Source organism: Pempheris klunzingeri, chromosome 22 (genome assembly GCF_042242105.1).
Source record: "Pempheris klunzingeri isolate RE-2024b chromosome 22, fPemKlu1.hap1, whole genome shotgun sequence".
NCBI classification, from domain to species: Eukaryota; Metazoa; Chordata; class Actinopteri; order Acropomatiformes; family Pempheridae; genus Pempheris; species Pempheris klunzingeri.
The window spans coordinates 2,225,150-2,367,921 of NC_092033.1; the positions used below are offsets into that span (position 1 = coordinate 2,225,150).

The 142,772-nt window shown below is 42.5% G+C and overlaps 5 protein-coding genes and 7 non-coding genes across 12 annotated transcripts in view; 10 read left to right on the top strand and 2 right to left on the bottom strand.

Moving 5' to 3' along the window:
- Nucleotides 1–10,367: 10,367 nt before the first annotated feature.
- On the top strand, nt 10,368–28,066 carry LOC139221654 (basic helix-loop-helix ARNT-like protein 2). The gene is made up of 17 exons (XM_070853573.1): nt 10,368–10,422; nt 18,145–18,256; nt 18,392–18,430; nt 18,516–18,557; nt 18,681–18,838; nt 18,924–19,006; nt 19,086–19,178; nt 20,582–20,699; nt 20,812–20,961; nt 23,726–23,960; nt 24,419–24,525; nt 24,633–24,783; nt 25,730–25,785; nt 25,884–25,995; nt 26,201–26,291; nt 26,813–26,909; nt 27,909–28,066. Exons 1-17 carry the CDS (start codon nt 10,380–10,382, stop codon nt 28,064–28,066), a joined length of 1,845 nt encoding a protein of 614 aa, XP_070709674.1. The 5' UTR covers nt 10,368–10,379.
- Nucleotides 28,067–37,586: 9,520 nt separating this feature from the next.
- On the bottom strand, nt 37,587–53,255 carry LOC139222218 (sushi domain-containing protein 3). The gene is made up of 5 exons (XM_070854194.1): nt 52,988–53,255; nt 40,362–40,553; nt 39,258–39,411; nt 38,993–39,178; nt 37,587–37,911 (listed from the first exon to the last, which is right to left on the bottom strand). Exons 1-5 carry the CDS (start codon nt 53,253–53,255, stop codon nt 37,587–37,589), a joined length of 1,125 nt encoding a protein of 374 aa, XP_070710295.1.
- Nucleotides 53,256–55,670: 2,415 nt separating this feature from the next.
- trnaw-cca (transfer RNA tryptophan (anticodon CCA)) lies at nt 55,671–55,742 on the top strand. Its single transcript has one exon. It is a non-coding gene; the product is annotated as a tRNA-Trp (tRNA).
- A 577-nt stretch (nt 55,743–56,319) lies between these two features.
- trnaw-cca (transfer RNA tryptophan (anticodon CCA)) lies at nt 56,320–56,391 on the top strand. Its single transcript has one exon. It is a non-coding gene; the product is annotated as a tRNA-Trp (tRNA).
- Nucleotides 56,392–57,060: 669 nt separating this feature from the next.
- Nucleotides 57,061–57,132, top strand: trnaw-cca (transfer RNA tryptophan (anticodon CCA)). Its single transcript has one exon. It is a non-coding gene; the product is annotated as a tRNA-Trp (tRNA).
- Nucleotides 57,133–57,726: 594 nt separating this feature from the next.
- trnaw-cca (transfer RNA tryptophan (anticodon CCA)) lies at nt 57,727–57,798 on the top strand. The gene has a single exon. It is a non-coding gene; the product is annotated as a tRNA-Trp (tRNA).
- A 682-nt stretch (nt 57,799–58,480) lies between these two features.
- On the top strand, nt 58,481–58,552 carry trnaw-cca (transfer RNA tryptophan (anticodon CCA)). Its single transcript has one exon. It is a non-coding gene; the product is annotated as a tRNA-Trp (tRNA).
- A 679-nt stretch (nt 58,553–59,231) lies between these two features.
- Nucleotides 59,232–59,303, top strand: trnaw-cca (transfer RNA tryptophan (anticodon CCA)). Its single transcript has one exon. It is a non-coding gene; the product is annotated as a tRNA-Trp (tRNA).
- Nucleotides 59,304–59,538: 235 nt separating this feature from the next.
- On the top strand, nt 59,539–59,610 carry trnaw-cca (transfer RNA tryptophan (anticodon CCA)). Its single transcript has one exon. It is a non-coding gene; the product is annotated as a tRNA-Trp (tRNA).
- Nucleotides 59,611–72,366: 12,756 nt separating this feature from the next.
- Nucleotides 72,367–93,522, top strand: slc13a4 (solute carrier family 13 member 4). Its single transcript, XM_070854213.1, has 16 exons — nt 72,367–72,489; nt 82,326–82,454; nt 85,789–85,925; nt 86,592–86,767; nt 86,874–86,937; nt 87,463–87,502; nt 87,593–87,652; nt 88,038–88,222; nt 90,118–90,237; nt 90,359–90,460; nt 90,604–90,705; nt 90,896–91,017; nt 91,786–91,898; nt 92,194–92,355; nt 93,001–93,138; nt 93,385–93,522. Exons 1-16 carry the CDS (start codon nt 72,367–72,369, stop codon nt 93,520–93,522), a joined length of 1,911 nt encoding a protein of 636 aa, XP_070710314.1.
- Nucleotides 93,523–95,573: 2,051 nt separating this feature from the next.
- Nucleotides 95,574–97,195, bottom strand: coa6 (cytochrome c oxidase assembly factor 6). Its single transcript, XM_070854044.1, has 3 exons — nt 97,060–97,195; nt 96,566–96,721; nt 95,574–96,428 (listed from the first exon to the last, which is right to left on the bottom strand). The coding sequence occupies exons 2-3, from the start codon at nt 96,707–96,709 to the stop codon at nt 96,330–96,332; spliced, it is 243 nt and encodes an 80-aa protein (XP_070710145.1). The 5' UTR covers nt 96,710–96,721; nt 97,060–97,195; the 3' UTR covers nt 95,574–96,329.
- Nucleotides 97,196–137,838: 40,643 nt separating this feature from the next.
- Nucleotides 137,839–142,772, top strand: part of ptprz1b (protein tyrosine phosphatase receptor type Z1b) — a gene marked incomplete at its 5' end in the record, with an annotated part of 22,368 nt that continues 17,434 nt past the window's right edge. Inside the window, 5 exons of the mRNA XM_070854214.1 lie at nt 137,839–138,034; nt 140,864–141,015; nt 141,109–141,204; nt 141,315–141,381; nt 141,887–142,044. Coding sequence (XP_070710315.1) covers nt 137,839–138,034; nt 140,864–141,015; nt 141,109–141,204; nt 141,315–141,381; nt 141,887–142,044 — 669 coding nt within the window. The remainder of the gene's footprint in view (nt 138,035–140,863; nt 141,016–141,108; nt 141,205–141,314; nt 141,382–141,886; nt 142,045–142,772) is intronic.

Here is a 142,772-nt window from a genome sequence, read left to right on the forward strand (position 1 = left end):
CCTAACAGTAGCGTCATTATTTTACCTCATGTTCACGGTGATGGAGGAGATTTAAATGTAGTTGTTTTCAGTAACAATTAGCATTAAAGGGACAGAAAGCATAAAACAAAGTCAAATCATGGTGGAATCCTCCTTTAGTGGTCATGCTGGTGATCCACAGTGCCACTTTGTGGGGCAGCTCTTCCTGTGGCGTTGCCTCAGCGCCCCGTTACCAGGAAACGTCTGAATGCAGTTAACCCTGCGCTCAACATCCGTTACTGTGGAGTGTTTCCCATTCAGCCACGCCGAGTGTGTCGGCCCCCTTCAGAGCCGCTCGTTCACTGTAATCGACATTTCCCCTGATTTTAATTCTAATGAGCCTGAGGGCCAATCACTTCCTTCTTAGGTGGACACAACGTGCAAAGTGCCTTTTTAAAATAGCCGATAAATATTTAACCACATATTTTAGCAACAGTATTGGAGGTCAATCAGGTGTTGATTACTTTTAGAAATGATAAAGCTGTTTGAAGGAGAAAAGTAGCAACAGGTAAAAGTGAAAAGGAAAAAAAAACTAATTAGAAGCTTTATAAGTGAACTTGTGAGAAAGCAGAAGGAAAGCGCTGATGTTTCATATTTTACTATGTCTGCATAGTGGTAAAAAGATAAGCAACGAAGCTGATAAAACAGTGAAACCAAGGCAGGACAGAAAAACAGCAGGTTTTTATAGGTTAGATAATAAAACAAGGTGCTCATAAAAACGCGTCAAGGCAAACATAATGAACACAAGTATCTTTGTCAAATAAAGATAAAGCTAAAAAAATAGATGCGAGAAACTAAGAATAGATTAGACACACGTCTGTGAGGTTCCTAAATGTCCCTAAATGTATTTGTTCATTTTGAATTAAGTATCCAGAAGAGGTATTTAATCCTATTTCTTTGTCCGAAAACCCTCCTCACCATGAAAAGCTAACGCCAGGCCCCGTTTTTCTCAACAGAAGAACAAATTTAACCAACACATCTGCTCAGAGTTGTGACTGCACACAGCGCTAAAAATAGTTACCAAAGAACTCTGATCATTAAAAGTCGACTCTCAACCTAAAACTACCTTTTTAAAAAATAAATAAATGAAAACACACACACCTTTCCAAGAGAGCTTGAACGCGGATATGGAATAATTTGCCATTTCTACTTCTACACTTGTCAAAAAAAAAAAAAAGAGTGCAGATGCAGATGATGTTTTTCATGTGGCACATCTGTTGAGTGTCAAAACACAAGAAAAGCTATAAATGTACATACAGGGAAGGGAAATATACTGAGGGCATTTCCATATTGGACTAAGTCCAGCTGTAGCCATCACAGAAATCCCATATTTAACCGTTTGTGGTGCTATTTCTGAGGAACCGATGGAGAAAGTAGGTTGTTTTGCAGTTTGCTAAATCAGAGCGGTGTATTCTAACACGCCTGTATCAGTCTCTCCTTTTACGTTTAATGTGTTTAACTGTAACTCATCCAGGGAATCCTGTTAAAATTGGCCGTGAACGCAGCTTAGAGACAAAAGAGGTGTTTGCAATGTAAAAATAAGGGTTGACTGATGTGTATATTTCTGCATTATTTATTATTTTTCATGTTCGTGTTGAGGAGGTGTTATAAATGAGATTCTGTGCTAATATTCAGTGTGTTTAAATTGGATGAATTTCATGTCAGTTGGTCTCCTTTGAGTTTAAAGGGGCACTGCAGTGATTTTAGCGTAAAGCTCGGGGGCTCACGGGAGACAAATTTAAAAAAGAAAAGTGAAAATTGATGCAGCAGAAGTAGAGAGATCTTCATTTTTAGCCCCTAGCATGGCTTAAGCTGCAAAAACTCCCATAACAGAGGGACAAATAATTTTGCCATGAATCACTCGCATGATGTTTTTCAATTTAAAAGATAATTGGTGAAGTATCATTTAGTTTGGCGTGAAACTCTTGTCTCGAACTACACGCATCTCCTGCTAGCTAGCTAGCTAACTAACTTAGCTACGTTCCACGACAGACCCCTCTACCTGCTCATGTGACTTTCTTGACTTGCAAAATTATCCTTTTAAATTGACAAACATCATTTGTGTGATTCATGGCGCAATTCAAAGAAGTTATTTGTCTCTAGCCGTTGACTACCACTCATATTCTTTCCGAAAAGGTCCCGTGGCGGTTCACCAAAAGGGGCGGGTCTTCACCTCTCAACCCAGATGATAGGGTACATGTTGTAGACTTCAGAGATGTCCCCCCAAAGCCACAGAGGACATCATTCAGCTATTTTTGTGCGTAAACTGATCTTAATGTGAAAAATGAGTGGAGTGCCCCTTTAATTACTGACTGGAAACATACAGTCAGACGTCAGACAGACATCCCTGATTAACCAGTGTGTTTTTTATCGACTCGACTGTACGATTCCAACCTGAAATCTGACGCTAGCAAAGCTAACACCAAGCTGTGGCAGGCCTGCTGGACGGCAGTAGCAGGAGAGATGCATGATGGGGGATTTTGTTGATGGCTACCGCTGCAGATTCACAATTGTTGTGTCTCGTCACTGGAATCGCACCAACACAGCGTGGAAAATATTGAATACTTTCCCGCCTTCGAGTGGAACGCGTGGTTACGATATGATTGTCGGCGGCTAGAAGCCACTGAGGCTAACGATTTAGCTAGCTAGCAAGCGGGTAACGTAACATCAATGCAGGAAATGTGAGACCGTTGGGAGAAATGTAAAATTACTACGAAAAAACGACTAAAAATACAACATATTATCTTACCACCAAATGCGTAACGTGAATAATGGTCACAACTCGTTAAACTTTCACCACAAGCCCCGTTTGAATGCACCATTGTTCCAGATTCAAAAGTGCATCTGTAACCGTATTTTGTAAACTTGTACATTTACGTTTCTGTAAAATTAGTTTCGTAAACTTTAACTTTTTTTTGTTCTCTGCCTGCAAATTCGGTTTTGCAATGCTAACACGCATCCTCGTGGACCTGTGGCAGGTTTACTGCGCGGTAACGTGTTGTACTTGAGGTGCCGCAACGTAAAAACGGCACTACGCACAGCACAGTCGGCGAGCTTACAGATGCAGACGTAAACGTACAAGCTCACCTTTCTGAGCGAGATCGTATTTCGCAAAGGGGGAAAAAAAAGCCAAATTGTTGCATTCAGAGCGTCCAGTTCCTCAGACTGTAAGAGATACTCGGTGCTTTTCGTTGTGAGGTGACGTGTGACCCTGTTCGATGTCAAATTCATGTTCTGGGTTGTAATTCAGCAACGATGCCACTTTTTTTTTTTTGGTTTGTTTTCCTCAGATTTAGATGCAGAAGGAGGGTAAATACTGTATTTGGGATCCATACAATTCTAAACATGTACGAGATGACTTGAAATCCATCACTGTGCCACTTTATCTAAAGGGGGCTTGTCACTTTAATCATGATTTAAGCCAGACAATTCATTTCTAATGGACCAAACCAGCTCACTGACTCACCCCGAGTCAGATCAGCGTCACGTAATATTTCATTATTCATGCTTAAAGACGTCCGCTAACTCGGTGAGTATTTATTCTTTTTAAAACAGCAAGTGACACAAACATAAGGGACAAAAGCTGATTAAAAGGCCCGTTCACATGTAGAACCAAGGGATTAGACTTGGATGAAACTGGTCTAATTCTCTCAGACACCTCAAGAGCCTGTGAGCTAATAACCCCCCCCCCTCCGGGTGTTGAAGTGAGTCCAATATCTCAACACCTGGGCTGCATCTTTACATGTTTTGGGTTCAAAATGGTATAAAAACCTTTGGAGCTGGTCCACTAAATCACTAGATAGCAGTAAAGTAAGTCATCCTTTGGGGCAAGTAACGACATTTTTGCCCCTGACAGGTTCAGATTGTTGTTCTAAGTATTTGATGATGTTACAGACAGGATCCCTACAGAGACAGACCTGGAAGATCCTTTTTATTTAAACAAAAACGGCTGTTTTATCGCTCTCTTCAAAGCCGCCAGACTCCATTGACAAAAACGGTAATTTTACCTCACAGAAGAAAACAGTTGCTGGTCCAGTTTTTGTGACTTTGGTGTTTTAGGATGTTAATTCAGATCTGAACTAATTCTTTAAAAACACAAAATGAGTCAAAAACACAAAGAAATGAAGTGACCGAGACAGCGGTCAACCAGCAACTCCAGGTTTCTGTGAGGTAAAATCCCTGTTTTTATGAATGGAGTCTGGTGTGTGTGCAGAGAGCGATATAACGACTGTTTGTGGTTAAACCAAAAGGATCTTCCAGGTCTCTCTCTGTAGGAATCCTTTCCATAATGCTGTCACACACTTAGAATAACACTCTGAGCCTGTCAGTGGATCAAACAAGCACTTTTAGTGGACGTGGTGATCTAAAGGACCAATTCCCAAACTTTTTGTACCTGCCAATAATTTCTTTTAAAACCCAAAACATATTAAAAAGAATAGGCCTAAGTTTAAAAATACCAGTTATTCTTTAAAGCAAGAGTTAATTTGTTTAAAATACAGGCCAGGACTATGTTGTGCGGTATTTCTGTGTAATGCTGTGTACATATAGCTGTAGACACTTGAAGGAAACTGTCTGTGGAGTGAAGGATAAAATGCTCATTAATATATTCAGTCACATCGATGAGTTTTTATGTTGATAAAGTGCTTAAAGTAATAAAATTCATCACTTAAAGGCTTAAGGTTTCTCTTTTTCTGTTGGGGGACGGGACCAGGGGGAGGAGTCTCACTTTTAATTTAACACCATTATTCAGAGTATTTCTAGCATCAGAAATGGTTGTTAGTGAGCAGGTGCTTTTATTTTGAAACGCACTCTTATTTCACCAGTTTCTGTGACTTTGAGTCGACCTTCAGATCACAGCGGACACTAATTTATGATTATTTATTTACCATTTCTATCTCTAGCAGACTTCATTCATCTCTTCAGTTTATGATTAAAGGATTAAAAACTAATATGAGGAAACTCTTTATTCAAAACGAAGGAGCAAAACTCCTCTACTCATATAAACTGTTTGTCACTTTAGGAATGATTAAGTGTCAAAATGAATAAGATAAAAGAAATAAAAGGCTGTACATGCTTTAATTAATTCGACTTTTGTTAACATCAGTGCATTTTATGTATTTACTGGCACTTTTTTTTGCTCCTAATATGTTTTATTTAAATATCTGTTATCAATTAAATATTTTTCTAGTTTTATTTTAATATTTAAAAGTTTTGTTAAGCACCTTCAGCTGCATTTTATGTATGAAATTATGAAGTATTATATTGAATTATTAATGTATTTATTTATCAATTATTATGTCTTCTTCCTCCTGAAAATACTGGATTAGTAAGCACACTCACCTTTTCTTAAAGTCTAGTTTTTTATAATAATAATAAAAATAATAATTCTAGTGTTTTATTGTCATATGCAAAAACAAAAACAACTTTCACCGCAGAGTGAAATTCTTTTCTTTTGCCTTTTTGGCCTTCACAGCTGCTGTGAGGATTAAAAACAGACACATAAGTAATAATATATTCAAGAAGAAAGTCAAGAAGAAAGTTTCAAGTAATAAGAGCAGCTTAAAGATATATTGCATGAGGAAATACCAATAATTATAATAATCTTTACTTGTATAGCACCTTTGTTAACTTCTTAGCTAAAATGTTGTTTCACACCTTCTTTGTAGTTTTAGTTTTAGTTTGTTGTTTTAGTTTTAGTTTGTTGTTTTAGTTTGTAGTTTTAATTTGTAGTTTTAGTTTTTAGTTTTAGTTTTAGTTTTAGTTTTAGTTTGTTGTTTTAGTTTTAGTTTTAGTTTTAGTTTGTTGTTTTAGTTTTTAGTTTTAGTTTGTTGTTTTAGTTTTAGTTTGTTGTTTTAGTTTGTAGTTTTTACTGCAGTGGCTCCGTCCGGCCGCTGGGGGGCGCTGCTGACACACCTGTCTGTCCTCTCAGCTGATTTTATGAACTGCTGACCTGAGGACACCTGGTACCTGCGGGGGGAGGTGAGGTTGATGGGGGGCTGGACGCCGTTCTACGCACAGAAAACATGAAAATCAGCCTCTAAAACAAACATTTAATGACAGATCGAGTTAATAAAAGTCACTTTTGAGCTTTAAAAGCTGCACAAATGATCTGTTTTTAAATGTTTGTATCACATTAGACACGTAAAGAGAAGAAGAGCCTCATGCAGTGACAGCTGTCACATTAAATACTTTATTTTTAAATGAATTTACACTCACTCAATAATTAAATGAACCCTGTAATATTTTAAATACACTTATTTAATAATTAATAGTTAATGATATGAAGCTTTTTTCTGCCTGTGTGTGTGAAGAAGTTCATTAATTTCACTTTTATTCCGATTTTATGTTTATTTATTGGACACGTGAGGACGTTTCCACCTTTCCCTCCCTGCACGTTTCCTAAATCACCTGCACAAACATTTTTCTGTCACATAACGGCCAAGAAATCACGTTTTTCTCTCCCTTTCCTGTAAAAATCTCTCTGTGTTAACCGGGTTTTTTTTAATCCTTTACCCCGATTAAGGAAACCGGGTTACTGGTTTACATTAAGAAATCAGGTTACTGCAGGAAGCCGACAACAACCAGGTTACTTAAGTGGTCTTGAACGCACCACGATGCAGAGGTGACATGTCATGTCGTGACCTCATTATTTACAAAAACAAACAATACTTCCTTATTATATCAGAATATTTTCCATCTCAGAGTTTATAATAGAGAGAAAGATTAGAGATATATTTACTTTTTAGAGCTTAATACTGTTTATTTCTTGCTCTAAATGCAGCATTTCATGTCCAGTATCAGCCTGATAGACTCTTTTAATGTTATTATGTGTTTTTGTTACAGATTTAACAGCCAAATTATATTAAACTAGAAAGTAAGGTCAACCACAAACAGCTGTTAGATCTCTTTCTTCAAACACACCAGACTCCATTAACAAAAATGCTTATTTTACACAGGAGTTGCTGATCTTCTACTACGTCCACTGGTCAGTTTGTTGGTGTCATTGTGTGACTTCAGTGTTTTAAAAGGTTAGTTTGGATGCAACATAATACTTCTGTAACACACAACAACACAAACAAACTCACAGATGGAGGTCAGCAGTAGACCAGCCTCTCCTGTGCTCTGCGAGGTAAAATTACTGTTTTTGTCAATGGAGTCTGGTGGCTTTAAACCAGGCGATATAAGGGCTGTTTCTGATTAAACAAAATGGATCTTACAGGTCTATTTCTGTAGAGATCCTCTCTTAGGATAACAATCTGAGCCCTTTAAGTGGACGTGGTGGTCTACTACCACTACAGAGTCCTGAACTTTGACCCAAATTAAAAGAAAACAGATAAAAAAGGACAACTTTTTGTCCTTTTCTTGGCTTATATAAAGTTGTTTTCATCAGCTGACCCATATTTTGTTAATTCAGCAGCACGGCGGTGATTAAACGAGGATGTGTAGAATATTTGCAGGCCTGCAGCGGGAACAGAGAGTGTGTGATGAGTAAGGAAAGGCCACGGAGAGCTCCTCAGGAGAGCAGGAGCAGCGACTGAAGCTCAAAGGTCACAGACAGGACGACCGGCCAGCACACGAATAATTCACACCTGTAGCAGGACTGGATTTATTCTAAAAATCTGTAAAAGCAAGAAAACAGAGACGCGTCACTGATTTATTTTGATCAAATTAGCCCTTTATTGACATTACAGGTGTTTAAATACATTTTGATTTAAAATAATGAAACAATTTGACATTAAATTACATCAAATCCTCTCAGGAGCCTACAGATGAACTCATAAAAACAGCTCATGTGGAGTTTCTCTGTAAATTAACATTTCTGGTTCTCCTGTTTTTTCCCTGTTTCCTTTCCCACTCGCGCTGTTTCCGGGTTGCTACGGTGCACGAGGACAGCGTACTTTCTCCGCAGACGGGCTTTAAATGGGTTAACGAGCCAACCGGCGCCGCGTGACCGCACAGTTATATAATATATAGGTCAACACGTTTCTGGCTGGCACGTGCAGGCCGCTGTCTTATGTAAAGTCTCGTGCAAAGGTCTCGAATTACACTATGTAGGTGAGGACCGAAGATCGTCAGCGCGGGAGGGAGGCATCACTCCGAGAGGGTTTCTGTTCTCAACTGGGTTGAATGAGGACATCATGGCTACATTAGTGGGGTTTTTGTTGTTGTTGTGTTTTGTTAAATTCCTAAAAATATAAACGTCTAAATCTTTTGAGAGCTTCTCACAGAACCTGGGGCAGGCTGCTGAGGTGTTTGTCCTACGTTTAGGCAGTTTGAGAATATCACACAAGAAACTTCTTTTAGTCCAAAGAGGCAAAAAAACCTCAACTGAAGAGGAAACAACGCTGCATTTGTGACATGACATCCATTTAATGAACTACAAAATATGGACACGTGTGAAAACGTGTAAAAAAAACAGACTGATTCTGACTTAAAAACACAAAACAGTTTTTATCTTTAATCTTTATTGATATTCGTAACAGACACTTTTCATACAGAGCAGGTGGAGACCAAACTCTGTGAGCGAGAGTTCTAGAATCTCTGGCAGGGTTCTAGAACTCAGGGCGAAGGGTTCTAGAACCCTCGACTCCTTCACTGGAACCTGTGCTTCCTAACCCTAACCTCCTCTGGGTCTTTCCACTGAGAGAGAGGCCGATGTTATTTTAAGACACAACTGAGCTTCGCTGTGGAGAATCTACATCAGACCCAAGTTGTTTTCTGTCAGCGGAGTATTTTTGTATGAATTAAAACTCCAGTGTCCTCAAATGGGTCTCGTACATACAGAAAATCACACATGTGGTTGTTCACTGTTTCCTTCCATCCACATTTTGTGAGAGCTCAGAGCTCAGAAACAGCTTATAGTTATTATATATTCTAGTTTTAGTCATTTCAGGTCTGAGGAAAGTGGCCTCACATGAACGTCATGCTGCCGCTCTCCTGCTAGCTAAAGCGTCTAGATGCCGGCAGCAAGGAGCGTTATGATGGCGTCAAACCTGTCATGTGAAGGCAGCAGTGATTGTGTGAAAGCTCACGTGTTGGTGTTGTTTTCAGAAACAGTGGCAGCCACAGACGCTGATTATTCAGTGATCTCAAGTTAATATATAGATTTTTTGTCAATATAAATAGATGTTTAGTAATTTTATCTGCAGAGAAAATGCTGATAATCTCAATGGCCTCACACTTCTTGCACTAATGTTGTGTTGTCTGCCTGCTAGCTAGCAGCTATTACTGTTGGCTTCTTCTCAGTGGCTTCTGGGCGGCAACAAAAGAAGCCTTTCAGCTTTAAGTGATGATCGTAAACTGTATATGTATAAACATATATCTTAAATGCATTGATTCCTTTCATACCATATTACCATACATTCTGTTTTAACATCCATATCTAATCTGTAAACATCTTTTATTTTCATTTAGATTTTCCAAAGGATTTCACACAAGTGTACTCGAACAACCGGACTGACAATAATAATAATCTTGAATCAACTGTGTAATTTCAGATTTTCAGACCTCTTAGAATGAAAATAGTCCCCCACACGCTGCAAATGATTCAAAATGATTAAAACGCCACTGAATCCAACAGAGTGAGACCTCCTGTCTGTCGCAGCTCTGCTGGTGGGAAAGCGAGAGAGTAGCAGTCAGATCCGTGACGCGTTCACGGCGTGTTTTTTTTTTTGTTTTTTTTTGTTCCCCTTCAGGTCACCAAAGGGAGCGAAGCACCTGAGGACTCACCCCCCCCCCCCCCCCCCCCTCACCCCCCCTCCCTCAGCATCCCGTCCAGGCTGCTCTGATCCATATCTCACCCTGCAGAGTGAAACATTTGCATTTGTTGTGTTTTATTTCATCTAATTAAAACTCATGAATGAGACTAAATGTAGCAGTCAGAGGTACGTGCAGGATCTGGAGCAGAGAAATGTGCTGTTTTAATTTATATTCTTTATTATTTTCTGATTCCTCCTCAGGGAGCTGAATGGATGCTGCTCAGACACTTTTATCAAGCGGAGCTGCGGCATGAATGAACCAGAAAAGGGATGAAGGAGGAGGCGAGTGTGAACTCTTCCCTCCTCTCCGTGTTTCCTAAAGGACGTGGGTGTTACGAGTTCACCCGTCCCTCACGTTTCTGCGCCCTCCTCCCCTCCTCCTCCTCCTCCTCCTCCTCCTCACCCCACTCCGCCTCCTTTGTAGAAAAAAAAAAATAAAAATACGGGAGGAGGGTGAGGGAAAAATGAAGTCAATTATACAACTGGCCGGCTCCCTCCTCTCCTCCTCTCCTCCTCTCCTCCTCCTCCTCCGTGTTACTACTACAGCTGGTGGCTCCACATGAGCGCCGGAGCTCCGTAGCTTCACCGGCTCAGTCTGCAGGCATGTCGGCCGGGGGCTCGGACGGGACGGCGGGCAGGCCAGCAGGTAGGTGCCCGGGGGGGTCGGTGGTGGTTTAGTTAAGTTGGTTTAATTTGTCTTCCTACACTTGTTGTCACATTTGTTGTTATATTTGTGCACTTGGTGTGAAAACCAGCCCCAGCAGAGGCGGAGGATCCTTCCACAAAGTCCTGACAAACTTTTCCAGCGCCTCTGATTTTAAACTAGAAGGAGAAACAGTCCGATTTCCTGTTGGGTTTTTACCAAAAAACAAAAAAAAATTAAACTTAATGGCGACATTAAGAGGACGTGACAACACAAGCGGACACTTGAGCAGCTGCAGTGACGGTGTGCCGGTGTCCGGGCGCCGGTGACCGTCCGGGGCGGCCCGGCAGCCCGCTGACCCGGCGGGCGGCGGAAGCTCATTCCGTCCATTCATTACTCCGCACTACGTGCTCGTCTCCGCGCGGAGGGAGACGCTTTGTTCCGCATCGGGAGTGAATACTGCCGGAGGCACGTGACCGTCACCATGACGACGGCTCTTCCCCCCGAACCTTGATGAAAAATGTTTTCATGACGTAAAGATTCTAATTCGAACGTTCGTCATCTTTCTCACACCACATCAAAAAGAATAGATTTTTCATATTATTGGTGACGCTGCCAGCGGCAGCTCAGGTCGTCACGTGGTGCAGTGTGGTCAGAAGTGGGTCAGTGGATCAGTGGAACAGCGCTGCCCGCACCGTGCAGCAGGGGGAGGCAGCCACAAGTAGCAGAAACAGTCCAAAGTACCAGGAAGTCTGAAAAGATGAAAGAAAAGCTAGAAATAGTGCAGCGGAATCTTAAATATGGCTTCTTCATTTTAAATGTCATGACGTCTTGGAGTAGAGAAAATACCAAAATTAACTTTAAAAATGTATTTATTTATTATCTATATAGAAATATTTGTCATCATTTTCTTAAGATCAAAGATCTATCTATCTATCTATCTATCTATCTATCTATCTATCTATCTATCTATCTAAACACATCTGTTAATCGATGCCACAAATTGACTTAAATTTGATTGCTAGAAATTGTGCAGAACCTTAGATATTTCTTCTTCAATTTTACATGTCGTGATTTTTTGGAATCCTCAAACTTTAATTATTTTCAAGTTTTACGTGAAAAAAAATCAAAAAAATATATGTATTATATGAGATAATACACATAAAATATAATGTGTGTGTGTATAACATTTTATTCATAAATGTGTTTATTGTTTCTTAAAGCAGATACCAGTTTTAAGTCACACACACACAGTTTTATGTGTGTGTGTGTGTGTAAAACATGACTGCAAAAAATAAAATGAAGCATATTGTAAAGACAATGACATTAGAATACATTTTTAAAAAAGGCAAACAAACAATCAAACATTAATACTTGTAATTATGAAATACTTGTTTCCTGAAAGTATTTCTAAAAAGGTCCAGCTGTAATACATAACTGTAACTGTAGTACATCAGATTGAATGAATACTAATATATGCACATTTCAGATTGTTAAATTGTTGTCGCATTAGTTGTTGCACTATGTTTGTATTATAACCTGTAAATGGTGTTTAAATTTGAACATTTTATCATTTTGTAAGAATGTTTTCCAAGTGAAATTCTGTAAATTAACCATTAATACACAGCGCCTGCGGTTTGTTTATGTTATTAATGAGAGTTCACTCTGTTTATTTCTATGTTGTCTTACACACACACACATTTTACCAACTTTCTTTAACTGTTGAAATATTAAACAAACAATAAAAGCTTTAAAAAGCTCTCTTGCAACAGATTCCACTTCTACATTATCCATAAGTCATAATCTTAATTATTCTGCTCTTCTAACTATACCTACCAGTGCCATTTAACACTGAAAAATTAAATATATCCTCCAAATGTCTCCTTAAATGAAAACACTGAAGCTGTGTTATTTCAGACATGTTGTTAAACACAAAATTCTGCAATTTAAGTAAAACAAAAGGATTTAAATCGCACCACCATAGGTCCTAAGCTTGTGTTTCTGGGTATAAGAGCTATAGTTTTTTGCTATAATTGCCTTCAACCTTCATTGTCCACATTCACATGCTCCTATGTTTACTTTATATGCAGCTTCCTGCCTGAAAAGGTCAATTAAAATTACATATGCATTGTGTTTTTTTGCGAGGAGTTGCAGGAATTGTGGGTCAGACCACCAGAAATAACCTAGAACATACTGTCCTGTGTGACTGTGGGATTTAAAGACCGCCTGCTTTCTCTGCATCCAAAACCACACAAGTCGAGTTTATGTTCCTGGAAACGAGCGGAGACACCGAGCTCTGCCGCCGCGACATAAACATCTCAGGTGGATCGGACCGCGGTGTAAAAAACTGACCTCAAGCTGAAGATATTTAGAAATATTTAACTTGATTACATCCTACATGTGGGCCAGTTATATAAAAGGCCACCCACAGACTCCAATAACCTGGTCTCCCTGGAGTACTTTCTCTTTTCCTGTCATAAAGAATATAAATATATGCCATAAAACTATTCACACCTTTGTAACCTGCCAATATAAAAACTGCACATTATACAAAGCAAACATGCCGGTGTAATACTGCTGCAGTATCACTACACCTACTGTTACTGCTGCTTTTACAATTACTGCATTCATACTACTAATACTGCAGTACTTTTATTGATTTATTTAATGTTTATTTGTATGTTTATACCGATGCCACACACTATAATATAATTTATAAATACATTAACTCTAATGACAAATACTTAATTATAATACAATACAATAATTATGTACTTGTAGGCAGCAAAACAATGAAAATGAATATTATGTTACTTAAAATTGGATCTCAAAGTTATCATGTACAATGAAAAGAGGAGGGGACCTAAAATGGAGCCTAGAGGAACTCCACAAGTAAGTGGGTTCGCCGTGGAACATTATTCGACAAGATTGAACCAAGATACCCTCAGATGGGACAGGCGTCTCTTCGTAGTAATTTAGTTTGTGTGTCTTTGTGGTTGTTTAATTAACTTTACAAAAGAAAATGTTAACAGTCACCTCTTTTCATCTCATCTTAATGATTTTGGATCCCTTTGTGGTCGGTTTGTGTCCGTTGTAGTAATTTTGTGGCTGATTTTCTTCTTCTTGTAGTAATTTTGTGTCCCTTTGTTGTCGGTTTGCATTTCTTTGTAGTCATTTTGTAACCCTATCTCAGCTGCAAAGGCTCTTTGTAATAATTATGCGTCCCTTTGTGGTTGGTTTGTGTCTCTTGGGTGCTGGACAAGGGCATTGGGCCCATTTCGACTTTAGCTATTGTGTTTAATCCAGCATGGTGGACACTCACAATTGTGCATGTGACAGAACTTTAAGCTCTGTGATTGGATGTTTCTTGCTGAAATGCATTGCAATGAGTCACAGGAGTCATTTTTATTCATACAAGCTTTTTCCTTCTACTTTTCATCAATGAACTTGATATTATATAACAGTTTCTTGGACCAATGATTCAACCGGGAGAATCTCATGCCAAATCTAATCGTAGAAAAGCTAAAACTATGAGTCACTAACTTTGTCTATGAAAGAAATAAACGGGACAGAAATGTTGATAAGTTTGATAATAGACATGATGGGTGTTTCTCCCAGTTCTCTGACACTGAACATAGGAAATGATTTATTGACAGACAGATTAATGATTAATCTACAGCTCCAAAATTACAGTAATAACAATAAACATTTTCAGAAAACATCAAGCCACAGTTTACACCCATATCAACGCTCTGAACATGGAGCACTAACGGACTAATAAAACCTCAAAGGTTAGTGATAGTGGAGCTGTTGGTGGAGTTTAGGATTGAAGCCTTGAAACCTTTTGTGCCTTTTGTGTTGAACATCAACAAAGCGAAGTGCTCTTGTGTGGATTGTGAAGATGTTGCCACTGAATGGTTCGGCTGTGTGAATGCAGACCGTCCGTCCTTTGAAAGCGGCTTGTTGTTTGAGTCACCGGGGATAAATGTTTAATATTTCTACTTTGAAAGGATAAGATCCTGCACCTTTTGATTATATAACTATATGTTTGTCCTAATTACTGTGTCTGGAGAGTTGACATGGTCAAAGTATTGACCTAATGAATTACTTTCTATTGTAGGAACCACGTACAGTACAAGATTTACGCTTTTGCATTTCAGAATCAGGTTTATTGCCAATGCAGGAATTTACTTCACTGTATAATTTAGAAACCTACATGTAAAAATATGAATATATATGTATATATATATATATATAAAGGAATATGTAGAATCCTGCTTTGAATGCTTTGAATGCAGTGTGTTGGTACCAGATATTTTTTGTGTCAGTTTAAATAACTTTAATTCTCAAAGGGACATTTTCTGGTGAAATAAAGGTTAAATAAAAGTAATACATGTTAAGAAATAACAGAATAACAGAACAATATATCCGTTTGTACAATGAAAGAACTGTACAGTTTGTGCAGGAGGAAGAAATAAAAGGTGCTGATACAATCACCAATACTGCACCGAGCAGATAAAACACAGAATAAGTCACATTATGTGTTTTTAACAGTTAAACAGGCGACAGGAGCCATTTAATGGGATCGTGCAGCCCAGAGTTAACACCATTTCAAAGTTTGGCAGAATTGATTAAATGCATCTCTCATACCTCCATGAATATTTAATCGTGTCTTACTTTCAAACCAGAGCCTCTCGTGCACGTTTGCTCCAGTTTATCATCCATTTGCACCTTAAACCCGGCTCATATCCAGATCTTTGCTCGGGCCTGTTTGGCTCAGACTGTCACTGTGATTTACGTCTCTTTGTCATGACTTGGCTCTGTGTCGGAGGAAACATCGCAGCACTCGCTCGGCTTTTGTGGAAGTTTTAAGCAAAACATTTCGAGCTGTTTGCATAAATACCCTTCGTATGTTCCATCTGATGATGCTGCTTAATATCTTTAAAGTTTGTGTGTGATGTTTTAGTTTGTAATACTAGTTTCTGGCTGATTATTATTGCTGAAGAAGCTCTGTGCTGTTTCATGTTGTATCATATTCCTGCACTCACTAGTGTCTTGGCTATATATTGTCTCTATCGTACAAAGCAGGTCATCTATTCTCTATTTTTCTTCACCAAATACCTTGAAGTCATTCATGTGGGACAAAAAGTATCCTTCTTAGAAGAAGTGCACGCAGGGCATTATGTGCTCACGCTGGGGTTGTTGGCTGGTGGTCGTATGCTTCTGTGTTTCAGTAATGTGGTTTGTCATCTGCTGCCCTGCAGGCTCGGCCTCCCGTCAGCACCCTCGTCACGACCAGAAATATTTGGCTGGAGCGTGACACCGACCGGTAGACCCTGTAGCTTTCCTAGTCAGCCTTTCAGGGCCCACACAGGTAAAGATTAATGAGGAAACTGTGTGACATCGGAGGCTGTGAGTTGTGCAGAATCAGCGGTAGAGAGCTGTGGTGGGTGGAAGGGAAAGTCACAAAGCATTTCGCTCCCACATTCCACTTTTACGTCAGCGATGACCCACTAAACTCCTCTGGAGGGACTGAATACATTTCGATATTATTAAAGTTCACCACACCGCACTGATTGAATTTAAAGGTGCGCCTGTTTTTTAAAAGCTCACTTTTGTATCTAATACTTTCCAGCTCATATTTTTTTTGAAATGAGGAAAAACTAGGCGTCAGTGATTGACTCAGTCACGGTCGACAGTCACATGGAAAAGCTTTGTTCACTTTTAGCGACACTTTCTTTCCCCCAAGTAGATGTCACAGTTTGAAATATGGGAGTCCTCAGAGGGAAGTAGGTCAGTGTTACAGCATTATATAAGCGTTGGGTAAGACGATAGCCCAAAACCCCGTTTACTCTCACGTGCCTGTTAAACTGACACACTCCTCGCATAGTCGGAGGTTTGGCGCCGTTCATTGGCAGCTTTCAGCCAGTGCAGAGAGTTCACCTAGAAACAGATGACTGCAGAGCAGGACCGAGCCAAGGCATTTTAAGTCCATGTGTGTGTGTGTGTGTGTGTGTGTGTGTGTGTGTGTGTGTGTGGGTTCTTGTACTTGCTACATAGTGAGGACTAGAAACATGCATAGGACATTTTTGGGGAAATGAGGACCGTTTGTCTGGTCCTAAGGTTAAGGTTAGAGCTCGGTTTAGGTTGAGGTAAGGGGCTGGGGAAGGTATTACGCCAATGAGGGTCCTCACAAGGATAGAAGCACAAGTGCCTGTGTGTGGTTCGGGGGAGGGGGTGCTGGTTTGGCCAGAGATTAAACCAGCAGAGAGGAATTCTGGCAGTCCTGCAGAGATGTTTTTGGCAAGCACGGCTCGGCCTTTAAAGTGGCATATGCCTTTTTTTTCCGCTGTGGGATGAACATTCCTGCGTGAGGCATCAGCCTTTTTTTAAAAATAATTTCCTCCCACCGCTGCAAACGCATTCATGAGTCATCCTCATTATTCGGTCTCAAAACAAAGTCGGGCTTTTGAGGACAAAAATGGTTTCTGTGTATTGGTGGATTCTTTTCAGGTTGTAACAAAGCTGTGCTGATATTACCTTTGTTTCAAAATAAGAGTTCAGCCAAAAACACGAGATGGGCGGCTTTATTGGTGTCAAATCTTAATCTTAATTAGTGAAGCAGAGCTCTTAAAACAAAGTCTATGGAAGAAAAGAAAGACTGTAATAATTCTAATATTGCGACTGAGAACCTAATTTTGAAATTTAAATTCCACTGAGTTTAATGTGTTTTACTCTGAAAAGCATCTGTCTGTATTTACGTGGCTTAACTTCCCCTCTTTGAAATTCCCAGGTCTTCTCAAGTTGTGCAATTAAAAAGAAACTTAATTCTAAGTATATATACATATATATATATATATATATATATATATATATATACATATATATATATATATATATATATATATACACACACACACACACACACACACACACACACATATATATATATATAGGTAAAAAGGTATATATATATATATATATTTATTTTATAATTTAAGTGTTCGGTATTAAAAAAAAGTTACTCAAATTCAACTTGGTTATTTGTAATATAAAAAAATCAAGTCACTGAGAATGTATTGGTGAAATTCAAGGTGAGAAATTCAAACATGAGGCTAAAAAGGATAACAGAATTTCCCGAGGAGAAAATTCAAACCACATAAATTCAAATAAAACACAAAAAGTGTGCCATTAATTCAGAGGTATTTAGTAATTATTATTATTAGAGTTGTTACAGCCTTCATTCTGTTTTAGGGACTCAGTGAAACAACTGAACTGTTATTTAATAGTTTTACTAATAACAATGACCTTTTCTGTGTCTTAAAGTAGCATTGATGATACTACTAATACTAATCCTGATAAAAAATGGAAGAAATCACACTATTTCAAACAATTAGGGTGCAGTGATTCACTTAATTGTGACCACAGGTGATATATTGATCTATTTCCGCTGCAGTAATCTGTAAATGATGATGATGATGATGATGTACCTGAGCAGAGTCTCATCAGCTTCACTCCTCTTACTGAATTGTTTCTGTTTCCTGCTCGACGTGTGCAACAAAGCAACAAGCAGCTCATTCCATCCATCCATCCATCCATCCATTCATTCGTTCATGCTGAATTATTCATAGGGCCGCCTGACACGCCGGCGCTACGGAGATCTCAAGGTTGATGTATTTATTCACGGTCGCTCATTCCACTGTGATGGTCGTTTTCATGTGTCAGATGCCTCTGCAGAGGAAGAAGGCACAAGCCAAGCGGGCTCCTCGCTGCCAGCTGTCGAGCAGCCAAGGAAACGAAAGGGAGATGTGGAGGAGAGGTCAATCGCCAATGTACAGTAAGAGGATATGTTGTTTGTGAAGAATATCAAACCTCTTTGCTTCCACGAGTTAATACATTTACTGCACTTTACCATGCACGTTCTTCTTATTGTAAATTAAATAAGCCAGAAACTGTCCATTCAATCCTCCAGGCACAGCCTCGACTTCCAAATGGAGGACGACCTCAGCAGGTAGAGTGACGGCTTGGCTTTGTTCACACACTATCTCATGAGAGAAAACTGGCAAAGAATTAGCTTCTTGATCCTCTGTTTGCAGATCTGAAGGAGAGGACCAGCAAGTCAAAATGAAATGCTTCAGGTAATTCTATTTTTCACATCACGACTGTGCCATCGGTGCCTTGAGAAGCCTTTGTGCTCCGGGTAATCGTCTCCCGCCAGAACAGACACAGGTGGCGTTGTCCGTTTGATTTTCTGACCACAGGGAGCCTCACAGCCAGATCGAGAAGAGGCGGAGGGATAAAATGAACACCCTCATCGACGAGCTGTCGGCTATGATCCCCGCCTGTCAGCCCATGGCCCGAAAGCTCAACAAGCTCACTGTGCTGCGGAAGGCCGTGCAACACCTGAAAGGCCTGAAAGGTAAATTTGGACCCAGCTGGTGATTCAAAATGCGAGTAACGCCCGTTATCTTCCATCTAAAGTCATGTGACCCTTGTGTTTTCAGCTGGGACAGGCAGCGCCTTCACTGACACCACCTACAAGCCTTCCATCCTGCCTCATGACGACCTCAGGCAGCTTCTGCTCAGGGTAGGCGCTCGTTCAGCCCCAGCGTTCTCTGTTAAATGATCTATCTGTCTATTAACATGTCTGTTTATCTGCCTACCAGGCTGCTGATGGTTTCCTGTTAATTGTAAGTTGTGACCGGGCGAAAATTCTGTTCATCTCCGAGTCCGTCTCCAAGATCCTCAACTTCAGCCGGGTGTGTTGCACTTCTACATCACATAGTCACTTTGCTGTTGTCACCAGCTATTAATAAGAAATAGTAGGATTGCCATCGTGCTGGTTCAGCTGGCTAACATGCACAACATTTAACTGTTCAGTGTACTTAGAAACATATTTGCATTTTCTGGACATTACCAAAGTGAAGCAAAAAAACTGCAAAAAAGAGTATGGGGCCGCACCTACCAGACTCCATTGACAAAAACAGTAATTTTATCTCGCAGAACACAGTGGTTGGTCTACAGCTGCCTTGATTTTGTACATACAAGATTTTGTGATTTTTATGTTACACAGATATTGTGTTGGATCCAAACTAACCCTTTAAAGTGTCAAAATCACACAATAACACAATCAAACCAACTAATTGAGACGGCAGTAGAACAGAAACTCCTGTGTAAAATTACTGTTTTTGTCAATGGAGTCTGGTGGCTGTTTCTGGTTTAACAAAAAAGGGTCTTTGAGGTCTATCTTAAACTTAAACCCTTCATGTCTTATATGTGAAATGTTTTTGACCGCTAGCCATCCAAAGTTTTAACCAGGCATCTTTTAGCATCCGTGTTGCCTGGCAGCGTTGCCTAGCAACGATATTTCTTATGATGCAAACACTTTTGTACACTCATCATGTACACGGCTTCCCATATCGTAACCGCAAGCTCACAGGTTCCATGTGATGCTCCAGCAATTCATGGATTATCATATGATTATGCTATGATGATTAAATCAGGTTTAGTCTCCGTGCTGGCTGGTGTAGTTTAATAGAATAATAAAATAATGGCTTTGCACTGAACTTTGGCAGTTTTAGGCTCCATACAACATCTGCTCTCAGCATTACGACGCAGTCTTCACATAAATTGTAGTTGTGGACCAGTTGCACATTGAGATTTTATGAGAAAACAAAAACCATGAGACCTGATGAGGGCTAATCGAGGTCAAATCATCCTTTCTTCTTTTAGGGCCATCAGTCTGAGCTTTTATACATTTTTTGATAGTCAGTTTATAGTGTTTGGCAGCCAGAATGATAACCACACCTTTTCCACATTCTTGACCACATTTTTCCAGCTTTGAGACAGACGGTAGGCAAGCAGAGAGGAATGGAGATTAGGAGGGATGCCTCCAAAGAAATCTGGAGGCATCCGTGAATAAACCGTGAATACATGCAGCAACAGCTCTCCTTTCAAAGAAGCTCAGATGCATTTAGAGTATGTAGACCTGAGAAACGGTGAGTTATATGTAGACGATGAAGACAAATGAAGATACACGACTGAGCAAACAGCACAATAAGTTAGAAACTGGTGGCAGATTAGTTGTAAATGCACCAAAAATGTGTTTTAAACATGAACAACTGAGTAAAACTAAATCGATGAATGTCATTTGGGTCCACAGGTGGAGCTGACTGGGCAGAGCTTGTTTGACTTCATCCACCCCAAAGACATCAGCAAGGTGAAGGAGCAGCTGTCGTCTTCGGAGATGCTCCCTCGCCAACGCCTCATCGATGCTGCAAGTAAATATGCCGCCATCTGAGGTTTTAGACACAACTGAATGTGGAATGAACACTGGAGCGAGCTGAAATTAGTGTCAAGCAACGGCCACAAATGCTGTCCCTGTGTGTGCAGCGGGGGTTCAGGTCCAGGCGGATTCCCCCGTCCGGGCGACCCACCTGTCCACTGGAGCCCGGAGGTCCTTCTTCTGCCGGATGAAGCACAGTCGGGTGGCGGGGAAGCTCGAGGACAAACACTTGCTGCCCAGTACTTCCAAAAAGAAAGGTGGGTTCAGATGTGTTTACCGACACTTTCTCTGCAGCTGCACCGACAGCAGCAGCAACATCATCACAAGTGTCGTCTTTGAGTATCCCGTCAAAACCCAGACTCTCCCTCGGAGTCACAGGACCATTAGTTGCACTGATCTGGTTTTGTTGCTCCATGCGGTGTCCTATTTTCGAGTAAGTGATTCCAAATGATTCTGTGTTTAAAATACCAGATGGATGGGACGTGCTGCTGCATGCCAGGAACAATTCGACTGGAGTTTGTTTGGTGCTTCTCTTCAACTGATCTTTGTGAAATGGAATTTAATGCAGGTTTTTTTTTATCATTCTGTGTATTTCAGAAGAAAGAACACAATGAAATACCCATTCATTGTATATTTTTAAGTAATTAGCATGAAAATGGTCAAATGTTAACATAATGTTTTAGTTTTCATAAACTCTTATTGGTCACTTAAAGGAAAACTCCGGTATTTTTAAACCTGGGCTCAAGTTTTACATATTTTGGGCCCAAAATGGCTGGTAGCTACAAAAACTTGACAGTGGCAGTAATGTAATCCTTTGGGGCAACTGCACCAGATCAAATTGTGTCCACTAAAAGTGCTTGTTTTTGCCACTGACAGGTTCAGATTCTTACTTCTTCTTCTAAGTGTCTGAAGACATTACAGAAAGGATCCCTACAGAGAGAGAGAGAGAGACCGTAAAATCCTTTTTGTGTAACCAGAGACACCACCACCAAACTCCATTGACAAAACCGGTAATTTTACCTCGCAGAACGTGGGAGTGGCTGGTCGACTGCTGCCTTGGTCTGTTAGTCTGTTTGTGTTACTGTGTGTTGCACAGATATTGTGTTGAATCCAAAGTAACCCTTTCAAACACTTAAGTCACACAATAACACAAACAATCTTTCTGATTGAGACAGCAGTAGACCAGCAATTCCAGTATTAAATTACTGTTTTTGTCAATGAAGTCTGGTGTCTTTGAACCGAGCGATATAATGGCTATTTCTTATTAAACAAAAAGGATCTCACAGGTCTGTCTCTGTGTCAGACACGCTGAACAACAACTAGTGACAAAAACAAGCTCTTTTAGCGGACGTACATTTACCCTGAAGGATTATCCTGCAGCTGTTACAGCCGTTCTCTTGGCTGCAGGCTGAGGAGAAAATTTTTGCTGTCATCTTGAATGTAAACGATGTAAAAACAGGGCTCAAATTAAAAATACTGAAGTCTAGATAGGATATAAATCATCAAAGCCATTTTAACCATACTATTATACTAAATACGAGCTCAAAGAGACAACAGGTGACTCAATCTGGACCCACATAATACAGATAAACAGAGAAACACCCTCTCAAATCCCAATAATCAGTGCTATTTTAGCTCATTTTATTTCTGCTACCTCGCTCTCTGGAGTGCACTTGAGGTGAGTCAGCTGAGAGGATCTGCCCGGCTGAGTTATGTTTTGAAAAGCTCTGTATATACAGTTCTGTTGAGCCGTGGGCCTGCAGGGCTCTCTGGCCCAAACAGACGAGCAGGAGGATGAAGATGGAGGATGTGCAGCGGAAGATTAATAAGATACTGAAATGTGTTCCTAGGCAATGAGGTCAGTTCAGGCAGCTGGAGGAAAACAAACAAATACGGTGGAAAACGTTCACCCTGCGTAGATCTGGATCTGATCTGGATCTGATCTGGATCTCCGTCCACAAATTGGCAAAAGTTTGCTGAGCTTGAGTGCTAAACCTTTTCTTTTCAAAGACGAAGTGTGACCTCAGTTTCCTGGAAATAAGGAACAAAAACTACTTTCATATCTCTGTGGCTGAACTGAATACTGATATTTGTTTTTCCCCCATGCAGGTTTTCTGTTTCTGTTAAATATTGAGCATCTCTGAACCATGAAAATCAAACGTTACATCGATATTCCAACAAAGATGTGATGACAAACACAGAAATAGTCTTTTAGTTGGTGAAAAGACTTTTTCCCCAAACACGTGCCACAAGAATGATAGAAGATCTAGTCCTGCACAGGAAGTAGGTCAGTGTTTCAGCGTTGTATAACCTCAAAGTAAGAGCAACGGTCCAAACCACACTGACTGTAAACCTGCATGTGGTGACACATGCTGGAGGCGTAGCGCCACCCAGTGGCCAACCTCAGCAACTGCTCTGAATCCCATAATAATCAGTTTTAGTGACTTTCTCCCTTCATGCTTTATATGAGAATAACAACATTTTAATGATTTTATTGAAATAAAAAGCATGTTTTTGTTCTTTTGCAAACGTTTCTGTAATTAAAAGAGTTTTTATTTATTAAAGTACTACAGGAAACACAACATTAACTTCTAGATATTTAAGCTGTGATGGCAAACTATCTAACTAACTAACTATATCTGTTTCAAAAATTCATCAAGTGAGAAAGAACTGAAAAGAAAATGTGTTCACCTGACGTCCGTCATGGGGGGAGGACGATTTTGAGAGACAAAGAATATTTGTACATTTAGAAAAAAGAGTTAATAAGTTTAAAAGAGCTCAGCTGATGGATGGGTGTGGGTACACTCTGATCTAGAAGAACCAAATGTGTATTCATCCGCAGCTGAAAGTAGTCCCCAACAAACGGGCTATTACTTCTGTTAAAAAACTACAGTGCCGAGCTTATTTTGTGATAAAGATTTCCATCGTCAGTGAGGATTGAGGCTCTTGGGGCTGTTTGACAGGTTGATTTAGTTGCTTTCTACATATTTTTGTACAAACTATTTGTTTTTGTGTGCGCAGACACGCACAAATACTGCACCCTCCACTGCACTGGATACATGCGCAGCTGGCCCAGCAGCCAGCTGGACTCGGAGGGCGACGCTGAGAAGGAATCCTCGAACCTGACCTGCCTGGTGACGGTGTGCCGCCTCCTCCCCCACGTGGCCCACCAGCCTTCCACAGACATCCAGGTCAAGCCCACCGAGTTTGTCACCCGCTGTGCCATCGACGGCAAGTTCACGTTTGTCGACCAACGGTGAGCTTCCCCATGTGAACCGCGCTCAGGTGCACAAGTTGAATGAATCTGACGACAGCCGGGTTTGTTCTGAACACATGGATCCTCTGAGAAAGAAATGGCGGCGGCCTCCGAGCCTACAGTCGATGTTTGTCAGTGGAGATAATCCTCTCTGTCTTTTGCCGTTGTTTCTCAGAAGGAGCTGTGCGTCTTGATGACATCACATGAAAATCTCTTCTCAGTTTTTGGGAAGTAATGTCACACCACAAGTATAGTGAATCATTTAATCAAACTCCATGTTGTGTGACTGCTGGCTGCTTTATTATGTGTGACTGCTGAATGCCACATGTTCTCTTTCGTCCTCATTTCCGCTCATGACTGTTTTCCAACCGGCACAATCCTACGAGACGATGCAAGAGACAGAATGAGAGGAAGCCAGAGTAACTACAAACTCCCCCTTTATCCTCTCTCTCCACCAGAGCGACCACGGTCATCGGTTATTTGCCGCAGGAAGTTCTCAGCACGTCGTGTTACGAGTATTTCCACCAGGACGACCTGCAGCACCTCGCGGAGAAACACAGGCAAGGTGATGGAGTCCTGTCTGATTACATTTAGATGTGTGCACACCAAAACGAGCTGTGTTGGCTCTACTGTGCTCTGTGATGACACTCTTTGTGTCCGATCTCTCGGCAGTTCTTCGAAGCAAAGAGAAGATCGAGACGCCGTGCTACAAGTTCAAGACAAAATACGGCTCCTACGTTTCACTCCAAAGTCAGTGGTTCAGCTTCACAAACCCATGGACCAAAGAAGTCGAGTTCATCGTGTCTTTAAACAGGGTTATCCCGTAAGTATTCATTTAGAAAGATGTGCTTTCACGTGGGTTCATTCAGGTTTTACAGCTGCAAAACCTTTTTATTTTCAGCTTTATAGAGCAGACAGGTCAAAGGGGAACAGACAGGGTCGTCATGGGGACGCTGAAAAAAGGAGCTCGGTTACAGTATCAGGTTGTGGACTTGGATTCATGCAAAGCCGGCGTATTAACTTAAAGGTAGCAAGAGCAGTTAATGCTGGATTTGCTTAGATTTTTTCATCTGTACCTCTTCAGACTTCAGTCTGACAAATAAACGACTCGGTTAAACGCCACAATCGTGCAAACAGCAGCACAACAGCCGTCACAAACATCACGACAGCTGGAGCTCAGAGCTCAGCTTTGGGATGTTCGCTCACATCAGCTGTCTGTCTCGTCCTGCAGCTTTTAACTCACAGCCGTCTGTCGCTGAGCATCATCATCATTTCAAATCTGACCGCGCTTTCTCTGCCATTGTTGTGCCACTAGCTGGGTCTTTTTATACGGTCTGCATGAGATGACTGGACAAGTTTATTACAGTCCTACGACAGAGATTTAGTCATTTATTGATTTACTGTGTTTGAACTTCAACCAATACAACAAAACGTTCTTTGAAAATAAAATACTCAGCCTTTAAGGAGGGAGGTGTCTCTTCTGTTGGCCTTATAGAAGAAAATTAAACTATGTTCTCAAACCAAGATAAAAAATAAAATCACAGCGATTCAAATGATATTTCCAGGTTTTTGCAGTGTTTGTCACATTTCTAGTGGCGTTTCTCAAAGAAAAAGTCACTTCCTGGACTATTTCTATCTACTTCAGGGATTGTTGGACACTCTTTAGTCAGCCATTTCCTTTTTTTACTTCTCTTTAATAGTATTTGCAATAAATAAAAACAGTGTTGAGTTCTCCAGAGCAGCCCTGACACGCTGCTCCTTTCCACCAGCAGGGGGCCTGGTCACCCAAAAGATGAGGAGGCCGGCAGCTCAAAAGCACTTCAGGGTAAGAAATACCTCCTGTGCATCCATAGGCTTTCACCTCCTGTATGTTTAGTTATTTATTTGAAGTAAAAAGGTTTATTTGAACGTTTTCCTCCACAGAAGATACAAAGCAAATACCCATAATTCCTGGCCTCTCCAGTGGCGTGGGCACAATGATCTACGCAGGCAGCATAGGGACCCAAATCGCAAACGAGCTCATCGACTCTTACAGGTGTGTTCAATATATACATATACATATAAAAAGGTAAAACTAAGTGGAAATAGATGCATTTCCTCACTATTTCTTATTAGATGTGGAAAAGTTGTCATGGACGTGAGTGAACGTACAGATAAGGAGCGTCAAACAGGAGCAGGATATAAATAAGATTTCTAACACATCTAATATTTATCTCCTGCTGTGTTCCTTGTCCATGCAGAATGAACTCGTCTCCTTCGAGCGGAGCTTCCAGCCCCTTTGGTCCGGTTCAGGAGAAATGTCCGCTGGTCTCCCCACAAACCAGCAGGAGTGTGAGTGACCTCTTTGTCATTGCAGCACATTCACATGTATTCATTTATCAAGTCCAGCCATGATCAGCGTGCCTGTCGACCCCCCGTGGACAAATATTTAGTGTTTCACGTCATAGAGGCATTATTTAAGTTCTTCTTTGTGTTTTTTCTGTCTTGTTTTACTGCTAAATGTTTGTGGCAGAAGGTTATTTGAGATGCATGGCATCTGTTTTATGCTTTATATGTAATTTTATACTAATTTGTGGTATTTTTTTTTTACATACATTTTATATTTTCAAGCAAATTAAATGGTGACGTGTGGAGTTCGGTGTGTAATTATAGAGTTTACAACCTCATGTGACAATAATATGAAGTACTGGTTTCAAAATGAATATTTGAGTGGTATTCCCACCACAGCACGCTCACACGTCCTTGTAGCGTCCCTGTAAGCTCATACAGGCGTAGCCAACGGTTATTTACACACTTTACCGATGAACCATGAGGCCCTTTGCCGCGTTTTAACGTGACACCACTTGTTGCAGGCGTCCAGCAGAGAGGAGGCAGCAGGCAGTTCATCACAGTCCCAGTCTGACTCGGGGACAGCGGCGGGTGCAAGCAGTGCAACTTCTGAAAGTACAGGTACGGTCAGCGAGACGGTCGGACGGTTAATTATACTGTGTGATTCCACCGTGTTCACAGTTTCTCTCTGCAAAGAAGAAGAAGAAGAAATACTTTTGTACTGGCAATTAACTCCAGCAGTCTTTACATTGTTGACTCCACCCACCACCTCACAGCTGCAGGCCCTTAATCATCAGGCGATACAAAAGACCAGAGCAGTAAAATCCATTGGACAAATGCACTTCTGGGTTCAACAACATGAGAACAATAACACTTAAATCCTTTATTACATTTGCAAAGCTGCGTTTGACATCAGCCCTCGAGTACAATAGCACTTACTGCACTTACTATGGTCAAAAAGGTGCTGAATGTGATATTAATCATGTTTGATCATCAAGATTTATGGGGGAAATTCTATTATGTGTTTTTAAAGACAGGATGTAGTTTGAAACTTGTTTATATTACGGTTATTTTTCCCCATAGAACTTAATGTAACCAGAGTTTTTCTGCTAGTCATGTTAATATGATGTTTGTCAGACAATAACTAGCCAATAATTTCTGTAGTTTGAAAGAAATACGCAGCTAAAGTAGCTGAATAAATACAGAAGGTAGGTAATGAGAAGGTAATATTACAGTAACTTTGGTGACAAACACAACAGAGATGCTGATGAAGCCTTTTTCCTTCCATAAATTGGTGGCAGACAAGTTCCAATATTAGTTTTGTAGTTTGTTTTTTAAATCAATAGTCTCCTGGTTCTGTATATTTCTGTATTTTTATTTAGATTTTTAAGTACATAATAATGTTTCTGTTCATTTTAATCCCAGTTTTTATTTCTTATTTCAGTTATCTGAAATGTTTTTAGTTTAGTTGTAGTTAACCATTATAACATTTTGTAGTGGCTGAAACAGATGTGAGCGAGGCAGGACGAGGGAAAATCGGCTAATCTAAAACAATTTCTCACCAAATAATACGAGGCATTGATCATCACAGGCTTTATTTCTTTGGCCCGTCTCCCCCAGGCGAGCCGTCCCAGCTGGACTTGGACAGCATGGTGGTGCCGGGCCTGAGCAACTTCAGCAGCGACGAGGCGGCCATGGCGGTGATCATGAGCTTGCTGGAGACGGACGTGAACATGGGTCAAACTGGGGACTTTGATGATTTACACTGGCCTTTCTAGAGAGGGCACGCAGCGCCTCTCACGTTCTCTTGTTCCATTTTCTCGCCGTTTCCCGCGAAACTTTGGGGCGTTCGGTTGTTCCAGCTGTTCTGGCCTTGCACAACTGAACCCACTGAACTCGAACCAAAGGCCGCAACATGCCGCACCTCTGGAAGCCTAACAGATAGGAGACTAAGTTAACAGGAAGTGTTATGACTGATTACCTTGTCGGCCCCCCTGGCTCTTACCTGAAGGAGAGTGAGGTTTAAGTGTCCCCGGAGCCTGTGGTGATTCAGTGTCTTCCTCATTGACACTCCAGCATCCTCAGAGGGAACAATCTTTGTGTTACCAAGGTCCAGAGGAAGAACCAGACTCCTGCCGTGTGCAGTGCTGCTACAGAAACTCCTCAAACCTTTGACATTTTTGAAAACCTTCGGTAGTTTTTCAAAGGATGGTCTGATTGTTCCATTTTTTTTTTTTTACTCTGTTTTTTAATGATCCCATCCAGACACATTTTAAGTCATGTAAAAAATACACTTAAAAGAAAATCTATTCCTTTTCTATTAATTATAACTAACAACTTATTGAATATACAAATCTGGAAAACACATATGACCCTTCGCTACGCCCCTTCTTAAAACAAGCTTTCACTAGTTTGTTTTACTGCTTGTTTTCACAACGAAGGAACAATTATCGTAAAATGCAAGAGAGATATTGGATATGGATCAAACATAGCTAATGCTAACATTACCTGTTTCTTCAACATTCTATTAAACTACTAACATAACATGTTTTCAATTAATTTAAAGGTGTTAAAGTTTAGGATAACACCTTACTTTCTAACCAAATATCTATATCTATATTTTATTTATTTACTTAAGCTCTGTCTTGAGTGCGCTAAGCAAATGGATGGTGATTTAGCCGCGTGTATCTCCGCGCTGCAGGTTTTACATGTGTTATAATTAGTAACACTAATCACCTGCCTTTGTTTGCTAATGTTAGCTAGCTCATCATACAGTTGTTAGCATTGCTAACGCTGCTAACACCTGCGAACAGTTAACATTAGCTTTGCTAACACCCGCGTGTCAAGCTAGCTAATGATAACTAGCTAATGCAAACAAAGACAGGCGAATATTTTACTTTTACAAGTTACTTATAAAAGGCAGTCGTACACCATTTTAGACTCTTGCATTTCAATAACCTGCGTCCTAATTCACAAAACTCCCAACAAATTAATGCAGAATTTTGAATGACGCTCTTGAATGCGTGCTGTAGTCCTCTTGGTTTAATTCTCGCTTTATTTTGAAATGTGTTATTACTACTCATGGATATTGTTGATAACACCAACATGCAACGTGCGGAAAGTTTGACAGGTGTAGCAGAAGTAATAAATGAAATGAATTAAGTTAAATTAAAGTAACAAAGGGCGGTGGGACCTAGCGAAGGGTCATTTCTGTCGACGAGGTTGAAACTGAACAATACGTCTTTAGTTTCAAAAGTGTAACCACTCGATGCAACCTTCACTGTCAAGTCAGTCTTTGTGTTTTTTTTCTTATTGGAGGTTTTGCACTTGTGTAGAAAAATATTTTATATATATATATGAATATTTAGCATTTTACACATTGGATTATAATTGGCTGCCGGTTGTGACGTCACAAATCCTGCTCTCCTGTGGTCGTCTCAAATTCAGAGAAGTCGTCTGTTTCAGCAGAGGAATGCAAACAGCCTGTTCGGCTAAGTCCAAAAAGTATCCTTAGAGAAACACATTTTCGGGTGGAGGGGGTCTTTACGTGGGGGTGTTTCTCCATAAAGCTTGTAAAGTGTCTGTTTTCATATTGAATGTGCACTAAAGGACTGAGCCTTCGTACGCCTATACTGTGTGCTCACATATCACATATTTACTGTATTCCAGACAGTTCCGTGAAGGTAATCTACTGTATACTGAACTCCTAGCGAAATGTGGAGGGTGTGGATGGAAGAATGTTTTCCAGTGTTAACAAGGGACAAGCCAACATGTGTTTAGGACAGTTTAATTTTGTATTTAATACTGTTGTGGCATGTCTTACACACATCTCCTCCTTACCCTTCCTGTTGCCCCAAAATAGTATTTATGCAACCTACCACTGCACAAACATTAGCCATAGTATTTGTGTTGCTAGGAAGACAGTTGATGTTGCAGTTCATCCATTTCTGAATGTCCCTTGACCACAACTGCATTGTGTGAAAGAAAACTCCACTTTGATGCATTTCAGCATTGTTTTAAAACAGCTGTTTTGGGTCGATTTATCTGTTTGGTGGCTTTTTTTTCTTACTTTGCTACCAAAGGAAACGAGCCAAATTCATAATAATCTCACCAAAAGTACAGTGGAGTTTGATAGCGAAACGTGATGGTGTTGTTGAAACCTCGCCAGTGGAGAGGCGGAGCAGAGAGACCGATTTTAACATCCTCATTAGCCGAATAAAAAAGGCAGAATACAATGCAGCCATGAGAAGTTTGAGGTTTTTGCAGGGTGTGTGGCCACAGTCATGAATGATCACATTTTTAAGCTATTTGTTTTCTCATGACCTAACTTTAAAAGCGACCGGTTAATGCCAGTAATCGGGGGGGGGGGGGGGGGGGGCTTCAGGCTGAGGGAAAGTGAGTTGACCTTAAGGTAAATTGCATTTTATAGCAGAGTAATCCTTGAAATGTACCGTAGACTCATATCAACAGTGTATGAGTATGTGAGGGTGGATTTTACTTTAAAACTCAGTGACTGGCCTTCATTCAGCACATGTAAACTCTGGTGATATCACTGATTCCTCTAATCTTGAAAGCATAATGTGATTGTTTTGCCTTGAACATGCTGTTTCTGACAAGGTGCAGTTGTACATCGACCGTTATGCGCTCTCTTTGGCTTTAAAAAGCAAAACTGGTGGTACTGGACAGTATTTGCCGTTGCCACCGCTGCCATTTGAAATTGGCACTGAAGCATATTGAATATGCCCTGCTATCAAATGACAAAATGTCTGATATTTGTATGTGCAAAATTGTCGTTGCTGTATCTGCTGTAACAAGGAATGGAAGTTGAAGTCTTTGAAAGTAAACCAATTTTTCATAAATGCTCTGAATTATATTTTGTCTTTACTACAGTATAAATGTTCTGATATGACTAAACTAGACTAGAATAACTCCTCATTTGCTTTAATATACTTTAACTTCATATTCAACCCAATTTCATCATGCATTGTTCAAAGAAAGTATTTGATTACGCAAATTATTAAAAAATTCGTTTAGCCAGAAACAGCCATTGTTTAAACCCACTAGCAATTATTGTATTAGTACCACAATCCATGGAATTACAAAAAATGTGATATAATCTTATTAATTTTGATTTACTTCAGAATCAAACATTGAAAATATTGTGCCTTAGATTTAAAAAAAAAAAAAAAGACTCAGCCACAAAACATTGAGCTGCATGCAAATATTTAATGCAAATAAGATGCATCACAAATATAATCACCCTTACAAAAACAGCACTGACACAAGAGGACCACTCAATAAAAAGGGATTAAAAACTTCATTATCCATATATCATCACTGAAAAACAAAAATATAAGTCACCATTAACAAAACTGACAACCTGAGAGGAGTAACTTTACTTCTGATTTACAGCAGAACAAATTGGTCAAATCCAATTATTTAAATGTCCACAGATGTACTGTATTGTTTCATTTCTTTTGTTTAGAGCACTCGTCTTAAAAACTAATATTTTAAAGACGCAAACAAAAATGCAATCAAGCAATCTTTTACAATGTAACTATAATCTAATTACAAAAAGTGTTTTCAAATGTAGTCTAGGCTTTTGTAATCTGATTACATAGTCCTGATTACATGTAATCTGCTACGTAGGCGCAAAAATACAAGCTTTTGAGACCAAAAAAAATGTCATTATGCTGATGATATTGTACTATTTTCCTGAGATTTACAGAATATATCAAATAATATAAAAACATATGGATTTTTTTGTGGTTGTTCTCAACTGAGTTTTGAGGTAATCAATTGATCACATTACTTGCAGCATAGTAACACCACTGATTGTTAACAACATATCAGCTAATAGAAACATAAAACAAAGGACACACATTAACTGTTTACTGATATTGGTGGAAATATCATATAATAATATAATAATATATAATAACATATCTGATGTTAGCATTATGTCTCTATTCATTCATCACTTTCTTCCCTGTTCTACAAAGGCTGCACATTTGTCTTGCCTTGGAGAAATAAAACAGAGGACCTATGAAAACACCCAATCTGGGGAAAAATAAAGATAATTCGATAGCATGACATATGAATTTATCCAAAGACGAATTCCAATAATGTGAGTATACTAGCAGGGGAGCAATCATCAGGACTGGGAGGTAAGACATCACTGCAGGAACCACCACAATTAACACATTTCCCACTGCCTGTCTCTTTAGGGGGCACTCAGAGCGGGCTGGTTTACCGTTCGCCGTGTGGGCAGGACTTTGCTGCTGCAGTGACCAGATCACTCCCCCAAGGGAGGCGAGCATTACGAGGAAGAGGCAGGAGATGATGATGGAAACGGGAATCACAATGATACTAAAGTCTCGCACTACACCTGTAAAAAACAAGGAAATGAAAAAAACATTAAATACCACTTTGGCTGGAAGTTCTTTTTACAGTAATTTAATGAAATAAAGTTTTTATAACTATGTAAGACATAACAAACACCAATTTATGAATATATGCATGTTTGCTGTGTAAGTTACCCAATTTTTGTTTTGATAGATGGAAAAAAGGTTGAAAACTTGTTGTTATTAATTATTTTTTATATGTTTTTTCCATTGTGTGAAGCAGGTGATGAATTGTAATGCATCATCTGCATACGTGAACTCCACGATGATTCCACGTCGGCTGCTGTTGCTCGGAGATTAGTTTCTATGTTGAACTCTTTACCCAGCGTCTCTTACCTGTGGCCAAACAGAAGGACAAGGTGATTGCCCACACCACAGCAGAAACAGCCATGCGATACTCCCACTTCCTTAGGCTCAGGTACAGCACGGGTCTAATCACCGCCAGGTAGCGCTCCATGCACATGCAGGCCAGCAGCAGGGGACAGCCAATCAGGTTGAACATGTTGAAGATATCTCTTGCTTCTGTCATTGAACTTGTACCGTTGAAATGCTGCCAGGAGATGGCTGAAAAGATTGAAAATTCAAATTAAATTAGAACGTTTTAGACTATTGTGAAATTACAGTTCAGTCATATAAATTCAACAGGACAAAGCCAAAAGTCTCTCTAGGGGGAGTTAAAGGGGAGATGTGGTGGGATCTTAACAGGGTTTTCCCTCCCAGTCTAACTCTAAATGTATAATTAATTAACACATTTTTGTCACTTGGCGCTTATTGCACGCACAGCTTTTTGTTTCACAATGGATGAGTGCGAAGGTTTTATTTTTTAATTCGTTTTCTTTCCACTTTGTTGAATATAAAAGTTCAAACAGACATCTGAGGAACATGACTGCCACAAATAAATTATTATGATGATAACACTTACAAATTATTTGAATTAAGGAGTAAAGTAAAGTTTATTAAAATAATTCACTTAAACCCAAAACTTTTCTTCTCTTCTTCTGCTACTTGAGTCGTTATCTCTGAGGCTAATCTCCGGTCGTGCTCACCTGAAGTGTTTTGTTTGAATTGTTCAGCCATCTCAGCATCATGAACTAAGCCGAAAGGCATTACAGAGAGGTAGATAATATCCATGGCAACAAGGTTCACACCTAGAACCTGAAAGACAAAGGTTTTGACAGAGGTTTAGGTTTAGTAAAGTCAGGTTTAAGATGAGCTCTTTTCCAAAATTATGTTTTATGATTTCTTAAGTTCAAAAGCTTTATTCATACGGCCCAAAGTGACAAAGTGCTTCACATGGTTAAAACAGGATTAAAAACATTTCAGGACAAGAGGTGAATCATATCAGGTCCTTATGATAATACAAAATAGAAGAATAAAGATAATAACAGTAATAATAAGACCAATAAGAGAGTGACGGTGGCTGTTTTATCAAGAGGACTGTGGCCTCAGCTGACAAAGCTGGGTCACCTTTGGCCTTGAGTCCTGCCCAAAGATCTAAAGCCATGCTCAGGCTCATACACCTGTAGGCCCTGTATCTACCTTTGAGGCCGACATTGGTTTCCCCTCCCTCAGAAACAGCCAAAGCAGGGCGGCGTTAGCCACCACCCCTGTGATCAGGATGAAAACATCAGCATACAACCAGATCTCTTCCCACTGCTCTTCACGGCAGAAGGCTTGAATATACTCAGACTTTGAGAATGCAGAGTGGAAATCCTCCTGGGACATGGTGGCAAATACAGCGTCACACCACAACAAGTCCTGCCAAGTCAGAGAGAGAGATTATCAATATCTAACTCTAACAGGCAGAGATACATTATGACCCCTGTGAGTCCTTAAAACTCGCTCTTTAGTTTCTGTGTCTCACACCAGGCGCTTCAGCACACTGACAGGATTATTTTTGGGCTTCGTGCACACTGAGAGTCATCAGCCCTGTGGAGCGCCCCCGCTACGTTCTGGAGGTAATTTTAATACTTTCACCAGATGCTCTCAGCGCCGTATTTGCACCACGAAGGAGGAATAAGTGCACAGGGACGCAGACTCCTCACCTTCAGAAGAAATGATCTGAGTTTTTGAAATGGGTTTGTTGGGTGTAGATCTGTCACAGTTCAAAATAATTAGACTATACTGTAATATAAACTTAATGAAACATGATTTTTTTTCTGCTTTCTGTGCTTAAACACTGGATGTCATCCCCCATGATGCAGTAGAAGACTGTAATAATTATACATAATTATTAAATTACTATTAGGTGATGCTTTTTGTTGTCTTGTTTTGTTTCCTGTACAGTCTTCAGGGTTGAGGTGGTCTTTATTGTCATTTCTGTTCGGCCTAATGACACAACGCCTGCTTAAATAGTCATTAAGTTAAACAAATCTTTAAATTTCCTCCTCAGAGAAGCTTAGATTGATGCAATTAATCATTAAAACTGGCAAATTGTCTTCATGGGGGACCATTTCTACAGACTCCCTTAGTTATACCCAGTTTTCTGTTAGAATAATTAGAGTAACAAGGTGACTGTTTCTGGGCAGAAAAGTCGCTGTTCCTTAAATGTAATCAAAGCTGTGAGCACTACAGATTAATTCAATTTGCCTCGTCTGATGTTTGAATCTCAAAACCTGGACAGCTACCGCCACGAGTAAGTGAGAAATTACTTTAATTAAATTCAAATCAAAGTCAAACCGCCTGTGTTTGTGTCAGATTCAGAGGAATTTTCTCCTTTCTGATTTTCCTCACCTGTACAGTTGCTCCCGTTAATTATCTCTGATTCTGTTATCCAGGCGTGAAACTCCATCTTACCTCTTTGCACGTCTTCTTCGTCTCTCGTCGGTTCCTGAAAGCCCCTTAAACCCCCAAAACACACAAACACACAGACGCACAGACTCACGCCTATATGAAGCTCAGACAAAACAAATGAGCAGGTGCAGTTTTTCCAACCTTAAATGCAAAGCGGTGTGATTTCCATCGCTTGCAGTCTGTTTTCTGCCTGATTTTACTGCCAGTTTTCTTCTGCACACACGCCGTGCTTGTGGTCACCTTTTGTCTTTTGACTGAAATGCATGAAAATCTACCCAGCCAGCACGCTTCACCTAAAATGATCTATTTTTCTGCCACATCAGCGTTCCGGCCCACACGTCAGTCGTCCCAACGCAAGCCGACTTTTACTTATTTGTGAGTAGGATGCTCGGCCGCCACCAACGTGTGAGATTCGCTCTTCTGTCACTCAAGTCTGGTGAGCGCACGCCATCTTCCTCGTGTGTCAGCGTCGCTCTGCAGGCAAATCAGGTCATCTCCTCATTTTCAGCTGTCACAACACTATGATGAATTAGGCCCTTCTTTTCTCTCTTCCTTCACCCATTTCCTTCCGTCCTTCATCTATTTTCCTCCTCTTCCTCTCCTCTGTCAGAGTAGCACACACTGAGAACACGTGCTGAACTAAACAAAAAGTCTCTTTATTCAGCTTTTATGGCAGTTTTATTATTATTATTATACAACAAATAGTTTACAGTAAGAGAAATATTCAACTGTCCAGTCAAACACCTCCGTCGTAAAATGTAAAGTGCAGATTTGTTAGTGTTCCTACTTGAGTCCCCGTAGCTACAGTGCAAACGGACTAAAGCGACAGTAAAGAGGCTCTTGGACACTGAAGTTATGATTAAAAATGTCTGTACAAGGACCGAGGGAATAATTAAGGTTTGAGGTTAATTATTCATTTAAAACATCCACATTTACTGTAAAGCTGCACAGCTGCAGTTTAGAGGATTCAAGTGACTCAGAGTTTACAGGTCGACGTCCTTTCTCCACTTTCCTGCACAAACTTTACACGTCAGCGCATTTTTTGTGCAGTTTCCTACAACGTACATAGTATCTGAAGCTACCTAGGGCTCAAACAAGTTAATTCAAGTTGTGCTAATCACTTGCAATTATCATCTGATCCAGGTGTGATTTCCAGTCAGTATTTTAGTCATGTAATATTTTACATGTTCCTAAATCCATCAGTGGGCCTGAACGACTTTGCCAGAACACCTAACCAGTGAAAACGCAGAATCATAAATCAAGCTTTTGTCATAATTAACAATCGAACAGAACGAGCTGAGACAAATAATCAGACAGGAAAAAATGTGTACATGTAGTTGATTTGGAGAGAGAAAGGATCCACTCAAGATGGCCGCTGTATCGTTGAATCCATACGAGCAGCACAACAAACGGCTGCATTCAGTGGCATTTTAATCACAGTGTGCTTGCTGCCCATAAATCCCTACAGTTGGCCTGTTTTCTCCACACAGTGCAGGCAAATACCAGGACATATTAACATGAGCTGTAAAGTGACACTAAAACCCTTCATAATATCACGTGTGAGACTTAAGAAGTTCATGTTACAGTAGGTTTTTTTTAGTTTTAAAGAAAATATATAATATATATCTGTCTATGTTAGATTATGTGGACCTCAGGAAGGCTGATAGGAGGTTTTTTTTAACAATAAACTATTAAAAAATCAACACTGCTGAGAGGTTTGAGCTGCCGAAACAGTCAAAGTCCTTCACAATCCTTCAGAGTAGATTATTCTTTCATGAACGTCACCCTTTAAAAGTAAAACTTGCTGTGTTCCCTTGTCAACTGGCTCCTCGAAGCTTCCTTGTCATTTCTGACGAGTAGAAGAAAGCAATCCTTTTCCCCAAAGAACAGAGAGTGGACCAGCAGCAGCAGCAGCAGCAGTTCAGAGGGGAATTAAGGAACAAAAGAAATCTGGTGTTTGGTTCCTGTTGAGGCCAAAATGCAGGAGAAGTTCAGCGAGCATGCAGTAAAAAGGGGGGAGCGCCTACAGTGGCTGCATCTCCATTTTCACATGTTCTTTTTGGGCGACGCTGCCTGTAAATGTGGAGGATGGGCGACGTAGCTACTGCCATGGCCGCTGTGGTGTCGGGTTGGGGTTGGGGTAGATGGGCGCCGGCGTCGGGTGGGGGTAGGCGGGCACGGCCGTGTTGGGGTTGGGCGGGTACGTCGGGGTGGGGTACTGCGCCATGATGTGAGGCTGGCTGTGGGCGGGTGTGGAGGCAGCAGAGGAGGAGGAGGGCAGGTGGAGGTAGAGGGGGGCGGATGGAGCTGAAGGGGCCGAGGGCGCTGTTGGGGTCGGGACCCTCTGCAGGACGACGTGCGGGTACAGCTGAGACTCGGAGCGGTAGAGTCCGGGCATGGAGGCCTTCAGCAAACTCTCCTGACTCCTGAGTGAAACACAGAGTGAAGGTGGTGTTTGTATAGTGACCTGAGAAAATCAAGTTTAAATCAGCCTTAAAACACAACTGTGGTATTCTTAAACTTGTGTTTTTACATATTATGTGTTCAAAATAACTGGCAGGTACAAAAACTTTTGGAATCGGTCCACTAAATCACCTCAGCCAGCAGCTCCAAATGGGCTCCGAACAAGCTACAACGGCTGTAATGTAATTCTTCAGGGGAAATGTGCCAGACTCAGTACATTCACTAAAAGCACTTGTTTTTATCGCTGACAGGCTTATTTACACTGTTTGGCAACATTACAGAGAGAATCTCTACTGAAATAGAGCTGTAAGATCCTTTTTGTTTAACCAGGAACAGCTGTTATAGCAATTGGCTCAAAGCCACCAGACTCCATTGACAAAAATAGTGATTTTACCTCACAGAAAACAGGAGCTGCTGGTCTACTGCTGCCTCAGTTGTTTAACTTGTTCATGCTATTGTGTGACTTCGGTGTTTTAAAGAATGGGTTTGCATCTGAACTAACGTGTTAAAACACCAAAGTCACGGCAACTAAACATACAAACTCCTGTGTTCTGCGTGGTAAAATGACTGATTTTCTTAATAGAGTCTGGTGGCTTTGAACTGAGCACTACAACAGCTGTTTCTGGTTAAACAAAAAGGATCTCAGAGGTCTACCTCTGTAGTGATCCTTTCTGTAATGTTGTCAAACACTATTTCATTACTATTTACAACAATCTGAGTCTGTCAGTGGCAAAAACAAGCACTTCTAGTGGACCTACTTTGACTTTGTAGTGATGTTATATACTTGTGGTGTTTGTGCTTCTATCAGATTCCACATGTGTGCTCTAACCTTCCAAAACCTCTTTTCATATTGTTTGTGTCTCAGCTTAAACACTTATAAAGGTATTTCCATTAAATTTATAAATTCAATGAGACAGTGAACTGATTCCAAATCCAAGAGGAATATTTGTAGGATTAAAAAAGTCAACTGAACTTCAGATTGAGATGAAAATGGATTCATTGCATTGAGATGTATTTGTGTGAGTCTGAGTGCTGCTGCTTTACCTCTGGTATCCTCTGTTCTCGTACCCACCCAGTCCTCCAGTCAGGTACAGGGGGCTGTCGGGGGCCAGACGGGGGTTCATCCTCTGGGAGAGATGGAAGATCTTGGGAGGAGGGAAAGACTCCCACTCACCCTCCTCTCTCTCCAGCCAACACTCGCTGCGACGAGCCGAGCGCTTCTCTCTCCGCCTGTGGAGGAGAGGCCTTCGTCAGCTCGCTGGGAAAGTCTGGGTTTTACACTGAGGGTCACTTTAGGCTCCGGTCCTACCTGCTCCGACCCTCCTTCTTGGCTCGGTCCCGGCTGGAGCGCTCCTGCAGGCAGCAGATGAGGAAGGACAGGGACATGGCGAGGATGACGATGCCACTCACCACTGAAGCCAACACGGCCACTCTCAGGCCGCGGTCCTCCGGCCTGGGGATCGCTGTGGGGGGGAAGGATTCCATTTAAAAACCATTCATTTCATCAACAGATAATCAATAATGATGCAAGATCTTGTTCATGTCCAGCTGGATTGATAAAGATAACTCCTTCCCTCTGTTTTATATTGCAGTAAATGTTCTTTACTACTATTTCTGCAAGATCTCGCAAGTTCAAGTTCGAACAAGCTACAACGGCTGTAATGTAATTCTTCAGGGGAAATGTGCCAGACTCAGTACATTCACTAAAAGCACTTGTTTTTTTTATCGCTGACAGGCTCAGTTGTTATTTACACTGTTTGGCAACATTACAGGGAGAATCTCTACTGAAATAGAGCTGTAAGATCCTTTTTGTTTCACCAGCAACAGCTGTTACGGCAATTGGCTCAAAGCCACCAGACTCCATTGACAAAAACAGTGATTTTACCTCACAGAAAACAGGAGCTGCTGGTCTACCGCTGTCTCAGTTGTTTAACTTGTTTATGCTATTGTGTCACTTCGGTGTTTTAAAGAATGGGTTTGCATCTGAACTAACGTGTTAAAACACCAAAGTCGCAGCAGCTAGACCCACAAACTCCTGTGTTCTGCGTGGTAAAATTACTGATTTTGTCAATAGAGTCTGGTGGATTTGAACTGAGCAATATAACTTAATTTAATTTCATCAACAGACCCCCAGAAAATGAGTCTGTAGTGGCCTGCAAGATCTTGTTCATGTCCAGCTGGATTGATAAAGATACCTTTTCTCTGTTTTTTATTGCAGTAAATGTTCTGTACTACTATTTCTGCAAGATCTCGCAAAGTTCACCAGCGATGCTTTACATGTGAGCTGCAACTAGATTTCACGCCTAACCAGGCATGAGAAATGAGAGCTAGTCCAGTCTAGCAGCTCACTGAAGAGGATTTCTCACTGGGAATATGAGTGAAATGTGAAATGAAGCTGCTTTAACCTGCTCACCTTCACAGACAGGCAGGTAGTTGCTCCACTGTGGTTTGCCGTTCCTGACGCTGCAGTAGATTTTGTCACTGCCGACCAGCTGGTAACCCTCCCTGCACCAGAAGGCCAACACGCTGCCCACTGACTGGCCGGTGCCCGTCTCCACGTAGAAGGAACCCCGGCGTGGCGGCAGGACGGGGACGCAGGACAAACCTGAGCAGGGAGCAGACAAAGATGGTGGTTTTGACTAATTAACACTAATCAGTGGTTCTAAAATGTTCCTGAAACACTTAATCTGATTGGGCCTCCTTCTCTCTTGATTTATCAGCTCAGTGAATTAGTTTATTAGTTTTCTATAGTTTCTACATCCACTGTTGTTCTGGATCAACATGTTTTCTGTCTTTATTCAGTCAATGATGCCACAAAAAGCAAAAACACCAACGTGGACACAGCTCTCAACACCTTCTCTCTCTTTATTCTCAAACACAGACACATCTCAGATTCACAGCCACGCCGGATAGACAAGACGCAGAGCGACGAAGAGAGGGAGAGACAGAAAGTACTATTTTTATCTTCCTCATGCTACAATACGCAAATACCTCTGAGAGGTCTCGTGATACGGCAGCTATTGTTAGACTGTGCTGCAGGGATTTTTTAAGGCTCTCAGGAAACATCGTGAAATCCTACAGCACAAAACATTTTACTCAAATGGAAAATAAGCTGAGTTTATTTCTGCACCATAACACATGACGGCTGTGTGATCTGCAGCAGTTTGACAGGGCTGCTGATCAATGCTGATGACTCAGCGATTACCGCTGGGATTTCTGGCTTTTAAAACTCTCTTTACTGACTCATACTACATTAAAGGTCACATATTATGCCAAATGCACTCTTTAATGTCGTGAATATGTGTCTCCAGTGCGTCCAGAGAGCCTCAAACTATGAGAACAGACCACCTTTTCTCTTTTGTCTCCAAGCTGTGGGGTTCAATTTGGCAGCCATGTCCAGTATGAGGACCATTAAACCTCCAGACACCAGTAGGAACTTCAAAATGAGCAGAACATGAGACCTTTAAGATATCTGTGTAAGTAGAAAAAGACAGATGGTTGGAGGAGCTTTGTTTGCTGCTCTTTTCTTAATAAAAGTAATGATTTGCTAGGACGCGTCGTCACTTTAACAGCAACATTCACCACAACAAATTCTTCTCCGTGCTGTTTGTCCCTCTTCCCCTCCTGTAATGCTCCGCCCTGCTCCTCTCTACCTGATTAGTCCTGAGTGAAGAGCACCTGGTCCAGGTAAGGACGGGGATAAATGCTGCAGAGGAGAGGCCTCTGCTGCCTCTGCGTCTGGGATTTTAGTTAAAGCTGTTGACTTTTGACTGTTTGTGGTTTGTTTTGGTTGTTTTATGTCATCGTCTGAATAAATCCCACAGCTTGGGTCTTTTATTAAGGCGGCGCTGGAGTGACATCACGGGTCGGCGTTGTTCGCTCTCGGCTAAGAGTGGACTTTACCCCTTTAAAGCTGCTTCAACAGAATCTTTTTGACCACTTAAAACACAACACTGAGATATTATCAGCTTAGATGTTAGCAAACAGCTGCCTAGTTACAATCTAACACACATAGAGCAACATCAGCATCTGGGGTCATGTCAAATAGTCCAACATTCACTCTTTTAACTCTGGTTTGGGCTCCACCAACCCCTGATGGAAATATGCTGAATGCTGTGCTCACCTTGTCGTAGCTGCAGAAAGAGACCGAATGGAAGTTTGGGGGTCACAAAACCAAAAAAAACCAGCTGAAAGATGCTACAACGGCGAGTCAGGTGATGATTCTCAGCAGGTTTGTCGCTAAAAGGGAAACCTTTTATATCACACACAGTTATTTAAACTGTTAATATAAAAACATGATCAGCGCAGCTTTTGAAATAACTTGAAGAAAGAAATGAACACAGAAAGGAAATTAAAGCACGAACGGCCAGAAGGACACGTGATGCTGCGGTTTGTTTTGCTGTGTCAGAGTTGTCAGTATTAGGGTAGTGTGTGTGTGTGTGTGTGTGTGTGTGTGTGTGTGTGTGTGTGTGTGTGAGAGAGAGAGAGAGCGAGCGATGTCATCCCGCAGTAAGACCCTGTGAACATGCAAGCTGCTCTCTGCTGATTAGGAGCGACAGATGGGAGGTTTTCTGCAGCGGTAGACACAGAGAGGCAGAGGATCCCGTGATCCAGTATGAAGATGACAGCATCCCCTCCTTCTCACGCACACACACACACACACACACACACACACACACACACACCAAGGCACACAAACCAGACACGTGCGTAATGGGTACAGTACAGGGAAACAAGGACAAGCTGACTCTGTTTTTAAAGGGGAAACTAAAAGCCATTCTGTTTCCTCAAGAGACCTTTTACTGATGCTACCACTCTGTGTGTGTGTGTGTGTGTGTGTGTGTGTTCACCACCGTAGCCAAAAGCTGGAGAAAGTGTTCAATAGAGGTGCAAAAAGTACAACTGTGATATTTTTAAACCTGGGCCCTATTTTTAAGGATTTTGAGCCCAAGATAACTGGGAGGTGGAAAAGCATTTGGAATTGGTCCAGGAGATCGAGGCAATTGCGCCTAATCAATGATTGACCACTAAAAGTGCTTGTTTTATCTGCTGACAGGCTCAGATTGTTATTCTAAGTGACTCACAACATTACAGAAAGGATCTCTACAGAGAGAGACCTGGAAGATCCTTCTTGTTTAACCAGAAACAGCCGTTAAGTCGCTTGGTTCAAAGCCACCAGACTCCACAGACAAAAATAGCAATTTTACACAGGAGTTGCCGATCTATCGCTGTCGCTATCTGTTAGTTACTTTGAATTATTGTGTGACTTTTTGGTGTTAAAGGGTTAGTTCAGTTTGTGTAACACACAATAACACAAACAAACTAATTGATTGAGGCAACAGTATACCAGTAACTCCTATATTCTGTGAGGGTAAAATCACTGTTTTTGTCAATGGAGTCTGGTGTGTGTGCAGAGAGCGATATAACGGCTGTTTGTGGTTAAACCAAAAGGATCTTCCAGGTCTCTCTCTGTAGGGATCCTTTCCATGATGCTGTCACACACTTAGAATAACACTCTGAGCCTGTCAGTGGATCAAACAAGCACTTTTAGTGTTGCAGCTGCCTCAAATGATCACATTACAGCCATTACAGCTCGTTTGTCAACCATTCTCGGTCACACTGGACCAATTCCAAGTTTTCCAGGTTTTTGTGCCTACCTGCTAAATGCTAGAATTATCTTTTAACAGAAAAATAAAATATCTAGATCTATAAAACCTTTTTATATAAAAAAAAGTCCTGTCTGTTCAGTGGCCCAGCACCTGTGATATAACCACAGTCAGACATAAAGCGCTGAGTTGGATTGTTTGTGACTCATTTGTTCTGCTTTTCAGTCAAATCCAGCACATCTACACCTAATAAAAGACATCATGGTTTTTCTTTACACTCTGCAAGAGACAGGTGGATAATTAAGACGTGAATTTTAATGAAGAGCAGACGTAGACGAGCGAATTTGTCCTATTTGCTGATGCCAGGGTTCTGACTTTGTTTTAAGTCCAACAAAAAGTGTTTGAACGCTGGTTGAAAACAACATAATCCTGTCGTTTGTGTTTGAGAGATGCAAATCTTTTGGCGAAAGAGCTTCCGAGGACTGAAATTTGCATTTGAATGGAAGCGATATGATACTGTTTAATTAAAATGAGGTGGTTTTAATTATCAGACCTCATTTTAGTAGCAGGAGCTTCCATATAATCACAGTTATCTTCCCTTCATGTACACTATGTTTTATGGACTTTAATCCTGACACACTAGCCTGTGAAATAAAAAGCCTTTACCTCTATAAATGAAATATATTACATGACATGTCTTAAGCTTCTCGCCGAGGTGTTGTATTTGCTGGCTGTTGCCGCGCCGCAGCAGCACCAGCGTCCCCCCCGCGAGTCGACACGCTATAGTAAACAGAGAAGAACGAACAATGACGCCAGTGTGGAGTGAGCAAACAGAACATCCCCAGAGGAGCCCAGCTTTAAGAAAGTTAATGCCGAAAAGATTGAAAATGTGTGTTGTTGTTTGGATCCATGTAAACGTGTCCAGGTAGTGTGTGCTCCATACAAAGAGAGGACTCTATGTTAGCTCTGTGTGTGTTGACTCTCTTTCATGCCCCATTCAGAAGGCGTCTGTGGGTTGCCAGTCGGAGCGTTCAGCTGCCTGTGGGGTGCTAAAACACTCCTGGACCCCCAAACCTGGCAACCCGATCCTGCCGACCAAGCATCCACTCTACTGTATTCTTCTCTTTTAAAAAACCTGCCCACTTGTCTCTGTCAGGGAAGCACTCAGAATAGTTTCTGATTAAATAAAGATTAGGCTCTCTGCATTAAAGATTCAAACACACACACTCACATGCACAACACAGAACAAACACACTTCCTAGAAGCACCCACGGCATGCACACAGGTATGGAGATGTGCTGTACACATGCTTGTATTGGTGTACTTGCATGTTAATCTATTTACTTTTCAGCTCAGTGAAACTGATCATGACATGATTAACACTCGTCCTCGCCCTGATCAAGCTCTTCCAGGAGTTGAGTTGCAGGGAAATATCCCTTTAAATGAGGCTCCACTGATTAAATATTCCAACTTTCATAAAGTTGAAAGACAGATTAGACAAAAGGTTTGTGAGCCTACACTTCCAATACTGCAACTTAAAAGATAACTGGTATTTTTAAACCTGGGTGCTATTTTGGATTTGAAATGACAGGGAAGTACAAAAACTTTATTACTGGTCCAGTAGATGACCTAAGCTGGCAGCCGTGATCATTGTAGTTTCACCAGAATAGCCATTATATCACTTATTTCAAAGCTACCAGACTCCATTGACAAAAACAGCGATTTTGCATAAGAGTGGCTTGTCCACTGCTGTCTGGATCAGTTGGCTTGTTTGTGTTATTGCGTGACTTTGGTGTTTTAGAGGGTTAATGCAGATCCAACAAAATACCTGTCTAACACACAATAACACAAACAAACAAAACAAACGCGGCAGCAGTAGAGCAGTCACTCCTGTATTCCTTGACGTAAAATTATTACTTTTGTCAATGGAGTCTGGCACGGTACTCTTTCTGACTCTCTGGTTTAACAAAAAGGATCCTACAGCTCTATCTCAGTAGGGATCCTTTTGTAATGGTGTCAGACATTTTAAATAAGAATCTGAACCTATTGGTGGAAGTGGAGGTATTGGTGAAGTGGACATACTTCAATGCGGCACAGTTGTATCTAGAACCAGAAACATGTAAAATACAAATCTTCATTAAGCAGTTTTCCCAGGATTCACAATGTCATCTGAATAAGACTTTTACCAGATGCTAAAAGTCTGAGTTGAAGTCAATGAAAGGTGGCATTCTTGGCTGACGGCTGACGAGCTTCATCTCGCTCATCCTCGTGTTCCTGTCTGGCTTCTTCTTCTTGAGTGTTTTTTGGTCCCTTTGCTCCAGCTGCACGAGCTCTGTGTGATCTTGCCCTGAAACAAACATCTCTGTCCTCTCCATCACTGGATCTATTTCTGTGGCACCTCACTGATGCGCGTTATCACAAGTGATTACCTAATCCCCCCCGGCTCTCGCTCTTGCTTGCTTAGTGTATATGTGTGTGTGTGTGTGTGTGTGTGTGTGTGTGCAAATGCATGAAGGCATGAATGTTTGCCTCAGACATGCATAAGTGCTTGTGTCCAGTGAAATAAAGTGATCAAGGACATTTGTTTGGACAAACTTTCCGCTGACTGTATGCAGAAACGAGAGGTAGAAGTGGAGTTCTTCTCTTTAATTGGCAGCTTTGATTGTGATTAAGGATAATCTGTCCAGTTAAGAAGAGCACGGCTGATTTTAAACTGCAGACACCACCGACTGACTGTTTAACCTCACTGACGTTCGGGCAGGAAAGTGGTGTCGAAGCCTTCAGCTACACCCGGAGAACAGAGCTCAATAGACACCATGAAAGCTAAAAAAATATAATTACTGACAGAGAAAAACCAGCACAATGAAGCTGACGGCCTTCATCAAAGTTACATGACAAAGACACCAGAGATCTTAAATTCCACTTTCATGCGTGTTCAGCAGTGGATGTCACTTTGTTTCAAACGCAATAAGCGAATAAAAACTCCTTTAGGCGTTCTGGAAATGTAGGAAATGAAAGTAAAAGTATGCACGTCAGCTTGTGGGAAATGGATAAATGATAAAACACAATACTTTTAACACAGAAAATGCAAGTGCAAGAGTATCTGATGAGACCCGTCTTCTTACTTCTATCATTCACCTTCCGTCTGAGCTCAAATTTCAAAGTCGAGAACCTTTTTCTTGTGATTTTAAAGCGACACTTTTTTGCCTTATTCGAGTTAGAAGATCAATACTACTCTCATATCTGTTTGCTAGCTGCAACCAGCAGCCGGTTAGCTTAGCATAACCAAACTATGACTGCAAAACCAAGCCGCAAAGACGTGTGTCAGGTTTTGAGGTGAATTTAGGGGCTCCGAAAGACTTTCTTTTCATCTGATTTCTACAATCTGTGCAGAAATTGATCCATTCAGTCCGTTCAGTCGTTTTATTTATCGCCAGTTCATGTTAGTGGGGGGCTAAATGGAAGTTTGCTCTATGGGCCCCACAATGCACAAGCATGGGCGTTGATGTGCGGAAGATCTGGGAAATTTTATACCCTGGAAGTCGACCTTGCTGCAAACAGGAAATAGGCTACCATGGATCTGTCTGCAGTACCAGCACCTTAGAGCTCATTAATTATTTGTTTGATTTATCAATAAACCGATATGTAGAAATAGAAATTAGACTTTTTATGAGTTTTGAGTCTGACTGTTTCATTTTTTTAAAATCTACTCGTTACCTGGTACATAACCCCGACATGTTTTGGTAAGGAAGTGCTGGTAGGCACATTTGTTTTATTTGGTTGTTACTGCCTGATTTGCGTCGCTGCCCAATCAGCCGTCTGCCATCTTGGACAGCCATGTACGGCAACACCACTTGGACAAATCTTTTCACAGCCAATGTCAATAACACAAAAAGCATCAAAAACTAGATATCGCATCAAAAAACGCTCGAGTGTCTCAGATCAAACCAAATATCCGTCTGTTCTGGATCGAACATCAACATCTCTGATGCCAAGAAAATTGCTTTGTAATGAGGTTTGTCCACGTGGTGTTGCCGTATGTGGTTATCCAAGATGGCAGACGCAGGGACGCAAATCAGGCAATGCCAGTCTTTGCAGCTACATTTTCACTGCACAGACATCAGAGTGGGACTGCTGAGAAAGAGAATAAGTGTCTTTCCCAAAATGCCAAGCGACTGCTCCTGACACCCTGAGCCAACAAACAGCTTGGACGAGGTTTTCGTTTTTGTCTTTTTTGTCTTCGCTTTCATTCCTCCTGCCATCGGGGCAGCGAGGAGGCTCATTCCCGACTCTCCCTCAGCGACTTTGCTCAGCAAGCAGCGCTAGTTTTAAGTCGTGGGGTGGTGATAATAATGATCCTGAACCGCTGCCGGCGACCATATGGGATGGAGCGATGATAGTGTGTGTCGATGACAGAAATACCCCTTGTGATGCATGCATGGGCCTTTGCATGAGCAGTATGTGTCCTCACAGAAACTCTCCTTGAAGGATGTTTCATGCATGTTTGCAGAAATGCAGACATTGCAAAGATCTTTGCTAAACTGCTGCTCAACCCTAAGTTTTAACAATATACCAAGGACCAAATAGTTTGCAGTGCTGGTGTGAGACACATGAGTGAAGACCTCCAGCTCTCTAGTGCACAAAAACCCCAAATAGACAGAAGTAATTGGCTCAAGATGCACTGGACTCCTGTTACCTGGGAGTGTGTACATCTGTATTCCTGGGTGTTAGCGTGCCATTAACAGGATTTCTCGCACCACATATAGCCTGGAATAGACAAAGGTAATTGGCTTTACCTGTCTGCTAACAAGATTAAAGCCATTGTAAAGTTTCACGTTTACGTTTTAGGCTTTTGGCTGACCATCTCATCTGAAGAGAGTGAAGAATAAGCAGCTTATTGGTCAGCGTAAGGTGGATGCTGCATCTAAAACCCAACATTTGTATTTGTTTTTGTTCAAGAAGCTGGATTCTTTAAGAGTATTCTGCCTTTCTTCTTTGTTGCACACCGTTGCACTTGTTTCACTCTCCACTGCTTCCTTTTTTTGGTAGGAATGTAAGAAAAGTGGAGGGGGGGCTCATTCCCTCAAGCAGTAAGAGACAACTCAGAAAACTGTGTGTAAACTCTGGACAAACAAATGAAAGACATTTGATAGACAGTGAGGATTGACTGTGAACTCCCGCTCAGCCGGATTAAAGAGGCAGACTGGCTGCTCGGTAACTGATATAGGCCTCATTTAGGGATTAACACTAACATTAACTCTTGAGCACTCTGTCGAGGTTAATAGGCTGTGTTGTCGTGTTAATGTTAAGGCTTGTGGATTTCCTCAGGCTGAAATAACCTCTGCTCTTCAGCTGGCAGCCACATCCCCAGCAGGACGTCGTAGTCTGAGGGAAGTTCCTTAAAGGCTTTTTGGCCCCCCGGAGATTTAACACGTAGGTTTGTTGCATCGTGTTGTTGTTGTTTCGTTTCCGTGTCTTTATAATCCTTTCAAACTACTCCTAGATTTTAGCTTCTCTGGGGTTGGAGACATCACACAAACAGGGGGGAGATAATTGCGAGTGTGTGAATGCAGTCGGATGTAAAAAGAGGAGGACGAGTTAATCAATAGCAGAACTCTCTGATCAATTTACTTCCAGGAAAGGCCGGGGGCGAGGATTCCTGGGTGAGCTGCATAATGTGTCAGATCGGGTATTGACGGAGTCTGAAAGCTCTGGTTTGATCCGTCGCTCCGAGGCTCAGTGTGCTAAACCTTCACACGTCTACTTCAACGCTTTCATCGATTTTAAAACGGTGGATTCGGCGAGTAGCTGCAGAGGCTGATGGTGTCTAACCTGCACACACTGAGTCTGAATACAACTGCTTTGAATTCATACAAAAAAAAAAAAAAAAAACATATTCCAGACTTGGTTTAATGACAAGAAGAACAACAGATGTTGTCTTTAAGGTTTTAAACTGTCTGTTCTTTACTCAAACTACATGCTGGAAAGTATCATAATAAAATCCCAACCTCAGGGGAACTTCTGCATCACCAGCGGGGAAGTTTTAAGGAGAGATTTTAGAATTTAGAAGAAGAGAAATGGCTACTGATGATAAATGTAAATGTCTATATGTTGAATCAGCTGTAACACCTGGACACTAGAGTTATCAGCAGGTAAAAGGCTGATATCACACACAGAGACGACGTACCATTAAAAGAAATGTTGAATAAGAAAGAAGTCCTAGAGCCTTTGCAGGAGGAGCCTAAAATGACCACGTTAAGACTTAATACCCGAAAGCAAAACAAAGCGAAGCCTCTTAATGATAATAAACTGATTAACATGAATAATAAAGAAGCTCCGTGAACACCAGAGTTTCCTCTTGGCTTGGTGTGGAAGTTGTTGGAGGGTAAAAATACAAACGACGGGCTGCTAGAGGTTGGCGAGCTGATAACTGCACCTCTTCCTCTCTCCAGTGGTGATGCACATCGCCACACTGGGGACTGGGGGGGTGATTTAGGCTGCACAGAGCCGATGAACCTTTAGTGGAAGTCACAGTCACATTAACAGTCACTGTAATGGATTCATTGGTTGAAATGAAAAGCTAGAAGTAATGAATGCACACTGAGAGGTGACAGAGCCAGTTCGCTAAGAGTAATAATGAAAAGGTTGAAATGTTTGTACTCCAAAAAACTTATAAATCTTCTGTGTCTGAAAGCTCTGCACGTACAAAAGCTATCCACGATTTAATTGGATTAATTTTTTTTTGGTCCTATGAATGAAAACTGAGCCTGGTTTTATAGCCGAGAAGCCAAAAACTAAAATGGCCAAACTGTCCGAACATAAACAGAGTTCTGCTGCTGTAATCCAGACCTGAAGGAAAGAGTCAAACAGGCTTAAAATCTAGTGGAAAAAGTAAACAAAATGGAGCTTTTATCTGTTAATGCTAGCTGGAATAAGTAGTTTAAACTGTCCCACACACACACACACACACACACACACACACACACTCTGCACACACACTTTGGGAACGTTGATATTAATCACACCTCCAGGATTTACAATTTTTGGAAGCTCTCTCACATAAAAGCCGTGTGGCGTAACTCATGCATTGGTGCAATGTGGCAAGCCAGCTGATCACCTGTGTGTACTTGTGTGTGTGTGTGTGTGTTTGAGTGTGTGTGTGTGTGTGTTTGAGTGTGTGTGTGTGTGTGTGTTTGAGTTATTAAAGTATAAAGCGCTTATTCCTGCTCTGTCGGACACAGAGCTTCTGTTATGAAACGAGCAACTGTGTTGTTTATTCTATAAACCTTTAAGAAGATTGGTGTCATTTGGGCCGAGTGCGTCCATTTCCAATGAATGAGTGTGTGTGTGTGTGTGTGTGTGTGTGTGTGTGTGTGTGTGTGATGAATGTATTAGGCACGTGAGGTTTGCATTTTGTCATCTGCTGGAGGCTATTTATGCATCCACGTGAGGATATAGGCTCCACGAGCGAGAAGGGGCGGGCGAGGGACATAAGAGTAAATGGTGGAAAACGAATGAGAGAGAGGGGGGGGGAGAGAGAGAGAGAGGGAGAGGGAGGGGGGGAGAGAGTGGAAGGAAATAAAAGAAGAAAGTGACACTCAGAGACAAGAAAAAACCAAGAAAGATAAAAAAGAAATGGGAGAGAAATAAAGTGAGAGAGGGAGAGAAACAATTAGCGGAAAAAGAGAGACAGATGAGACAGATGTTGGAGAAGATAAACAGTGGGGAGGGAGGGAGTGACATATAGATGGAGAGGAGAAAAGGAGAGGGGAATGGACAGAGGGAGCGGAGGAGGAGGAGGAGGAGGAGGAGGAGGAGGAGGAGGAGGAGGAGGAGGAGGAGAGGAAGGCAGCTCATGCTCCAGTGGAGGTGAAGTCATGCGAGCGGCGCTGCAGCTTTCTCTTTAGGCTGAGCGGCTCCGGCCCGGACATAACGAACTGTCTTTAACTGCATCACCTGCCGCCTCACACTCACACACACACACACACACACACACACACACACACACACACACACACACACACACACACACTCACACACACACACACACACACACACACAGATTAAGGTTAAGTCCACATGTACCCGACATTTTTAAAGATGTTTTTTCCTCCTATCCTTTGTGTAAAAGATAATCCTGTCATGTTGAAAACATTCTCTGTCCCTCAAGAGCCAAAGATAATAGTAATCTCCTCTCGTCTGCTAAATGGTTGAGTGTGCATGCAACTTTTTTTGATGCAACACTGACAGACGACCTCGTTTACAGCCGTCTGCCCTTCAGTGTGCAGCAACCGCTTTGTTCTCCAAGTTGTTCCACCGACTGAAGGTCCGTCCAAGGCTGCAGAGCAGTGACCAGTAATGCCTCTGTTCCTCCATGCAGAGGGAGAGTAACTGTACATTTATGCATCAACACATGAAAAAAAGGAAAAAGGAGAGACACTCTGAGAAGACAGGCCAAAAAAAAGTGACTAAAAAACACTATTTGTGTGTGGACGAAAGGTGAGAGGAAAGATCTTTGTTTTCAGAAACACCCGTGTGCTTGTGGGGAAGGCCTTAGTGTGAGGAGGTACACACACACACACACACACACACACACACACGCTACAGCAGACACATGTTTACTTGAACACATTAAAGTGTCTTAGGGTAAAATCATTAACAAAAACAGGGCAGAGGTTTTTCTTTGATCGCTGCTCAAGCAACAAACCTAACCACCAGCTCTGAGCGCAGCCGAGCCAACGCTGACATTCAAGCCATCGGTCAAGTGTCACAGAGGATACTCGGGGTCAGGGCTCAGGTGGGGCTCAGGTAAAAAGCCGGACAAACACAGATCAGTGGGGAACGGACTTCGACAGAGTTACACGAACTTCTAAGAAGTATAACTACAAGAGGGAAGCCTGATAACAGGACTTATGATTATATTGTAACTGCTGGAGTTACACTAAAATCTGACTGTGATGTTTCTACATCCAAAGCTTTGTGCAGTGGAGTCAGCAAACTTTAGAACAGGCTACATTTCTACTGCAAAAGCCCAAGTTGACACATTTGAAGAGTTTTCTTGTCCAAAACCCAAAGAAATCCAGTTTGCCACCACAGAAGACTAACAAGACATGCAAATATTCACATTTTAGGAGCCGAAACCCAGGATTTTTAGAGCTTTTGCTAAAGAAAATGTTTAATCGATGCTGTCTAACCAATTAAAATGACTAATCTTCTCTGCACTGTTAACAGAATAACTCACCGAGGCAGGATATCCATAGGAAAGAACATCTGACAAACACTTTTGTTCAATTGGAAAGGATCTAATTGCATGAAAAATATCTTTAAATGTGGATTCAGCTGCAGCACTTGAGGCTCACAGCTGACAACTTTCTGCTCACAAGTAGAAAACATCAAACCTCACACTGATGGGACAAAACTGAAGAGATCTAACCTGTGTAGTTGCTGGTGATGCTCAGAGTTGGTGTTTCAGTCTGAGCTTCAGTCTGAGCTTCAGTCTGAGCTTCAGTCTGAGCTTCAGTCTGCAGGTCCGGCTGCAGCTGGATCACCGTGCTGCTCCAGTCCTCCAGCAGCGACGTTGCAGCGGTGCTCTGCAGCTCCTCCGGGCTCAGCGTGGAGCCTCTAGCCAGGACCAGAGCACAGAGCAGGGGGCACAGCAGCACCCAGAGGTGGGCCCCTGTGGGTGCCGCTATCGGAGACATGTGGCCGGGTAATGAGGCTCTGAGAGAGGAAAGAGGAAGGAGGGCTTCACAGCCTCATCGGGAGGCGCTTTGAGTCTCAGTATGAGCTGAAAAGATCCTTTAGAGGAAAGTTTGCTCTCCTCTTCCCTTCTTTTCCTCCCCTCTCCTCTCCTCTCCTCTCCTCCTCCCTTCCCTCCTCTCCTTCTTCTTCCTCCTTGGTCTTCTTTATGTTTGTCTTGTCTGTCCTCTTCTTCCTTTCTGCTCACTCCCGTGGCAGAGAGAGGAAAACTCCCCCTGTGTTGACACTCATGATGCTGCCATGCTGCAAGAAAGTATGACAGAGAGGAAGTGAGTGTGTGTGTTCATGTTCATGTGTGTGTGTGTGTGTGTGTGTGTGTGTGGTAGATCCAGCTGTAATCTGCTCGCTCTCTGCTCACTTGCTGTTGTTTCCTCACCAGTCCTCTCCTCTCTGTCCCTCAGCTCGTTCACTCGTGCTCTCACTGCTCACTCGGTCCACTGCACTCTCTCTCTCCCTCCCTCTCTCTCTCTCTCTCCCTCTCTCTCTCTCCCTCCCTCTCTCTCCCTCCCTCCCTCTCTCTCTGATCTCCAGCTGGGCTGACTGAGCTCTTGCATAACAGTAACTCATTCGCTGAGCTGTGCTGAGCTGTAACTCATGCAGCCTTAAGTCCTGATATTCCTGGTCTCTGCCCCTCTCGCCGTGTTTCTCTCTCCCTCCGTTGTTTCACCGTAATGGCTGCACGGACAGTTTACCGGAAAACCGCTCCCGCTGATCAATACTCTCTGCTGTTAGCTTGTGACCCTCAGCGTAGCCACGAGGCAAAGACAGGACTCGAAAGCTTGTGGCCCCCAAACGCAGACAGAGTAACATTAGGTGTGAAAGGGCAATATGTACCTGCCTTTTATATCTGTGTTTCTCAACTGGAACCACGATCTTTTCCTAAACCTAACCAAACTGCGGCTGAAAACAGATAATAATAATAAAAGAAATAGAAAAGTTAACAAATAAATTAATGTACTTATCTAGTGGTCTTACTCAGAATTTGATCCCTATTTTCTTTAAATGGTAATTTGTCGTTCTTAATACTGTATGACAAAAACCTGCTGCAAAAAGCTGAAACAAATACAACACAGCAAACATGCCACTTAAAGGCTGGCGTTTCAAACCAGATCTGTTTTCTTCACTTTTACATGTGTTACTACAGGAACTGAAGTGTTGGGCTCTGAGTGCTGCTAAAACACTGGTAATCTTTACTCTGCGCAGCGCCTGAACGCCTCCTTTACAAAAAAGAACAAACCACAACCTGAATATGGAGACCGCAGACCACATCGAGCACGTGATCATCATCATCTCCTTTTCAGCAAAGCTCGACATATTTTGTGTTCCAAGCAAAGCAATTTTCACTGAAATCGAAATGACTCTATCACAGTGAATGGACAGAGCTTGTTAGGGACCAAGCAGCAAGAGCAGGCTTTATTTAGCCAAATTAAACAATCAATAGGAAAATCAAGGTTGCAAACGATTAAAAAACATAAGCATGAAAACAAAGTATCAACAGAAAGTCTAACTATGGGTCAATAGGGGTTCTATTACAACAGAAATACAAACTGGACAAACCCAACCTGGTGAATGACAAAGAAAGGGGTATATATACACATAGGCTAGCCTACAGACAAACGAGGGGGGGTCCAACTCCTTTAAACTATTAAAAACCCCAAAATAAACCCAACTGCCATTTAAAGATACAACCCAAATAATACCAATATATACTAAAACTACCCAAAACCCAAAGAAACATCCATTCTACATAATACAATACAACAAAATGCGACTTTCTGGGACCCTCTGCAGCCCGGAGCACCCCCGCCCAGCACTGGGAGTTGACACCTTCCACTTCCTGCTTCCATCATTAAAAATGGTGTCTTAAACTCCGCCTCCTTTTTTTTTTTTGCCGGGAACTCAGCCGCATGTGGAGAAACAACGAGAAGGTAAAATGTATTAACAACTCCAAAACCAGCTTGATAAACTTATGATAACTAAATGTTGCGTGCGCTCAAATGGGAGAACAATATCATAATTTACTGTGAACAAAACTGTGTTGTGATTATTTGAAATGAAAGGGAACATTACTACATGGTGCCAAATGTTGCTGGGTCCCTCACAGAGCTATAAATGAGCTCCTGTGTTTGAGGTATCTCCAGCTTTTCGATGCTTCCCTTGATGTTTACAGCTCCATAAGTTAGTTAGGCTCAGCACCCCGTGGCTGCGGCACAGTTACTACACACAAACCCCTGTTTTATTCAGGAGTTTGGCTTCTGGTTTAAACCCACAATTCTGTTTGTGACTGTTATCACACTCTTTTCAGAGTGCTGACTCTTTTACTCTATCTCACTATGAAGTGACCCCATGCACACCAAGACCTCGTGGCGCAATGGTAGCGCGTCTGACTCCAGATCAGAAGGTTGTGTGTTCAAATCACATCAAGGTCACATTGCTTGTTCTGAGGATTGAATGAGTTTAAGTCTGAGGATCAGCAGTTGAGTTCAGGAAGACTGCAAACCTGATTAAACTATTGTTTAGTAACAATATGCTTTAATGTATAATAGAAGAAATGTTGTTAATAGCTGTTAAGATTGCTCCGTTTACAACCACCAGACTCCATTGACAAAAACAGTAATTTTACACGGGAGTTCATGGTCTACTGCTGTCTCCATCAGTTAGTCTGTTGGTGTTGTTTTGTGACTTTGGTGTTTTAAAGAGTCAATTTGGTTTAAAAACAATATTTGTATGACACATTATAACAAATAAACTAAACGGTTGAGGCAAGTCACTCCCATGTTCTGCGATCTAAAATGATTGTTTTTGTCAATGGAGTCTGGTTGGGTTACAATAGCGTGATACAATAGCTGTTTCTGTTTAAACAAAAAAAAAGATCTTACTTGTTTATCTCTGTCGGGACCCTTTTTGTAACAGTGTCAGACACTTTGAATAACAATCTGAGCCTCTCAGTGGCAAAAACAAGCACTCTTACTCTATCTCACTATTAAGTGACACCATGCACATCAAGACCTTGTGGCGCAATGGTAGCGCGTCTGACTCCAGATCAGAAGGTTGTGTGTTCAAATCACATCAAGGTCACATTGTTTGATCTGAGGATTGAATGAATTTAAGTCAGCGGATGAGTTCAGGAACACTGCACATCTGATTAGACTGTTGTTTAGTGACAATGTGGTATAATGTAAAATAGAAGAAATGCCAGAATATAATACAAGAACACTAGAATACATCGTGTTAATGTTAACTCTCCTCAGTATGTTTGTTTTCAACATGTTGTTTTTACTATTGATTTTTATTTAACCAGAAATAGCTGTTAAGATTGCTGCATTTACAACCACCAGACTCCATTGACAAAAACAGTAATTTTACACGGGAGTTCATGGTCTATTGCTGTCTCCATCAGTTAGTCTGTTGGTGTTGTTTTGTGACTTTGGTGTTTCAAAGTGTCAATTTGGTTTAAACACAATATTTGTATGACACATTATAACACAAATAAACTAAACGGTTGAGGCAAGTCACTCCAGTGTTCTGCGATCTAAAATGATTGTTTTTGTCAATGGAGTCTGGTTGGGTTACAATAGCATGATACAACAGCTGTTTCTGTTTAAACAAAAGAAGATCTTACTTGTTTATCTCTGTAGGGACCCTTTTTATAACAGTGTCAGACACTTTGAACAACAATCTGAGCCTCTGTGGCAAAAACAAACACTTTTACTCTATCTCACTATTAAGTGACACCATGCACACCAAGACCTTGTGGCGCAATGGTAGTGCGTCTGACTCCAGATCAGAAGGTTGTGTGTTCAAATCACATCAAGGTCACATTGTTTGATCTGAGCATTGAATGAATTTAAGTCAGCAGATGAGTTCAGGAACACTGCACATCTGATTAGACTGTTGTTTAGTGACAATGTGGTATAATGTATAATAGAAGAGAAGCCAGAATATAATACAAGAACACTAGAATACATTGTGTTAATGTTAATGTTAACTCTCCTCAGTATGTTTGTTTTCAACATGTTTTCTCTCTTTTAATTACTTTAATAACTATTGATGATTTTTATTTAACCAGAAATAGCTGTTAAGATTGCTCCGTTTACAGCCACCAGACTCCATTGACAAAAACAATAATTTTACACGGGAGTTCATGGTCTACTGCTGTCTCCATCAGTTAGTCTGTTGGTGTTGTTTTGTGACTTTGGTATTTCAAAGTGTCAATTTGGTTTAAGCACAGAATAGCTTAGGTTAGAATAGCATGATACAACAGCTGTTTCTGTTTAAACAAAAAAAGATCTTACTTGTTTATTTCTGTCGGGACCCTTTTTGTAACAGTGTCAGACACTTTGAATAACAATCTGAGCCTCTCAGTGGCAAAAACAAACACTTAACACTATTAAGTGACACCATGCACACCAAGACCTTGTGGCGCAATGGTAGCGCGTCTGACTCCAGATCAGAAGGTTGTGTGTTCAAATCACATCAAGGTCACATTGTTTGTCCTGATGGTTGAATGAGTTTAAGTCTGAGGATCAGCAGATGATTTCAGGATGACTCGAACCCTGCAAATCTGATTAGACTGTTGTTTATTGACAATGTGGTATAATGTATAATAGAAGAAATGCCAGAATATAATACAAGAACACTAGAATACATGGTGTTAATGTTAACTCTCCTCAGTATGTTTGTTTTCAACATGTTGTTTTTACTATTGATTATTTAACCAGAAATAGCTGTTAAGATTGCTCCGTTTACAAGCACCAGACTCCATTGACAAAAACAGTAATTTTACACGGGAGTTCATGGTCTACTGCTGTCTCAATCAGTTAGTCTGTTGGTGTTGTTCTGTGACTTTGGTGTTTCAAAGTGTCAATTTGGTTTAAACACAATATTTGTATGACACATTATAACAAATAAACTAAACGGTTGAGGCAAGTCACTCCCATGTTCTGCGATCTAAAATGATTGTTTTTGTCAATGGAGTCTGGTTGGGTTAGAATAGCATGATACAACAGCTGTTTCTGTTTAAACAAAAAAAGATCTTACATGTTTATCTCTGTCGGGACCCTTTTTGTAACAGTGTCAGACACTTTGAATAACAATCTGAGCCTCTCAGTGGCAAAAACAAACACTTTTACTCTATCTCACTATTAAGTGACACCATGCACGCCAAGACCTTGTGGCGCAATGGTAGCGCGTCTGACTCCAGATCAGAAGGTTGTGTGTTCAAATCACATCAAGGTCACATTGTTTGTTCTGAGGATTGAATGAATTTAAGTCTGAGGATCAGCAGATGAGTTCAGGAAGACTGAAACCTGATTAGACTGTTGTTTAGTGACAATGTGGTATAATGTACAATAGAAGAAATGACAGTAAAATGCCAGAATATTATACTTTGTGTTAATGTTAACTCTCCTCAGTATGTTTGTTCAACATGTTTTCTCTCTTTTAATTACTATTGATGATTTTTATTTAACCAGAGCTGTTAAGATTGCTCCGTTTACAGCCACCAGACTCCATTGACAAAAACAGTAATTTTACACGGGAGTTCATGGTCTACTGTTGTCTCGATCAGTTAGTCTGTTGGTGTTGTTTTGTGACTTTGGTGTTTTAAAGTGTCAATTTGGATTAAGCACAACATTCATATGACACATTATAACACAAATAAACTAAACGGTTGAGGCAAGTCACTCCCATGTTCTGCGATCTAAAATGATTGTTTTTGTCAATGGAGTCTGGTTGGGTTAGAATAGCGCGATACAACAGCTGTTTCTGTTTAAACAAAAAAAGATCTTACTTGTTTATCTCTGTCGGGGCCCTTTTTGTAACAGTGTCAGACACTTTGAATAACAATCTGAGCCTCTCAGTGGCAAAAACAAACACTCTTACTCTATCTCACTATTAAGTGCCACCATGCACACCAAGACCTTGTGGCGCAACGGTAGCGCGTCTGACTCCAGATCAGAAGGTTGTGTGTTCAAATCACATCAAGGTCACATTGTTTGATCTGAGGATTGACTGAATTTAAGTCTGAGGATCAGCAGATGAGTTCAGGAAGACTGAAGCGTATGATGTAATTGCCCCGAAGAATTACATTAGAGCCATTGTGATTGTAGTTTTTCTCTCAACTAATAATATTGATTATGTTCGACCAGCTGCTGTTAAAATTGCTCTGTTTACAGCCACCAGACTCTATCTAATCTGACTATGCACTGACACCATGTATGCAAAGACCTTGTGGCGCAATGGTAGCGCGTCTGACTCCAGATCAGAAGGTTGTGTGTTCAAATCACATCAAGGTCACATTGTTTGTTCTGAGCTTCAGGCAGACTGACAACAAGCAGCGAGGGAACAAAAGCTTTTCTGCTGCTTAATAAACTCACCAGGACTGTTTTTAAATAGCTCGTCTCTTGAAACCGTGACGTGAAAAACGTGACCTGCCCTTCCTTCCCCTGTGTCTCTGAGTGTGTGTGTGTGTGTATGTGCAATTTCCCATTTGTAATGCAGCTGTGTGTGTGTGTGTGTGTGTCTACATGCTCTTGAGGGACTGTATGTGTCACAGGTGGATGCTCAGGTGCAATATGATGACCCTGATAGCTCTCTGGTCAGAAAGCCCATGCAAAGACATGAATAATTGATGCACCTGGGACCAGAAATAGGAGAAAGAGATGGAGAGATAAAAGAGAAAAAAAAAAAAAATGGAGGTGGGGAGCGATTAAAGAGTGAGAGAGCACCGGGCAGCGTGAGCGATGACACAGAGAGCTGGAGGAAAACAATCAGCGAGAGACGGAAAGAGGCCGAGAGATTGGAAAAGAAAGACAGATGAAGTGAGATCCGTCGCTTTTAGCCGGAGAAAGCGGCTCTTCTATCAAACGCTGGGCCGGTAAACGGGGACGTGGTGCTGCAAACTACACTATTTACAGCTACAGCTTTGCCAAAGTGGACACAGGAAGGGACTGATCCAAGATTTTATTTTAAGCCATCAAATTATAGCTGCACTGGGCGGAGATCTTATGGTGAAAATACACCCATCCTATCAGTATAAATCAGAAAATGCGGGCCTGAACATGGAGGGAAGTTTTCAGGTGTCAGGTTTTAATTGATGCACAGGAAGTGTGGGCTTGAAATGTTGGAGTGAAGGACAGCACAGTGATGCTTTAGCACTTTCTGCAGGGAAAATCTCAGTCGAACAACCTAAGACCTGTTGTTTAGCTCATTGTTTTGGTTTTTGAGCTGCTGCAGCCCAGTGTTTCCAGTGGAAAACCTCTGAGAAACAAACTGTATTCTACCTAAATACACATTATATACCAGTATATATATAAATTACACAACAAAAACAAGGCAAAAACTGTAAATCGTAAATCTATGATCTATCGATGATCGTTAATCTAAAACCTGATTGTTGAGACTTGACTTCAGTCTGAACCTGCTCTGCTCTTTGTTTCCTTTTTTAAAACATCTCCATGTAAACATGTACAGAATATACACATATAATACTAGAATACTTTGTTAATGTTAACTCTCAGTATGTTTGTTTTCAACATGTTTTCTCTTTTTTTTCTCATTTAACTAATAATACTGACTAGAAATAGCTGTTAAGATTAGCTCTATTTACAGCCACCAGACTCCATTGACAAAAACAGTAATTTTACACAGGAGTTGATGGTCTACTGCTGTCTCGATCAGTTAGTTTGTTGGTGTTATTTTGTGACTTCTGTATTTTAAAGAGTCAGTTTGGATTAAACACAATATTTGTATGACACATAGTAACACAAGTAAACTAAATGGTTGAGGCAGCAATAGGCAAGTCACTTCCATGTTCTGCGATCTAAAATGATTGTTTTTGTCAATGGAGTCTGGTGGGTTAGAAAAAGAGCTACTGACCTGAACGACCTCAGACTTCTGATCATTTTGTGACATCCAGAGTTAGCAGTTAGCTTGGCTACTTGTATCTGTAGGTTTTCATAGCTTGTATAACTGAATGTCGTCGACATATACACATTATGATTATGAGTAACCTTTTTATCTTATTTCTCTCTGTTGCAATGAGCCACTCAAGCAGTTTGTTCAGAGGGCTGCTTGCATTTACAACAAGGCCTCTAAATACATTAACAATCAATAATATATAATAGTGTCCTTAATGTGCTACTTGCAGCATTTTTTCACATCAATAAATCACGACCACATTAATTATTAAACACACTATATGTATAACTAGTGCAAACAAATAAGATTGTCACTGAGCAGACTATCAGCCTCTGATTTACGGCCCCGACCAGGAGGAGAACTGAGGCTCAGATGGTTGAAAGAGTGAAAGTCAAACACGAGGAAGGAGGAATAGAAAAGCGACAGATGGTCATCACATGGCCACACTTATAAGACAAGAGTGTTTATTCGTGGATACTGTGTGTGTTAAAGTGCAGCACCAGTAGTGCAGTTTGAGCGGACGCCACTTGTGAGAGGGATTATGAGGATTAAGGAAAAGCAGCCGGGCAGATATGGATGAGACGGTTGGATCGCCTCCCTCCGTTCTTTGCCAAACTGGAATATGAAACTGAGGCTTTTTTTTTATTATTGTTCGTCTAATACGTCTCTCACAGGAGAAAATCACAGGACGATGGCGGCTGTGATAGTGTAACAGCTTACCGAGACACTGAAACAAGATGAATAAAGGAAAATCAGAATACAGTAGTGAGCGCTGTACTGTCATTGTACTGTAGAGTGTTTTGGCCACTTAGTAGCAGCAGAACAAACTACATTATATAGATATGTAGTATTGATTAATTAGAAAGTTGGTTTTCTAACATCAGCAATCTTTTAGAGTCCGGATTAATTTTGGATTTGTGGCCAGCAGACAAACGGATGTTTAATCTTCACTCCTGAATTTCTTTGTCTTTTGCGCCACACACACACACACTACTCACAAAAAGTTAGGGATATTCGACTTTCAGGTGAAATATATGGAAAATGTAAAAAGTGAATGCTACAGTGATATTATATCATGAAAGTAGGACATTTAAGTAGAAGCATGCACTGGTGATTTTATTCATCTTAAACAATTTATTGAAAGAAAATCTACCAACAGTGGTAGATATACCACAACAAAACATGTTCAGTGCCTCAATAAATTGGGACGTGGCCAAAGGACGTCCACTCCTCTCCTTTCTGTGACTCTTCCAGTCTCTGTATCACTGTTCCAACCTCCTGATGACACTCTGTGACCCTCTAAGCTCAGTGAACACCTCCGTCTGAGGACTTCCTGTTTGAAGCCTCCAGTGTTGAGGTGCTGCTGATCAACTGTTAGGTGTCGTCTTGGTCTCATGATGTCAGAATGTGAACAGCAGGATGAGGAGGACTGTTTAAATACCAATTCTAACTGAAGCAGGAAATGTATTGGTGGATTCATGGATCAAACCTGTTGTGAATGTTGCTGTTAAGCTTCTTGTTAGAGAACAGCAGCTGGTGCAGAAAGTACTGAGACACTGAACAGTTGGACATGTGCATTCAAAGGTTTAGAGAAGGTCACATTAAGTTCACCTGGAAAGGTTAGAATGTATTTTAGGTTCATCCTGAGATTTCATCTGAAAGCTGAATATCGCTAACTTTTAGTGAGGAGTGTATATTCAACACTGACTGGTCTCAGTGTTTGTCACTTCACCAATCAATGTGCCATCGAGGCCGCTGCTACGCTATAACGCTGACAGAACCCGTCAGCATGCTAATGGTCGGCTTTCACGCTAAAGAAAAAGCTAAAGAGTTCCAGGAAAGTAAAGCACTGCATTCACTGTGTCCATGGTGTTTAAAGGTGTGGTCCGTAGACGGGCTAAGAGCTAAAATAATTGTTCCTCGTGATGAAAGCGTTGTTTGAGAATATTGTCAGCCTAACCTGACAGAGTTAGCGACAAGTTAGTCTGGCTGCTGTTTGGTGCTGGGGACGTAGCGCACAGAGGCTTTATCAGAGCTTTTTCACTGAATACAGCTGTCAAGAAGCTAAAAGAAGCTCCCATGCTCCAGAGAGCTGCAGAGTTGGGTGACAATACATCTTTTATGTGTTGTTTTTAAAATACTGAATGCTTTAAAATGTATATTCTGAAATTGCAGACTTTCTTGCAGCTTGTAACAGTTTGGTGAAAGAAGAGAGAAATAATGTGACGTCTCAGCCTGGGGAAATATTAACAACTAATTTTGTCCAGAAAAAGTTCAAATCATTTCAAGTTCTGACGTCTGGACAAACATGCAACGTCACGGCATCAAAAACTCAGACAAGAGCTTGATTCTGGGCTTATCAGCCAGACAGAGAAAACACAGGCTCATTCTGGTTCGATGAATAATCAAATATACGTGCATGAACTGTACAGTGACTGTCACACATCGACACACACACACACACACAATCACAGAGGCAGCAGCAATCTGCAGCACTGTCACTATCAACCTAATCCCTAATGCGACATCTTAGAGCACATTAAACACTGTTATATAACACAAAAACACAGCACAGTGACACACACATGCAAGTAAACACACGTGCTGTCTTGACTCAGTCAGTCTTCTCTCCGTTTGTGTTCTCAGTCTCTCTTTGCTATGTTCATATACCCATGCACACATTAATACATTGTGTATTTCTGCATCTGCAGCCATGCATATGTTATTTGCATGTGTCAGCCCGTCCCTATACTGTACATAGTTTCTGTATGTGTTAGCGTGCTAGCGTGTGAGCAGCACAGCAGCATATAAAGCCAATAATCTAAGTGCTAAGTATGGAAGTGCAGGGTCACACAGGACGGAGGGGCTTTCCTCTAAGAGGAGAGGTCAACGAAAGGCAAGGCGGCCTTTCTCACCGGAGTTCGAGTAATCTGTGGCGGCAGCTCAGATGACGGAGATCTGGAGATTCTTTTTTTTTTGTGAGGAATCAGGGGATAATGAGGCCGCGCTGAGCCAAAGGCGGCGCTGATTGGACCAGCATTTGAAACAGGATTGTCTGCAGAGCCTGGAAAGCTCTAATTCTGTTTATTCCCTCGGTGCTTTGATTATATTTCACTAAAATACATTATTAATGCTCATAAAACCATAAACACACTATGATAGGTTTCCTCCTTTCCCTCAGGAGATGGTGGAGACCCAAACTTAGCTAAAAGGAGAGAGAATATTGGGCTTATATTCTTTGAATGGCTTAATTAATGCAAATGTTGCTCCAGTTTTTAAAAAGTGTTTATTTGATCCAGGGTAGAAATAGCCAGGCGGCCACTGTTCGGCTTTTTACACCTCAGTCGGTGACGTGGAATAAAGAGCAACAAAATCCATAAAAGGAAGCTAACAGACACGGAGCTTTCACCCAAGAATCGAGTCCAATGCAAGACCAAATGTCAAAATTGACTTTTTTTTAATTTTAAGATTTAGCTGACTCATTAGTTTTTTAAAAAATATCCATTTTCAGTCAGGGTTTGGTTGGTTTAGACACCAAAACTACTTGGTTAGGTTTAGGTGTAAATAGTCACATTCTCAGTGCAAATAGTGTTATTGGTTACTGACATCTGGGTGCAAATAGCATCTAGCATCTGTTTTTTTTATTTTGTTTTGTTCGCCTGTTTCCCGAAGTTCCTGCAGGTTTATTTCATGGAGACGTAAGTGTGCACAGTGCTTTGTAAAGAAAAGCTGCGGATCCATGAAAAGAAAGTATAAGATTCACCAGCTAACCAGCCAGTGTCCTTGGAGCTGCAGCATCCGTTGGCTAAATGATTTTGTAACAGTAAGAAACAAACAAAACTAAGATGAAATGTTTTCTTTTCAGCCGCTCTGGGAATGGTTTCCATTATCATTTCTGATGTTTTATTTTTAGCGAGCGTCTTTTCCTCCCTCACTTCCAGCTGAGCTCGTGTCGCTTTCTTCTCTGGACCCGTCTGATCCCAAACTAAGTTGACTCAGTACTTCCAGCATATCTGCACAACATCATCACGCCGGCAGTAAACAACTCTCAGCGTCTTAGTGCAGCACAGTTGGTTACTGTGGATTGAAGCGTCTCCAATGATTGAATTTATGTTTCTCCGGCTTGAGCGAGAGTCTGCGAATGTGTGTAATGCATTGAAAATGTACCATAAAGTTGACCAGTTAAATTATTTGTACATATCCTTTAAATGTACAGAAACTATGGGCCAGTGTGTTGCATTTAAAGATACACTTAATATGTAATAGTACAGTATTTTAATGGAGTGTTCAGGCTGATTGTCTGTAATAATACAGCAAAAATGATAAATTATAAGTAATTACTGTGATTGGAGTGCAGCAATAGAATAGTAAAAAGTATTAATAATATAGTTATTGTAGTTTTAAAGTAATGCTGTGGTTGTTTTAACGTGAAAACACAATACACAGCTATAATTTTACTGTAAATTGATGTGAATTTATGTAATTTTACACCAAAATACCCTATTTTCAGGTGAATATTGTGTCTGGGCTACTGTCGAAGCACAAAGCATTACTGTGACACTGCTGTAAAATAATTAAAGTACACTACTTTGAATTTACTGCAAAGTTACAGTGAAACTACAAGAATATTTTGATCCAAACTTGCTGAAGGGTTTTTCTTGTAAACACCAGATTCCTGCTGTGACGAACCACATCTGATGCCAGAGAGACGGAGCGACGGGTCAGACGAGAGGGAGGAGCTTTAAAAGGCAGAGATCAAGACCAGAAGGTGGCCGGTTCAAATCCTCGAGGCATCTGGGGAATAATCCCTCAGAAGAAAGTGTCCTGAAGCACTTACATTTTTGTACGTCGCATGAGGAATGTGGACATTCAGGTAAGAGGAACCACGTGTCTCACAGATAATGATGTGTTCACTGAAAAACGTCCTCCCCACACTGGCTGATTGACTTGAGGATGCTGTAGCCTCATTACGCCGCTCCTCCATCACCGAGGTTAAGTGTGAAAGATGAGATGAAATGAAGTTATTGATCTCTGTGAGGAAACTGGGCCATCGGAGCATCTGAGGGGAGGAGCCCGAGGCGGCGAGACCCAAAAATATGAAAACAGACAAACTGCAATCAGTAGTTTCAGGTTTGTGCTTCCACTGTGGCTGATCTCTCTGGTCCCCACACATGCAGATTACCGCTGGAGTCAAGACCAAAACACTGAACTACGTGTAAATCTGAGGATTTAAGTGAAGATCCGAGCTTTGGGTGACTCCCTGCAGCTTTGGTGTTAATTTGGGAGGCGAGCAGCAGCGGCAGATTAGAAATAAGCAGTGGGACAGATAAACGTGTAGTGAGACTTTGGGACCCCTGCAGCTTGTCTGATCTTCCATTTGATCTTCGCTGTGGGACCTGGCTGCAGCAAGAGTCAATAACTTGGAGGAAAGTGATTAGTCGGTATCGTTCCAGAACAGATTCAGCGGACGGGCAGCGTGCATGATGCCATCTGAATGTATAAATCTACTTTTATTCCTCTCACAGTGCATATTAGCTGTGTTTACATGCTGTGTTTAACCCTTTCATGCATGAACCATGAAAACCTCAGTCAGGAGTGTTTTTATTCATCTTTAGGCTGAAAAACAAGATTTGAACTTTTTTTTTAAAAGATATTTTTACATGTCCAGTAGTTGAAATGCTGTACAATTCAGTGGACATGTGATTAATCTTAATTTACGTCCAATATAACATAAATACTTGGAAAATTTAGCAATCACATGACTCCTTAGATGTTACATGATGTCCCCATATTTGTCTTACCTGCATGGTTTCTTTTTCTAGAAGGTTTGAACAGAAAAAAATGAGCAACTTGGTGTTTCTGTCTGTCTGTCGGCCATCTTGGTTTCAGTGTATGAGATGATGCAGTAGCTTCACTGTAGCGGCTGATGTGCAGCTACGCCATCAAAACTCATGCATATACAAGAAAACCCTGAAGTGACCTCTCTGCATGAAAGGGTTAAGGAAGAAGTGCAACAAATGAACCAAAAACATCTAGATGTTGTTAAAAACAAACACTAATCTGTAGCTGTAAAAATAAAAAGATAAGGAATAAAAGGACTGTGAGGTCTGAAGGTCAAAATACTGAAAGTGTTGTCGAGCCGGCGAACTGCAGACTCATGTGGATTATGAAGTGTGTGTATTCGTGTCTGATGCGTTTTGGATGCGATTCCTAATCTGATCTCAGAATTCGCTGCAATCTGGCTCAACATTTCGTATTTACATTTCAGGTCTTTCACTAAGCTGTAATCCAGAGGGAAGCGCCTCCATCTTTTCCATCAGCTTCACCAAAGATGATCAACGGAGCGCTAAAAAGCTGTAATTTAAAAAAAAAAACACGCTTACAATAAGAGCATGTGACAAAACTGAACCACAACACATAGATGTTCTGTTGTGTTTCTGCTCTCATCGTCTGTTCACTGATTTGAACTCTTTCAGCTCAGACTGTGAGTCATGAACTAAAGTTTGCTGAGTATTTACACTTTGGGATAAAAGCCTCCACCTCTTCGACACCCCGGGGAGGTGCACAGCTTCATCTTGTGGTTATCGGTTGCTACTACAGCTTGATCTTCATCTCTCTTGCACCATCACTCACACATATTACGCTCACAACAACAACAAAAAAACACTGAAACTTATTTTAGATCCCAAAATGTCCAAAGATACCAAATACGTCAGGGCTAAACACTCCAGACACCCGAAAAGAAAAATGTTTTGGTCTAAATTTTGACGTTTAAAGATTTTTTTTTTCCCTTCTTCAGGTCTGTTGTGCCAGAAACTGGTTTTGAATTTTAGGTAAGTGAGTTTTTCTTTTAATACATTTTGAATATTTCATCCAATGTGAAGAGTGGGAACTGGCTGATATGATGTTTTACTGTTTAACACTTGACAAATATCACCTAACAATATCTAACATCAGTGTTACGGGAACTTTAAAGCTCATTATTAAAGAGAACAAAGTTCTCTGTTATGGTCAATAAACAATGAAGGTTTGTCTGTACTATAATCAGGACGTCCTTGTGACTCTCAATGACCCTCTCTGTTTAAATAAAGACCATTTAATGACACTATCTCAGCCTGAGTTTGGTGATACTGGTTGATAAGCTGGACTAATATAAATGTAGTGCTCGGCACGAATTAGTAAAACAACAAATACAAATATAACATCTTTATTTTCACTGTAAAACTAGATTCAGTGTGCAGTAACTAGCTACACAGGAGAAATATACATATATATATATCAATAAAGATGAAAAAGTGTGTGTGTGTGTGTCACAGACGTCTCTGGATGTGAGGCCGATCATAGGAAAATCAATAATGGCAGATTTGACTTCAGTTCAGCACCACAGCAGAGTGGACAGCTCCTCTTACATGTTTATACATTAGAGAATAATGTACAAATATAGTTTTAGTGTCTTGATGTTGTATTTATAAGATGTCTGGTTCGTCATGAAACGTTTTCTCAGTATAGAGTATAGTATAAAGTATCTTTGTGTCCTGATCTGTTCTGTGTCTCAAATTATTTTCTTCTATGTTTCACTTCAGTATCTCCATCAATCTACTGACAACTAACGCTTTAACTTACGTCTTGAGCCTAAAAAGATATTAAAAACACCCCAAGATGGAAGGCAGGTCCCCACAATACAGTGAGCTGAAGCTATCTGGGTCCTTACAGTGAGCTATCATTCATATTTATATCATTATTATCATTATATTTATATATATATTCATATTTCAGACACATTGCACTCTGATTTTTGTTTCACACTTTCATCAGTTGATTGTTTGGCCACCTGGAGGCAGCAGAAACAAGCTGAAAACATCAAATCATCATCACCTTTTTAAGTTGATCAGGATGACGTGTTAGCAAACAGCTGCTTATTACTTTAGCTTCTGTTCTGCCATGTTCCTGGTCACAGTGTTCACTTTGAGCTCTGTTTTACCTCCACTGAGGGAAGTTTCCTGCTCTTTAGTCTCTAAATGCTCCAGATGTTATGATCCAGCTGTGTTTAATAAAAGACTCTTGTGATTCCTATGAAATATTTTGGATTTTCACTCCCTCAGTTGTGTTTGTATCTTGCAGACTATGATCTGGCATGATATTATAGTCGTCGTAGCTTGTTTGCTGCCTCTTCTTGTCGGCTTTTAAAGGCGATCTAAAGCTTTTTTAACCTTACAGTCATTTCAAACCCCAAATTTGTAAAAAAAAAAATAAAAATAATTGTGTGGCAGTTTTCTTGAAATGTGCCTGAACAATGAAGGTAAAGTAAAGAACAGAGTTGTGATTCCCTCCAGCAGACTCACAGTATGTTTCTTACAGTGTGGAGACTTATAGACGTATAGGCCATAATGTAGAGGAGGGCAGCTTGTACTGCTGACTTTACTATTTCTAAAATCCTGGCTACAACAACGGCAATCCAGAAGCAGAAGCCAGCACGACTTTAATCCAATCAGAACCAGAGGGGGGAGCAAAAGCACAAACATGCTGCAGACCCGACTTCACCTGCTCAGAGGCTCCCCGGACGGCTGTTAGTCCACAGACGACCGCCTGGAGTGCCTCAAACTGCTGCTGCTGTCTCCAGCACTTATTCAACACGTATTTATGGAGTGTTTTTGTGTCTTAAACCCCTCCATGCTGTGTGTATTATACGTTACACACACCTGATCACACAAACACACACACGCCTCTGTGAGGTGTGAAGCCACTGACAAAGTTTTACACAGTTTAAGACCAAAAGAGGTTTAGTGAGAATTAGTTATGTAAGCTCAAAGGTCCAATGAAGAGGACACACAAACACACACACACACACACACACACCAACGTGTACTTAATATGGGGACGTATGAGATTTATCCACAGCAGTGTGTGTTTAATATTTCAGAATAAGATACCTCATAACCTTCAGTCATCTGTAACTGTAATAAATCTCACTGCTTCTTCTCCGTTTTCGCACATTAGAGCAGATTTAGTGGATAATCCCTGGAAACTTTTCACCGCTTCCACCAGGCAGCCTCTGTTTTTGTTTGCTGGAGGAGAAGCTAAGAATTAATCCTCATTACACAATGGAGGAAAGGCTCCGTGGCTGCTCGCTGAGTCTGAGTGCTGCTTACACTGTGTGTGTTTTAAACTCTTTAAACACTGTTTTGTCACTTTATGGACGTTAAATGCAAACAGGAAGTGAACTGAAGGTTTACCACCTCCAGAACGAGACAATAAAAGCCTTAAAGCATCAGCTGCATTAGTTTTTAATCATTATAATAACGTTTGATCTATTTGATTTCTCAGTCCCCCCCTCCACCCCTGCTCCTCGGCCGGGTCTCTCGTCCATTCTGTCCACGTTAGCTCGTTAGCTCGTTAGCTTGAATTATAACACACACAATGAGTTACTTTGATCGCTGCCATCACTCCACTGTATCTTTACATAGCAAATAGTTGTTTAATCCCATCTTCATGTTATAAATCTGGTGTAAATGACCTTTAAAGACCAACTTCACATCAGCTTAAGGTCTGATTTCGCTGAGCTCCTGTGGTTTAACTTCTCACAGTGCTGCAGTGATGTACAGGTGTAGGACAGGTACACTGTGACATCACTGTTGGGTGCACCCTGGTCCTCTAACAAATATATATTGTCACCTTATACCCTGATTAAGACTCTGTGACTTGAAATGTGTTGATGACTGCTGTCCATCATCCTTCTTCCTACACGAAACTGGACTTTAAATATATTCCTCCCTCTGATTAAAGCTGAAACACTCACAGCAGAACTTTACCACCCTTCATCTCCCGTAAACAACAATGAACACATGAATCCTATTAAATATGATCTAATAACATCTAATTATGTCACCACATGAAGAGAAGCGTGCAAACTGCAGTTACTGTACCTCCAGTGCTTAAACAGAACACGGTGCTGGGATGAAATCTCATAAACCAGCTAGATACATAACAGCCACAATAAATGTAATGCAATTTGTTTCAATAAAACAAGGATTTTAGTCTGTTTGTTTCTCGTAAAAACATAAAAAAGTGACGGTTTAACAGAAATAAATGCTGAAAACTTGTTACTTCAGCCATAAATGAACGAGTATCACGTAGATAAACTCACTAATGGGAAAAATGACCCCATCCTTGGTTATATAAATCATTTGGCCCTCCAGTGAACAATGTGTTGACTGTTGCCTTAGAGGCTCCAGGCGATAACTACACAAAGGACAGAACATTTCAGCAGAAATATTATAAATCATATTGTTTTTATGTTAAAATCAGCTGCTCGCACCGACTCAGTGAATCCTGTAGAGGTCAGCGTGTGACAGCTCTGCTTGGTGAAGTGAGGATTCCTCTTTAGGACATTATTAAGTGAAACCACGTGATTGAATTGTTATTAATTCACATAAATAATTTCTTTTATAGGTTACAAACAAAACAAACACACTAAAGCACATCATAGCATGTTGTGTGATCATCACGGTCATTTTTATCCTCTTCATCTATTCAAGTATTCTCTAATATCTTATTTATATGTCTTACAGTGACCTTATGGTTGTTATTATTTCTCTCTTATTATTTTCCTGTGTAGAGGCAGTTTAGTGACCTCTGCATCCACACGCACACACACACCCACGCCTTCGTGCAAACTTTTACCCACCCCTGATTGGTCAACACACAGCCAGGGAGGGTGGGGCAAAGCCGTGATTAATTAGCATGTCCGTCCACGCTCATAAATGTCCGGGTGTCCTCACCTGATGCCCCAAACAGCGTCTAACTCACAGGGGAGCAGCGGGAGAGGCTCAGACAAGCTGGGAATAAAACTCAGATCTGAAAAAAGTGAGTTCAGGCAGGTTGACTCACCTCACAGAGACACACGCAGGTCCGGTCACCGGCCACCGGACACGGTCTGTGCGTAAAAGCGCACAGCCAAAGCAGAACTTTACGCGCGTCTAGGAGACTGTTTCCCTCCTTCCCCTCCTCTCCTTCCTTCCTCCTCCTTCCCCCCTCGTCGGTGGCGGCTTCAGACTTCACCGTCGGCCGGTTTGTGACTTTCACGCCCGGTTCTGCTGAGTTGAGGCCGGTCCGACCCAGAGCCCGGGGTCACCCATGAGGCTAGAGGCCGCAGCCAGGATGGATCTGTTCAGGAAGCTGTGGAAGGCGAGGAAGCTTATCGTTGTGGTGTTCATCCCGCTGTCCCTGCTTCCCTTACCGCTCATCCACCCCACCAGCGTGAGTACAAGCAACAATTAACAATGAATTTTAAAATTATATGCAGAAAAGTCAGGATTTTCAAAATAAGAGCACAGTACAATTTCATAGATAACGAAATAACGAATAAAATATGACAAACTAGTTGAACTAATAGTCACAAGAAGGGAAATCAATTGTTAATGTGTTGGAAATGTAGAAGACACGCCAGTAAATTGCCCATATTGAGCACTACAGACATTAGGATCATTCCAAAGTGTGATTTGTTCAGCAGATGTTGCTCTTAGCTGTGCCAATATCACAGATATACCATAAAAAATAGCAAAAAATACTACATGCATTAAAGCACAACACATTCTGCTTATAACAATGTTATTTTTTTTGTATTCAACACTTTAAAATATATTACTTAGTTAGTCTTTATTAGATATATTCACAAATGACAGAATTTAGTTTTAATAAATACCTCATACAGCAGTAAACAAAACACCCAGTTGATGTGTTGATGTTCCTCCCAGTTGCTGCTAATGGCTGAAGTGTCCTGATGGGATTTGGTGTGTGTGTGTGTGTGTGTGTGTGTGTGAGGGGGAGAGAGAGAGGGAGAGAAAGGGAGAATCAATCAAAAGGCACACTGTCTTCTGTTTTGAAGAATGCTTGTCCCGAGCTGTCCCGATCATCAGCTGAGCTCTGTGTGTGTGTGTGTGTGTGTGTGTGTGTGTGTGTGTGTGTGTGTGTGTGTGTGTGTGTGTGTGTGTGTGTGTGTGTGTGTGTGTGTGTGTGTGTGGAGGAGATGTCGCGACATGTTGATGAGATGGAGATCAGTGTGCTGCTGCTGCTAAAAAGCAAAGAGGACGAGAGAGAGTGAACAACTTGATACTCATTCAGGCTCAAGCTCTATTCAGTATGTGTCTTGTAGCTCATGCTTGTTTGTTTGTGGAAACAATAGGATTATCTCAATCTGCATAAATCAAAATCTGCAAGAATTCACCTTGTTTTGATTAAACGTGTTGAGACAAAACACAGAGTGGCTGCCTCACAGACTGAGTGACATTAAGACAAAGGCTTTTTGGAGGCTGATGCTTAAAGAACACAGAAGACATGTTGTCTCATTCATTAGGTCAAATTTCCTGTTGCACAGACGTATGTGTGCAGACTTCAGTGCGGACGTCAGGCTGAACTGGTGTTTAGTGAGTGATGTGTCTGGATAAACGCTGTGAATGAGCTAAAACTAGATTAAATTATATCCTGTGATTGAACGGTTTCTATCACATCCTGAGAAAAGACTGGGGAGAGGTTTTCTGGCAAGTTTAAGCTTCAAAACGTCCCTGAAGGAAGCTTTTCTGTAGTTTATGGTCCACATTAGCTCCAGTTTATTCTTTTTACATTATGCCTAAATAAATAAAAGTAAATACTTTTATATAAATACTACTGCAGAAGGTTGGTTAAAGCTTTTGCAGCTGCTCTGAACATGTTTCCAGAATCCTCAATAAGAAGATTTTTTCTTTTTAAAGCTGCAAAAAGTTTTTTTTATCAATCATATTGGTATATATTGTTTCTTGTTATATACTTTCACACAAAATAATACTAATTAATAAATGTTCTTGAGCAAGGACATGTTATATTGGTAAAGAAACATGCTCTTCAGTGAGTTTTTCAGTTCTTCATGGATCACAACACATTTGTTTTTCACAGAACTCACTCAGATGTTAATCCTTGAGTGGCACATAAATTGGCGCTCGGTCCAAAACGTGTCACGACAAAACACAACAAAATCCTTTTCATTCATGTAATGTGATTTTGTCCAGTGATCCAGCTGCACTGAGCTAAACTGCATGAACGCTCGCTGTTTTATCTCCATATAGAAGCAAGCAGCTGCTCAGCAAATCACTTCTTTCCTCGTCTTGGAGTTGAATTAAAGAAAAAAACATTTTGCGACGTAGCTGATAGGAAGTTGTACATCTGGCACAAGTTTAAAAGTATTTAAATGAACTGTAACATGTGGCAGGTGTGTTTGTAAATGAGATGCTAGTAAATAATCCTGCAGTCACACGTTCACGAGCGCATCATTAATATTAACTTCCAGCCATGTTGGTTGCTAAACAACCGGCCTCTCAGACAGCAAAGGTGGTGTCAGGTGTGTGTTTACGTGCTAAAACCGAGCTCCGCTGTGTCACAGTTATTTGTTTTTCTTGCAACACCGTTAACATCCAGAGGAACAGTTATGTGCTCACAAGTTGTCCGTCGGCCAATCACGTTGTCGCCCAGGAGCCTTGCTGTTATGTCAGGCCCGGTGGATGTTTGGCACGAGCGGGCGGCGCAGGATGAGGCCAAGAAAGAACAAAAGAACAAAAACTTCACTACAAAGAAAAAGAAAGAAACAATCCAAGCAATTAAGTTATATAATCAGTCCTCCACCACGCTGGATTTTGGGCCCCACGTGGCTTCCTTACGACACCAGGGAGCCCACACAGTGTCAAGAATGTGACAGGGTGTGTGTGTGTGTGTGTGTTTGGAGTGGTACTGTGTCCAGCTGCAGCAGGACAGAACATCTGTTGGATGCAGTCAGACCGGGTCAGAAAGAGAGAGAGAGAGAGAGAGAGAGAGAAGGAGGGGGAGAGACGAGACTGAGATCCAGATATGAACAGCCTTTATAACGCTTGTGCCATTTTGCATCCCCACATATTCTAAAAGTAGTCGGCGAGACAAAGACATGCACACAAAGAAAATACTGTCATACACTTAATTATTTTTCTTTAGCTCAACCTCAATGACTGTTGGATGTCGTGATAATATGTTTTATACAAATATTCACGGTACCCAGAGGGTGAATCCGAATGATCCCCTGATTTTCCTCTTTGGTACAAACACTCATGTTCCTTTCAGGATGAATTGTAATAACTTTGTTCACCATTAAACTCCTTAGATTTTTATTTCTATCTTCTTATCTACATTTTTTTGTGACCTGGAATTCTTTGTCACTTGCAAATACCTGCAAAACTGATGACATTCCCGTATTTAGCACTGATGTTAGCATGCTAACATGCTAACATGCAATGTGCAGGTGCTGATAAGAGCATTGAGCTCCTCAGTGCCAAAGTACAGCCAGGACAGAGCTGCTAGCATGGCTGCACACTCTTCAATCCAAGTTTTAGATTTAGGTTTTTGGTGCATTATACCTGAAAAAACTACATTTACATCTGTGGTAACAGAAAGATTAAAACTGCCAGAGATGTTAGATATGTTTTCAGTCCAAAATAAGTGTGTGTGTGTGTGTGTGTGTGTGTGTGTGTGTGTGTGATGTAGCCCTCCTGTGATTGGTTCAGTGAATACAGGTTTCTGCTGTGACCTAATCTGTCTATCAGGAGTCCTTAAGTCACTGTGTTTTCTTTTCTAAATACCAATCATCACCATTTCCTCAGCTGTCCACAGATAACAGGGACTTGATGAGACAATCAATGGGCTTCTGTTCTGTTGAGACAGAAATCGGCTTGTCAGCAGTAAAATTTGTTGGGGTTTGCGGAAAAGTGGCGCTCTGGATCACCTGAAGGAAGTTTGTCAGACTATGCTAGACCCTCGTGTTGACACTGGCTCCATCAGAGAGGAGCACTCTGTCACTTTATACTGTCAAATATCTGCCAGCCAGAGACACTGACACTAATACGAATAGCTGAGCAGGTATTAGGACAAAACGAGATTAAAACCTTCATTTTCATTCAAAAACACAGTACAAAATGTTACTTGTGGTTGACACACATGGTCTCCTCTCTGCTCATCTTTACTGTCTGTATAAACACCGTCCATAAAAATAATCTTACAAGGAACAAGAGGCATTTATGTGATTCACCAGTGAATTGAAGCTCTTAAAGAAATGCTTTTACTGGAGCTAGGAGAAGAGGGGTGTGTGAGTTGGTAAACATTTGGCACATTGGGTACCTAAGCATGGGTGTAACTGACCACAATAATGTATTGTAATAATATGCAAAAATGACCTCTGACATGTGTCACAGTGTTTTTTCTTATCCATGCTCTATTACTGTGTACAAGGAAACAGAACATGGAAGCTAGTAGCTCCAGGGTGGAGGGAAGTGGAGGGAGCAGGTTTACCTCCCTATGAAGTGTCTTTCTTACACCACAGACAGTCGTGCTCTTTCAAAACTGTTGTCCTAGCAGAGGAAAGTAGCCTCTTAGCAATGAGTATTAATTCAGTACAGATTATATCAAGTATATATGTATGCGTTCCTGCAGATAGATAATCATTCTGCAGCCCTGTGTGCAGTGGATGTATTTTTTATTTCTCCTCTTTAAAGATGCAAAAAAAACCACATGTATCTTGGAAAGTCACAGGAAAGATGTGATTGTTCCAGAAAGCTCCATTAGGGCTCAAACCTCTGAGCCTTGGCAGCGTTAGTCCAGTGCAGCCTGCTGAGACACACACACACACACACACACACACACACAGTCTCACACACAAACATTGTCCATTTCACCTCAGGCACTCCAGCATCACACACATTCTTTCACAGCCTCAGGAAATCAAGTGAACTTTCGCCTAGATTAAAAAAAAAAAAAACCCAAAAATGAATTTTCATGCCGGCCACAGCAGCCGCTGCCTCCCTGCTGCCCACTATTTCTATAAAAATGTCAAAGAAATGAATATGAAAGTCATTCTCAGGGTGGTGAAAGATCTTTTCATGTCTCCGTTTCACCTGCGTGTCGCTTTAAATAAAGACTAATGCATTAAAATAAACTGGGAATAGTTAGCTGTGGTTACTTCCCTTGTTAACCTGCTCATTATCTTCCATGGAAGCTCAACTTTAAACACCATCTGACCTCCAAGCAAACACAGGCTTTCCTCCGCCTGAACCCCAGCTCGTATTGACGTCCGCTCCCTGCCACGTCTCCGTATAAAGTCTGGTTATCACACAGTCAGGTTGCATCAGCGACTCCTGCCTTTCTGCTTAACCAGCACTGGGAAACCTGGAACAAAGGCAGAGACGCGTGATGAATGTTTGAGGGTCTGATGAAGGTTTGTGTGGCAGCTATCTTCTGATAAGCAGAGAGCAATAGTCAATGATGAGTGACTGCTGAATCAGTCCATCTGTGGTGTGTATCTCCGTCACCCTCTGTATTTATTTATTCACCCGTGTTTGCCTCTTTTTATCTGGGCGGACTCACAGGAAGTTGGCCGTGGGTATCAGCACCGCCGTCGGCTGACCATTTAAATCACAGTTCTTCTCCCCTGCTGCTATCTGTGTGTTTTCCACTTTAACCAGGCTGACGTGAACACTTCTAACCCTCTGAACTCTGTTATTTTATTGATCTAAACTGTGCCGACATCCGTGTTTTTGCTTATTGTGACGTCGTCCTCCAGATGCTTCATATCTCTAACCTCAACTTAAAGGTTGTAAAGTCAGTGAACCATAATTATTAATAAAAGTATTGACTTTGTGACATATATTTCAAAACTTTGACATATTTTTTCATCAAATTTGACCAAATAAAGACACAAAACATATCGATCGGAAATGTTTCTGACTATAAAAACAAAACTAAGTTATTTGAGCTGTTTACTTGTTTTAGTTTTTGCTAATTGTCATGAGCAGAGTGCAAAGATGATTCTATAGAACAGACATATTTGAACATTGGTACGTTGGTATTTTAGCTTATAGTCACCTCCATAGACCTCCACTAACTAACCTAACTAACTAGTGTACACACACTATAGACCTCCACTAACTTTCTTTCTTACACTACACACTAAGTATCTTGAGGTCAGAGGTCAACAGACCCTTTGAAAATGACTAAATTTAACTTTGCCCTCTTTGGCAACAAGCCAGGCTAATATGGTTGCTACCAGTGGATTCTCTAGCTTGACTCCTTTCATATGACATCCATGTGAAACTCAGCCGCTAGGGGCTTTTTAAGACCGTGCACCATCACCCTGTGGTCCCCCTGTAGTCTCCCTGTGGTCCCCCTGTGGTCTCCCTGTGGTCCCCCTGTGGTCCCCCTGTAGTCCCCCTGTGGTCCCCCTGTGGTCTCCCTGTGGTCCTCCTGTGGTCTCCCTGTGGTCCTCCTGTGGTCTCCCTGTGGTCCCCCTGTGGTCTCCCTGTGGTCCTCCTGTGGTCTCCCTGTGGTCCCCCTGTGGTCCCCCTGTAGTCCCCCTGTAGTTCCCCTGTGGTCCCCCTGTGGTCCCCCTGTGGTCTCCCTGTAGTCCTCCTGTGGTCTCCCTGTAGTCCCCCTGTGGTCTCCCTGTGGTCCCCCTGTGGTCCCCCCGTGGTCCCCCTGTAGTCTCCCCGTGGTCTCCCTGTGGTCCCCCTGTAGTCTCCCCGTAGTCCCCCTGTGGTCCCCCTGTAGTCCCCCTGTAGTCCCCCTGTAGTCCCCCTGTGGTCCCCCTGTAGTCCCCCTGTGGTCCCCCCGTGGTCCCCCTGTAGTCCCCCCGTGGTCCCCCTGTGGTCCCCCCGTGGTCCCCCTGTGGTCCCCCCGTGGTCCCCCTGTGGTCCCCCTGTAGTCTCCCTGTAGTCCCCCTGTAGTCTCCCTGTAGTCCTCCTGTGGTCTCCCTGTAGTTCCCCTGTGGTCCCCCTGTGGTCCCCCTGTAGTCTCCCTGTGGTCCCCCTGTGGTCCCCCTGTAGTCCCCCTGTGGTCTCCCTGTAGTCCTCCTGTGGTCTCCCTGTAGTCCCCCTGTAGTCCCCCTGTAGTCCCCCTGTGGTCTCCCTGTGGTCCCCCTGTGGTCCCCCCGTGGTCCCCCTGTAGTCTCCCCGTGGTCCCCCTGTGGTCTCCCCGTAGTCCCCCTGTGGTCCCCCTGTAGTCCCCCTGTAGTCCCCCTGTGGTCCCCCTGTAGTCCCCCTGTGGTCCCCCCGTGGTCCCCCTGTAGTCCCCCCGTGGTCCCCCTGTGGTCCCCCTGTGGTCCCCCTGTGGTCCCCCTGTGGTCTCCCTGTAGTTCCCCTGTGGTCCCCCTGTGGTCCCCCTGTAGTCTCCCCGTGGTCCCCCTGTGGTCCCCCTGTGGTCCCCCTGTAGTCCCCCTGTGGTCTCCCTGTAGTTCCCCTGTGGTCCCCCTGTAGTCTCCCTGTGGTCTCCCTGTGGTCCCCCTGTGGTCCCCCTGTGGTCTCCCTGTGGTCCCCCTGTGGTCCCCCTGTGGTCCCCCTGTGGTCTCCCTGTAGTCCCCCTGTGGTCTCCCTGTAGTCTCCCTGTGGTCCCCCTGTGGTCTCCCTGTAGTCTCCCTGTGGTCCTCCTGTAGTCCCCCTGTGGTCCCCCTGTAGTCTCCCTGTGGTCCCCCTGTAGTCTCCCTGTGGTCCCCCTGTGGTCCCCCTGTGGTCTCCCTGTAGTCCTCCTGTAGTCTCCCTGTGGTCTCCCTGTAGTCCTCCTGTAGTCTCCCTGTGGTCTCCCTGTAGTCCTCCTGTGGTCTCCCTGTGGTCTCCCTGTAGTCCTCCTGTGGTCTCCCTGTGGTCTCCCTGTAGTCCTCCTGTGGTCTCCCTGTGGTCTCCCTGTAGTCCTCCTGTAGTCTCCCTGTGGTCTCCCTGTAGTCCTCCTGTAGTCTCCCTGTGGTCTCCCTGTAGTCCTCCTGTAGTCTCCCTGTGGTCCCCCTGTAGTCCCCCTGTGGTCCCCCTGTGGTCCCCCTGTGGTCCCCCTGTGGTCCCCCTGTGGTCCCCCTGTAGTCCCCCTGTGGTCCCCCTGTGGTCCCCCTGTGGTCTCCCTGTGGTCCCCCTGTAGTCCCCCTGTGGTCTCCCTGTGGTCCCCCTGTAGTCCCCCTGTGGTCTCCCTGTGGTCCCCCTGTGGTCCCCCTGTGGTCCCCCTGTGGTCTCCCTGTGGTCCCCCTGTGGTCCCCCTGTAGTCCCCCTGTAGTCCCCCTGTGGTCCCCCTGTGGTCCCCCTGTGGTCTCCCTGTGGTCCCCCTGTGGTCCCCCGGTGTAGCGCCGCTGTCACGGTGTGATCAAAGGGCTCAGCCGGACAAACAAAGTGTGGAACCAGATATGTGGCTCTGCAGGGCTGCTCCTGCTCCTTATCTGTCCTCTGTTCATCCTTCCCAGCATGAATGACAGATCAGCAGTCAAACACTTTGCTTTAATCCCGTCACCACGTAGCTCCTCCATCGCTTCTTGTCCTCAAAGTGTCGCTGTGGTTGAGACAGACATGCTGATTAAAACAACAGGTCGACTCTAACATGCTAGTGACCAGACCTGCATGTTTTCAAGACGATGAATCCTAATAAGCTGATTCTTCGTCATTCATCATCATCAGTCTCGGCTGTACTTTGTGTTTGAGGTGCTAAAAACTAAACTTTAGCATGCTAACACACTAAACTAAGTATAATTAACATTATACGTGTTTAACATCAGTGTGTTAGCATTAGCATTTAGCTCAGAGCACCACTGTGCCTCAGTGAGCTGCTAGCGTGGCTCCAGTCCTGATATAATAAGACACTTTCCAGAATGAGCTCGATGCTTCTAGCTGACAGAAATCAATTCTGAGTTTGGCACACCACAGAAGAAATGTGTTACTAATTACTCAGCCTAATTTGAATGATTAATCAGGATCGTGAAAAGATGAGCAGGACTAGTAAAGGTTGAAATCCAGCTTTCAGATTGGAGGGGTGATCAGTGTTTTATTCCTGGTGCAACCAACCACACAGCATCTGGTCTGCATAGCATTAATAATTCAAACCGGTTTGTTTTAAATGTTTCTGGGTAATAGGAGCCTGCTCTGGGTGTGTAAAACTGATGTATAGTAGAGGAGGAGACTCGGAAGAAGCTCCAAGTGATGTTTACAGCCTGCACATGTGCTTCTTCACTGCTTCTTTAGCATCATTGTCACATTGTTGTCACAAAAGCTTGATTTAGTTTGAGCTCTAAACAGCAAAGATGCAGGAAGCTTAAATGGGTCCAGTGTAACACATGTGGCAGGTGATTTATCATATTAGCGTGAGGGATTTCTGCAAAGTCCGAAGCTTTGAATGGCTGTGAGGTCTGAACAGGTCTGGACGTGCTTCATACAGGAGCTCCCCTGCTGGGTTTATTAATTTGAGATTAACTGACCTGACGCTGGCAAGATGCTACACTGAATGTTCCTCTTACATAAAAGCGCTTTAAGCTCACTCAGCATGTGGCCGAAGGAGGACCTGCATATGTTGAATAAAGTAAAGAAATAAAACGCTGTTTACAATCAAAGTTATGATGTAAAAGTTGAATGAAAGTCATAAGTTCTTCACAAAATATCACATGATTCCTCTTTAGCCTGCCGGTGTTGCAACAGAGCAGTATGAGAGGCTGGTATGTTGATATTATATAACCATAGCCAGATTAATGCAACATCAATGTGTGTGTAAGAGGATGCAAGTGTACATATGGGTTTTGTGTGCATGTGAGACTGAACAGATCCTGATATGACTGATGCGTTCATGTCTTCTACATCAGTGTGACTCTTTCTAATATCACCTCAAACCCGTTTCAAAGCCTTTTCCCAATATGACTCCATATGTGACGTGAGAAGTTTCTCATGTCTGTAGTTTTAATTAGCATGAACACTGTCAGCAGCTCTGTCTTTGCTTTGGTGCCTTGAACACTCAATAGTTTGTATTAATTCATAAATTATATGTATATGACGGCTTTAAGTCCACAGGTGTTTTTGAAGACTGGCTTCTGAGCGGGGTGTGTTGTGGGACAGTTGGATCATGCCAAAGCCACATGTACCAACATATTAAAAGCCCTGTTGACCAGGAAAAGTCCCCTCAAGATGATGCAAACAAAGGAGATAAAGGAGAAAAACCTTTACCTGCATGTCAAAGATTTTGTGACAAGCTAAGCCGAGCGTCTCCCAGCTGCCCAGCATCCAAAGATGTCTGACCAAGCCTTTTCCCACCTACAGGAGGCATGCTGTGCGTACGTGCTGATGGTGACGGCGGTCTACTGGGTGTCTGAGGCTGTTCCCCTGGGTGCTGCTGCTCTGGTACCCGCCTTCCTCTACCCGCTCTTCGGGGTACTCAAGTCCAGCGAGGTGAGTCTCTATGTGTTAGCTTAAGGTTCTCAGTGGGCTGAATAATCATTCTCAGGTTCATTCATCTTGGACAAAGGTAAGAGTTAAAGTGTAGGAAGCTTTTTAATGACACTAACTAACTAAACTACGGAAGCCCTGAGAGGCAAGTGAGGAGGAAAAAAAGTCTGATCCAAGTCTCTCCTGTGTGTTTAGGACTTAGGAACAGGTGATAAAAAAGGTTTTGGCAGGATAATCTTATTATTCATGATCAAAAAACTCTACCGACACACTTGAACTCCTGCAGGCATCATAAAGCACTGGCAGTCCTACTCAGAGCTGAATGTAACAACAATCACTTAGAAAAGTCTGCCTAATTGTTTTTCTGCCTGAAAAAGTATGTAGAAAAGCAAATTAAATATATTTTTTTCAGTGGTTTTCACAAATGAAAACAACAAAGGGCTTTAAATTTAAGGTTATTCAGGCTACTTGAGGACGGAGGAGCTTCAAAACATGCTGATAGACACATAACAGTGATATTTTAGTCCAGCAGAGACAGAGTCATACCTATACCTATACCTTTTAGCCTTTTTGCTTTAAAACAATGGCTGCCTGCTGCAGGGGGGCTAAGAGGGGGCTGCAGATTTGGGTGATAATTGTTAATGTTTTTTTATTTTACTGCCTCATGTCATGCGTCCACATCAACGTTTGACTTCCACCCCTGAACTTTCCCTTCTAATAGATACATTAGGCTGCTGCTGATAACATCATCTCTTCACGCATTTACATAAATATCAATTCTTTTGATAGAAAGAAATCCTTTTATAGCAAAACGTCTGATTGCTTCAACCCAAATAAGGTCATTAGTGTGAGGGGCATTGACCTATATATGAAATAAGCCTATGCTGAAACTCTTTGCATGGAGAACTCTCAAGTTAAAGTGGGCCAGTCGCTGCCAGTCTAGAGAAGCACTTCTTATTTAGGGCACGCAGGACCACAGTGAGTGCCGCGGTGTCGGACTGTGCTGGTAGTAAGAGTCAGCTGATCGGATTGCTGTATATGCAGATGTACAGTAAGTCCAGATCAGGAGGAAAATGGGTGAAAGGCCTTTCTGTGCTCTGAACTGTGTGTTTGGTGAACTCTGATTCACCTGCATGTTCTGCACGCGAGAGCGTTCTCGGATGCATGAAGGTTTCCATGAGGAATTTTAGGATTTATCTATTGTATTGTAATAAAGAGCTGTGTAGAAAACCCTGTTTACCTGGTGCTCATCATCATTATGCCAGTGTTCTTTCTTCTCTTACGTACATGTCTACACCCACTTTACTGCCAATCATCACAAACTTTAAATGTAAAAGCTTATATGTAGAATACAACATTATCATGTTATATTGTCTGGGGCAAATTTTAGTGGCACACCATGAGGGGTAAAAAGGCTGTAAAGGAGTTGTCTCTAAGTCTAGACCTATGGACTGAACTGACACTGACATTGTCCCAAAAGTGAAGCCAAAACATCCCGAATACAGTGACGTCATCTGGAGCCTGTGATTATATACCTGTTGGCAGGAGTTGGGTGTCAATCATGATGTCACACCCCCTTTTTATAGCATCGAATAACTAAATAAAACCAAACTTATCAGAACAAGGAACACTTGAACAAACATCAGCATGATGAGAACTACCAAAAATGACAAAAACCATCTCTGGGAAAAAATTATCTGACTTATCTGATTTTTAAGTTTGGTGTCCCATACGCTAACGTGGAGGGGGGCGGGGCTTATGACCTATACTGCAGGCAGCAGTTTTTGATTGACACATAATGACATCAATGCTCATTGCTCTACGTTTACCTGACCATGTCGAAGGACATGAACGCCTTCGCTGCCAGAAGCTCATATAATTATACAGAATAAAACACTGAGGTTTAAACTTCCTGGTTTAAAAGTGTGTTTTTGGACTTTTCAGATTAAAATATTTGTATATATAATCAAATGCAAGAAGTTTCATTACTTTTATGAAGTAATTGAAACAGTGACTTTACCCTTTAGCCTGACTAGTAATCTGTAACCTATCACATTTTAAAAGGACCCTTCCCAGCACTGCTGGTGACACAGTGCTTCCCGTCCGTTAAACCCACCGTCCTCTTCCTCACCTGTTTTATCAGCATTACATAAAAAGTGAGCTGCTCGCCTCATGTGACCAAATCGCATTGACCAGCAGTGCGTGTTAACGCCGCTGTAAGCCTCTTGTAATGGTGTTCAGTAAATATGCCAGCAGAGCTTTATGCAACATTTCCAGTCTGTTATCGTACTCCCAGTCTCTCCTACACCCCCCCTCCCAGAGGTGCATCACCACGTATAGTACATGCAAGTTAAGATCTTAACCCGTCTGTTGTCACTCGTCTTAGCCTGCATGCTCAAAAAGTGATGAATGGATGTTGAATTAATGACCCTGAAACTATGACCTCTGATTGTTGTCTTATGTCTCATTTCTTTCTTTAAATCAGTCTGCAGGTCCTTCAAAATGATCGAGCAACACTTAGAACAAGCGGCCGTTTCTTTTTCTACAAGCTAACGAGTTTTGTTAGGGCCACATGATACTCAATTTAATCCCATAATGCATTTCATGTTGTAGTTCAGTCTAGAAAGTTGCACCTTTAGGGGGTTTTAGCATTTCTAGAGTTGTTAGGCTCGGTGAGCAGATATTTCCACGAGGAGAAACATGCAGCATCTTCAAAAGCACAGCGGAGAATGAAAAGATGTGATGAAAGCCGAAACATTACAATAAAAACGGCAAACAAGATGCAAATACTGAAATGATGCGAAGCCAAAAACACACAAACCTTGAAAACAAAAGCAACAGGAACACAAGTACTCTCGAGCGGCTGGAGAGACTAGAGAGAAACAAGATGGAGACAGAGTGTTTGTGTTTGAAGTGGAAGGAAAAGCCAAAGAAAAAGATGGAACGTAAAGAGACAAGACGAAGAAAAAGAGTCGGAGACAGAGAGCGAGAAGGAGCCGTGTGGAAGTGCAGCAGGTTTTAGGTGAGAGGTGCAGAGAGGCAGGCTTATACAACAGCATGGGGCCGTGATCCCTGTGGGGGGGCAGAGCAGATTAAACAGAACAAATGGCAAACTGTAAGTGTTTTATCCAAATGAAGGAGGCTGAAGGAGGGAACAACAGACGGCCCCCATCACTCTCAGATCTCAAATTAGTCTTGTGCCACGAACATATTCTGAAAATTGTATAAACCGTTATCTTTTGTCTGTGTGTGTGTGTGTGTGTGTGTGTGTGTGTGTGTGTGTGTGTGTGTGTGTGTGTGTGTGTGTGTGTGTGTGTGTGTGTGTGTGTGTGTTCAGGTGGCAGCAGAGTACTGTAAAGACACCACTCTGCTGCTGATGGGAGTCATCTGCCTGGCCGCCTCCATAGAGAAGTGGAACCTGCACAAGCGCATCGCTCTGCGCATGGTGATGATCGCAGGGGCCAAGCCTGGCATGTGAGCAGCACACACACACACACACACACACACACACACACACACACACACACACACACACACACACACACACACACACACACACACACACACAGCTGTTTTTGGAGGCCAAACAGGAAGTTAGCATCGACCTGCTTCCCTCCGCTGGGATGTTTCCAGTGGATTTTGGATTATGACAGAAAATCAGCTCTGTGGCGAAGAAACGTTTCTGCTACTGCAGCGAGATAATCGTCACCACCTTCATCATTTCTGAAGCGTAAATGCAAACGAACTACACCTCTGTCTCATGACTTCATCGTCACCACCACAAAGCTACGCTACAATTTCAAAGAACGTTTATGAAATACCACAAATCAAGTTGTTATGTTTGAGTTAGAAGAGTTTGTAAGTGTGCAGCACAGGTGCACTAGTGAGTAGATGAGTGTCGGCCGCTTAACGTCGCCGACAACCTCTGTAGTCTAAATCATTCACACGTCCTTTTTTAAGACATGTAGGAGCATCTTAAGCTCAACCTTTAGTCTTTATTTCAAGCACCCATTCAAACACCACTGACTTGGAGATGAGGGAACTCTCTAAAATACTAATTCATCTTTAGGTTTTAGTCTTCCTCCTCCTGTTCCTCTTTTCTCCAGACATGTAAAGCTGATGCTGGTCTCTCTCATCCAGGCTGGTGCTGGGCTTCATGTGCTGCACAGTGTTTCTATCCATGTGGCTCAGTAACACGTCCACCACAGCCATGGTGATGCCCATCGCCGAGGCCGTCCTGCAGCAGCTGATCTGCACCGGCCTGGCCGACAGCCACGTCGACTCCGAGACCGCCGAGGCCCCCGAGGACGATGGCGGTATGTCGGGCTCTGTCACTGCAGGTTGATAGCGATGCACCAACACTCTGACATGCAGCTGAAGTCCAGAGGAACTAAAAGTAAAGGTGAATGTTGTTGTCTGCAGCTGTTTCAGACAAAGAGGAGAACTTGGACAAAAACCAGCTGGAGCTGCTCTATCGCAACAACAGGTACGTCTTTGTGTGTTTGGAAGAGCACGTGTGTGTCTCCCCAATTATAACTACCAATGATTCCCAGGATGCACCACAGTCTTTGTGCTGTTGGCCTCTCAGTGCACACCACCTCTCACCTCTGGGGAGTCTGACATGTATCAGGGTCCTTATGTGTCAAAAACAGATTTGAGAAAGTACACTTAAACATTTGGAGCTGCATTCATAGACCTTTAATCAAAAGATTGCAAATTTCACTTCCAATAAAACATTTTTTTGAGTCACATATTGTCAACAGTTTTGTTCTCTATGTTATTTTCTGATTGCAGCATGTAAAGGTTTTCTGTGTCATTGTATTATAAAGACAATAAACACGAGGCAGCAACTTCAAACTAAGACTAAGATTTTACAGATTTGACCAACGATGAACTGATCTCTGCAGTTTGACTGAGTGTCTACTGTTTTCTACTGTGATTCACTGAAGCCTCATGTTTGTATGTCTGTTTGATCATCAGTGACAGTAGTAACCCTGATTCTTCCCTCCAGCAGCGACTGCGCTACTCAGGAGGTCTCTACACTAAGTGAGGTGAGACCTGAAGGTAGACAGAAAACAAGAGAGAAATCTTTGTGCTCTGAGTGGAGCTGTTTCATCTGACTCTCTCGCTGTTGTTCTCAGTTACAGACTGCGGCTGCAAATGGTCTGGGTCTGAGACACACCAATGGACACCTGCCACAGGTGAGGAGCATGTACACACTCATTGACCTTAACCCCGAGTGCACGCAGCCACACAGCTCATCTACTGTCAGAGTGTCGCCTGTTTTATGACGGCAAAAGATGGTGAAAATCTGTGATCCTCTGTCGGTTTCAAAATAAAAGCCACGTCGTGTTTCTGTGGACAGGATCCCTTCATTTGTTCACGGGGCTTTTATTTAATGGCCATAATTAAAGGCAGCAGCAGCCACACTGTCGCTCACACAGATGAATAAAGGGTAAGGAGGTGAAAGTGTGACGGGAAGGTTTCTGGAAACAAGAATGAGAAACACCCTCCCTCCTGAGTTGCTGAGTAATGTCAGGAACATTTTGCACTCATGCCACGTCTCCTCACTCTCATCTCGCTCAGGTTGCCATCGAGATCCCAAATGTGAAGCGGGTGAAGATGAGGAGAGACTCCCAGTATCCCACCAAGAGGGATCACATGATCTGTAAATGCCTGTCGCTCAGCATCACCTACGCTGCGACAATCGGCGGCCTCATCACCATCACCGGCACGTCGACCAACCTCATCTTTGCAGAGCAGTTTAACACGTAGGTACACACACACACACACACACACACACACACACCCTCCGTCCCTCCGCTGGTCGTCCGGTCTATCTGGTAGATATTTTGATTTGGTCTCAGCTCAGGACGCCTGGAGGCACCGTCTCAACTTTCAAACATATTTACAGCTTGATTGGTTTCTTGGCTGCCGTGCTGCTCGGACCGAAACACTTCATGTTAACTCAGTTTCTGGAGGGCATGCAGAGTCTGAGATCAAACTAATCAGCCTCTACGGCCCCGACAGAGCCGATTTCCTCCAGCAGCAGCACTAAGCCCGGCAGAATGGCCTCCTTCATGTCGCAGCTTGTTGGACAAAGGTCAGGTTTTGATTCTGTGTGTGTGTGTGTGTGAGCAGTAGTAGTTGTAATCAGGGACAGCAAGCAATCCAAGCAGTTAATCCCCCAAAAATTCTACCTACGAGTTTGAATTTTAATTTCAAGTTATGGTCAAATAGCCTGAGCTGGACGAGGTTCTGTGTTTGTGTCAGTCAGTCCAAGTCCTTGTCTGCAACAGGTCCACGCTCGTCTGGCAAGGCCAAGAGATCAACCTGATCCCCCAACACACACATTCACTAACACACGCACACGAAACACTCTGGACACTCGTTGTTATGACTGAGGGCAGTAACACTTCCTCATTAAGCCTCTTAGGGAAGCTCTGTTTTCGTCATCACAGCTCAGATACACATGAACACATGGATATAGACTATAAACTCTTATTATCAGTGGGTTTTGCTGTGTTTTTAGCCACTTTATGCATTAAGAACTGTTGCCATGATTGTGTTTAGTGTGCAGAAAAAGAATGTAATATAAATATTTGTCAGTAAAAACATCATAGCATCTTCCCCCTATTGGTTGTTGTTGCTTCTAGATCATAGTTCACCTAACTTTGTACTAACCTCAGGCAAAAACATTGTTTTTTTTCATGCAGACATTTTGTTATTTACTTGAAAGCAGCTTTCAGGTTGTTCAGCTCATGAAAAAGCTCAAGGTGTCACTTTCACCTGCTAAACTTGGGAAGTCGTCTGCATGTCATGAATGCTGAAATGATATGAAGCCACTGATGAAGTTTTTTGCAGCGATCCATTCACTGTTTGGATGATAATGTTGCTAATATATGATGTTTCATCCAGCTGTGCTGCAACAGCTGCAACTTCCAGGAGGTCAGATATGAAACGGCCCGCTGGGACGAACGTCCCCGATGAACTGAAGAGTTAAAAAGACAAATCAGGTGTCATGCTGGAGGATTATGAGCTCCAGTCAGAGGGATTTTTCACAACCTGGCGGCTAAAAACGTGTTCTTAATCGTTCTTAATCTTGGTTTATAACCGATCTACACAGCACAAGTGAAGAATGTACCAATTAATTAATCAACCGTTAATAAAACAATTAGTTACAGCTCATAAGTCCTTTATAAAGGGAGCCCTGTTCTAAAGCGCCACCCGTCATGTTTCCACCAAATCTCCTGATTAGGTAAGTTTGGTAGGAGCTGTTATCTCTGATCGATTGTCCCTACGTGGTGATGGAGACACAGAGAGGTGGAAGAAGGACTTGCTGTGTCCCAGTGTGGCTCCTGTCCTGTGGTTTAATAAAGCAGTGCTGCTACGTTCGCTCTGACCCGCCTGTTATCAGCCTGGAGGGTCAGCTGATCAGCTCATTGTAGAGACAGCAGCTGTCAGTCAGAGCAAACACACGGGGACGAGGCAGGAAGGTGATGGGTGAAACGTTTTTATCAGAACAAGAGGCCACAAGGTTCATCCTTTAAAAACAAAAACACTAACTGATTGATAATCTTAGTGCTACTGTTCCTCACACACACACACACACACACACACACACACACACTCACAACTCTCTGTGTGTCTCGTTTTGTCTTTTCAGCCGTTATCCGGATGCAAAGGTGATAAACTTCGGCACGTGGTTCATCTTCAGCTTCCCCATCGCCATCATCATGCTGGTCCTCACCTGGCTCTGGCTGCACTTCCTCTTCCTTGGCTGCAAGTGAGTGTGTGTGTGTGTGTGTGTGTGTGAACTCGATGCATCTGATCATTCCTTACTCATGATAATCCCTCTGTTTTCTGCCGTGTGGTTGATGTTGTTGTTGTTGTTGTTGTGTGTTCAGCTTCAGGGAAACATGCTCACTGAGTAAGAAACGCAAAACCAGGAGAGAGATGCTGTCGGAGAGGAGGATCCATGAGGAGTACACCAAACTGGGACCCATCAGGTGTGTACGAGCTTCTGGCAGCGACCTGTGTGTGTGTGTGTGTGTGTGTGTGTGTGTGTCACACCCAGACTTGTTGTTATCACTCATGTAATTGCTGCTCACCTGTTGTGTGGTTCCTCTGTGTGTGTGTGTGTGTGTCCCAGCTACCCGGAGGTGGTGACGGGTGTCTTCTTCATCCTGATGACTCTGCTGTGGTTCACCAGAGAGCCTGGTTTTGTGCCCGGCTGGACGTCTCTTTTTGAGAAGTGAGTGCCCATAATGTTGCGACACACCACCACAGCTGGTGTTAGTGACCAGACAGGTGTGTGTGTGGTCACATGACATCATTAAGAAACCCTTAAACACACACTGTCACACAGAATCACTGCAGCACAAGAGCACATTTGTGTTCAACCTTAAAACAGCTAAATAAAGAGTGGATGCTGTCTCTCTCAGGAAAGGCTACAGGACCGATGCAACTGTGTCTGTCCTCCTGGGCTTCCTGCTCTTCCTCATCCCTGCCAGGCGACCCTTCTCCTCCTCCTCCTCCTCCTCCTCCTCCAGCTGTAGAAACACAGGTCAGTACCATGCACTCATCCCACTTTCTGATATGGCTGAACTACGTTTGGTTCACCTCCTCAGGGCACCAGACACGTGGGGGTTTATATCAGACAATGTAAAAGCAGCACTGCAAATCTCACTTCATGTCAGCCGTTAAAATGACGAGGTTAAACAATCATGCACTAGTTTCCTCTGCTCTGCCTGTGTTCCCTGTGCAGGCTGATTTACTGCCTGTGTATTGTCAGACTGTCACAGAAACCTCTTTAACAGAAACAAGTGTTTTCCACAGCTGTGCAGCAGTTTGAAAAACGCAGGAAAGTCTGACATTTGTTGTATTTTGCTGTGCTGCTCAACACGTTTTAGTGCTGACACTTGAAAAATGACTTTTATTTGCAAAATGTTACGTAACAGGACGTTTTACCTAAACGTCCTGCTGCAGTAGAGGTGGTAACTGCATTTACATTTGCTACTAACTCTATGAAATTAGTGTCCAACTTTTACAATTAATCATTGAGTCCAATTTCTAGCATAACCTGGAGGTCCTAAATGCACAGCAAGTCAGCTGAAAACAAAGATGCATTTAAAAAACAAACAGTTAATCATGTTTGGAAAGCAAAGGTTCCAATAACGAATGAATAAGAAATGAGCGTCGGGTTTAAAAGGAGCTCCTCTTTCAGGGCGCTTCCTATTTTCCTAATAATCATTTATCTTTTAGTAAACCCCTCTGATTACCCCAATAGCCTCCCAGCTGTACTGACAAAGTGTCTGTGGTTGTAAACCATCAGATGAGGACGACCCGCTGGCTCCCATGATCACCTGGAAGGACTTCCAGAGACTGATGCCGTGGGAGATCGTCATCCTGGTGGGAGGAGGCTACGCACTGGCTGCTGGCTGCAAGGTGCACTGCTGGTGTTTGTTATGTTGTGTGTGCCTCTTAGATGCATCTAAAGGGATTTAATCGTGTCTTGACAAGAGACTTTCGCTCTGTGGAAAAGCTCATTTCATTTGATGGCTGCTTGGAGCTCTGATCTGCTGCTGTGTCCACACGAACGTGATCTAAATGAGGTCAAAGCTGCAGATGTTCAGGCAGACATGACTGCAGGATGAGGATGAGGATGAGTGGCTGGCTGTACCTTTTGACGATGCTCACGTGTGTTTTGTCCGTGTGTGTGTGTGTGTGTGTGTGTGTGCAGGTGTCAGGCCTGTCGGTGTGGATCGGCAGACAGCTGGAGCCCATGAGTGGTCTTCCTCCCTGGGCCGTCACCCTGCTGGCCTGCCTGCTGGTGTCGGCGGTCACAGAGTTCGCCTCCAACCCGGCAACTCTCACCGTCTTCCTGCCCATCCTGTCTGCACTGGTACGACACACACACCTTCACACACTTCACACACTTCACACACTTGCAAACAAAAAAAATCTACTGGGGCGCTCAGAGAAATATTCAGTCCAAAATGTGTAACTCTGTGTTGATGTCACAATTATGAGTAAATTGAGACTTCAGGTTTTTGTACAGGTGAAATAAATAAGTTAAACTTGTTATCAAGTGACTTTTAGAGGCTGGTGGTTGGTGGATTCTGTTCCCTAAGGACAGAGGCAGGCTGTTTCTATCTTTTACCAATCTTCATGTTAAGCTAAGCAGCTGCTGGCTGGAGCTTCACATTGAGCAGTGATATCAACCTTCTCATCTAATTCTAAGGGAATCAAATGTCCTGATGTTTTATCTAAAGGGTTTTATTGCTGCTTTTCAGAACTTTCTCTGTCAACAAATGCTCACACTTGCTCCTAAGTAGCCATTTTAACAGCATCAGTGTGACTTTGCTTCCCTCATGTGGATCATGGGGAAGCTAGCGGGGAGCGTTCATATCCCACCATAACTAAACCTATGAAACCCCCTCCCACCTTTCCCACCGTCCCTCCTTTCCTTCTTACCTCCTCTTCCTTCACTCCGTCTCTCTCTTCGCCCCCTTTGCTCCTCTTCATCCGCCCACTTCCCTCCTTCCAGTCAGAGACTCTGCTCATCAACCCCCTCCACACTTTGATCCCGTCCACCATGTGTGTGTCATTCGGGGTCATGCTTCCAGTGGGGAACCCCCCCAACGCCATCGTCTTCAGTTACGGCCACGTGAAGATCAGCGACATGGTACGGCACACACACACACACACACACACACACACACACACACACACACACACAGTCACATGCTCTGTCTGCACCTGCAGCATCAAACAGCTCAAGAGCACCATGTGTCAAAGTTGTTTTACATAATCAGAGATTTTTCGTTCTTAACTCCTGACGAACCAAAGCATCTAATTCTGATATGTTTTCACGCTTATGCTTCATAATGTTTAACACATCACCATCTTCCTCTTCCTCTGTCGCCTTCAGGTGAAAGCAGGCTTCGGGGTGAACCTAATCGGCGTGGCGGTGGTGATGTTGGCCATCACCACGTGGGGGGTTCCCCTCTTCAACCTGACCGAGTTCCCGGCCTGGGCGGTGGCCAGGAACGTCACGGGGGCCAAATAACCACCGGCGAGAAGAAGAGGGGATGAAACGCTGAGAGACAGAAAGAGAGGAGGAGGTGGGGCAGTGTTTCTGGAAGGACAGACAACAAGGAAACGACGTGTTGGCGTCACGAGGACGGTGATGCTCAGAGTTAAGCCTCTCTTAGACTGATTCAACTGGACCTGAAGGAGGAAGAACGACGGAGGGAAGGAGGAGAAGAGGAGAAGAGGAGAACCATTACCTGTTGCTTAGACATAATGATTAGAGTTGTATGTTTATTGGCCGTGAGCTGGCGTTTTATGCCTTTTATCAACGTGGCCGCTGTTTTTTACCTCTGTTAATGAACTTTGAAGTCGCTGAAGATATTACTAGAAACTCCAAACATACTTTTGTGATCGAGAACTTTTGTTTTTTGATTTTGTGCTAGAAAAAAAATGGTAAATTAGTATTTTTAAATTGCCTGGAAAGTGTTTTAGAGCCACATTGTGCCTTGTTCTGTGGACGACCTGATGTTTAGATAGAAATAAGCTATATAGTCGCCGTAGAAGAGCCTCTTTTTACTGCACGCTTGCTGGACTTCTGCTGCTCTTTGAACAGACTGCATTCATTGCAACGTGGTGGGCTGATGGCAAGTTTGGCTAGAAAGCAAGATGAATGCATGAAAAGAGGCTTCTACTGTGGCTGATAACGTACTGTACACACAGAGCTACTGTCAGGATCTTTTCACAACAGTCTGTATATTCTAAAGAAAGCTTGTGCAGCTTTACCACCATGCTGAGAGCTTATTCACTGTCCATAGATGCTCTGACCTGCCTCCCACATTGCTTTACAAATCTATGCCTCCTAATATCTTTTTTCTGATGTCTTTACCAAAGTTGAAGCAGATGTCGTGCGCCATCATCCCAGTGTCTTCACCGTATTATTGCCTGTAGTGTTGCTGCACTGTCAGCATGTATTGTGTGGGAGTCCACACTCCAACCCTGACAGTGTTAACGCCTCGCTGTAACCTCACGGTGGTGCAGGAACTTCTTAAATGACGGCACGCAGTAGTGTGACCGCTTCTCGTTGTGCTATTTCTCGGCTGTAGTCTTGTACTTGATTCTCTTACAATATTAAGAATGTAAAATGTACTGTATTTAAGGTGTAGAAACTTCTGCATACCATGGCTTTTTCCTTGTAGCTTTTCCTTGTCTTGCAGTGTGGAGGGAAAAATGTGAGAAAATGCTACTAGCTGAGGTCTGAGTGCTTCCGGTATAATGATTTTTAACCATGAAAATTAAATTCTGTATCAGTCAGCAGGTAGAAAACACAGTAACAAACCCTCATGCATGAAGAGCTGTAGTAATTATGAGGTTTTTTTTTGTTCGGCAACAGGACGACCATGTTTGGTCCGTGTTCGCTGTCACTCTGACGGTGTGACTTTTCTGCTGGCATGTGAGCACAGACGGACTCAGGAGGCTGCACAGTCCCTCCAGGCTCTGAGTTTCTGTTGAACGAAGCATCCAAAGTGTTTGAGGAAGAGAGGTAGCACAGGGTTGTATGGTACAGTAGTTTGTTCAATCAGCTGTCCAATCACATTAACTGTTGTCTGGTGGTGAAAAGGTTTGCACACAACATTCACTGTACTGTGCAACAATATAAAAGATATGCTTTATATTTTTACACAAATTATAAATGTAATTTGTGGCCTTTTTTTTTTTTTTTATATCACTGCATTACAAGTTTAGGACGTAGCGTTGGCAGAATCAAACGCCGACGCATTCCTTTTGTAATTTATTCAGTTGTACTGAAGGTTTCATACATCTTGACGGTGTTACAGCAGTGACCTTTGACCCGGGGGCCACACTCCTTTGTAAATACATACAGATTTGTAATATAAAGACGATGTGCCTTTGCCTGTTTCCAAATGAGCTGTAATATTGCTAAATTATGTGTTATACCTTGATGTTTCATTCATATCCAACTCGGACAAAAACTAGAGTTAGGATGATAAAACATTATACATGCACAGCAATAAAACCACTAAAACCACAGATGGTACTGATTAAGTTATTTATTCACAAACACCACCACAAGCAATCAGTAAAGATCAGCATTTCTCTGTAAATCACACTAGTAGAACTGAATTGTGTGTCTGTGTGAGCACATGATGTGTGTGAGGAGATGAACACTGATCATAAATATCCCAGCATCATTTTAAACATCCCATATTTAGCAAGAAGCACTTTTTAATGATTTTTCAGCATAAATGTGACTAGAGACCCTCGTTCTGACGTCATAAGGGGGATCTGTTGATCATGTGACCTCTTCCAGCCCACTGAAAACCTCCTGAATCCACAATTGTTGTTTCCTCACTAACACGGAGATGCCGGAGGCGGGATCGAAGTGTGCAGACAGAGGCTGAAAACAGCTGCAGCAGCCACGTCTGCTTAAGAGAAAACAGTGTTTTTTGAAAATGAAACCATGTAAACCTGTTCCGGTAGGACCTTTAAGTACATGTATGAACTTTAAAAGGAGCAGAATATGGGACCTTTTAGTCACAAGTAACAATAGTAAAGTTTGTCGTGTCCAGGTGAGAAAATGGGATTCATTAGCCAATAATCTTGGTTTCCATTGATATCTATGTTTGTATGAGATTCTGGTGCATGTGTGGTTTCTTGGTGCAGGTTTTATGTACAAATAAATAGTTACAAAAGGTGAAGCTCAGGGATTCTTTCCACAATAAAGTTGGGGAAACTCCTCCAAGTCCTGCCCCTCCTCCGGCCCTGGTCTGAATCGGACTTAAAGTCAGTCGGTCTTCAGGTTTTGGGCGGCCTGCTGTCCAGTGGTTAGGAAGGCTCCCGGGGGCCTTCAGCAGGTACGAAGCTCTCGTTCTGCATCTTGTCTTTGTATTTCAGGAAGTCTCTCCTCTTGGTGAAGTATTTCACCTGCCAGGGAAAGTGGAAACATTTAGATTTCATTTATCTTCATTCGCTTTCAGAAAATCCAGACATCTCATCCTTCCTCACATCCCGGTCTGGACTGACCCCACTGATCAGACAGATAAAAAGGTGGGATCGTTTACCCACTGAGCAGGACACTTTGCCTCAAACTCGCTCTGGAACTTCTGGCAGGATGAAACTTGGTCCTCGTTGTCATCCAGACATTTCCACAGCAGGTCCCTGGTGTCCCAGCAGGCCTTTCTCTCTGCAGAGTTGGGAGCCGCCATCGCTGCTGGACCCTGGGAGAGATTTAAATTAGGGTGAGTTAACAGAGATGAATGAAACTCCTGCTATGTTGGGGCTAAACTGTTGAAAAACACCATCATGAACCACTGGGCACTAAAAACACATGCTAACATGTGCTTAGAAACTTCTCACTAGGATAAGATAACACTTATAACTACTTTACACACTAAATTTACTTCCCTACATCAGCCTCAAAAACACCCACTATCTTAATTTAACCTACAAGACACCACTGGACGTCCACTTTGATATTAGACTGCAAGTAATTCACTTTCAGCTATTACATAGCAAAAACAAATGAGATAAGCTGATAGCAGCTGAGTTCACTCACCGAAAGAAACACTAAAACCTCCAAAAGCTGCAGTCGGTGTCTGTCACTCCATAAAACCCCCCAAAATCAGAGCAACGCCGTCTTTAAACTAGAAATAAACACTTTTGTAACGCAGTTCGGTGCTGTGGCGCTTGAGAGTGAAGGACGAAGCAGCACTTCCTCGTCGCTTGGTGATGACGTCAGAGCGTGATTGACGCAGCGCGCCAGCTGATGGCGCAGTTTGCTAAAAAATCAAACTGGAGTAGCATTTTATTTTGAAGGTTTTTAACATTATTTGACAACATAAACAGGTAGTTAAGTAAAGCAAATCAAGCCGAATTCCTCCAAACGACGTCTTTGAATATAATATGGGATCTTATGCAACTTGTTTAGCCGTTTTTCCTCAGATCGCCACGATAAACCCGACTCAAAGGAAGCAACAGGTGGGAGTTCCTAGCTAACACAGCATCCTCCTTTAGCTTGATATTTTTATTTATCGCTTATTTAACACTGTTTGGCAGCCGTGTGACTGTGTTCAGCATTTTTAGTGGTTAAATTAAACATCCAAAATGTTCAAAAATGCTCCTTAAGATGTCTCATGGCTCCATAAACAAATAATCACCATCTTCAGATCCAGACAAAATGTTCACGTTACATTTTAAATGATCAGTTGCACAACTTAAAGTAGAGCCGAAACAAATTCTATTGATTATTAGAAATTAATCAGCAATTTTTTATATCCAATCAACGATAAGTTATGCTGCTTCTGTCCTGTGAGAATTAGCTTCTTTTTCAGAAATGATCATTTCTTATATATATTATTGATCATAAACACAACAGGATTTTTCAATTAGTACATCTGATGACACTTGTTGGGCTTTTTAAATGGACATTTTCTCAATTTATTTAACATTTCACAGATTCAGAAAGAACAAAAAGATGATTTAATGATGAAAATCATTGTAAGTAGCTCCTGCGTCTTATTTTGAAGTGATTTAAGGTGAATGAAATAGTCTGTAATGTTGGATGGAGCTGGTATTTGCTGTCAGTAGGCACTATTTAAAACAAGAAGAGGTCCCTTGTCCTTGAATGGCTCTGATCCTCTTTATAACACATGCCAGCATCCTGGAGTGTTTGTCAAAATAAGAGAAACCATTTCACATTAGGTTAGAATTAATTAATCAGTGAATGAGTGCATGGCGGCTTATTTGTTCTTTTATTTGATTTCATTTCCACTTGTCTTCCAGCCCAGCCAGTATTTGCAGCAGCGTTAATTAGAGGCTAAAAGTTAGATTTGTGTATGTTTGTGTGTCCTTTCATTTTCTGTTTAGATAAAGCAGGAAAAAACTTTCTGAATGTTTGTTTCTTTCCCATGAAGCCTCTTTTCCTCCACAGCACAACAAGGGTTTGTCACTGAGCTACGTGAATGTTCAATGAGGTTTGTTTGTGTGTGTGTGTGTGTGTGTGTGTGTGTGTGTGTGTGTGTAGCTTGGCAGTGTGTAAAGACAGAATGAAAATGTGTGTTGTTGATTAACTCTCACTCTCTTTTTTTTTTTTTTCTACCTCCCTCCTCAGAAACGGTGACGGAGAATAGCCCCACTGGTTGCCATGGCGCCCAGCAGCAATCCATCTCAGTTTGTGTGCTTGTGCGTACCGAGGGGAATAAAAAAACAAGCACCCTCATGCAGTGGCGAGGTGCTCACCCTCTTCTGAGGAAAGTAAGTGTTTGTCGCCCTATGCATGCGTGTGTGTGTGTGTGTGTGTGTGTGTGTGTGTGTGTGTGTGTGTGTGTGAGACTTGAGTGCGTCTCTCTTGCTGCTTCAGAGACTGAACTTCATTCACTATTCATATCACACACCATTTACTGACCTCACTTCAAGTTTGTTTCCTCCACTGTCAGTGAGTGTTTTCATTTCACTCTGCTCCAGTATGGAGATTCAAGAAGTTTTTGACCAAGAAAATAAAAAAAAGTGTCTTTTCTGCATGAGAGTGCAAACACACACATAATTCCTGCAAAGGAGCGTGAAAGGACGGTAGAAGTCACTGCTATGTTGTTATCATTTTCAAAACATTTAAACTTTATTCTTGTTTGTAGTGAAAGAACAACTGTAGTTTCAAAGTTTCAGAGTGGGTAAAGACCAGATAGAAAAGTTTTCCAAAAAGTTGCATCAGTTTTGAAGTGGCCGTAATTGTCACCGCCACTGTGGGAAGAGCTGAGAGCTCATGTTTTCTGTTGGTGGGCATAGAAGACACATTCTGAGCTTTAACAAACACCCACAGCCAAGTTATACACTACTACCATCCATCCACATCAAGAGAAAAGCCTGAGTCACATGACGTGAATCACACACATGTACCATGAGGTTGATGCGGTGGAGTGGTTGAACCCCTCTGGTAAATGTGCATGGTATGAGAGAATGATTGCTGTTGTACGAATGGAGCTCAGCTTAAAAGTAAAAAAAGAAGACATGAAACTCTGAGCTCTGACGTCATGTGTGATGCACAAACTTGCACTCTCATTTGTGACAGTAACTCACACTGCATGTCATCAAAAGAGGAATCCAAGGGGCAGTAAGTCACAGCACCACCTGCTCTGCTTGATTAGCAACATGGCGGCAAAGAGACGTGGATTTATTCAGCTCATCTTGTAACCTCGGTGGATCAGAACACACAGAACGGGGAGCAGGTGATCTGGTTCCAAATGAGACCAAACCTTTTCTATGGATCAGTTTTAAACGTGCACATGTGGTCCCCTCCAGGCCTACACCTGGCAGAAGACATAATAAATCACATTTTACCGTCTCTATAGTACATAATGAGTTCATCCTAGATTGTATCCAGTCCACTCTATTAATGAACTGACTAGAATGGGTTAATCTTACCGTCCCCACTGCCCACCAACACATCCCACTCTGAAAACAGCTTTTTAAGACCCTTACGTCTCTAAACATGATGACGAATGCTTAATGTGATGTTGATGTCTGTTTATGGTGCCACTACTGAGCCTCCATGCTGTGAAAGCTAATATAATATCTGACGCTGCTCATGCTTCATTTTGAATTCCTGGATCGTTGGGTCTGTCTCTTTATTCCAGAGTTTGGTCTTGGTTTAATGTTAACACTTGACTATTCTCAGTGACCTATGACCCCTGAACTGACGTATCAGCGCAGACGCATTAGCATAAAGGGTATAAAATGTTTTAAAGGGTGTTTACCTTGTAGAAAATTGAGGGAAGGGGTTCAGGGTTGTTTGATAATTTTTTGAATAATATTAAATTTGGGTGACATTCAAAGCTAAATCCTGGAAGCGTTAGTGGCTCAGCCTGTTGAGGCTCTCCACACCACACACCTCTCACAGGTTTCTGCTTTTAGCTGCTGTGTGAGAGAGGCTTTCATTAGACTCTAATAGCTGTTCACGTTATTTCCCATTATGTTTGAAACACTAGTGAGGTAGCTGCCATTAGTGGTGGTGCCATTTTAAGCTGAACACAGTGACTAAACTTAGAAACTCAGTAGATTGCAGCAGTACGACATATCATCCATTTACAGTTTTCATGGCTAATGTCACTAATGGAGAGACAAAAATATGTCTCACTCTTAATGGAGCATCTCCAGTCTGATCTCCACATGACAGAGAACCAGCTATCAGAGCCTGGAGCCAGACTTTAAGTAATAACAACAATGATAGTGGATCAGTTCGGCTCTTCATCTAAACCCACGCACCAAAAGAGCGAGCCGGCGTCCCAGCGTCACTGGACAGAAGAGGATCTGCCGTCACCTGCCAGTCACTGTCAGTTCAGCCTGGATGTCAGAAGACGGCTGACAGTAGACGACTGTTGGGTGAAAGGGGAGGGATGCAGTGGTTCAAAGGGGTTGTCAGGCACAGACGGACATCTTAGAGGAGCCTGAGATGGCAAAGTATATTTACTGACTGTCACTCTGGGCTCAACTTTGAGGTTTTTCTCTCTTTGCCAGTTGGGCAAGTAGGTCAGAAATCTACTTGCTTGCTTACTTCCCCCTGTACAAACTGATATTTCAAGTTCCCAGAGTTATCCTGTAACAGTGATGAAAGAAGCGATGTGTGTAGTAATTAGAGAAGCAGCTGTGGTCCTCATGTGGATGATGGAAAAGGTCTTGATAGGTGCTAATATTCCTCCAGAGTGTCTGAGTGTGAGATGAGTCGGATGACTAAGATCTGAGGTGGAGTCTGTAGTTGGTATGCCAGGAAGGTAAATGTCAGATCACAGTCGGCACACACACACACACACACACATACTTGCTCACTTTCAGTTTCAGAAATGCACACACATGTCCACACACACACACACACACACACACACACACACAGATGCAGGCAGGTAGCTCCTACTGTTCTCTGAAGCTGCTGGATGCAGATGACACGTGACGTTACTCTCCACAATAAGCTGTGGCTCTGTGTTTCTACAGGAATAATAGAACAGGAGCACTAATTAGAGCACGTTTCTCTCTGGAGGAACATCTTGTTGCTGTCAGTGGATCCTCGGCTGCAATGTTAAACACATGTCACATGCGTGCGCTGCACTGAGCTTTTAGTTCGCACGCAGCGCTGCTTTCAGCACTTACACATTTGCACACACGCAACTGCACATATGCATTCATTACCATCCCATCCATAAGGCTCTCACACACACACACACACACACACACACACACACACATCGACCAGTGTTTGTCAGCCCAGTGGTGTCCAGGATACTGACCTCCAGTTGCCACAGCTGGAAGTCAATATCACTGTCAACTCAGAAACAGCATCTGCTGTCATGGCAACAGTAGTTCAAGCACGCATGCACATAACCAAAAAGCACGAGGTCGGGATTAACAGGTTTTAATGGAAAACCGCCTCTTTTTGTCATGTTTACTGATGATTTAACCAGTTGAACCTTTGGAGAAAATCATTTTTCAGACAACAAACTCTTTGTTATGTGGCATCAAATGTATATATGTTGTTATGAAAGTCTGATCTGTGACCTCTTATATTTGAGACAGATGCTCTCCTGTTGAGCTGCTGACCTCGCTCCACCCACGGTATGAATGCACAGGCAAAGAGAGAGCAAACGCATTATCCATAATCCATAATCCATAATCCATAGCTGCCTGTGTGCAGTCAAAACTGAATCAGCTTTCTAAAGCTGAAGACGCTCCAGATATTTAGCAGGAGGCGACGCTGTGACGGCTCACCTGTGAGACTCTGGTTTGTTTTACCTCGGATCAAGTGACTTCAGATAAAAGAAAGACTGTGTTTGTGTGTGTGTGTGTGTGTGTGTGTGTGTGTGTGAGAGAGTGTGTGTGTGTTATATAAGACTCATTAAGAGGGCATTTCTTTTCAGCAACATCCTCTTTTTGCCCCGTCCTCTCTATTTCTGTCTGACTGATGCTACAATCAACATGTTGTTATTCCACAAGCCACACACACACACACACACACACACACACACACACACACACACACACACACACACACACTAGGCTTATACACCGGAAGCACAGGAGCAAGAGGATATTGTAACAAGCATCCGAAAAAATGTTGGTCCAACAAGTGAGACAACCCTCCCGCCTGAATTAAAAAGGATTATGTCTCTTAATTTATGCTAATTAATGCACACTGAGTAATGAGAGCAACATGTTATTGTGTGGCTGAAGCACACACACACACACACACACACACACACACACACACACACACACACACACAATCTAACAAACGCCTAAGCTCCCACAACCTGTGTGTGTGTGTGTGTGTGTGTGTGTGTTATTGCACCATTGAAGCCTGTTGCTTGTGCAGCTACACTGATTCTTTTCCACAGGACACACACACACACACACACACACACACACTCACATTCAGCACTATGCCATTGTGTGTCTCATGGGAATCTTGTAGTCCAACTATTGCCAGAGCTCCCCACCGTCACACACACACACACACACACCACACACACACACACACACACACACACACACACACACACACACACTGACAGTCCCGCCGGTTGGATCCACATTCTTAAGCGATGCTGCTTCAGTTCAGCAGACCGAAGCCCTTTGAGCACTTTATACTAAACCTGACAAATCACTGAGGTCTCTCCCTGATTCTCCTTTGAGCTTTTCCAGGTGAATTAAACCTCCAATTAGTGACGTCACCACCGTCTTCCTCACCTGTAGTGGCTCCGTATGTCGTCAAAACCAGCCCATCATTCCCTTCATGGAAGTTAAAGGTCTTAATGACATATATGCATCATGGGATTATCATGTTCTCACTACAGTGACACTCTGGATTAGAGGGTCACAAAAAGGCCAAGTGTGGATGCTCATTTTACTACAATCCTCCAAACTCTACATAATAACTTCTGTATAAAGTCATTGCTTCCTGTAGTAACACTGTAGTAACACCAGAAGAACATCACACTCAGTCATACACTCATTAAGGGCAGTGGGCGGCGCGTCTCTTATTGCCATATACCAGAGTGCGCGTCCGCTACCAGCCACACCGAGCCGAGCCGAGCCGAGCCAAACCGAGCCACTCCGAGCCGAGCCACTCCGCACAGAGGCAGCAGAGGAGGAACGATGAGCTGGTAGCGCATCTTTACGCACCAGAGCCTCCGTCCGTCCGTCCGTCCGTCCGTCCGTCCCTTATAAACACTCTCTGCGCCTCTCCACGGTTCTTCTCTCGCCGACACCATGGAGGCGGCAGCAGTTCCCAGGACCGATATTCTCCTCTCCCAGCTGCTCCTTTTCAGCCAAATAGGTAAGAAACTGGCTCCTGGTTGGACTGACTGTGGCTGCTGCTGCTGTTTTGAACGCTGTCACACATTCAGCGGCGCGTCTGATGATTTTTTTAAAAATTAATTTTGTATTTTTTTTTTGACCCCCTGATATTTAAAATCCTGCACACTTCAAAACCTGCAGTCACATGAATTTTCCCCGCAGATGGCATTTGTTCATGAACATGCATTTCCGACGTGGACATTTGCTCCCACGTTATGATCCACTCCACTCACATGCTGTCACAAGTGGGAGATGTGCAGTGTGGGGGGGGGGGGCTCCGGCCATGCTTGTGTCCCTCCACACATGCTGAAGTGTGAATGAGGTGTACTGTGGTGCAGAGTGGGGACGCTGTGTGGTTTTGGTGGATTTAGGTGCTCAAACTGTGTCTGGTGAACTTGTGCAGAGGCTTTGGGCTCCATAAGAAGACCCAGATGATGTTTCTGATCATTATAAATGTAGGGATTCACTCCAAAAGTTCAGCTGTGGATTCTCTGACCTTATTGAGCTTAAATTATTGCTATGTTCTTCCTGTACTGAGAGTCTTTCAGGCTTGGATGCAGAGTATCCAGCTGCACCGTAGTTCTCCTTGTGTCGGCTGCTTCCTCATGATGTGATGTCTGTATGTTTAGAGAGGAAAGACGGAGCAGCTGATCTGAAAGTATGACTGATGCTCATGTGAGACATCAAGTCTGGTGTAAAAGTTTGAGGTAAAATATTGGACCTTTAAATTTGAGAGCTCAGTTTGACTCTCACTTCATGCTCCTGCTAACGAGACAGAAGCCATCATCAAATCGGCATGACGGATCTAATCAGCTGCCATGAAGAGAGTAGACAGAGTAGAGTTTGACCAATAAATCAGCAGGGCTTCTCACAGGTCGGCCATGTTGTGCCAGCTCAGCTATCGCAGATTAAAATCAACTTATGTTCATAGTTTACAATTTAGATTTTTTCACATTCATTTCCTCCGTTTCTTTTCTGAAGTCTGAGAGAGGCCGCTGGTCTTCTACTAAATGCTGTGGCTTTGACTTGGGTGGAGGAACTTTGTGGCTGTTTGTTAATTATTTCTTGTGCTCATCACTCACAGATAACAGATAACAGAGAACAGATATCTCCCAGTGGTCAGATGCTTCAGCGTAATGTTTTCCTCTTCAAGTTCGTTGTTTTTTCAGGGCATTATTAGCAAAAAAAGATCTATTTTCTGTTGGAATCTGTATTGTTTTGTTCATAAAAGTCCTTCAAATGTTGACATGAATTAGCTTCAGCTGTGCTGTAGCTGCCTCTTGCCCTCAGAGAAGAGATGTGGAAACGGTGCTGGAGGAGGGGTCGTGTTCATTCCCATGAAAGTTGTCGCACGGAGCCAAATAATGTCGACTCTGTGGGTATGAAGTTACCTGGATGTCCTGCACACGGACGTCCAGGCACGCAGCATGTTGGGCTGGCCAAGCCAGTAGGCTTACAGTTAGCCCTCCGCTAACTTGGATAGGGATGAAATGATTTAATCGCTCGGTTCTTCTAGACTTTCCAAATGATTTCGGATCAAATGGATAAAATTTTGATGCCGAAACGAGTGATTTTGCACAGGTTGTGACAGGTTATGTCTCTTTCACAACCTAAGTCTATGGAAAAAAGTGTTTTTAGGCCTTTTCTGTTTTGATTGTCTAATATTATCATCAGCATTTTTCTCAAAAATCAAAACTAGTTTGATGTACCGTGTCCTTTCATCGCCTTCACTAAAGCTTTGGCTGACATTTTGATGAAACCTTTGAGAAATCAAACAGCAGGCTAACATGTTTAATGTTTTACGCCGATTGTTCTTCTTACATCTTTTTTTTTGTTGTTGTTCTGGTGAAGCGCAGGAGATGAATCTCTTGACATTCAACTCAGGAAGATGAGATCTGAGGTTTCCAAATGTTTTCATGTCCTGAACACAAACCTGCGGCTTCCCTTTTGATCCCATTAACTCAGACGTTTCTTTATTCAACGTTAACTTGGTCCAGAAATGGATAAAAGGTGATAGATGGTGGTGATAGTGAGCTGTGCCAGACCTTAAATCTCCTCCTGCGTTTGTGATGTTACTGCTGCTCTGGTTTCATAACATTGAGACCACATTGCCCATGAATGTCAGTGGCCTTTAACTCCTTTCTCCACCTGTTGTCACCGCCGTTCCTCCATTTTACCGGAGGACCTCTGAGTCACGGGATCTGTGGATCCCAGATTGGGTGCAACTAGCTGAGAAATGCCTTTGCACGATTAAAGTTCAGCTTTGCACGTTTGCATGTGCTGTGTTCAACCATCTGATACAAGCTGGTTCATGTCCTTTAAAGTGTGTGTGTCAGAGATGCTGTTTGGATACAGAGAGAGAGAGATTGTTTCCTTTAGGGGAAGGAAACAGAGCATCCTCCAGCCATCTGTCCTACAATATGCCTGGACACCACTCAAAATCACACACACAACGCCTTTTCTTGCCCAGTTTCTCGCAAACACACACACACACACACACAAGTGGCCGTGATGTGGTGGGGAGTCCTCCACGGTGCCATATGCTTTTCAACAGCATGGCCGCCTCTATACGTCTGACTTCTCAGTGGTTATCACACCTTCTGCATGTGCTTCCATATGTGCGTTTCAGCAGCAAAGGGATCTGAGCCTACATCCCCGTTTTGACGTTGAATACATGTAGTTATATGTGGCATAACCTCTGTAACTTTTGGTATCCCATCATCCTCCTGGTTAGAGATTTAAAACTAATGTGATTGGGCTCAGCATGACGGTTGTATCTGTGCTCGTCTCTTCTTCTTCTTCTTCTTCTTCTTCTCCTCTCTGGACCTCATTTCGCTCTGCTCAGCTTTCCGAACATAAAGCACTGCGTCTCGCTCCTTGTACCCATAATTGCTTGCGTTTTGTGGCGGTTTCCTGTTGTGAAAAGCGGAGCGTTTACACTCTTAACAGGCTGCACTTCAGCTCTCTCACCAGATGACTCACTCTCATATTTTTAGTGTTGGTGCAGCGATGTGGTGCCACCAGAGCTCACATTTCATGGCTCTCAACACCTTAAACAACAAGTAAATTGAGCATGTCCCGCTGCAGTCAGCACCCCCGTTTAGATTAGAGAGGAGGAGTTGGATTAATAGATTGGCGGTGCATGTTGATTGGTTAGATGGAGCGACACGTTCAGTAGAATCAATACTGCCATTCTGTCACCATTCATATTCTGTACACTCTGCTGTGTGTGTGTGTGTGTGTGAGTGACAGAGGACAACCTGTATGAGTGTGTGTGTGTATGCATGTACACACAAACCAAGTAATTTCCATAATCGCACATTAAACCCTATTTCTCATCACTGAAGCATGAGGTAGAAGCTGTTTAACAGTCCGACGACACCAACAAATCATGAGAAAAATCCTCCAAATACCACCATAGCTCCTGTTTACTGCCTCTAAAGAAAGCCTGGCCGACACACCGCCATATATTATGTCATGTAGTTACTGTGTTTTGGTTGATTAGAGTTCAGTGATCATATTTTCACCGTGTGAGATACCATCTGGCCACCCAGTGCACTCGGAGCATTTGAACCGGAGAGGTTGCATCCGGCAGCATAATCGGATGCCTGATGGTGTTATAGTAATTGCCCTACAAAGTACTGGCACACACATTCTGGCATTCATGAATTAATATGTAGAAAGCATCGATGACGGAGATGGATGGTAAACCACAGCAGGGATGATACTGTAAATTGTACCTGTCTCTAAATTTAAAAAACAAATGGACCTGCTGCCACACTTACTGCAGTCTTTCTAAGGACGGGACTAGAATCGCTGACTGTTCACCCTAAATTTCAAATGAGCTTATATGGGGTAATTAATTATTAATTAGCATCCAGAGCTAATTAGCACTCCAGCAGATTTAACAGTTTCAACAACATCTGAGCACTGAACAGTTCTAATAACTGAAACTAGGGATGCACTGATCTGACCTGCTGGATGCCTGAACTCTTAGCTGTCTAATAACATTGTTAGATTGGAAATCTGTAGCAGCTTGAACCTCACTGTGTGGAGTAAATAAAGCAGTATCATGCAGCCGGATGTTGTGGTGAACATGTTGTGATCAGTGACCGAATGTAACCTGATGAGATTAGTGGGCACTTGGAGGATATCTGCTGTCAGACCTGCAGGTTTAATATGCAAACCATTGCTTTTTCCCCCTCTTTCTAAACGCTTTGAGAAGAGCGAAACCCCCACCAGTCACATCTGAGTTACGATCCATCTGTGGTCAGGTTTTGTTCTGTCCTCCGTGCGGCTTTAAATCCCAATGGGAGCGTTTCAGAAGTGATGAAGCGTTTGCCTGGCTGATAGTTGATTTGGTGACTTCTGACATGAGCAAACAGGGGATGTTTCTCTTTTTTTGCCTGGTTTAAATGTGTTTCCTGTAGGAACTTACTGTTTTGTTGTGCTGTATCCTACAGACAGTGGGTTAAAGTGAAAGTGAAAGTGTTTTTCCACATCCAACATGAACCTCTGGTCGTCCCTGACCAAAAACCCTGACTTGTTTACGTTTACGTTTTACTTGGGTCTTTTATTTTGAAAACTGACTGGATTCTCTTTACCGTTCGCTTGCCTGACTTCCTGCCTGCCTCATCTGCTCTGTGTCGCTTGACGTGGTCGGGCTTCTGTCAAAAGTAGACCGGGCGCGTATCTTTAGCGGAGCGGAGTGCCAGGCAACTTTGGGATTTAACTAGAGTGGGCTCGACCAGCTCTGGCAGATCCTGGTGGGTTTAACCCATCGGCGAGACTTCTGAAAGCTTGGCGGGCCTCCTGTTGCTAGTTATGGTTGCTAACATAGGATTGGACGGTGGCTGTTTTTATTCAGGCTCAAGCGCTGCACATACAGTGAGGCAAAACCATCTGGATGGGACGTGGGCCTTTTTATAGGTTGTTCTTATGACGCTGATTTATGATGAAGTGTTTTTTCTGATCAGTTTGAGTTATTTTTGTTATTTGGTGCTTTTAAAAGAAGGTCAAAGGTCACGACTGACAGTTAACTCCAACCTGGTCGTGCGGCTGTATTTGGGCCACAGACTGTATAAAAGAAGTAGATGTACCTTTCAGGTCTGACAAGTGAAGAGCCTTAAAACCTGCATTGTTCTTAATGTCCAGCAGGGGGCTCCAAACAAAAGTCGGATTGGATGGAAGTCAATGAGAAAACGAGCCGACTTCTTACTTGATTTATCAGCTAAGTGAACATTTTTCTGATGAGTTTCTGGTCTCAGTCGCTAGTTTACAGTCTTCGTCAACACAGCAGGATGTTCATTTAGTAAATTATGGTCCAATTTAGAGGAATATAGACCAGGAAGAGGGGGGGCGCTCGGACTATGTTGTGATTAACCAATCAGAGCCGATCTTTGTGGAACGAATGACGCCTCTGGCTCCAAAAAAACCAACATGGCAACGCCGGTAAAGCCAAACTCGAGACTTCAAGGCGTCACCAGTATGAGATGGCAGCTTTGGCTCCACTTTTGTGGAAGTAGGAGGAAGTAGGATCTTCGTTGTCCATCTTTATGTACAGCCTGTTGTGCCATCATCATACATCAGTGCTGGTTCATACTCATATTACACGAACCAACACTGTTGATTAAATTCTTTCTGCTCTCAGCTCCTCTTTTTTTGTGACTGTGTATAGGACATGAGTTATAATTGTGTGTCTCCCTCCGTCTAGCTTTAACTCCGTGCTTAAGATGAGATTATGTGTGCACTAACTTACAAACATTCACACACACACTCACAGTCCGATGGCATCAAGCTGTGTAAACCAGCCAAATAAAAAATCTTCACTGAGGGAAATAAATCTTGTTAGAAAGATTTTCCAAAGCCTTCTTAACTGTCTGGTTTGTAGCAGAAAAAAGTATAATCAGATTTTCTTTTTCTCATGATATTGTAGAGAAAACTTTCATTATGAAATATTTACTTACAAATCCACAGAATGGAGCAAACTGTTTGTATAATTTTATAGATTTAAGTAGTATGTCCTACTTTGAGCACTATCACGATTCTCATTTTGATGAGATTTGCGATGCATGAGTGTATTGTGAGTGTGCTGATAGAAGTGTGCAGCGCCGTCAGAGTCACCACAGTGTTGGCATTTCTAAAAACCACAGCTGTTACATTGAATAATTGATTGCCTGCTTTCTACTGTGATATTTTGTCTTCCTCCCTCCGTCTCTCCCCCTCACTCCACTGGTTTTTTCGTCTGGCCTCTCCAACTAAAGCATTTTATTCATAAGTGCTCTTATTCTTTAATCCACTTAGCCGCAGTCTGCTCTCACCGTGGCAGCATACGGTCACAGTTATTTTAAAGCTGGTCTCTGCCACGAGGACAGCTGAATCTCTTTGATGCTGAGCAGCCCGGACAGGAAACTCGGCTCAGTGAAACACTTGTGTCACTCAAAAGTTTTGTCAGTAGTTACTCTGGTTGCTCTCGTCTGCAGTGATTGGTAGAAGTTCAAAGTCTCAAAGGTGAACAGTGGAAACCTCTTTGTATTCAGCAAGCCAAGACTCCAGATCAGATGGAATCTATTTTGACTGCTGCTTTTTTTGTTTTTGTCATCGACTGTATAAAAGAAGTGGACGTGGTCTGAAAAGTGAAGCAGACGCTGAAAAGGCTTCCTATTGGCCACCAAATGGCAACTCTACTGGCTCCAAATAGGAGGCTGATTAGATGGAAGTCTATGAGGAAATGAGCCGACTTCTCACTTGATTTATCAGCTCAGTAAACATTTTCTTAATGAGTTTCTGGTCTCAGTCGCTAGTTTCCAGTCATCTTCAACACATCATGATGTTCATTTAGTAAATTATGGTCCCATTTAGAGGAAAGTAGACGATAAAGTAGAGTTGTGACTAATCAGAGGCTCACATCCGCCTCTAAAAACCAAGATGGCTTCGTCCACGAAGCTGCTGGTTCATACATACAAACACTCGTACGTGGAAGACGTTTATAGGGACACACCTGTTTGTGTGTGTGTGATGTGGCAGAAGTTGTTGTGTAAAGCATGAAGGAATAGAGCCTGAGAGAGAAGTTAAATCGTGCCTACTCTGCACAGCAGGACACAAAGCTGTAGGAGAAGAAAGTCTCCAGCTGTTCCATCATCTGACAGCACCTTGGGTGGAGGGAGCTGGCTGGTTTAATTTCTCCTGGAATAATGACCAGCTTGCTAATAAGAAGTCATTGTGACCTTTAACTACTTCTAGGAGTTAGTTTAAATGTTCTGCATGCATTAAGAGTGTTAAACTTTCTGTGTGATTCTCTAGAAAAGTGGTTTAAATGTGCACAAAGGGAAGGAGGGGAGAGCACATGAGGACATGAGGTGGGTTAGGAGGAGGAAGACTGACCAGAGGAAGGGTTTAGAGTCAATATTCGGCACTCAGGGATATCGAGTGTGAGAGGAGCGTGAGGTACAGTAAGAAAGGAGGATGGCAGGATCACACAGAACAAAAGGTGAAAAGGAGAGGAAGAGTGAAACTAAGTCACTGAAACCACAAAATGCCAATGCTCTCTCTGTGGTCTCTCCAGTCGAGGAGGTCTGTCTGAAGTTACAGCGGCTGACAATGGCCGTCTGTCTGTGTCGGTGCCCACATACAAAAGCCGCTGTTGTTTTCTTAAAAAGGCTGGCACCACGGACTGAGGCTACCGGAGAGGGACAGAACCTTGCTGCAGCTCGGCTGGCCAGCTGATGGGCATATGAGACTGGAACACGTAGAAACATGAGGACACGTACAAACACACAGACCCACAAATGTGTTAGCAGCCTTCTTCCAGGCAACTGGGAAATGAGAGCATCTTTTTGTATCCACATATGTACTCTTTGGGTTTGCAGGGGAACAAAACAGAAAAAAAATAACCAGAATCTCAGCTTATTCTACGCAGACACCCAGAAATGGCCTGGACAATGATATATGCACCTTTTTGGAAGCTGCAAGAAATAATTGGATCTCAAGCAGAACTGACTTGTGGTGAATCACAGCTGCCTGCAATCTAATTGTCACCAGCTTAAATGGAGCCAAGCGCTCATATTTGCCGCTCTGCATATCCCACGCTCTCTCCCAGCACGGAGAAAGGAAAAGAAAAGCGGAGAATTGTCTGAGGAGGTCAGACGAGGGTTCGAAGCCAAGCATGGACAATCTCAAGGCTATAAGTCCATCCTCAGAGACGTGAATGTTCCTGTGTCCACTGTGTGCAATACTATCAAGAACGTTAAGGCCCATAGTGGGACAAGATCAGCAAAATAACCTGCGATAGCTGCAACAAGATCAAAGAGTCCAGTAAAAGTGCTTGTTTTAGCCCCCGACAGGCTCAGAGTGTTCTTCTAAGTGTCTGACAGCATGATGGAAAGGATCCCTGCAGAGAGAGACCTGTACGTTTGTATTGTGTTGTGTTGTGGTCACCCTTTAAAACACCAGTCACTCAACAACACAATCAGACTGACTGAGGTAGTGGTAGACCAACAACCCCAAACCTTTTTGTACCTGAAGCCAAAGTATGTGTAAATAGGGCCACCACAGTTATCCTTCTAAGTGAGTGAGTAATGTTGAGCAGTTCGACTGACTTAGTTCAAGCTCGATGAAGTTCATGTCTAGAGTATCAACAGTACGTGGCGCCTCAAGCGGCTGTGAAGGAGATCAGTGTGAATGAGAGTTAGAGAGGGAGATGCAAAGTTAGAGGTTGCTCTCAATTATCCCTTTGATTGTTCCGACATTTGCGGAGAGTTCAAAGAGGAAGAAAGGCAGACAGGAAACTCTGTACTTCTCAAAGTAAAAGCCTTTCTCTTCCTCTCCAGAAAAAGTCGGCGCTTTGTCGCCGTGCTTTCATCTGACGAGCTGCAGATACGTCGGGTGTTTCAGGCAGAGATGAAGCTCAGCAGGAAGTGAAACCAATTGGTTTGATGAAAGTTAATGGAGGCTTGTCTGTTGCTTTGTCAAGCGTGGAATTCAGAGGCGAGCGGAGTGGACGTTAACTGGGTCTCATTGCACGATGAACTTTTCTTTTTCTTAGTGAGAAAGTTCGTCGGGGGGGGGGGGCTGTTGCTGTGACCAATCAGAGAACTGAAAGTTGATTAACCACCACCAGCTGACCACCTCCCTTCGTCACACACACACATTTCAATAGAGATTTGGGTGGGCGCCTCTCAGATACATATATCTACACACACACACTTTATAACACTCTATGTGTGAGTATATAAATATACAGCACATACATTCTTTTATTTTATTTATGTTTGCAAGTCCATGTTTGTGTCTGAATACATGTTTCTTTATGGTGTGTGTGTGTGTGTGTGTGTTTGTCTGCTGTCTGCCAGACAAGTGAGGAATTGGGGGCACGACCCTGCGCTGAAAGACGAAAGAGGAGAGGGGACGGTTTTGTATCCATAGCGATGGAGAGAGTCGGAGCAGGAAGCCGACAGGAAGTCAGGGTGTTCCACACGCCATCGGGGGGCTCTTCCGTTGTCATGACGCTGTGAGCTGTTGTCATGGAAACTCCGCCGATTCAGGCTGAATGCTGATGGGAAAAACACGTCGACCAGATTCTTCAATGAAAGTGTATCACCCCACAGCCTCAGCACGTGCTGATGGGCCAGCTCAGTGCTTTTTAAAGTTATTCTGTAAACCGTCAGCAGATGAATTAGACTGAATAATCTGCAGAATATAAACAGCGTTTCCAGTCTTGGTCGTTTAGCTCCAAACTTTAAATATTAAACAAAGCGTGGACAGCATAATCATTTATTCAAGCCCTTTAGGAAGCCAGTTGTTTTTATGTTTGTCTTTTGTCTCGGAGTCTTTTCGTGCCGCTGCTTTCTGGTGATTAAAGCAGCAGCAGCAGACTTCAGGCTCTGCTCTCTTCATTAAAGAGTGATCAATGCTTTTAGATACAAGAAAATCCCCCTCTTTTTTTTCTTTTTTCACCAGAAGCTGCCATATTAGTTTGCAGCCCTGCTCCACTGAAGTGCTACAGGATTACAAATCACACACACACACACACATACATACACGCTGTGCAGTATTTTCTCAATTTGTGCCGAGCAGATGGAAATGGTGCATCTCGCTGCTCTAACTAGGCAGGCAGATTAGTGAGCCACACACACACACACACACACACACACAGACAGACAGTTCCCTCACAACTGAGGTGGACATGTGCAATCATACGTGCTCAGTGGATAAACCAGAGCTCACGGCCTGCATGCACTGAAAACACACATGCATCTGCCAACTGGCTGACTTCCTTCAGTCCCCTGTGCTTTCTCCCTCTTGTCTGTATGTATGTGTGTGTGTGTGTGTGTGTGTGAGTGTGTGTGTGTCCTAAATGTCATCTCGCATCACACGCTCCTGACATGTACAGTATATCACGGTTTAATTGATCTACTTTGATAATGGTGTTTCCACTCCATTTGTCAGAGACATGGATCTGTGGATTGACCTCCTGCATGTGTGAGTGAGTGCATATGTCTCGTGTGCCTCTACATGTCATTTATTCATAGCTGCTTTATAAGATATGTCCTGCCTGCCTGCTTGGATATTTACCCCGGAGCAAAGATTTGAGGTCAGCTCTCTAGCGCTCACAGCTAAATCAAGAATATCTCGGCTCCAGGCTAAGATGCAGAGGAAACACACTCATTTGCCCCCTTAACACCTGTCTTATACACAAGCTGGGGTTGATCGGTAGCTCAAAATAAATAAAAAGCAGGTGTAACAGAAAAGAGCCGTGCACAGGACTGTTTTTATAATCCCACCCCCGCCTGCTCCAGTAATGAGTGTCCGTGGCAGTGTGGCCGTATGTCCCACTGCCGCCCACATCCGCTAATGTTTGGACCATCTCCCAACCTGAAGAGAAAATAATGTTGTTTTACCCGTGAACTGTCAGTTAAGAGATTCATACCTGTGACACTGTAGAGAAACTACGTCCTCCTCTGCATTTAAACATTTATTTTTAGATTATTTGGTTAAATGGTTGTCCTGTTTGGTCATTATGAGCCTCCGTACCCTGTGTGTAATGTACGCGGTGTTTTATTTTGATAAACCGGTTGTTATTTCAGCACAGTGTCGATCACGTGTGTCGATCGCACATAATGGAGCTAATTTCTACAGTTTTCATGCCACTAAAATCCTGTGTCTTATTTTTTGACCGCCCTCTACGGTGAGATTTGCGTTGCGTCCTGTGGGATCGAGTGGATCCCACTTCCACTGCAGCCCAGAGGAAAAGACAAGGGCTCTATCGGCACTGGTTGAACAGTACAGGGGAAAGAATAGTGAATAGCCATCGCACCACATCACCTACTTAGCAATACATTTGTGTCCAAATCCTTTGATAACAATCTGATAATCCCTGTTCAATATTTAGATTTTGAGTAGTGAAACTAGTTCACTCCGTCGTATCACTAAGCTTGTGTCATGTAGGGCTCCAGCAGAATCTGACCTGATCCCCTTTCAGCTGTCAGCACTGTGTGTTTTTGGTTAAAGCAGAGCAGCGTTTTAAATGACAGCACAGTTTGGTTTTATTAGACTTTAGTGGAGCCAAAAGGCTGCAGAGGAATGTGTGATACCCCATCTGGCTGGACATAGTGGGGTGTTACCTGACACTGCATGTGTGCGTGTGTGTGCAAGCGTGGGTTTTTTAACCCCCCCAGCTGTTCAACTGTATTACCACCTTCAACACGGGGGCCCCAAATTCTCACGGTCACCTCTTACCATGCACACACTCGCTAACTGACTCCCTTGTCCCCACCAGAACAACTGGAGTGCAACACACACACTGCAGTGATAGGCTCGCCTGATAAGGTTTTATATTGCAGCTTTAATACTGTCGTGTCCCTGTGGAACAATGCACAGTTTGTTCAGCACTCAGTAACAATATCCCCATTTAATATTGAGCCTAATCTCATTAACTCATAACCTGTGCTGCTGCACCTCGCTGTGAGGCTTCGGTCATTCAGCCGGGCAGAGGAGGCGAAGGAGGGATGTCTCCCGTGCTGCAGCATTAGCAGCAGGGCACAAAGGCTCCCACAACGCCCTGGATCACACACACGTGGGCAAATTTGTGATTTGTAAAGCTGCATTAGACAAAATTTCAACACACCTTTTCATATTCTACATGTTGCATATTACAGCCCCCCCCCCCCCGCGGCCCTGAAGAATAAGCGGCATAGACAATGGATGGATGTTACATATTGGATGAAAATGGGAAGAGAGCTCGCTTTTCTTATTCCTTATCTACGAAACAAAAACCTTCATCTCCTCCGCAGGTACTGAAATGGTCTGAATTTAATTAAAAGGGTAATTAAATGTCTGATATTGTCCCAGCCGTTATTTGGACATTCAGTTAGATAAATAATGGTGGTGTGTGCTGCCCTATTAACATTAAAATATTCACTATCCAGATGAGCTAAACGTCCTGCAATATAGTATGGAGGCGACAGAGTAAGACCGAAACAGTGAGACGTACTAATTTAACCAGCTGACACTCAACACAGCTGAATGCTATATAAGTTATAGTCTGGCCCCTGGAGGTATGTGCCTATATGTGTGTGTGTAGAGGAGTGTGTGTGTGTGTGTGTGTGTGTGTGTGAGAGACACTGAGGTCAACAGGTGTCATCAGTGATCAGTTATGGCAGTGGTGGTCTCGGAGTGTTTTCACTTAGCAGAACAGATTTAGCTGTAGTTAGATGACTTCACAGTCCTCATTATGTGTTGACAGAGGCCTCAAAGAGGAGGAAGCACTGTGCTGCTATCATCAAGGACAAATCAAAGCAATTTCACAAATGTTTGTGTTGTTTTAACTCAAAGGAGACTTGAAAATGACTGGACCACTGATGTGTGTTAAACTGTGGACCCTTACAGGGAGTTGAGCTGTAAAATGTGAGTTAGGTTTTGGATTGTTTCAGCTCACCAGTTTTTTTTTGCAGACTGAAATATCTCAACAATTATTTGATGGATCGGCAAGAGATTTTGTAAGGGCTTTATTTCCCCACAGAGGATTCATCCAAAATGACTTTTCATCTAGTGCAACCAGCGGGTCAAAGTGAAATACAACAATTCTGTGAAATATCTCCACGTCTCCTTGATGGTTTCCACATGATGTATTGTACACACACCACGAGGGTGACATGTTTGATTTAGGTCGCTTGGTTTCTTTAAAATCAAGTGCCGTGTTCACCCATTTCTCCACTGCGCTACACAAATATTCTGCTTCATGCGTTGCTACTGAGTTTTATTCACAGCTGATTGAAAAAAATGATAATAGTGTCACACAGCCCTGTTTGTCAGTTTTCAAACCAAACCCTTCGTAGATGGATAGATTCACAGAAGCTCACAGACACTTTCCCTCTTGTGGTTTGCACACACAGGCTTTCTGTCCCCGGAGGAACACGGGCTTCATTTAATAGGACAACAGTAATCACATCCACTGTTAAAAATCAGTTCGTGTTGGTGTAAATGCAGCCGATGAACGATTCCCTCATCGCGGGGATTTGGGCTAAATCAGCCCCAGGAGTCCTGTAATCCAACACTGTGCTATTCATTAGTGTTCAGCTGGGATTGGCTCACTTATCCCAACATTAACAACACAGAGCCAGTTTCAGTGAGTCCTCCCTGCGGCGTCTCCATCCCCCCAAAAAACTGCCATCTCAGGCTGCTGCTGCGTGTTGTTAAAGAAAGAAAACATTGTAAAATTATTAGACTTGAAATCATCGCAGTTCCCAGACTTTTAACTACCAGTGATCAAACACTCACTCCAAGGTTCATGGCTGTGTTTCTTTGTCCACAAATCTCTGTGATATATAAGTTCATGCCTCCTCTGTCTGGGTCGACGAAGAGGCGTTCGATGAAACATAAGAAATCTGGTAACCGAAGAAGTGCAAAGGTCGAGGCAGAGTGGATACGGCAAAACAGTCGATTTCAGCACTTCATCACAAAATCACTGCTGGAATGAGCTGAAGGTGATGGATGGATGTAAGAGGATCTGAGGGGTGACGGTCAGAGGCTGCAGTTTCTGGCTTATAGTTGAAATCCTTAGTGGTTACCCAGTAAGATGTGAGTGCTGTTTAATACCATAGCAGAGCCGACGTTCCTTTAGCAGCTACTTTGTCAGAAATACAATATAAGAACACCTGTTGTATCTGTATGCAGCTCTTGCTTCTTGATTTTGCAGAAAAATAGGCAACAGCACATAATACTGAGAGCCACTCCACTTGTTTTAGCTCATATTTATTCTGAGCGCTGTCATGAAACAATTCTTCACAGATAATAGTAATATTCACACTACGTAAACATGAGCAGCACATATAGAATATCGTACTAGAGTCAAAATAAGCACAATAACCTAAATAAAAGGACAAAAGAAGTAATAAGGACGTGGCATTGCCTGTGCTAACCGGTTTCAGCTCTGACTTTCTGCCTCTCCTCTCTTTATGTTGGAAGGCTGCGGCTTCGACCAGGAAGCTGTTATCTACTTTGAAAAGGACATTGAATCTTTATCCGGTAAATTAGTGTTGGGTATCACTTGTACTTTAGATCTAACGGCTGTTTCCCAGATTAATGCCTTTAATGTGAGCAGGTAGGAAATGCTGGCTTTGCATTAGCGCTAACCAGTTCAAGCTAAACAGCGAGTCTGATAACATCGAGATAACACGACAGACACTGAACACTGATGTCCCAGCATGCATCATCCCCTGTGAATCATGTCAAGGAAGGCAATTTGAATCCCAAGCGGGAGTGGCGGACTCCGCCATTAACAATGAAAACCACTATATATCTATGTATAAAGAGGAAGTCCTTCCCCTTTCAGTGGACCATGATGGGACTTTATTTCAGGAAAAAATGCACAATAGTCAACGAAGAGAGACAAAAAATGTTTTGAATCAGCTTGAGTGATGCCATGAATTACACACATTTATAATTACACACATTTATAATTACACACATTTATAATTACACATATTTATAATTACACATATTGCAGGTCAAGAAAGTCGTAGTTCATCGTAAGACTGTTGAAGTGTTAGAGTTTGAAAGTACAGAAGTAGGAAGACGACACACACAAGTGACATCAAGCTACCCGGCGCTGAGACTTTGCCTCTTTATGTAAATATTTAAGATTTCCATTGGTAAAAAAATGCTAAAAGTAATTAGTGTAAAAATGTTTTAAAACTAAAAATTGGCACAAGACAGCTGTTCACCTGATCATGATGTAAATTCTTGTCAGTAAAGGAATTGATTATCAAAATGCTGCACATTCCAAAGATCTGTAAGTTACTCACGTTACTAGTTGATGATATTTTAGTTTTGAAAGTCTCGACTGTTTGAACTTGAACGACTTACTGAACATGCTTGTAAGATCAGATCAGAAGTCCTTTGGCATGACGGGGATTTGAGCACTTCTGCGTAGCCTCAACGTGTTTCGGCCACATGGCGTGTTTACGAGCGGCGCCCTCGTAGTAAATTCTGCTCAGTGACTGACACTTCACATGAGAGAGGCTTGTAGTGGGAGTGTCAGGTGTCTGGCTGACACACATCCTCGCTTGGCTTTTCATTTCGCTCCATTATTCTGTGGCACTCTGACAGCTGTGGAGTCGCGCTCACTCATGCCAGCGCACAGGGCACAGTTGATGTTGGTCTGAAGCACAGTTTTATTACAGATTCATAAGTGGAAACCAGCGCTTTACTCCATCAGTTTTCTCTCGGGTTGCCTTTGATTTATTCAAGCGTTGAAGATGCACGTAGGTGTGTGAATGCTGAGACGATGAATCGGAGCATTGTCGGGAAGCTGCGTGGCTGTTGACCTTTCCCATATGAATAAAACACCATCCATAGAAATCTTTTAGCCGCCGCAGTCACCTAAACCTTTAATGTCAGTTCTCTGAAGGCTCCTGGGAAATTCGATAAAGCAGATCGAGTGCAGATGGGTGGAATAATACAGCTCAGATTCAGCTGTGAGCTTCATGCATGGCCAGGCTGCAGCCACGGAGTCCCGTCACATCCGCTGTGCTCTTAAAGCTCAGCGCCGCTGTGTCTTCGCTGCTGGCTCTTCACCTGTGCAGGTCTGTCTCATCACCTCAGTCCTCTGCTGCTGCTGCTGCTGCTGCTGCTGCTGCTGCTGCTGCGCCTCCTCAGCTCTTTCTATTGGTCCAGCGGTGCTTCAGAGATGTGCAGCGTGCCTGTAAGATTGAACAAGTCCATCAAAAACTAGCGGCTGCCATTTTATCTTTCTGAAAACCACGTTGACGGTGTTCTTTTCTCTTGAACCACATTTCGAAATGTTCCATAAATGGCTCAGAATTGACACCTTTATTGACTAAAGCACAGGTACAGCACAGGAATCAGCTGCATTTCAGTGCATTTTAGGCTATTTTATGCCTTTATAACAGACAGTAGAGAGAGATGTCAAGAAATAAATGGAAGAGATGTAACAAAAGGTACCAGGCTGCTCTCCGGCTTCTCAGTTCATGACCGGTGTCTAAACTCCACCAGGCCACCGGGGCACCCTGGCAGCTATACTTTAGATTATTCTTTTATCTGTTACATAAAGTGCTTGCAGATGCAGAGTTAATACCAGGTCATAAACTGACAATGTTACGAGGAGGTAAAGCTTATCTAAGAATTAGTGCTTTGTCCTTTTATTGCACTCAGTCTGAGCAGATCTGAGCATCATGTCAACGTTAAAAACATGATTTATATCCTAAGACAAATCTTTTACACTTTGTTGAACCCAGCCTGTGTTGGCTAAGAGGTGTAATCCATCACTGCAGGAAAAAGGACTGTTTTCCTTTGAGTGTCGCTTCAATTAGAACATTTTACAAACATTCATGGAGATTTTGAGCTATTTTTGCTCCATTACACATCTTTTTTTCTGACTAATGGAAAGAAAACATCCAAAAGGTGGCGTTCAGGTGTTTATTTTACTCCACTTTGTCTACTTGTGTCTGCAAATTTCTCCTAAATTCATATCGTTATCTTTTCTCACACTCCACCAAAGCTTTCCAGTTTTATTCCCATCGATATTCTGAAGGTTTTTACTAAGGGGTCTGTTCAAATATCATTCACAGCCTGATGTTTTATAATATTTCCTCAAATAATGACCTTTATTTACCTCAACTGAGGGCCTTTATTTGACACAGACCTATAATAGAAACCATTATTTCTAGCGCCCTCTGTATATTTCTTAGTATATTTGGTCATATTTTATTATGAAGCCTCCTTGTTTCCTGATCTGGCCTCATTTCCCCTGTTCAAGTGTAGTTACTGCATTATGCTGTGCATTAACACATTATTTCTTGCACCCTACTCACCTGTAATCTTTCCTCTCACTTAATCGTTGCGTCAGGATGCAGGGCAGCTGGTGTCAAAGGTCCACCTGGTTTTGTGGTTTCTCTTTTTGTGAATCTGGACCAAGTGCAGCTAGAAAACAGCGAGTGTGAAGAGCAGGAGAACGTAATGCAACACAGGTAGAGAGTGAAAGGTAAATCAGCCAGCCGCCATCTGATCATGCTGCTGTGGCGCACAAAGGTGTGAATCCATTTCACTCACAACAGTGGAAATCCATTTCAATCATATGGTTTTAGGCCAAAAAATAATCCAAATACGTTCCCTTTTCAAATGGAAATTCTGCTTTCTAATATGCTCTCCGAAATCACTTTGTAACAACTGGTGATCCTAAGGGTGTATTCTCTGTGTGTGTGTGTGTGTGTGTGTGTGTGTGTGGCAGCAGTACGCCAAAGGCAAATGAGATTAAAATCCCTCACAGTGTGATGTTAATGAAGCCATTATTGACGCTACAACCCCACAGTCGACTCCATTCTTCACTCTTTCCCCTTTTTGCTTGCTTTCATTCATGTCTCTCTCCTCCTTTGTACTGATATGAATGTAATCATCACATACACTGAGCTTATAGACGGCAGTCTGAATGGCTCACACACACACACACACACACACACACACACACTGGGAAACAATACACTAAATGTCTTGGTGTGTGTATTTTAAGAGAAGTTTAAGTGATTTTTATATAGAATTCCTCCTTTTTTCAGTCCAAGTCGTTCTGTTTTTTTGTCTCATCAGTTCTCAGTTTTTGTGAATATTTCTTTCCTCCTCTCTTTCACCATCCACCTATGTTACATAATAGAGGGTAGCAGGCTGCACTGTGGCCAAATGCTCTTTTAAGGGCTAATAACGTATTCCTAAGATCAAGAATGATGTCATCTTCATCAACAGTGAAGAAGCACATGAAGAAAGCAGTTGATCATTTTAATTCACTGTGAAGGAAAAGTCCTGGGCTCTATTTTTACAACTGCACCTGATCAAAGTACGTTCACTGAAAGTGGTTGTTTTTGCGGCTGACAGGCTCAGATTTTTATTTGAAGTGTCTGACAACATTTTGGAAAGGATCCCTGTGGAGGGAGACCTGGAGGATCCTTTTTTTGTTCAGCCAAAACATCCATCATACGGCCTAGTTCAAAGTAACCAGACTCCATTGACCAAAACAACCATTTTAAACAGCAGTTGCTGGCATACTGGCATCTCAGTCAGTTAGTTAGTTTGTGTTATTGTACGACTTTGGTGTTTTAAAGGGTTAGTTTGGATTCAACACAATCTTTGTGTAGCACACAGTAACACAAATAAACAAACCGATCAAGGCAGCAGAGCAGCAGCCACACTGTGTTCTGTGAGGTCAAATCTTTACATTTTTTTCAATGGAGTCTGGTGGGTTAGGGTTAGACACTTCCAATAACAATCTGAGCCTGTCAGTGGCAAAAGTGGCAGAAGTGATGTACTGGACCAATTCCAGCATACCTAGAAGTCATGTTGAACCCAAAATGGGATCCAGGTTTATAAATGTTGTAGTTAAGGCTTAAGAAACAAGTCGGTACCCAGAGTTTTAAAGACCTTTTTGATGTAGTAGTAGTCTGTTTTTAGAATCTTCATCCAGCTAGTCAGCGGAGAGCTCCCTGAAACCTCCAAAAGCAGAGAAGAAATATATAAATATATGTACTTTTTATTTTACTTTTAGCATCCGTGTCTTTTGGGGAAAATGGGAAAAGAAGCAGAGGTGAGTTAAAGAAGTGTGAGATGCAACATTAAACCCCCCGTGGCTGCATCTTTATCAGGCTTCGTTGAATATTCATTGATGCAGAAGATTTTACAGATGATACAAAGAGGTTTTGTTTTTAGAGCAGATTTAGAGCTCTATGTTGCACATCTTCACCGGTTCAACAACATATAGTTTGATAAATCTATGCAGGAGTGCAGACTGTTCCATGTGTGCAGTCATTTACCCACTGTTTTAATCCAGCTGCTGTATACAGTAAACAATAGGATTATACTAATGTTGTGCTATGGTGGTAGATGGCCCTGACCTAAATCTGACTCCACACAGAGCTTTCATCTTCTTGGACAGGCTTTCGCTTTTTCTCCCTGCACAAAAAATAGAGGATGCTTTGTTTTATTCCCCTTTGGTTACATGTTGTGTGTGTGTGCCACTGTCAGGATACTGTAATCTGTGTTAGCATGTGACACCAGCCCCTTTATGGTGCCTAGTGTTGACCCCGCTGACCATATGAAATCAGCCATCTGGTTGTGTTTTCAGTGCTTAACAGCACCACCGTTAAGACCCGGGCGGAGGCTACATATCTGAAAACTGAACCCACACCACTAAAGAATAATGTTCATGTTCCAAACACGTGTTTTCAGTCAGTGTCGCCTTAATGGGAGTGAAGTCTTGGCAGGACTAGTGGGCTAACACTTGTTTTAATGTTTGCCTGTGACACGTCGTCCTTTCTGCAGGAAAACATTAGCGATAAAACCAATAGATATGTGTGTGTGTGTCTGTGTGTGTCTGTGTGTCAGCTGTTCTCAGATTAAGAATAAGTGGTGTTTGAATGTTGATATTTCTGTCTGCAGTCACATCTGAGCAGCAGAGTAAATCAGAGAGTCCAGTGGTCACTCGTCTGTTTCTGCTCCAATTCAGAAAACTGTGTGTGTGTGTTGCTCACAAATCATTTTCGGCCTGTGACCAAATGCTCTGTGGAGGGAACCAAGTCGCTGTTGTGTGTTTGTTTCAGCAGAACTGTCAAATTAAAAGGGAAATAATGACTGAGCCGCCACCGTTTGTCTGTTGTAAGATGTTGCTCTCTAGATTGACTGTTCGTACACAGAACACTCATCTCACTGCGCTCTGCTGGATTATGTGCAACATTAAACAGTGACTTCATGTAGGTAATATTGAAGTCCGTGTATTTCCAGGCAGGCTAGACGGTTATGAAACGTGTCTCCTGACTGGGGAGTCACACAGCAGCTGGTTACGGCTTCACCTGTCAGTCTGTGTGTGTTTGCTTTTTGGAAAATGACACTAATAACCTTTCTTTCATTGTGTTTGCCGTAGTTGTGGCAGCAGAGCCGCTGGTCCGAGGCCTGAGGAAACTCCCCGAAGACATCGACTGGTCGTACTCAGGTCTGTATGAACCACTCGCTGCTTAAGGTAAAAGATATTCTACTTAGACGACATTTAGATTAACAGCAAACAACAGGAAGTGTGTTTGCTTTTGACAGGTGAGTAAGTGGAAGACATTTATCAACACTATGATCAACACTATGTGTTCATATCTTAATATTCAGTCATGTGCTGCCACAACCTACAGGTGTTTAACCATTAGATCTAACACACAAAAAGTATGTTAATACAAATTAAAGGGTTTTTACTGATTAAAATCTCTATATATACATGAGTGTATACTGTGTGTGTATACTCTTGCATGTATTATGTACTATATACTTTGTTTTTTAGCATCTTGCACTGTTTTTTTTTCATCTAAACTTATTCATAGATGCATTCAAATCATATAATCTGCACTGTTTTAATTATTTCCTGTAATATGCTGTCTGGAGAAAAACACTTTTCAAACCTCCGGAGGGTTTTTAGGCAATTCTCCTCATTCGCTTGCAGATGATATATTGTGTCTTTATTTAAATATGTGTGTGAATATAGAAATGAAACATAAGCAGAATGAAATAATATGATACTGTACATTCTTTAAGTCCTCAAACTACTCAAACTTTATTTGTTAACCATCAGTCAGTGACAGGAAGTTTCATTAGGACTGAGTTGTGGAGGGACAGCTCCATCAGCCTGGCAAATGTCTGTCTGAACCATCTGAATATCGCATGAATTAAAGGAATTATCTGTTAACATCTCCCACGAGAGAGCCCTGATCTGCCTCGGACCATATGGCCAGAAGACATCCGCTAACTCAGCACAAAGCCCCCGCTGGGTTAAGCTGTGGTCCAACAGAAACAACAGCACAGACAGTAATGGTCCCAGAGGGAGAGATTAGCTCCTTAATGGTCGAGGAGGAATCGGGGCGCACTCAACAAGTCATCTGTGGGCTAAAGGCAGAGCTGATAACCGTATTAACCTGCACCCCAGCTTTGGGCTGCTGCTGGTAATTGACATGTAGCATTTGAAGCTCACATTACTGTGTGATCCAAGCAGGCCTGTCAGCGTGAACACACCATTTTCTTTGAGGTGCGTAAATGTCACATGCTGTATTTCCTCAAATTAAAAATGTTAGCCAAGGTCTCAATCAGTGGCCGGGGGTGTGGTCAACAGGAACAAACAGAGGGGGGAAGAAACAACAGTGGATAAACTCCAGGTCTCTGTTATATAATGTACATTTTCCTCACTTTAATTAATTAAAATCAACAATATAATCACACTGTTTTCAGCGGCATTCACCAAAAGTGTTGTTGCCCTATCGAGCGTGCTAACGCTAACATCCAGCGTGTCCTCGACCTTCATTGTCATAGTATTATAATATATAAATAAACACATGGTTCGGTGTAGGAAAAGTTTAAGATAAAAATGTTTAGTCTCTTAAGTAACATTTTAATTTCGGTTCCACTCAGGACACAAGAGAGAAACAACGGCCCCCCATATACTGTACATGTACTCAGTATACATATATATGATAATAAAATAGCATAAACTCACATTATAATAGATTGCAGACATTAGAACCAGACATTAGAGCCGTTAGTGGCACCGCTGTGGTTTACTAAGCCGACCAGGCAGCAAGGACGGCCTGTTTTATTGTCATCATTGTTATTTATTCATAAAAACTGTTTAGCTTTAATCTTAGTGACTGTTCTTCCTCTTCCTCTTCAGCCCCTTAGCTTCGACACCACCACGGCCTGTTGTGATCTGTGGCTTCATTATATACAAGCTAAACTTAAAGCTATTAATCGACCAGCTCCAGTGTGGCGCTGCATCAGACCAGCAGCTTATTGGCTCAGAAACTGTTTGTAACAAATGTGACAGGTAGTTACTGTCTCAGGTAATTACATCCACTGCTGGAAAAGATGTACTGATCTCACTCATCACGAACATTTATTTTGAAGTATTGACGACTTGCAGGCACGTTTTGAGTTGCCAGTTTTTCTGGGAAGAAGAAGAAGAAGGTTAAGGCAGCGCTGCTCGCCGCTTGTGGATCTTTTCTTTGAAGCTCACCCTCGGTGAAACGCTAAAGTCGCTCTCTCACTCGAAGACGTGACACGAGAGCCAAAATGAGAAAAGGAACTGATGTCTGAGTTGCAGAGGAAAGGGTTTGCTAATGATGGAACACTTTAGCTTTTATTGAATCACATTTCATTTAGCAGAATACAAGACTGTTCTCCATCAGTCCTTTAACTACATAACTACAAGTCTCCTTAAAACCAACATCTACTGTTGTTCATTCTAAATATGAAACATGTTAATTAATAATATACATAACAAATTTATTGCTACATAACCAATTTGTTGAACTACAAACGTATTAATTGCTTTTCCACTCTCTGAACACCCAGTGAAAATAAAGCTGGTCATGAGCCATGTTTTAGTGGACCTCTGTTCATGCAGATTCACACACACACACACACACACATTTGCTCCTTGTTCCTACGCATCCATTTAGAAAGCAGCATGATTATCAATAGATGCACGTGTGTTTTCATTTTGCAGATTGTTTTCTTTGCCTTTGTCAAATCTTTACAATCAATTCTGAGGCACATGCAGCCCGTTTGACAAAGTGTAATGGGATTTTTTTGTGTGTGTGTGTGTGTGTGTGTGTGTGTGTGTGTGATACACTGAAATGGTCATGAATGATGAAAAGCTTGTCTACAATAGAAATTAAATGGAGACACTTTTTCTTTTCCCTCCATTTCTGCTTCAGGTCCATTTGTTATCGTGCTTCGTGCCTCTTGATCGATCTTTCTCTCTTTCTCTCTGTCCGTCTGCGCTCCATACATTTTCCTCTCCGCTGGCCGTTTAACTTCATCGTCGCTGTGTTTGGATCCTCTCTGACTGTAGCCATCGACGCCACAGTCTTGTTTTTCTGACCTGCTCCGTTTCTCGTCTTGTGCTGCTCACTGAGCCGCGAGTAAAAGCATTAACATGTGAAAGAGATGCACTTCATTGTGAGGCACCGTGCGCAGCTTTTTAGTTGGGTCACAAGTAGGGGGAACAAAGGGAAATAAAGGGAAATAAGAGAACGAAGGGGGGGCAGGAGAGTGAGTGAGTGAGTGAGTGAGTCGAAGAAAAAGAAGAACTCGTCTCAAAGGAAGAGAGAGGCAGCAGAGGAAAGTTTCAGATCAGGCTGCACCAGAATCACAATCCAGCGTTTTAAAGGGCTTACCTCAATTTTAACAAACAGTGAAAGAAATCACACTTCCATACGTAGGTTTGTGTCTTATTTACAGTTTAGGCTGTTTAGGCTGGGCTGACAAATGATAGTGTTATCTAAATTAATAGGTAAAGCACTGCAGGTAAACATTAGTGTGAGGATTCAGTCACTTATGTCTTGCAAGTAAACAAAATTAGAGAAATCCAAAGTGATTACAGAGCTAGAATTCTGATTTATATATTTTTCTGTGTGCAACAGAAGCCAACAGATCAAATCAGTGCCGTGCATGTGAGCAGCTCTGTCCTTCAACATGCAGCAGACAGACAGATAAAACACAAAACACTCCTCTCGTCTCTTAATTTTTCAGCCGCGACACTTCCTGCCTCCGCTGAGATAATAAGACTCTCCTGGTGGTGCATGCAGTGATCTTCCACAACACAAAAACAGTCCACTGTCAAAAAGCTCTTGTGCTGTGTTCACACGTAGAGCAACAGAGTCAAGTCATGAAGCATGAAGCTAGAAAATGACGCCTGACACTTATTGATGCATGACGGGTCTATAAATACAGCTTCAATGGTGCCGGGAAGCACCAACCATTCATATGTTCTACTTTTGTTGTTGCAGGAGTGTGTAATGCTAGCTAACATTAGCTCGTGTGTGCGGCACTAAATCATGTCAATCATGTGACCACAGCGTTCCGCTGAGAGAGGCCAATCTGCACTTTGTCGTTTGTTTATTTTACAGCCCTTTTTACACACCGATTGCACAATATCCCCGTTAAAAAGGCTTGCAATTGAGCCATCTGTGTTTTTGTTTTACTCTGAATCAAACAATGATGGCAGAGTGCTCCCCCAGTGATGTAATTTCAGACAGCATACCGGCTTTCTAGAAGCAAAAGACACATGATGTGTAGAACAGCAGCATGGGTGACCAGAGGTGGCTCATCCTGCCACTTCACGTTGAGTCAGCTTTGTTACTACCTCTGCTGCCGGTGCTCTGTGTGTGCTAATTGATTGTTTTGGCCACTTTGGGGCAGGGCAACAAGCTGTTAACACAGCTGTGACACCTTCTAATGGTGATGATGGTGGATGTGGTGGCACAGAGAGCATCAATATTCGTTCGGAGTTGTGTTTCTTGCCGCACAACAAAGTTATTCTCTAAGCTCTTTAATCTCTTTTTTGGTTTCCACCAACTTTTAAGGGAAGTGTTCGGCTCTTTAGCTGCTAAATGTTCAACCATGTTCCCCTGCTAGATGCTCATTTTGTCTGTCAGCTGTTTGTTGCTGCGCCGGGAGCGTACAGTGGTTTTATCTGAGCTTCTTTGCTGAAAGCAGCTGCCTGCTGTGCTACACGTTAATGAGCCAAATCAGTAAAGCTGTGCACTGTGAAACCAAACAGAGCTGAAACATACTAAAATACTCTGTATAGCTACAATAAGGGGAACTGCAGAGTTGTTGGAGAAAATTCTGTGGGTTTCTCACTACAAGTGGCCCTTTTTTTACATTAATCACAGTAATTACATCCGTTTTTATATAAAAACAATATTAGAACAGCTTTAAAAAGACTTAAATTATCTGATTCCAAAGGTTAATTTGATTAAATGTGCTTTTGATTCAGACATTTCTGGTTTGAAACTCGGCCTAAATTGAAACCTTAGCTTTAAAAGGTATTAAACAGTCCACATTAATCACATTAAACCTGCAGGTACACTGCGGATGCTTGTGCACGAAAGAATCCCAGCTCCTCCTCCTCCTCCTCCATGTTTTCCTCGTCATTCCTCCCTGCTCTCTCCCCAGGTGGTCCCTGGGATCCTTCTGCCTGGAAGACACCCCCCAGGGCCCCATCTGTTGTGTGTGTGTGTGTGTGTGTGTGTGTGCGCTCCGATAGCCCAGAGTTTTCTTCTCTTCCAGGCGAATGCAATGGGACGCAACACAATTTTCAAAGGATGCTGTTCATTATCACAACAGAACTTCAAGTCCCTCAAGGAAATTACCAGTTATTTCCACAGAGTTACTGCAGAGCGACATCAATAAGAGGCACGAGAACAGTGGAAGTGTCACATCAGATTCTGCTTAGAGTCAGACGGGATGTAAGAGAACGACATGGAGGATGTTGTAGAGTCTAAGTGTTACTGATTAGGTTGAGTGTGTTTTGTCTCTTGTCTTGTTTTCGTATCTCTCCAGCTCATCTCTTTGTCTCTCTTTGATCCAACTAAGTTTTACCCGGGGGGCGACGTAGGCGTCAGTACTCCCCCAGTGCTTTATCTGGGCAACACACACACACACAAACACACACAGATTTTAAGTATGAATACTTCTGCCTGTCCACATAAATTCATGAAATGATGTCTGTTATTATTATGTTTGTGTTTTAAGTGGTCTGATTACAAAGAGAAGTGGGCTGCAGCGCACACCAAATGATCTATACCTTCATATTTAGAACCAGATCACACTCTGGGTTAAACAGTAGATGAGTTTCCAAGAAAGCATCATGTGCCCCCCCTTCATTAGCAGAATCATCAGGATTAGACCACTACATGGTGATGCTCCGTCTAACCAAACCCCAGAGGAGTTCTTTATGGAAAATTTACACTCCTCGTGGCCATGCAAATTTTGAGCGAGCCTGTGGATGTGAACAGTTTATATGCATCTTACATTCATACAGTCACTGTTACATAAACATTAGGCTGAACTGCCTGTCAGTGTTTTTAAAAAATAAAGGGAAGATAACAGAAAGAGCCTTTTCAGAGATGCTGCAGCTGCAGTTTTTCCCTCGTTTACTGTATTCCTGAGAAACTACATTTTTATTTTAGAGATGTGATTAAACCCACCAGCTTTAGCAAACATTACGACAATTAGAGCGCACCTTAAAGCTGTGTTAATTCATATTTTTTTATATTAACAACGGATCAGATGTAATTATAAATGTGTTGCTTGTAGTGAAGAAGAATTATTACCAGATCCTGCGTTTTAGTGTCGGTCAGCCTGTTTTGGTTCTGCTGCCTCAACAGCAATTGTTTTTATACAAAAAAAAAGCTCTGATGAACTTAATTTATGCTTAATCTGTCCTCTATTATTCCAAATATTGTGATACGGATCATGTAAACAGAATATTCTGCTTGGATATTCCAAATCTATCATTTTCCGATGAAGACAGGTGGTGGTGATGTACTGATATTATTCTGGTGTGAGGAGTTTTCTCTGGACGTCCAGGCAGCACATTTGGTGTTTGTGTCTCAGTTGTGGTTTTTGCTACACACCCGTCACTCGTCTGTTTGTAGTCCGCTCTGTGCGCTGGAAACAAACCAGCCGGCCAGCAGCTTGCAGGGCTGACGAAGAGATGCTGCCCGAAGGAAAAACCCCGATTTCTGGTCTGAAGGAGAAACACTCCCACCGTTTTTTTTAGATATGTGCGACACAGACCTTTTCAAGAAGCTGGTTGAAGGAATGGAAGTTCGCAAGTGGCCGTTCGGCTTTTCCATATCTTGCTAAACATCATTGCACAGCTGCATGTCACCGGGAATATCAGCGGAATATTCATTTTCATCCGCCATGTAAACAGCTTAGTAGGATTATTGCCTTTTTCAGGCTAAAAAAACTGGAATATTTTGTGCACACAAGTGCAGCCGCAGTCAGGAATGCTAATGTTGCTTTGTGTCTGTTGCGTCTGTCTATTCGCACCCATAGAGTGTGATAACATGTTGTGTTGTGAGCTTGTTCTGCTGCCCCAAAGATGCCAAAAATATCTGTTAATACTGCTGCATCGGCTGATCTGAACTAGCAGATATTCAGATGTTCTGAATCTACAGACGAGGGAATAAAAACATCTGACAGTTTCGGATGACTAACTAGTTTATTTAGGTGCATCTGGCTAAACCGATGCAGTCTAATCCAACAGCCCTGCAATAAATCCTCCGTCATGGAGGTTATCATGTTGAGTTTGTGTTGAAACAGAAATAACTAGACTACAATTAGTTCAGCTAGCTGTTCCTAAATAAACCCACAACTGAGTGTATAATCCCACATTCTTGTCTTCCTCCTGTAGTTGGTGCAGCGCAGCTTGTTTGATTACACGTTAATGGTGGAATTTATCACCGGGTATCTGTTGGAAGCCCTCAACCTGAAGTGATTTTAATTCTTTGTTGTTTTTAGATCACAATTAATTAGAGGGTTTTAGAGCCCCGCGAGGGCCAAAAAGCTGTCGGAGAGGCTTTTCCACTGTGACAAGAGCAGAAGCTTTGATCCCAGTTTCCTGAGAGTCTCTCAGCCAGCCAGCTGCTAGCATATGTGTGTGTGTGTGTGTGTGTGTGTGTGTGTGTGTGTGTGTGTGTGTGTGTGTGTGTGTGTGTGTTTTCCTCGTCTGATCTCATGTGTCTGTTGTCTCTATGTGTGTGTGTGTGTGTGTGTGTGTACATGTGTGTGTTCACCACCCGCTCTGTTCTCAACTGCTCTCTTAGTCACCAAATACTTTAGGCCGGCCGCTCTTCTGCTCCAGTTGTTGCTCGGTCTGTGTGGCTGCTCCTCGAGCCTTGTGGGAGATATGAGGTAATGATGCAGAGGTATGTGTGTGTGTGTGTGTGTTGGTGTGTGTGTGTTTTTCTTTATTCGCAAACACACACTCCCCGTCTCCCCTTTTCTTTCCTTGTGTCTTGCTGACACCTGGGCTAGCAAGGTTGGAAGATTGGGCTCAAAGGCAGAGAAGTAATTCCATCGTTTTTTGTTCAAGAAATTTTTGTGCTGTTTTATTTTATTTATTTCTTTTAGCTCCGTCTGCCCTTTTTTCAATATTTAACTCGCTCCAGAGACTTTTTCATATTCACACTTCTAGACAGAGCCGTCAGAGATCACATGAGGAGCACAAGGGGACTCTGATTCATGCCCCGAGTTTTTCTTTTGGAATAATCTGACAGCTCTGATTGTCAGATTCACTGGCTGCTGATGTGTGTGACAGTCTGTCATTAACATAGTAGATCTCTGGATGATGTGTGTGTGTGTGTGTGTGTGTGTGTAGTCCTTTCACTGCCATTCATAATAGATTCATTTAGGGGCATAGATCTTGTCAGCCTCAGCCTCACTCATTCCAGTCAGCCACTCAGTGTGTGTGTGTGTGTGTGTGTGTGTGTGTGTGTGCACCCATGAATGCATTCATAGACATTAATTCTGCAGAATAAAAATGACTCTCACACAAAGGAACAATTCTTATTTCTCCACTCAGGCTTCTGCAGTTTTACTGCAAAGTGAGAAACAGATTGAAACACATGACAGAAGCAAACTGCTCTCTCTATAAATGTATATAATATATACACATATTGTCCAAAACGTCCTCCTTCAATCATCAATACTCACCAGAAACTCTGAAGGCTGTAACTCCACCGTCTTCCTGTTTTGTGCCGTAAAGCAATCCAACAGATTTCCCCCTAAATCTGACCAGAAAACTCTCCAGGGATCATGACAGCATGCAAGGAACCAGGGAAAATGAAATGTTTCGTGTTTGAATGTTTATAATGTTGGACGGAGGATTCTCTTACAATCCTTTTTTTACATTTAAACCAATAGATAAAAACATGGCAGGCTGATTAACAAGTTTAATCTGCCTGCTAACGAGAATTCTTCTACTTTTTAAAGCACAGTTGTGTTACGTTGTTCTGACTTGTCGTCTTAAAGCACACGTAGACAAGCTTAGCTAGCGAGGACGCTGAAGAGTCTCCTGGTAGCTCGCAGCAGACAAACACAGCTCACTAATAACATCAACGAGGGCTCCGTTCCATTCGGGTGAGTCAGCAGACACACGACCAGAGCCCAGAGCCCAGGGACAGCTTTTATTAAGATGACCACTTGTACACAGCCCCTGTTAGATAAACCAATAACTGTATCGTACATTGAAAAGTAACCAACAGATTAATGGATAATGGAAACACTTACTTCTAAACTAAAGTATCTACATTCACAAACCATTATGAACCTTTTAGGAACAGAGGCCACAGGAATGACGTTAAACTATTCAGCAGCTGGAGGCTCAGGACAATAATGCAGATTCAAAAGCCCGACTGTCGGCTAACCTAAACCGGCAGCAGTTTTTTTTTTTTTTTTCTTTCTTTGCTTTCAATATTTGATACATATTCAGCTATTTCTGCCAGCAGTGATGCAAACAGGAGCAGACAGTCCCCCCAAAAAAGTCGAGCCCTACATTATTCAATTTAATAATCCTGCATGTTTTCTGAGCAGTTAGCTCGCTCAGCAGCGCAGAACCTTTTCTCAGAGGGTGAAATCATCTCTGCGTGTGTGTGACTCTGTGTGTGTGTGTGTGTGTGTGTGTGTGTGTGTGTGTGTGTGTCCAAGGGAGTTTAATTGGTGTAAGCTCAGGCAGGAAGACACAGACTGTGCACTGTCTATGTGCATGAAGCACACAGCTGTGCACAGAAACACTTGGACTCTCCAGCTTTTGTCTTCTTGCATTCCTCTCTCTGTCCCCCCTTTTTCCTCCCCCATCGTCCATTTTGTCCTTCCCCTCCTCTTGTGTCTCCCCTCCGACCTCTTCTTCCTCTGTGCTCTGCTCCTCCTTGCACTCTCACCTTTGTGTCCTGTATCGCTGTATCTCCTTCCTCCTCTCCTCCTCTCCTCCGCCCCCCCCCCCCCCCAGTGGCCTCTCCCCCCCCTCTCTCGTCTCACCTCTCTCCTCCCTGGAGACTGAGGGGTGAGCTGAAGTGATTTTGTGTTGTGGTAAAGAAAAAAGCATCAGGTAGAAATGCTTCCTGTCTGGACCACTTTACCAGCCGACTGCTCTCTGAGCACAAAGTTCCTTCACAAAGTTTCCACACGTTTTTTTACTCTTTTTCATGGATCTAAAACATTTTTTAATCAAATCATGTGACATTATGAGGCTGTTTTCATCTCACATGAGCAGAAACTGAAGCAGAGCAAACATCCTCATACTCTTCCTGTAAAACTTTGTGTTTTAATGTTTGTGATTTTCTTACAAGCTTCAGACAGAAAGAGAGAAAAATAATAACACTGCTTATCTTTTCTTTTTTTTTTTTTTAAATCAAAATTACAGACTCTCAGCTTAAGAAGTCTCCCATATGAGTTTGACAACAGTGGGTTCACTCGGCAGACTTTATTCTGGGACGACTGTGAAAACACAAGTGGAACTCAGCGATATGAAATTTAATTTCCATATTTAATCATCTAAGTTTTACTCCTTGACTGAATGTGTGTGTGTGTTTATGGATTTAAATGAAGACAGGAAGAGGAGCTCCAGGGGATTTCTTTTTTTAATTCCTTTCTCCAACCTGTCAGCTACTTGTTGCCATGGTAGCGTTATGTCAGACGAGTTACTCAGTGTTTGTGCTTGTGTGTGTGTGTGTGTGTGTGTGTTTGTGAGCGTGTGAGTGTGTGTGTGTGTGAGTGTGTGTGTGTGTGTGTGTGTGTGTGTGTGTGTGTTTGGGTCATGATGCTGACGGATGCGGCATCCGTCTGGTCATTGACACACTAACAACCCCCCTGTCATTTCCCTGTTCTCTCACACACACACACACAGACACACACACACACACACACACACACACACACAATACTAGCACTTTCCGGCAAAATACAGGCTAATATGGAAATGTGGAACTGACAAGATGTTCAATAATACACTTGAGTGATTAAATTTTAAACTCAAAAATACTAGAAGGCACAACACAAACAGACAGAAACACATAACAACATTCCCCCTCAGTCACTGTGAAGGTCTCAGCGGCAGATATTTCATGCGTAAAGGAAACTGAAGCTCTGTATGGCTCCAAATCAGAAGTGTATATTGTATTTGATGTGTGTGTGTGTGTGTGTGTGAGAGAGAAATGAGCCTTAAAGCTGTCAGGTTAGAAGATCAATATCACTCTTATGTCTCTGTGTTGACTGAGGAGTTGGAGCTTCATCAGTTATAGCATTAAGACTAAAAGCAGGGGCTAAACTCCAGTGTTCAGAAATGTGCCTGCAGCTCAGTAATTAGCATGAATGTTGTTTGTTTGATTCACGTATAAGTTAAAACGTAAAAATGAAGCATTGCAGGGAACTTTTTCTTGGTGGTCAGCAGTTGGTTGCACTAGCTTTGTTCAAATAGCTCAACCGTAGTTTACTTTAACGTGATCTCTATCTCAGTTTGGAGTTTATGTGCTATTAACATTTTAAGGGATGTAGATCTAATGTTAGTAGGAGTAAAGTCTTCGTTATCACGACGTGTTGTTTTGAAACGTGGGATCATTTGGAGGAGGAGGAGGTTGTTTTACGTCACCAGAGTGTCCTCTGTGATAGATAACACCTCTGAGACATGACTTTGATTTATACTCATGCTGTAGTTTTCCACTAGCGTAGATCTAGAGTGACTATTGGTGATTAATGTTAGCTATTTTTATCCCTTAGCCTCTTTGTTAATGCTGCAGTAAACATGGTGATTCCACTGTATTCTGTATTCTGGTCTATTTGTGTGTGCAGGATGTGATATGAAACTACTAAACTAGTCAGACAGTAATTCCAGACTAGACGTAGTGTCGTTTTGTGGTTGTTATATGACTCAGACAAGTTTTTTAAACCAAACATCTGCAGATTAATTCCACACCCGATATTTTAGACACGATACGACATGAATAAATCCACATCTCTGCTATCTTTCTATAAACTTTATCGACACATTAACAGCGCACAGTGTTTACAGCTGCAGTCTGCAATTACAAACACACCAGGAGGCCAAAAGTCGTAGGACAGTGGTTGTAATCATTTAGATTATGATTGGGCGTAGCGGAGATCACCTTGTGGAGATCCCTGCTCTGCACCTCTCTAATTATTATCAGGGTTTTTAACAAGCTGTAACGATGAGGTGGCACAGACTGAACGTGACTCCAGCTGTGTCCAGGAGCCACAGTATCACAGGAGGAGATTAAACAGCTGTGACTCACACATCTAACTAGAAAATAAAAGATTCCCAACAAGTGAATTTATTTATTTTCACTCTAATCCTCAGTGTGTTTCCACAGGTTTGATCGTAGCTGTCAAAGCAGGCAGCAATACAACAACAATGACATTGATTTAGTTGAACTTTGGTTAAACAAGGTCTCACACACACACACACACACACACACACACACACACACACACACACACACACACACACACTGACTCACACAACAAGGAATGTCAAGCCAATACCTGTGAAGTCATGTGTGACCAGTTACGGTTAAACCATCTGCTCTGACCTCATTAGACCCATTGTCTCTACTGTAAAACACACACACACACACACACACACACCAAATAGAAAGCGTCCCATCATGTATTTACATTATCCAGTGTTTGCTCTGCACAGATAAATTCATTTCCATCTTTACAATGTGTTACATGGAGTTAGACAGAACATCTCAACCTCTTTGATGGTTAAACTTTTAATCCGTCTTTCGTTCTTACATTCAAACAGTTTTCCACTATTTCCTCATCTCACGACCTGTTAGTCAGCATAATAAATGTAGTTAAGCCTCACTGGTTAACTCTCGTCCCTAAATATGCCTGGAAGACATGACTGGGTGTTAAGAGCGGCTGAATGGACGCACAGTAAATGAACACATTCACTCATGCAAAGGAGCTGCTCATGCTCGTGCACAGGTATACCACACACAGCAGGTCAGCACAGGTAACTCTCACTCTGGGATTAATATTTTACACCACACGCACACACTCTACATGTCAAGGTGCTCCAAAAAAATAAAAAATGAATAAATAAAAGCAGGCAGACGTCATATCGATAGCAGATAGTGTGACACACAGTCATGAATACATTCATGCACATACATACCGTATGCACACTCACCGCATGTCCTTAAATTTAAGCCCCAATTATAAATTCAGACATGCACTCATAAATAAAGGATGCACAACTATGTCGAGGCAGAGTGTGTGATATTTAGCAGAAGATCTGTGCTAAATGAAAGTGAGCACTGAAAGAGAAGAACGGCCCTTTTGGTGTCCTTCTGTGCTGTTCTGATTGCTTTTGTGTGTTTTCTTTTTTGTTGTTGTTTTTTTTCTGTGTTTTGCTGCACTCTGTTACATTATTCATGTGAAAAGCACATCCTTGTTAAAACACCCACACCCACACACATCACATAGTCACATCAATAAGTTTAAACAGAATACATGCTGTGCACTCCCCCCCTCCAAAAAAGAAAGTAAAAAACATATAACACACACATACATACACTCACATAGAGATAAAGTGTGACCAGTCATGTTTCTCCTCCTCTCCTTTCTCCTTTGAGCTGAAATGGATTGAACATGTCTGTCGTCTACAGGTACCCTGAGCCAGCACAACTGGGGTAAGAAATACCCGTCCTGCAACAGCGCCAGGCAGTCTCCTGTGGACATCGACGAGACCTTCACCCAAGTCCGGCTGCAGTACCAGAATCTGCAGCTGGAGGGCTGGGACAAGCTGACGGCGGAGTCCAGCACCGTCCACAACGACGGGAAGACGGGTACGGCGATGCTCCTCAGCTCCAGGGTTACACAAAACACCTCTAGTTAACGATAAAATAAAATCAGTTGTGTAAAACACCCATAGCTGTTCTCCACAAGGTCTCCTTAAAATGTTCACTGACATATTTATGCCTTAAGCAACCCCTTAAACTGTTGCACAAAAAAGACTTAAGCAACCAAAGTAGAGAAATAAACCTGAGCTAATTTTATGGTGACAAATGAAGGAAGTGAAGAAGAAGAAGACCAAGAAGAAGAAGAACAAGAAGACCAAGAAGAAGAAGACCAAGAAGAACAAGAACAAGAAGAAAAAGAACAAGAAGACCAAGAAGAAGAAGAACAAGAAGAAAAAGAACAAGAAGACCAAGAACAAGAAGAAAAAGAACAAGAAGACCAAGAAGAACAAGAAGAAAAAGAACAAGAACAAGAAGAACAAGAACAAGAAGAAAAAGAACAAGAAGACCAAGAACAAGAAGACCAAGAAGAAGAAGAACAAGAACAAGAAGACCAAGAACAAGAAGAACAAGAACAAGAAGAACAAGAAGAACAAGAAGAAGAATAACAAGAAGACCAAGAAGAACAAGAACAAGAACAAGAACAAGAAGAAGAAGATCCATGACTGGGAGAACCCAATGGATACGCTTAACAGAGAGTCAGTGATTTTATACTTAAACTTTCATGATGTATCCGACCGTTGAGTTGGATCACTCTTCTGTCCATAACTAATGTTTCCAGTCAGTAATGAGCTCTAATAAGTATTTCTCACCCATCTGCTGGTGACGTCGCCGTTTAAACAAGAGGAGGATAAGATGGCGGCGCACTTCTTTAATGTCACCAACACTGACACCCACATCAGGACTCAAGTGATACTATGTGCTTTTTTATTGTCTTCTGCTGGAGGTTTGATCTTTTCCTCCTCTGAACGATGTGTTATCACAAGTGAAAGTGCAGGCAAACAAACAGTCTCTGTGGAAAATACAAAACCTCTTCCAATGCAGTAAATCTCCTCTATCCTTTTAAGACCCTCACCTGAGGAGATCATAAGGTGTTTATTGAAACCGGCTCCTGGCTTTCTTAGCATGATTAGGCCGTGATCACACGTGTCCAGCTCAAGCTGAGGAAGTCAGACCACTTCTATCGAAAGATGAACGTAGTATTCCTCTCTTTCTCTTCAGTCCCAGCCCAGCGCATATCAAAGCAGCAACCAGAGGATGGAGACACAGTATGTAGAGGATTCAATGGATGGAAATGATTTTGACTTTATTCTGCTGCTGTAAAACATGACATGTTAATCCACAGATGTGGTAAGAAGCTTAACTTTCCAGATGCAGGAAAAAAAAAGATTCACAACTCGGAGGTTAATGAGGGAAAGAAGCAGCGAGGATTTAAAAGAGTGGGACAATGAAGGAGAAGGTGGCAGAGACCAAGAGACCAAGAGACCAGGACAGAGAGACGAGCAGAGGGACGGCAGGAGGCGGAGATGAAGAAAGATGTATATACAGAGAGGAAGAAGCAGCGGAGAGACTGGATGTCTGGCCTTATAAACAAATGAAAGCTGTCTGAGCTACTGTATCATCACCATCTTTCCAGCCCAGTGTGTGTGTGTGTGTGTGTGTGTGTGCCCGCCCTCCATACGTTAACGCTCCGAAAATTGATCTCTCTTTTTTCTCAGTGAAGTCGGAGAGGAAATTGCATATTAAAACAGATATTGCATAGCTGTCATGATAGTGTGAGAGAAATATAGGGCCCGCGCCGTCTCACTAAACTGATAAGATAAAAGGATTGTCACACAGTTTACATTGAAGCGCCGGGGGGTTCTTAAGCTGCTCTCATCAATATTTTTAGCTTAGCAGCGGATGTAGAAAGAGTTGCACATAGAGTTATCACCCGGCTCTGCCCGTCCCCTCTCCTTTACGCCTCGCTTTAGCATCTTTCAGCACTGTTTTGGTTCTGTGGCCTGTAACTTTGCTGCTTGGGTTGAGTCCTACTGCTCTTATCTGTGATGTTTTTAGATACAGCAGCTAGTTTTCATCCAAGTAAATCTAAAACCCACTGTATTCTACTTTCCCAGCAATAACAGCTAGATAGACAGAGCTGGTTAACACAGTGGAAGAGCCAAACATTTCCCTCAGGAGGATCAAAATAGACCTGAAAGGAGGCTGAATATTGAACCGTCATTCGTCTGGCGGACAGACTCATGACTCTTACTGAAGGCTGCGGCTCTGTAGCTGCTGGATGTGTAAATAAGGCAACAAGAGGGTGATAATATAAGGCCTCGTTATTGACTTTACTATTGACTATGTGGTGATATTATGTAAACGCTGTGTTTACAGCACTTTACAACAGTTAATACAACAGTTAAGTGATATTTATGTTACTTTTATACCACGTTCTGGATGAATACTTGATTCTGATTGGCTGCATTAATTAAAGAATGAAAGATATTGGACACCTTGTCGGCCATTATCCCCTACATCACTGACAGCCAGAACACGTGTCTTATCGACAGGAGTAACACATTAACATATCCAGGCTGTAGCAGCCAAACACTGGTGTGCTCTCTTCACTGGGGAGAAACCACCATCATGCCGGTCGCTTAGAACCACAAGATCCAGATTTGGAGCCTTTTGTCAACTGTCACAGCTGAGTGTCATCAGGCAAAGCCCTCAGACTCTGTTGTAGGATTTTCATTTTGGGGTTTCTTAAAACAATCAAATGGCCATTAAGGCACATGTTCAGTAGTTTTAGCACTCAGACGTTAAATGTGCCACTTCTCATCATTTCCCTTTCAAAGTAAAGGCTCAGGTTGAGTGCATTTTCTGTGTTTTTAGTGGCCATCGATGTGGAAGGGGGGTTCTTTGTGAGCGGAGGAGGGCTGAGCTCCAGGTTCACCGCCAGTAGAATCACCTTCCACTGGGGGCGCTGCAATGCGACATCAGATGGGTCTGAACACAGCCTGAATGGGATGAAATACCCTCTGGAGGTACAGAAACGTCCAACACATCTGTTGACGACCCACCTGTCGACCAGCGAGGCCTGAGTGCAGCTAACACACCTGCTTGTGTCTCCCGTTCAGATGCAGATCTACTGTTTTGACCCAGAGGACTTCCAAAGCCTGGATGATGCTGTAAGGGAAGGAGGGAGGATCGCTGCCTTGGTTGTGCTCTTTGAAGTAGGTCATCCTGTTGGTTTGTGCCCCAGAGTTAGAGATCAGTCTGTTCCTCCTTCAAGAGCTGAAAAGTCTGTGAATTGCACAATAGAAGCTCATGTTCTTCATCACAGGTCAGCTTGGATGACAATGAGAACTTCAGTCCTGTTATAGAGGCCGTCAACACTGTCAGCAGGTTCGGTAGGTCACTTGTAAATACTACTAAGTGGCTAAAAAGTGGTAGCTGGGTAGATTTAGATTTAAAGTGATTGATGATTGTGTTCAGGAGGATATTAGTGTTGAATCAGCAGCAGAATAATGGTTCACCTGGCAAACAAGACAAGCAAAATGGGATATTTGTCACCAACTATGCAAGCAGCATAACAAGCTTAAGGGTAAATGAAGACATTCTGCAAATTGACAGCGGAGTCCAGCCCATTAGTGTTAAAGAAGTAGTAGCTAAATGTCAGCGAAGCGAGAATAAACGGAGGATTTAACATATCTTTACCTGACAAATGTGGGTGAGCATGAGCGTGTCAGAATGACGATGAAGTAATAATGCTGCTGATTAGCTTTTCATGAATAAATATGATGCGAATCACAGATTTAACATAAAGTGTTGGAGGCTTAAAGCCCACATTGATTATTTGTTATGACATTTTGTTACTGATTGGATGTGGTTTTGTTTTTTTTTTTTGTTAACCAGGTAAGAGCGGGTCAGTGGAGGCGTTCACTTTACGATCTTTGCTGCCTAATAACACAGATAAATATTACATCTACAACGGCTCACTAACTGCACCTCCCTGCTCTGAAACGGTGGAATGGATCGTCTTTAAACACACCGTGGCCATATCAGAAACACAGGTTAGTTTATCACACACACACACACACAGGTGTCCACTGAGCAGAATAACAACATGCAGAATCATAATTAGTGCCGTCAATTGATTAAAAAAGCGACCTACTGTTTGCACAATTTGCTGTAATTAATCGCAATCAATTGCATTTTGTAATAAATAGATAGTAAGCTTGTAATAATACAGCACAAAGGAAGTATATTTAAATTCAGTTACTGCCGTTTGATAGCATCTTTAGCATGTAGAAGCTAATTATGCAGCATCAGAATGAGACCAACTGTACGATCTGTAGGGTTGCAGTTGTATCTACGATCTCTTACTCCAGGTCTCACTGATAGGCTGAGCAGCCATCAGGGAGCCGGGAGGACGAAGTGGGAAGGAGTTCCACGCTCACTCCAAAAGTGAACAGGGATGCACAGGAGACTTAGGAAGCGGTGGAGACAGAAGTGACAAAAAATAACTAACAAAACTGTTGTAAAGTCTGAAGAAGCTGCAGATGGATGCTACATTACTTTAAATATTCCAAATGAATAAAGCAACACTCTGATTTTGACAGTTTACATTTACATGTCAAAATGATTTAAAATCTCAGTCTTCGTTGCTGCTTAGTTTAAAAAGCTGACATTTTTAAAATGGACAAACATCCTAAGAGTCAACATCACTGCTGCCTGCAGTATCTGGTCGTGGTTTGCGGCTGGTTTCAGGTCGTCTGTCTGTGACATCTGTGCACAAAAT

Excerpts from the sequence above, each read along its gene's own strand:
- LOC139221654 (XM_070853573.1), top strand. The coding sequence starts at position 10,380 with ATGTCGGCCGGGGGCTCGGACGGGACGGCGGGCAGGCCAGCAG. Across the intron at positions 10,423-18,144 it reads GACGGCGGGCAGGCCAGCAG|ATGCCTCTGCAGAGGAAGAA; the intron begins GTAGGTGCCCGG and ends TTCATGTGTCAG. Across the intron at positions 18,558-18,680 it reads GTCAAAATGAAATGCTTCAG|GGAGCCTCACAGCCAGATCG; the intron begins GTAATTCTATTT and ends TTCTGACCACAG.
- LOC139222218 (XM_070854194.1), bottom strand. The coding sequence starts at position 53,255 with ATGTCTCCGATAGCGGCACCCACAGGGGCCCACCTCTGGGTGCTGCTG. Across the intron at positions 40,554-52,987 it reads CATCACCAGCAACTACACAG|GTTTGTCCTGCGTCCCCGTC; the intron begins GTTAGATCTCTT and ends CTCCCTGCTCAG. Across the intron at positions 39,179-39,257 it reads AAGAAGGAGGGTCGGAGCAG|GCGGAGAGAGAAGCGCTCGG; the intron begins GTAGGACCGGAG and ends TCTCCTCCACAG.
- slc13a4 (XM_070854213.1), top strand. The coding sequence starts at position 72,367 with ATGAGGCTAGAGGCCGCAGCCAGGATGGATCTGTTCAGGAAGCTGTGG. Across the intron at positions 87,503-87,592 it reads AGGTCTCTACACTAAGTGAG|TTACAGACTGCGGCTGCAAA; the intron begins GTGAGACCTGAA and ends TGTTGTTCTCAG. Across the intron at positions 90,706-90,895 it reads TGGACGTCTCTTTTTGAGAA|GAAAGGCTACAGGACCGATG; the intron begins GTGAGTGCCCAT and ends TGTCTCTCTCAG.
- coa6 (XM_070854044.1), bottom strand. The coding sequence starts at position 96,709 with ATGGCGGCTCCCAACTCTGCAGAGAGAAAGGCCTGCTGGGACACCAGG. Across the intron at positions 96,429-96,565 it reads CAAAGTGTCCTGCTCAGTGG|GTGAAATACTTCACCAAGAG; the intron begins GTAAACGATCCC and ends TTTCCCTGGCAG.